Source organism: Patiria miniata, unplaced genomic scaffold (genome assembly GCF_015706575.1).
Source record: "Patiria miniata isolate m_02_andy unplaced genomic scaffold, ASM1570657v1 HiC_scaffold_21, whole genome shotgun sequence".
Classification (NCBI taxonomy): domain Eukaryota; kingdom Metazoa; phylum Echinodermata; class Asteroidea; order Valvatida; family Asterinidae; genus Patiria; species Patiria miniata.
This window is the reverse complement of record NW_024037060.1, coordinates 7,662,405-7,804,602: the sequence shown is the minus strand read 5'-3', so window position 1 is coordinate 7,804,602 and position 142,198 is coordinate 7,662,405. Positions and strand designations below refer to the sequence as shown.

Below are 142,198 nucleotides of genomic sequence, written 5' to 3'. Positions count from 1 at the left end.
CGGTGTGGTGTGAATTAATAGGACTATGAAATACTATGACTCACTGGTAGTATTGCGCATGCCTATGAGTGCATTGTGGACGTTCAACAATGATAAAACGGTTACAAAAGGCACCGGATTTCAAAGGAGTCCAAATTTCATGTGACACAGTGTTAGTGTTTAAGACCAGCCAGCCAATCTTTATCAACCGTTTTAAAACTGGCCACGTGACGGGCTCTCGACAAATATAATGGGTAATACCTAAGACTGTATTGGTCGAGAACCCGTCCTGTGGCCGGTATTAAACAGTTGATAAAGACATGGCCGGCTGCAGGGGTGGATCCAGAACACTATTTGGGGGGGGGGGGGGGCGGCAAAAAAATGTGGTCCTTTCCCCAAAAAAGTGGGTCCAGAAAATTACGGCGTGGGGTTCGGGGCCCGGATATTAGATGCTCTGTGGTGCGATCTGGGACAATTTCTGACCACTTTGACCAAGTTCTTTTGAGGAAAAGATGGTGGTGTACGCAGTCGCCTTTATTGCGACGTTACTTTGAACAAAAAATGGTGGGTTTTTTTTTTGGGGGGGGGGGGGGGTCGGGATGGGGGGGGGGTCATGGCCCCCGTTGCCACCCCCCCCCCCCCCCATCCGCCCTTGGCTAGCTGGTCTTAAAGACTTAAACACTTTTCCAGTGTCACATGAAATTTGGACTCCAATGAAATCCGGTGCCAGCACCGTTTTATTGGTTGTGCATGTATCACAATCCTCGCGTAGGCATGCGCAATACTACCAATGAGTATGTATTTCATAGTACGTGAGTTGTTTTACCAGAGCCATTGTATAGCTAGAGGGCCTGTTTTGTTGAACGAAATTGTCAGAAATTTATAATTTTGACTTTTTGTTTTACTATTGTGGACCGAAACATTTTGATTTGTTTTTGACCGAAAAGGTATTTATGAATGCGTGTTGCCCACCTTGAACAAAATAATTTGAGTCTTTCTGTTTTTTTCTTCAGTCTCTCTCCCCCCCCCCCCCCACGTTTAATAGTAGAGGTTCATTACCATTTACCAGTTTTAGCTACCTTATAATGATCTGCAGTTATACAAATGGCAACATGGGTGAAATAAATCACTCTTCTCCCACTGTATGAGACTATTCCCCTCATCCCCTAGTCTGAGTATCACCCGTTACCCACGGAGCCAAGTCTCCTGTAAAACGTCTGATAAAAAAATATGTCTAACCATACAGATTATATGCAAGCCGCGCGCCAGCCAATCGGAGTCGACTTTACTAAATTGTAACGTCACTTCTTTCCCAAAATCAGGACTAATGGTTTGATTGGTCAATTCGAATGCAGTGTTTTGTAAAACAACAATAGCCGGGCAGATATCGCGTAACGTGATACAGAGCGCATGACACAGTTTTTGTTATCCATGTCTATGACGCGCAACGGGTGAATGACCGAAGACTGGGTATAGAAAGCGCTCGCTGATTGGTCAAAATCTGGAGGCTAAGATGCGGTTGTCTGGTACAATTAATCAGCGAATCTGTTCAAATGTAACAGACATAGTACACTCACCCCCCGTCAAAATGCACCTTTGAAATTAAATTCTTAATCGGAGGGTGGACTTTGGCTACTGAATCGAGCCCGACTTGAAATTTTCATCCGATGTGAGGATAGTTAGACCATACTATAATTTGACTTTTTTTTAGTCTAAACTTTTTCTTTCTTACTTATATTAGGATATGATCACTTATCTACTTACTGAAATGAAAATGTTTAAAAAGAAAACAGAAACCTGACCACACACACTATAGCAACGGAGAGGGCAGAAATTTATGCTGTTATGTTGACATTCCTGATCCTTGGTGCTGCAGTGTTGTGAGATAAAGATCATTGCAAGCAAGCAAATTCTCCACGACTTCTGATAAGCGCCACAGCGTCTTTTGTATTCCGAAAAAACACTGTGACGTTGGTTTCTTTATGGCCATGACCCTTATTTGCAAAACACTAGAGCCGAAACTCCGTGGTCCTTTATACTTCTTTAGAGTCTATTTTATTTGCCCATCCTACCAAGTTGTGAATATAAAGGTAGTCGTACACGGAACTAAACTCCATTTTTTATTGCGCATCAAAAAGCAATACCAATTTGTAGTTTACGGGAAATTTATACACGGACATCAACGAGTTTATTTTGCGAGCGACCTGTCCCAGACATGAAGCTTGTTCTTCGTTTGACGACTTTGTCACAGGTAAGAATTTTGAGATCTTTTCGATTTGGTCATAATGGTTTCGAGTCTAGCGGACTCTGCAGTGTACAACCATAGAGCAAACAACTGGTTGGCTCTACATACGCACCTCACCAGAAGAGATTTATTATTGACTGACTTGGCCTATAGGTCTATTCGTCAATATTGATCCTTCAACTTAATCTGGAAATACAACGGTGGACAATTTTGGTCGAAGTGTTTGAGATTGCAATGATCATGGAGGAATCCATGCAATGATGGTCGAATAAGAAGGGCATGAATATAAATATATTCACCTTGCTGATTTATCACAATGGCCTTTCGCTCCCTACAGGGCCTATAGGGAACCATGCTTATGTAAGGGTATTTCCTTTTTAGAAAAGGAACAAAGTTAACAAAGGAACTGGTATTACATGAACTATCTTGGTTCCTCTGTTACCTATCTTACTTCATAGATCAGAATACAATGGAGGCTCAGTAATGACGTGTATGTTTATGACTTCGAATTTTCAGCATATTCGCAAAGTAGTAAACCACTTAGGCCTATATATGCCTGATTTAGCAGTATAAAGATCCTACATAAATGCAAGGATCAAGTACCTCGTAGCGAAATTCAACAAATTTGTCATGCGGGTGACAATAACCGCGGGGGGGGGGGGGTATAACAATGAAGGTTAACAAAGTTGACCTGGATATGGTAATTCTATTATGCTATATCTTTTAGTGAAAATCATGATTATGTATTACTTATACTCTTATGCGACGACAAAGATGAAAACAATTTCCTCCAAATTTGCGATCTAACTTTTGACATGATAAAATAATGCGAGACATTAAAATAAGGGCTCACATATGGCGACTCACGACCAATTATACGAATTCAGGGGCGTAGCATGGTCATTTTTATGGGGGGGGGGGATATTTTGAAAGGGCACTTGCACATCCGTTGGGAAATGTAGACAGGGTTCTTTCCTCCGGACATCTAGCCTCCGTAAAATACAAAAGTCGGGGCCTCGGGGGGGGGGGGGGGATAATGGTACCATCTGTCGGTGGGGGCACTGTTCAAAACCGACATTTATGCGCACAAAGGGCCAATATATGGTGCTTCTCAGGGCGATACATGTGCGAAATTCTGAAAAAGGCACCCAAAACGCCAAATGCCACAAAAAAAGGCACCACTGCTTTATTGAAAAGGGCACTTGTTAAAAAAAAGGGCACTTCGTAAAAAAGGCCACTCTTTACAAATTATTTGGGGGGGGGGGGGTAAGCCCGTTAAAAAAAAAGGGAATTTGAATGGAAAAAGGCAGTCTTTACAATATATTGGGGGGTAAATACCCCCCTTACACCTCCCCCCCCCCCCCCCACCCGCTGGCTACGCCTATGGAATTCATTGAAGCTGAATTAGTTTGCACTGAAACCTCTAGGGCCCAATTTCATAGAGCTGCTTAAGCAGAAAATTTGCTTAAGCACAAAAAAACATTGCTTAGTAAAATTAGGTTACCGGTCAAAACTCCATGTGATGTACATTGCTTGTGACTGGTATTTAGCTGTTGTTTACTTAGCATAACAATCGCATGGAGTTTTGGCCGGTAACCTGAATTGATTAAGCAAGACGTTTTCGTGCTTAAGCAAATTGTGTGCTTAAGCAGCTCTATGAAATTGGCCCCTGTATTTGTACCTTGTAATTGAACACTTCACGACAAGCATTAACGCTCATTAGGTACTTATGGGTGTTAATGCTCGACACAAATTGTTCGCAATATGCAAAGATCAGTTTCAGTGTAACTTGAGCTACTTTCGAAAACGAAATTCGTGCCACATCTTGTCTGCATAGCGCTTCTTCCGTGTTTACACTGGCCTTCAAAAGTATTTGATCTATTTTTACTGACAGCTGAATTCATTCGTTGATAAAATGAAAGAAAACAACCCAAGACAGTGGTTTTGTTTTTAAAAAGAGCGAAAATATAACTGCAGGAATGTGTCAAAAGACTTGTTTGCTAATGATGAATATGATTGGCTTTACAGATGTTATTTGCGGGGGGGGGGGAATAGATATATGGATTTTATAATTATATGAAATATAAATATTGGCAAAATAGGGAAAATGACCCAGATTATATTTGTAGGCTATTGGCCTGAACTCTTTAATCAAGTCATGTTCATTGTTTAGGTCATTATTCCTTTATGATCTTGTTTGAATTGGGCAGGTATTCCTTTTGGTATGGGCGACTGCTTCTGTCCAGTTCAAGTTTGTATCTTTCTACAATTCCGACCATAATGATTATGACGGTGGTTGTTGCGATGACTTCTTTGGTGGCTGCGATGACTTCTGTGATAACTACTTCTTTGTGTGTATCGACGGCGACGATACAGGGTACGTTAGATAGTCGGCATCATTCAAGTGTCAATATAATATATAATTGTTCTATTTCGGGTCAGTGTCCGATATACGCGATGTGCGCGCGCACGTACTACCGGGTGTCAGTTCGTGATACGTGGTTTTCACGAACTAACTCCCACTTGCGCAGACATGTCAGTTCGTGGTGTTGGTGACGATTTTCTGACTTCAAAAAATACAGCCATTTCTATGATAATTTTTTTAAAGTCTTTCATGCTGATGCGATTTTCCATATTCACAAGCAAGAGCTAGAGTGACATCATCTAGAAGCATCAGTTTTACAGCATCTTCAGTGTTTGTGTTCCAAAATATAAGTATTTGTTCGTGTGTGTTGGGGGCCGGGATCGTGGTCGATTCTCTGTTTGTTTGTTGACTTAGTACATGACGGCCCATTTAAAGAATTTATCATGGGAAATGCACCTCTGTGTCCCATTTAACCTTATTTTCAATAGTTTCATGTTTAGTTTTGGAGACAATTAAACTGTGTTCTTTGAACACTGTCAAGTCCCTGTGGCACTTCCTTCGACATGGCAGATACAAGAACAGCGAAACTTATTTTCAATATTTTGGGTGTTTTGGGGGGCATTTTCAATGGTATTTTGGTGCCTTTTGTGTTTTTATGCTCAGGCGAATTTCCATATTCATGAGCAAAACTGTAATGTCGTTCCCAAATGTTACAGCTATTTCAGCACAAAAAGTTGCTATATGCCCTGTAATTTTTTTTTTTTTTTTTGCTGTCGTACATTTACATTTCTTTGGTGATTCCTTAATTGAGTCAGTACATTGCAGTTAACCTATCGGGAAACCTTTCTCACAAATATTTTCAATGAACACATTTTGGGTTCACAGTTTGATCAGAAAGCCCTTAAAATGAACAGTGTCTTCTTGAAATGACATCACAGCAACAGCGTCCTCAGTTGTCCGGAAAACATGGAACATTTTAAATGTTTCTTTTCAATACAATTCAGCAACAAGGGAGGCGAAATAGTTTTCATACATACAGAAAGTTGAACAAAATGTGTTCTTAAGAAAAATTCATAGCATAGGCCATTTAAATTGCGCAATTTTATGTTCAATAATTTCAGTGCACATGTTGGGGTTCATAATTGTGAAGATATCGTAAGTGTAGAGTGCGTGCCTACACTGACATCACAGCGATGCCTTTTTTTGTCAGGAAACGGCACGGAGATACAAACAGGATAATTGAAACTATACTAGTGTTGCGACGCCGTACCTTGAAAATTTACCCCACTTTTAAGGAAATCAGTGACGTCTTGACTCAAGGCTAGATAGATATAAATGAACAATATAAAATATGGAAATGAATATGTAATAAGTGCAGAGTGAAGTTCACCTTCTGAGAAGTTAGTTTGAAGTGGGCTAAACTAAGTGTCGGTTTTGTTACAAACAAAAGAACAAAAGCTCGTTGTGTGTTGGCCGCCTTTCGAGGATAGTTGTGATACCTCGTAGACCTTTTTTGAATTATATATTTCTTTAGGCCTATTGGTTTCATGTTTAGTTTTAAGACCTCTTCAAATATCTAATTGTGTTTAATCATTCTCTTTGAACACTTTCAAGTCCCTTGGGTACATCCTGCGACATGGCAGCTATCACAACAGCGAAACTTCATGAGGATAACGACAACTTCAACTTCCCCTCCACCATACCCAACCTGATAGCGAACCCGTACACCATGCGTGTCGACTCCTGGTCGGTAAGCTATTCAGAGTGGCAGCATGGGACACTATATTTAGCATATTATACAGGGTGACCCAACAAAAAAAATACAACCCTAAAACATTTGACTTTAATAACAAAAAAGTGATTGGTGATTTTTTTTATGTTTTTGGTATCAGACTAAAGCTGAGAGTTGTTCTTTCAAATACTGAACAAAATCATGAAAATAGCACTTTGGATCGCTGAGAAAATGCCAATTATGTAAAAGTAGTTATTTTCATCCTGTACACAAACAATTACCACCTTAATGATTTTTCAAGGTACCTAGTGCATGTCCTAATCCTTACAATCAACAGCCCATATTATGACAAGAGTGCAAATGAATTTGATGGAAATACCTCTTAAGACCGTTGGTTTCTGTACAAATGTGACTGTAACTTCTTGGACAGCCCCTTCACCCATTTTGGAAACATCTCAGTCCTGTGGTAGGCCTGACGGACCTGACCCCTGTGAAAAATATCTGATTCGTGACTGGGCTCAATTTTATGGGTGCAGGGAGTATATGTTTTGTGTATCTGATTAAAGCTGAGAGCTTTTTCCTTCAAATACTGAGACAAAAATCATGAAAATAGCACGTTGGGTTGCTGAGAAAATGCCAATTATGTCAAAGTAGTCATTTTTCATCCCGAACACAAGCACTTCAAACAGTGAAACATTTTACTGTAACCCTATTGTGTTTTGTCATATTTATGATACTGAAAGGGTTTAAAATAGGACTAAAAAGGATGAAATACCTGATCAGGTGGAACATTAAACAATGAATCGTAATTTGCTTTTTCTTCATGAAAAGAAATGTATGGGTTTTTTTTCTCAAGCGGGCTTATATATTTTGCAAATTAAACTAATAAACAGGCCGGCTTCGGAAACGCCCATCCCGAAATCCACCCTTTACACTGCCACTACTCCCCACTGCCGCTGATCTTTGCTCAACAGTTGTGTTCATTTCTTTTTACATCAAATCCTGGTTGGAAGCGTATTGCCTACTGTCTATGATTCTGGGGCTGATGTGTTGCTGCCGGTCTGCGCACAGCTGGCAGTATAAGTCTTTATAATGAAGTGGCTTCAGCCGCTCCCATGAGTGCATGGTTTTTTTTTTCAATCCAACTTTAAGTGTTCGTATTTTCGATTGTTTGACAGGGCAGCATGGAAGTCTTCGTTCGAGTCTGGGATCTGGATACCCAGAATAATGATGACGAGATTGATCGTGATAGAAGGACCATTTACAAAGCGGCTGCACGGAGTCTATCGGGCGCGACGTGGCAGCAGTATAGCCTGGGCTCACGGACACAGTACGTCACTAGGACATGAATGTCAAAAAAGGAAAGATTTTTCTACCAACATCTTTCCGAATTGTATGTTTCAACAAATCAATACCATGCAAAAACAAAACAAACAAACAAATAAACAAAACAAAAAACAGCTCCAGGTGGCACATGAATTATCATTTCACTCACAAGACCAATATGAAATGTCAGGGAAGAATCAAAGTCAGACATTTAGTCATCAATAACTAGGCCTGCCTCTAATTGCAAAACATGTATTTCGTGGGTGTGTGCACTCTAAAACGTTTCTCCGAATGCATGGCTTGAAAAAGTCAACGTTTGACAGTTCTTTTTCGCAGGCTTAACAGACTAGTTAAGGCCAAAAAAAAAGTCTCCGGTTTCTGGTATGCGCGCGCGTCGCCGTAGCCATGCGCGTCGGCAAAATGAAAAAGTTTTTTTTTTCAATGAAAGATGATGTCTCAAAACCGCCAAACTCACTGGTTTGACTGGAATCCTGAGGCTGCACAATTTTAACGTGTTTTTAGATGGGGTTATGATCGAGAATAAGCTTTATGTGGCCTCTCTGGTCTACCATAATATTTGCACTAAGCAAAAAAAAAACAGGTAAAAAAAAAAAAAAAAAGCCGCGTCGCCGCACCACTTTTAGGGCAAGCTCCATACCAGAAACCGGAGACTTTTTTTTTGGCCTAAGGCAAGCCTTTATAGAATTTGGAGATTGTAATTTGTGTAACCAACTCTTAATGTGTCTCCTTTTCTTTCTCGTTTTACGTTTTTTTTTTTTTTTTTACTAGGATCGACTTCAGTTTTCAAGTGAGGGTGTATTGCGACAGTTATTACTATGGCTCCGACTGCAGTGTGCACTGTATTCCCAGGGATGACCAGTATGGACATTACCGATGTCACTCAAATACGGGAGCCAAAATTTGCTACAGTGGCTGGGAAGGTACATCCAGTGTTTCTATAGTCTGTTTTTTTCGCAGCTAAATGGGCGACACACAAACTTTTTTTCAAACACCAGACGAATTGCGGACCCTTCCGGCTCGCGAAACCTTTTTTTTCCAACCGACATCCCATCTTTTCTTATCTTCTGATTGGTCCATTACATGCATATCTAATGCCTTGTTCTCTACAAGACAAACCCAAGATAGGCTTAACGTCTTGTGGGAAGTGTTCCTTCCTCACTTTAGTTATTTAAAAGGTAAAAATGAGAAGAAGTGAAAAACGCTCTCTGAGATTCGAACTCGGATCACTGGTTAGAAGTCAGGACTAGTCTTCCAACCAGTCCACGAATCAGCTGCCAATCGTCGGTGATTTAAACACCATTATTCATTGTTATATAACTTCTTCTCTAAAGCCCTGGACATATCATGAATATGCATAACGCAGAGAGAGCGCCCTCTTTTGATATTATCCGATCTTGTTTGGAAAAAAAAAATCGCTTCCGGCTCAGCTTGCAAAGACGTTAAAAGGATAGCCTTTTGATAATTTATCATAACGGGAATAGGGACAACATTCAGTGATTTCGATGTTGTTTTTGTTCACAAGTATGACTATATGAATTTTGTCATACCATTACATCAATGGCTCTAAGTCTTAGGCGTTAGAGCACGGCCTTTAATTGTAAACTCTCATCAGCATTTTGTCTCCGTCTTCTTGCTTTGCAGGATCCAATTGCGAGCTTGATTACGATGAATGCCAGTCTAATCCTTGTGCTAATGGCGCATGCGTTAACGGGGTCGATCAATTCAGCTGCTCCTGCACAGATGGCTGGACTGGTAAGCGAGTACATTTTAACGATTTATTGTGTAAACAGTTGAGGGCGCTACATATCCTACCCTCTTGGCTTCGTTTTATCGTACCCCAGCCTTGCAAACAGGGTGCTGGGGGCTGATTAGCTTCACAGAATCTTGTGAAGGAAGTACAGACGGCATTCTGGGTAACTTATGATGACCTTCGCATGTACTGTATGCAGCTAGCGCGCGTCACGAATAATAAACAGCTTTAGCAAGTTTGTGTGCTGCATTCTACGTCATAGGTCACGCAAAATCTATCCAATCAGGGCTCAAAAAGATTGGCCGTTCCCAGCGTCCTGTTTGCAGGTCGGGAGTACGAGCGAACCTCCTGGCATGCGGCAAGAACTGACCCATTATTACCTCCGCGAAGGAGGTTATGTTTTCATTGGTTGGTTTGTCTGTTAACAAGGTAACTATTGTTAACAAGGTAACTCTTGTTAATATACTCAAAAAGTTATGGACGGATTTGCACGAACATTTTTGAGGGCGTGCATGGTCCTTGGTACCAGTAGAAGTCCATTAGATTTTGGAAGTGATCAGGATCTGGGTCTGGATCCAGGATTTGTTTTGATGATTCTGCACCATTTATGCGAGTATTTTTTTGGGTGTATACTGCGGACAAGCATGTCCATAGGTGGCGCCCTCCAACACTCGCTGTCATCGCGGTCGTATCCCATCCAGGTATTTCTCACGCCCCACCGAAGGGTCCCATTGGCACATGGCGGGGAATTGTTTAGCCTTGGTGGAGGTTTGCGCTCTCTGTGCGCTTTCTAGTTTTTTTTGCTGCTCTAACCATTCCATATAGATATGCCATACTGCTGCCGGGCTGCTAGCAGATTGTTTAAAATGCCACGTGTCCATTGTTAACATTACCCCTGTCTGATCGGCTTCACCAAAAGTTGCCCTCCTTACCACTTTAGAATTTTTCTAAGGAGCACTTTTTCTGCACTTTTCTACTTCTCTTAAAGTGTATGAAAGCTATTTAACACCCTTTTTGGTTAATTTTTATTCAGAAGTGCCCCTCTTTAAACATATACAAAATTGTCCATGCTTTTCCGGATAACTGAGGGCGCTGTTGCTCTGTAGTCATTTCAGGAAGAAACTGTTCAGTTATTGATGTGAATCCAAAATTCTGCTCCTTGAAACCATTTGTGAGAAAGGTTTGCTCATTGGCTTACTGCTATGTACTGACACAACTAATCGCCAAAGGAAAGGAAATTTACAACGGCAAAATATCGGAACTCTTGTATTTTTTTTGCTGAAATAGCTGTTACAAAGTGGTGTCTGCCTGAAATGACATCACACTTTTTCTCATGAATATGGAAATTGGCAAAAGCATAAAAACCAGAAAAGGCACCAAAATACCCTTGAAAATAAAGTTAAATGGGGCACGAAGGTGCAAGAACTGCATGAAAAAATACTACATAGACTGAGATTTTTTCCCCCACTTGGCACATGATTCCTTTCATCATATCCCTTGCAACTTCTCACATTCTACAAGGACTTCTTAGGTAAGCTTTACCATGTTTATATAAAACAAAAAATCGTCAATGTGTTCCACAGGAACGACATGCAACATCGATGTGGACGACTGCGCATCCACGCCGTGCAAAAATGGCGGGACTTGCCACGATCACGTGGCATTCTTCACCTGCGCATGTCCCCCTGGTTTTGTGTACGCGGATGTGTTCTGTGAGTACGACGACTGCGCTGGTCAGCCGTGTCAGAACGGAGCCACGTGTAATGATCTGATTGAACAGTTCCAGTGTGTGTGTCCTGTGGGTTATTTTGGAGATCTGTGCGAGGTAAGAACGGAATCATGTTCCTTTGTTATTGCGCATGTCGTCTTTTTTCTTCATTTACGACAGGCAAATTCACGTATTCAGAGGTTTCGGCAACACTTATATAAATGAAGCAACTGTTGCTGTTTGTTGACTTTACCAAATTCTTGTTGGTCGGCCAACAAGCAATTTGCTGTAGGCTATGTTCTTGGTGATATCAGATCAGATCAGATCAGATCAGATCAGATCAGATGTTCATACATGCACTCCATTACACAACAGTTGACTGAATGTCGCATTGTCAAAGGTTCTGTGCATAACATGACATAGGCCTACAGCTGTCAGTCGCCTATTCTTCACTATTAATAATAATGAGGTTTGCTTCTTGCTAATGAGTAATTTCTTTTGTTTACAGGTCGACATCGATTTCTGCATCAACCAAACCTGCGCCAATAACGGCACGTGCGTTGACCGAGTGGACGGGTTTCACTGTCTGTGCGAGACGGGCTACGAGGGCTTCTTGTGTGACGTGGAAACAGACGAATGTAGTTCCAATCCGTGCCTTCACAATGGGACGTGTCATGATCTCATTGGGAAATATCAGTAAGTTCGATCGAATCCCAAGCAAATTTACGCGTGAATTAGGCCTATTATATGCAGTGTAATGAATCCAGCATTATTGATTTCGTTCAATACTAGGCCTATTTGATCAATAAATAGAACAATAACATTATGGAATTTATTGTGGCCATGGTCATTGATCGATAGGGGGACACTCCCCCACTTTTTTTTTCTGTGAACATCGGACTGGCTATATTAAGTTTTAATTTTAAATAGTCGTCACATTATTGACTTGACTTGTAATTGTCCCGGTGGAAGAGCACCAGTTGCAGCCGTATAAACGAGTGTGGGATTATCACGCGGTTGGAAGTTCATTCAAAATGTAGACCTACTGGTGGAAACTGAACTTCTACATCAAAAAAGTTCCATGACCACTATACCATTGAACATTTTGAACAGCGTTTGACCTTCGATTTATCGAAGAACTGAATGGTTTCTCCCTAAAGGTGTGCATGTCAAGAAGGATATGAGGGAACACACTGCGATCTGGAGACGGACGAGTGCCTGAGCTCCCCGTGTAGAAATAACGCAACTTGTGAGGACGAGTTCGCTGGATACCACTGTCACTGTGTCGACGGGTACGATGGTGACACGTGCGAGATGGACATAGACGAATGTGCCTCGAACCCATGCTATGCCAATGAGACCTGCGTGGACGAGATCAACGGTTTCTGGTAAGTGTGGCGCCGTGTATGATTGGGCAAGCATTTGTGAACAATTTCAACCAAGTTTGTCCGTTAGAAGTTCATTAATTCTCTAGTCGTTTGGCAGCGGTGGGTCACAACCAAATTTAGGAGGGTCGCGAATTTGTGACTATCTGGTTAGCGTCGTCAGCTCACTTCTCTTGTCTATTTTCCAACTGGACAGAACGGTGGCTTTGAACTCTTAAAATTTAAGAAGTAATTATGTCTTTTCTCCTTATGTCAGGTGTCTGAGGTTGAATCTGTGTGATTACGATCCGTGTATGAACAACGCCACTTGCGTGGACGATTACCCGGGGTTCATCTGCGAATGCGCGGCAGGTTACGGCGGAAAGACGTGCGACCAAGACATCGACGAGTGCGGCAGCTCGCCGTGTCTACACCAGGGCACCTGCACCGATCACCTGGATGGGTACACCTGCCTCTGCCCGCCGGGCTACGGCGGAGAAAAGTGCCACAGTGAAACCAACGAGTGTAATAGCTCACCCTGTCTGAACGGGATTTGCTGGGATCTCATCAACGGCTACGTTTGCAACTGCACCGCGGGGTATGAAGGCGTGCTGTGTCAGAACGAAATAGATGAGTGTGCTAGCTCGCCGTGTCTACACCAGGGCACCTGCACCGATTACCTGAACGGGTACACCTGCCTCTGTCCGCCGGGATACGGCGGAGAAACGTGCCACAGTGAAACCAACGAGTGCAGCAGCTCACCCTGCCTGAACGGGACTTGCTGGGATCTCATCAACGGCTACGTTTGCAACTGCACGGCGGGGTATGAAGGCGTGCTGTGTCAGAGCGAAATAGATGAGTGTGCTAGCTCGCCTTGTGAGCATGGAACGTGTGTGGATGAGTTGAATGGCTACAGGTGAGCAGTCATGCACTCTAACAACTGTGTTTAGCAATTAAACACAATCTTAATGCACTCAAACAAAAAAAGAAAGTCCCCCTTCCAATATTGTTTTTGTCTTACTGAGCACCTCTCACTCAAATAACGACTAATTAGTACAGAAATTCCTTAGCAATCCAGCCATACTCCTTATTTGACCAAAAACAGTTAACGAATTTATGCAATTTATGACCAATGATACCGAGAACAGTTGCACTTTTGTGCAAGTTGTGGTTCACACTCACCTTGCACGTATACAAATGGGCAAATTTTTTTCGGTACCATTTGTCATAAACTGAATAATTTTGTACACATTATCACGATTTTGGGCCAAACAAAGAGTAGGGCTGGATTGCTAAGGAATTTCTGTACTGATCAGTCGTAATTTGAGCAAGACATGCCCAGTAGTTTTTGAGTTACACAAAAAAAATATAAAGGGGGGGACTTTCTTTTTTGTTGTTGAGTGTATCAGTTGTGTTCAATTCCTAAACATCAGTATTCAATTGCTTAATAAACATGTTTACAAACTACCAATACATGTAGCAGGACATAGGCCTTAACACCCTTTGCATGACATTCATCTTAGGGATGCATGAGCTTTAGTCCCACAGGCATGCACACACTTTAAAAAAGCATTAGTCAGATTTGACAAGAAAGCAAATTTGATTAGCCATTCATGGTCAGCTGGGTGCAACTGAAAATCAGTCAATCTGACTTGATTTTTCCATTGACTTTGGAAAAATAGCTGTGCAAGCAATTGAAATCTGTGTCGATTCTAACTCCTTTTTCTAGTCATAGTATGAAACTTTGCATGTTCGACTAGTCAATTTTCAATAACGAGGAAAGCCAGTCGATATTTTTTACTAAGCTCATGCACAGACCATTTTGTGCATTCAAACTTGACACTGAATTCAAAATAAGCAAAATATATTTCCAAGATGGCTACTGCATACAGTGGATCAGTCTTCACTGGCATTTACCTCAGCATTATAATTGGTTTCTACAGATGTGAATGTGATGTGTTTTACGAGGGCACTCAGTGTGACACGGTGATAGATAAGCCATGCGCCCTCAAAGACCCACCGTGTCAGAATGGTACATGTGAAAACACCAACAGCGCTAACGATTACAATTATAAATGCACCTGTGATGACGGCTTCTATGGAACAAATTGCGACATAGGTAAGAAAAGATCAAAATGGAATTAGTACTTAAATGAACAAAACATTCTCAATTCAACATTGTCTATGCAAAGCCTTTATAATTATGAAAGTAGGGCCTACATTGTACCACATTTTAATGGAGCTTGATATTTTCTATTGGGAAAAAAATCCAGAATATAAAACCAAACAGGTTTTCGAAATAAAAAGTCCCATGATGTGTTTTGTTATCTACTTTAGATACCTGACATTGTTTTTGGTGAAGTGGTGTCCCCAATCTCACAGACTCGAATCAAGTCCGATCTGACAATATTTTCTGTCGTTCATTAGTTGTGATACCAAAATGTAGTTGGTTGGATAAAACTCAGCGCAGAAGCGGAATCGAACGAACGCGAAATTCGGAATCGGGCCGAGTATAGTTGTGCTCCGAATTCGCACACGTTGAGCACATTTGAAGGCCGGCATTTTTTTCACAAGTACTTTAATTGTTGCATTTTCAAAATCAAAATCAGAGCTTCGTATAGTGCCTTAAATTTAATTTATCATCTATTTGGGGGCAATCGTTTCACGAAATTTAAAAAATAAAACATTCCCGTATTTCTTTTGTTTTTGTCACGTGTCTAAGATTCAAAACTGTACGGTGCCGTCGTCTTCGTGACAGGAAAGCTGGAAGATAAGTCTGCATTTGAGACCAAATTGGCCAATCTGCTGCAGAAACTCTACGCACCTCAATCGCGCGTGCGCAGAGACACCGGAGAAACTGTGTCAGTGAAAATAATTCTGACAGAGGACTATGTCAAATCTACCGATAGGTATGTATAATATTTCACAGTTTTCTTTCAAGTTTTACTTGACACAGAAATTGAAATGAAATTATCAGTTAATGGTGCAAACATAATTCTGCTCAATTGTTGGATACTGTAGTGAATAATCTCGTAATTAGTGTACCGAAAGATTATCAACGCATTTTCGGTGTGAGAAAAGCCCTGTTGACAATTTAGTTCAAAACAATCTTCAAGCTATCTATCTAAAAACAAAAACAAAAAATGTTTCCAAATGTTTATATGCCTTTTAATTTTATTGGCATAACATGCATTAAGGGCGGCACTCCATACAATCGCGCAAAGGCAATCCTACTACATAAAGCGATTAGGGAATCCGTCGGTTACTATTGACCATGAAGTGATCTATAAAATCCATGCATCGGGCTCTTATCTCAAAATATTAACCTTCTATTCACCCCAGCTCTCCTCTGACTAAAGTGACCTTTCTAGCTTGGACTGAGTCGGGTTACTTACAGAAGGACACCATTGAGGCTTTGATTGATGGGGCGTCAACGGATCTTCCTGCCCAGTACGGCCTCGACATCTACAAGGGATCTGCGGAGCCAAACACCGGGAACCCGTCAGAGGTAGAATAACTCCCCTTATTTGGAAAACACTTTGAATTGTGGAAATTTTTCAAGATCAATCATGGCACAATGCGAAGTCAGGAGAGTTCTACTTGGAGACCTTATAACTGGCAGCTCTTCTACAGCACATCTCCAAAAAGTGTCCGCCTTAATATTTTTGAAAGAACAACAAAACTACGAAGTAAACTTTGAAAATTGTTGATTGTGCAGATACTCCTAATCCTTGGCCTCAAACCCTAGGAGTTTTAATCAATTTCCCTCAAGCCTCACTAAACAATGGTTAATAAAAATTGATTACAACAACATTTTTGGACATGTGACCAAATTCAATCATCAGGGCTATTGAAATTTTTAGCCTGGCCATCAGTCATCTAGTCAGCAGACCTCAGTTTAATGCTCCAGGGCAAATGATGACTGATATTACACAGCTTACATAACAAAGCACTGAAATTGATTAAAAGGCAAGGAACTTAGTCAGAGTGTCCAGAAATGTTGCTGTGATCAATTGACCATTGTGCAGTGAGGCGTGAGGGAAAATTTAGGGGTTGAGGCAAAGGATTAGCCTATAGGTGTATCTGCACAAGTAGACTTTTACTTCGTGGTTTTGTTGGTATTTCAAAAGTATTTAGACGGACACTATTTTTGAGACATACTGTATATAGAACCTCTCGCTGACAGAGGCTTAGTTTCCTTTTTGCGCTACTCCTTCTGTCAGGAGGACTTTCCCTTCTCACTCCTTCCTCGCATCTTGACCTCCCTCTTCGATTTCCTGCCTCCTTTCATCCTTCTGTCATTTCTGTTCCACGAGTTGAGGTAGTTACTTAACGTCTTCCCGCTCACTGATTCCATGTGGAACTCATTGCCCACCCTCTTTCCCCTTCCAACTTTTACATCTCAATTTGAAGGAAAGTCAACTGGTAATTCATTTCATTTTGTCTTTAAATTCATTTTTTCTGTTTTCTTTTGTAGCTCCCACCTATAGTGGCCTGAGCAATCTTGTTAAATAATGACTTCGTGTTTTAAAAATGTTAAACTGATCGAGAGCTGATGGACAAATGCCAATAGAAGGAAGATGTCACTAACACTAATGGTTGAAGATGGTAGTGAAAATGGTGATACATAGCAGTGACGATGGTGATAATGTTGAATTGATAATGGTGAAAATAAGATGATGGTGGTCAGATAAGTAAATTATGGTACAATTCAACTATGGTGATGGAATATTACAGACGGTAAAGCCAGGTATATGCTGTTTCTTTACAGAACTGGATCGGTTCCAACTGGTACATCATTCTAGTCGTTGTCGTTGTTGTGGCTTTGGTTGTTGCGGTCGGGTTCATCTCCTACCAAAAAGGATAGTAAGTAATAATGCTCGAAATTAAAGTCGAATCAGGAAGTCATAGGTCCAGGGAAAAAAGGAGAAAAAATTTGTCTGCAATTGCATTTGCAAAGGATGTCGATGGGTGCTGGTAGGCCTATATCAAAGCAGTTTTCAGATATATCATCAATGTAACGATCAGTTTTATATTAATTTTTTGCAGGCCATCAAATTGTAAATCTTACGATTTCATTAACATATGCCTACTTATGAAATTATTAGGTTCAAACTCCAAAAGGAAAACAGCAATGACCAGTTTACCAATAAATTGAGAAATAGTAGGGTACTCCGTTAAAAAGCTCTTATTTTCTCAAGATATGATGTTGAACTAAAGTAATATTTTCTACTTTTTTCACTTTCACGACTTCCCAAAATGAGAACAAACCGTTACCAATTAAACTTCAAAGCAAGCATCTGCTGCGCGTAGTTTTCGCTAGAATTCTATTTAGAATTCTAAGCTTCCAAGGCATGTTCCAGTAACAGCGCTTTTATACCTCATAAAAAGTGCACCCTTAGAAATGAGATTGTACTAAAAATCAGTCTTAACTACACCCGGCTGACGATATGTTTTCTGTTGATAGTTGCACCTGTGAGGGTAGAGATGGCTATTGTGATTAAATTAGCTTCCTTGCGCCTAACAGGCATAGTTCCCAGGGAGCTGACTGGAGATGGTATTTGGAATGTTTAATTGGTCCAATGATCAGGGGTAATAATAATGTATAAAGCGCATTGATCTGGGTTAAAAGCGCTATATAAAAGCACGTTTTTGTGATTATTCACCTGGCCGCAAGTGTGACATGTTGAGTTTATCTGACCAAAAGTTATATCGGAGTATAGGTCTACCTGAGATGTATGTTTTTGCTCTTACAGCATCAATCGAGCCAAGGATGCTGCGATCAAGTACCAAGGCCGCGACCGGGGCCAATCGGCCCTGCCGCTGGATCTGGAGACACCTTACAATACCCGCATCGGGGAGGGGGACATCGCCTACAGTACCCGCATCAGGGATGACGCCCCTACTCTGCCCAAAAGACCCGCCCGTCCCAACATGGTGGAGTCCTTCAACCCCGCGTACATATCGAGCTGTGAGCAGCCTGACCTCTGTGGGTCTGCCGCCGCCTGTGCCGACGACTCAGGCTTCTTCGTTGCCTTAGATGGGGGCAAGGAGAAGGCAGACAACCACTACGCCGATATTCCCGCGCTCAAGGCCGAAGCTATTGCTCAGGAGAACCCGTACAGTGCAATAGGACATTAGTCAGTGGCGTAAATCCATTCCGGCGAGTGGGGCGGATGGGGGATGACCATACGGCCAAATCCTAAAATTGCCCGGCCGTGGGAATTCTAAACAGGGGGGGGGGGGGGGGGGGGGGGGGGGGGGGGGGGTTGACACCATGCAACACTAGGGGTGCTGTTCACGAAACAAAATTATGTATATGTAATGGAAACTTGCGTTTTATACGTCCCTTAAACCCCGGTGTAGCATGAATCTAGGTTTTATGAAATACGGACTCATTGGTGGTATTGCGCATGCTCATGCATAGATAATTAGGAGAGGGACCGGTCACGTGAAAGGGGTTAACCAATAAAAGGGAAAAAGAGTCCGATTTTCATTCAAGTCCGATTTTTATATGACACCGGTCAACCTCAATCCTCCAAAATCCCCCTGGCGGTTTTGGAAGATTGTGGAGGATTGAGGATGAATGGTGTTGAAGCACATGAGGATTGTGGAGGATTGAGGATGAATGGTGTTGAAGCACATGAGGATTGTGGAGGATTGATGAGGAATGGTGTTTGAAGAAGATGAGTATTGAGGATGAGTGCATTTTCAGAGGCAGGACTGTCTGACAATTTTGAAGGGTTGAGTCGCTGGGTATCCTTCATTTGAGCATGAGTGTAAACTTTTGGAGGATTGAGGATTGAGGATTTTTCCTAGCAAAAAGGGCCTAGGAGTTATTAACCTTCAAAACAGGGCATTGAAAGCTTGTTCTCCGTGTTTTTGTTGCAAAACTATTTTATTGATTTGGACCTTTGGGAAGATTTTTCGGTTTGTCACCTTCATAAACGGGGGGGGGGGGGGGAGGGGGGAGGGGGGGGGAGGAGGGGGAGGGGGAATGATTCAACACCCCAGCCCCGGTCATTGCAGAAAGGGGGAATGATTCAACACCCCAGCCCCGGTCATTGCAGAAAGGGGGGATGATTCAACACCCCAGCCCGGTCATTACAGAAAGTGTGGGGGATGAATCCTCCCATCCCCGGGATTTATGCAGTTTCAGTGCCAAATAAAAAAAAAATTAGTACCAACTGTGATGTTGGACATGGTGTTTTTCACATCACTGAACGCGCCGTGTGTCTCGAAGTGTTAAAAAAATCTTCGTCCATTATCACAGTAATATTTAGTGGTTTTGTTGCATTGTGCCATAAACCAAATAGGTATTAAAAGTTGTCGGTTACTTGTTATCTTTGATTACTGCACTGCACCTTTTGGACGCAAATACCGTGCCAGACGGTATTTGATTGATGTTGAATTATGCATATATTTAAATACTATGTAATGTACAAACTTGACATGTGACCTTTCTAGATTAATACAAACACAGTATCCAAGTCCTGATTTAACAAAGTAAAAGCGGACCTGGGATCAGCTATTTAAGGGGCACCTTCCAAACTATGGCGAGGTATTTGTATTTCATACCTGCTTTGTACATTGCTTTCACTATGTCCGTATTGCACAAACTTAATTGCAGCTGCTGTATAATTTTAATGTACTAGGGTGTAGGGTGAGTAAAAAAAAACGAAACCCAAATGTCGGGACTATTGTTTGAGTGAAGTTCTGCATGTAGCACAAATCTAGGATATGAAAACCCAGTTCATAAAAGCTTTCTTCTAGTACAAGAATCATTCAAACCACTCATGTACTTTTCAAGTTACGGAATTTTAAACACAACCGCCGTTTAAAGTTCTGTCCACGAATCACAAGAAGGTAAGTGTTCTTTCAGCGAAACGAAACCAAATCGCATAGAGATGTGCGTGAAATGTTTTCGTTTTGCTGAAAGAACACACACCTTTTTTGTGATCCGTGGACAGAACTTTAAAACGGTGGTTGTGTTTAACATTCCGTAACTTAAAAAGTACACGAGTGATTTGAATGATTCTTGTACTAAACAAAAGCTTATGAATTGGCCTTTTATATCCTAAACTTTGAAAGTGCTACATGCAGACCTTCACTAAAACAATATTCCCGACATTTGGGCTTCGCTTTTTTTTTTACTCACCCTGTATAGTTTAGCAATGTAAGTGATTGACACATGATCAACCGATGAACATACATACACAGAAAAACCGCTTTATAGAGCAGTGATGATATTTTAATACAGAGTAATCATTGGTTCATGCACACACAGAAATGTATGTCCCTTTAGGCGTACAAATTAAGAAGTAAACACAAAATAGATATAGTTTAGCTTGCAGAATAATTTGCATTATATATTCCAAATTGTGTAAACTTTCATTCATTATACTCGAGGCATAGACGGATTAGATCACGTGATCACGATACACACACGAGCCCCCCTTCAATGGCGAAAGCATTGTGTGAGCTATTATACAAAGCTATACCGCCCCATGACGGATTATCTGGGCAATAGCTAGCGCAATGCTGTCGCCATATTAAGGGGCCTTCGTGATATAATTGATAGCACAGATTGGCCTATAATAAGTGTGTATATATAGAGATTTATATTGTTGAATTTTATTTTGGGTTGTTTGTTTGTTTGTTATTTGTTTCCATGCGAGTTGTATCAAAACCCTTCTTCGTAAATTTCGTTGAAAATAGGATATAGTCGACCTCATTATATTTAGGTGTCTTTTTTTCACACGAAAAACTGCTTTATCTCAGCGTTGAACTGTATCCCTTTACAAGGTTTTCAATCATCCTGGGTTTTTGGTCAAAAAACGTGTATTGGTTAAATTAAGCCATTAAAGAAGTATTTCATAATTATTTGAAAAGTAACTTCGCCTTACAATTTCGCTTTTAAAAAAATCGGAATGTAGTCACACTGAACACCATACGAAACCTATCAGATACTAATCGGAAAAGGCAGGATACCTCAGTATAGAATTTCGTTTTTGTAGTTTGTACCCAAATTTAAACTTTTTTGTACTCGCAAGTTGTTTTTGATTAAGTGTTTTTGATAATGAAATAAACCAAAAAGAGATTTTACAGATATATGAAAACTACAATTAGTCAATATTATTATATGCAGTATTTATCAGCCATGCATATATGTTCAACACAACTGCTAAATTCATCTTTAATCAATACATAAATTTGTTGGAAGTGTTCGCGAATTTACAGGAGAATTTACTGCGCCTTGATGTATCACAAAACATAATACACGCGAATTCTGGTGTATTTTGACGCACAAAATTCCAGGCCCCGTGGAAGAGAATGAATGGAAGTCTTGATAAGTAAGACTGGAGACATCAGCTATTCAAACCAGATGTCTATTTTATTCCCCATTTTACCATCACTATCATTTAACTAAAATCCCATCACTCTACGGCAAGAGGCTTTGTGGCGAAAAACCAACGATTTTCAGAAAAAAATTGTTTCTCAACCCAAACATGATGTTTCGCAAAGTCAACATCCTTCGTCTCTGGAGGAACATGATTATTATCAGAGTAATTGCAGACATTTTAAGGAAAAACGTGAGACAAGCCTGATGAAGTCTTTGACAGTGTATCGCTGTGTTTAGGAATAAAACCAACATTTATGCGGAAATCAAGAATACAAAATGTTCGGGAACTGTTAAAATTCTAAAGCTTTAATATGAGCTAGAAAGCGCTACAGACAAGTTGCCTATACGTACCATAAATCTAATAGCTATTTATTAAACAGTATTTATCGTACTTCGCACTGTGTTATTCCCTTATATAAGTCATCGAAACGTCCAATATACAGGGTGAGTATTTAGAAGAAACAAAATGACAGAATTAGAAAAGAACATTTCAAAAAATATGTGGCTCGCTCCATTTCATAAAATAAACATAGGGGTACAGTACAAGACATAGTTTAGTAACTCTGAAACTTTCACGTAATTTGCATATAGTCCTACGTTATGTCTCTTTTAATCAAAATGATCACACAATCAGTTGTCCACCACTCATCATTTAGCGTCCTGCGAATTGATGAATACCATTATAAGTACAATGAAACATGGACGTTTCCCACCTTCGTGAGTGAATGAAAAGTTGCAAAGGAAACAGACAAAATTTGCCATTAATATTTCAGGGGGGAAGAGCTCACTTGTTCTTCATAATTAAAACACAAAATTTGACAGCAAAAAGAATATTTCAGTCTTGACTCAATGATTAAAATCTGAAATGTATTTGAATGCCTGTTTGAGATCTGTAATTCTTACTCAGCTCAAAACCTTCTACTGTTATATCATAGACGGCCACAAAAATATGATCTTTCAGTAAAACATGGGTAATTTCTGCTAGCATGGATCAATTTCAGTTATTTTTGGTTTTTTTTTTTAGATGAGTGGAAGAACATTCTCTTTTCAGACATTCTTCATTGGTGCATCAAATTAAATCCAAGTCACTTGCTTTTTGACTAGCCCTGTACAGGCCCGGATTAAGTGCTTCGTAGGCCCTAGGTACCAGTGTTCCGAAGAATGGAGAAGGCAGGGGGTAGGCATGGGCGTCGCCAGGATTTTTTTCCGGGGGGGGGAAGCATTTTTCCCCCAATATTCCTTAATTTTTTCATTATATTCTCAATTTTATCATTTGTATTTAGCCTGAGCAGGGGAGCATTTGTCCTACCCCCCCCATCAAATAAACAGCAATATGGCTTCGCACCTCTTTTTCCTTTCTTTTTCTTTCCCCCCTTTTTACCGCTTGGGAAGAGGGAATAAGAACAAAGTGGAGAATGTAAACAATAAACACCGCTGCTCAAAACTCCGCGAAGCTAAAATCCGGTTCTGAAACCCATGTCAAAAGATTGTACATTCTGTCATGTCGGCACAGGAAGTCGCTTCATATACGGTGGTTTACAGCTACGGCTGTGCCTATAAAAAATAAAAAAATAAGAAAAATTCCACAATAGGATTTAAAGACCCCCCCCCCTCCCCCCGCAGTCTGGGATCAGGGAACAGGCCCGAACAAGGTATGCGCAAAGGTACTGAGCATGTACATGCAGTTTTGCGACAATGAAATAAAAACATTATAGCTGGATTAAATTTTTTATTTTATTTTCGGGCAATGTTACAGTTCAAGCTCTCAATATAACAAATTAATCATTCTTGCAATTGTCCTCTAATAGAAAAGAAAGAAAATAAAACAAAAAGTTATGTGGCGATGGCCAAGTCTTCAGGAGTCGGACTTATGACCCTAACTCAATGAGCCCCTTACCGACTTCCATATAGAACTCTTCTGGGACTCGGTACCCGGCCCACCACACCTCCTTCCCTGTCCATCCATGTAACTCGAAAGTCAGACACCATAAAGGGAGGAAACGAGGTGGCACCCTAAGCCTTGCTGCCGAGTCAGCAAAAGAACCCTGTACCTATACGCAGATGCCAACCTGGACTTCGCAGACAGTCCCAACTTGTGAGTCAGCTTACCGACCGACCGAGCTAACTGCTGTTGGTAAATGACGACGGGAAATTAATACTCTTAAGTGACAGAACCGCGGGCATCGAAAACCAAAATAATGGCACCAGGCGGGTTCGAACCCCTAACCCTGGGTCCGCTGTCAGACAGCTTAAGGCGAGGCGTCATAAATAAATTAACCGTTCGCACGCGTGCGCACGCTAGGAACGGGGCCTTTTGTTACATCTACCTCCCGTTCGCACGCGTGCTCACGGCATCCCGTTCCGAACGCGTTCTTATACAACAAAAGGCCAGTCACGGTCTGTGCACACACGAAGAGCTCATCGGCACTAAAAGTATCCGACAAACTTTCTCGTCGCTACAGGCTAGCCCGTACAGTACAGGGGGGACGTATAAAAATACCGGCACCTTGAACGGGGAAAGCAGTCCTTTGCAAACTTTACTATCAGTATGTATAAACCTTGAATATTGGATTTATAATTCGCTGATCGTGTGTACAAGGCCAGTTTATAACATCAGTCAGCAAACTTCTTACAATGTTTTAAACTTGTTTTTGTGAACATTATATGCAGTACCGTACCTGCTAATTTACATTTCCGTGCTTGTACCCAAAAAAAAAAGAATACTAGCACTTCGTTTTACATAAAACATGGAGGAAGGAATAGAGTGTTAAACGTCTCAATTATTTTTTGGGTTGGATACGATCTAGTGTAGTATGTCTGGTTTTCTCAATTTTTATTTTAAAACGACTTTATCTTCTTCGTCTGTTTTCATTTCTGAACTGCAAACGCGTTTTTCAGTAGATTCCGTGTTAAAATTTAACGAATTACGCCCAGGTTTCTGGCTTTTAAATTGCCCAGGAATATCTTAAAAGGTCAGGCATGGTTGTCTCTTGTTGAAGTCTCAGTAATTCCTGCCACCAACTGATCATCGTCGTGCAAGGTGCGAGGTTCATGCGCTGCACCGTCCTCCCGCGTGCGAACGGGCCCCTGCTGTACGTCGTGTAACCCGTCTCATGCCTCTTGCATTTACATGCTATGTAGTATGCAATGCTAGCCCGGGGGCTGACTGTTTATAAAACGTGGGAATTGCGTGCTCAGGGGGAAGTCCCAAGTCGTGCAAAACGGCTGTTTCATGTATCATTTTCTTAAAATGTTTCGCTGCGTGGCCTTTGTACGTAAAAAAAAATTAAAATAATATCAAACAAAACTGAAATCTAATACTAATAAGTAACAGACCCTCACAATTATTTAACTGCACTGTGTATAGGCCTACATATACATGTACATGATTGTGTTCGCCGGCGTGCTGACAGGCCGCCATGCATATACACGGGCATGTACATTGTACTCGCAATCGCGCATGGCCATGCAGTAGTGTAGCATGGTCAGTACAAAATGGCATGGTTCCCACCGGCCGTACCGCCGTATAATGATAATGACAGAAGGTGCATTCATGGTACGTCGGAACTTCGGCAGCATCAACATGTCACCAACAGCACATATGGAAAAGTTTCATGGCTAAAGTCTCAAAAAATCAGTTGTGTGTCTATGTGACCTTCGGGACACGCCACGCGTGTACTGAATGGGTCAATGCTCAATCATGCATTATGCATAACTCCTCTGTGTAGCAAGTATGCGTGTGGCCAGTACCGAAGAGTCCATTGTGACAAATGGGTAAACCGCAACGCGTAACTCCAATAAACAACAGGTGTTTACACAGGCCTACACATTGGAAACATCATCTTTCTCTATGGCAAAATACAGGACATAGTGAAAAACACAACAATGAAAATAAAGCAACCTGAAAGAAGATCTCACATGAATTTTAGCCATACGAAAATCCCAAATAAGTTACGGACACTGCTGGGCTTGCAATCATGCACTTGAATTGACCACGCTGCGCGCGTGCCGAATGGTATTGGAATGCCGGGCGACCCCGATTTATATGTTTTTTCGTTTGGCGACTAAAACCATTTTTTCACCGGTGGACCGGATTCGGAGCGACTGCGGCTAACCCGTTTTGTGCGTAACACGAAAACACGTCCATATCGGTGTAGCAAAAGAGACTACTTTTCCATATGTGAAAACAATCAGAACTTTTTTTCCAGAAAGACATTTTCCGAAGTCGCGAATATATATTGAGAATTAAATGTTTGTGTTTGTAGCGGACCAACCTCGACAGAGCACGCAGGGGGCTTGGGTGGACCATGGGTGGACTATGAGTGGAAAGTACTGTGCATTTTACGCACGCCGACCACATTGTTATTCGAATCACGCTGGTGTTTCACTTTGCACGTGATTGTGCTGGCTTTCAAAGTTTCCAACATTTCCAGTGAGTATCATGGTATAATGCGTCTCAAATAAATGTCTGAAATGAAAGCATGTATATGTAATTCTTATAGCGGGCAATTTTGGTGGCTATGCGGCACATTTATATACACATGTATAAATGCACTTCGACCGAGGCATGACCAGCAGCATATTCAAACACAACTTTCCTACCGACCGACGCTATTTTGAAGCTGGACTCTAATTTGAAACAAACTATTTTACGGCTTCGTTGTCTTTGGGGGTACAGTACCTTCAAAAATTATACTTCATGAAAAACGCCTGGAGGGAGGGGCTTCCTAAACATGCAGTACGTCATGCATGCGGCAGGCTGCCTAAATTAATCTTTTTGGTTTATAGGTCCTCTTTAAATTACTAGGTCGGTGCATGGCATCAAGTCTGGGGTAGGAGGTTACTATTCGGTTTCAGAAAGTTTCCTACTTATCCAACAGCCTGAAACAAGGAATACAGTTCTGACATGCTTTATTTATATTTTTGTCACATACAGAACGGCTCATGTGTTACAAAACAAACTGATTTCTTTAAAAACATATAAAGTAGGGATATTCTGTAAAGATACTTCTAAAACAAGCTATACAATAACGTAAATGATTTGTAAATTTGTAAATGAACCATCCATTCATACATGTGCATGTACGTCGGAAAGAAATATTTTTATTTACAAATTGGTCGCTTAAATGTGTTTCTTTTTTGTTTATTTTCCAGGTGTATACGAAGGTGGACAAGTGGCGACAAAGATTGGTCTCAAAAATTACTCCCATTACCATTTGTATGCAATAGGCCCTATGTATATAATATATAGTTTACCAAAACGTTATTTGAATCCAAGGACAACTTGATGTATACGCACACTGACATTTTTTGCACATAAAATCACTTCCGTTATACATGTATATAATAATATAACAATTAGAGCACTTTTATAGATTTCGACGGAACAAATCTTCACTAATTTGGTGGTATCGATTAAATTAATCAATTTTGACGGAAAAAATGAAATTGGAAAAAGTGAATATTTTGCCAAATTCGTCCCTTTGTGAAAACTGTAACGATTTCATGAACAAAATACGGGTCTTAAGAACTGTGATGTCTGGGATGGTTCCTTATGCGATGATCGTCCTTGTCCTTCTTGCTCGTGAAGACGTACTTGCAAGAAGAAACTTGGCACCTTCCCAATCCCTTCTGACGAAAGAGGGGTAGGTTCTCACATGGAGGAATACTGCGGGAGTGGAGAGCTTCCGTGAACGTCATGAAATGTCCCGGGTTGTTTGTAGACGGCTTGGGTGAGGGAAAACTTCGCACGCATGCAAGCATTTCCTTGGCAACTGGGGGGTGTGACTTGCAATGTCTGCAAGTAGACTCGTTGCACTTGGTGAAAGTGCACATTCCAATGCGCCTATCTATATGTTGCATCGCAAACAAATAATCTTGATGGCTCTTCTCGTCTTCTTTAAGTCTCTTCGCTGACCCTGAAACAGCCACGTGGGTTTGCCTGTATTCTTCGTAGCTGTAGGGTTGCTCCAGCGATCCACTCGCCAGCATGACCGTTTTGATGGGTTTTCCCGCAAATGTCACTCCTGACCAGTACGTGTCCTTGATCGCGGTCATGGCATTGTTGAAGATTCGATGTTTCTTCTCCTCTGGTGTTAGGTCTTCCTGTGCCAGTGGTAGGTCTCCATCAGAATTGGCAGACAGACTGACTGATGTCAACGCTCTCGTGCAGGGAGCCCAGACTCGCTCAATGGGATTGAGCGCCGAATCCCCTGGACAGTAGGAAGTCACCACCAGAGCATCCAGGTTACTGTCTCTAAACAGGCGGGCATAATAGATCTCGTTGACGGTGTGGTTGACATTGAAATCGGCTCCACCATCAACGAGAAGTACCATCAACGACCGTCCACTCGATACGTCCTCCGCCAGTCCAAGTTCCCCAACGATGTCGTTCATGTGCGAGGCCACTGAGCATGGAGAGTTGGGACTTCTGAGGATAACTGTTGCTTGGTTCTTTTCTGGCAGCCTAAAATAATTTTGAGAAAGCAGAAAGAAATCAACATATTAAAGTAATGTAGCAGATTATTAGTACTTATTGTCTGTGCTGCAACACTGCAGTGCTAGTGCCAGTGATATGCAGCGGGAATGAATTATTGTAATGGTAACACTGGTCCCCTGCCAACCAATACCTGTAGACAACGCAGGACTTAGCCGTGACAAAGGATACACAAAACACAAACACAGGAGTAGTGAGGAAATGCACTGTTCATAAATTAATACGTGAATTTTCCCAAATTAAGATGGTATGTCATTAAATTGTATTTGGGCCCACTATCGTTTTGGCGATTTGCGAAAGAACTCATCCAATAACTGTATTAAGCTATATCATCCATTATTAATAAATATTAACTTACATGAAGTGGTCTCTGCCAAGGTCGTCTTTCGTCGTTAGGGTGGAGGGCTGCATACGCAGGTATCCGGATGGCACGATGAGGTGACCTGGTGTCGGGAAGTCGTGGTCGCTGTAATTTGGTGCATCTTGAGTGGGGAAGAATTTTGATATCTTGAGCCGACGGTCGACAGCCAGTGTCTGCTCCCCGACCTTGATTTTGTTCTTGTTGTCTGCTGAGTAGACAATAGCCTGGGAGCTGAACATGGATGCCATCTCGAGAGCGTAGCGCACCCTTGCCGAATAGAAGTGGCTGTTGTCGGAGATCTTTCGGACGGAGTTTTCCTTCGCTGGAACACGAGCATCGATCAGACCTTGGTAGTATGAGGCTGCGTTGATGCCCTTGTTGGGGGGCATCATCCAGCGGGCTATTGTCCGCAGACCTGAGAACAAGGATTTAAAGACCAATACATTTTTGATTTTTAGAAAACAAATTTAATTTGTTTTCTGCTACAAATGAGTGAACCTTGCTCTTGTAAATCCTTTATAAACAATTATAGTCCTGTTTATTTTGTAACTAGTCAGTTTTCTACTCGAACTGGAGTGAACTGTTTTTCCACGTTAAGGGGTAAATAAATAAAAACTTGGATGGACCCCTTGAATCGTTTTAAATGTGCCTCTAAAAATAATTTATGGCTTCACTCACCTAAATTTGGTCTTTCAGTTTGTAGATTTGGTACAGAGTGAAGCAGGTGCTGCTTCACCTGCTTCAATGTAGACCCGCACGTCCCTGTTTCTTCCTGCCGTCTTCTATGTGCCTTGAAACCGTTGCTCTCAATGAAGGATCGTGCTTCATCCACAATGTTGGGATAAAGTTCCTTCATTGCTGGGCGACCTCTGGGCCTTTTCACCTGCGATTTCTGCTTTGGAGCTTTGCGCTTTGGACTTTCTTTAAGCCAGCCGATGTCCACATTTGGACGGTTTGCCATAATTTCCGCACTATCAGAACACTTCGAATGAGACATTTTTGGCCTGTGCATCAGAAGTAAGGACATAGAGCCTAGTACATGTACTACACTTGCCAAAACACTGAACAATATACCCGACCACTAAAAAAAAGACATGAATTGACCTATCAACAGAGCCACGCGTTGGCAATATCTGGGAACAAAGACTGCATCTCGTCTGCTTGGTAACAGGGGGGTCAGGGCCATCAAGAAATAAACTAAGAGTGGAGTACAAAGGACAGTCTGTCGTGGGTTTCTTGCATATTGAAACATTGAATATTCGACCTTAAATTATCATATGTTACCATATACAACGCGAAGAAGTAAAGATCTGCTTCTGTTTCAGTAGTTAAGTGCTATGCCAGGCGCGGATCGAGAGGGTGAAACCCCCCCCAACTGTTCTGACCGTCACAATAATAATTTAAAAAAATAACAATTATAGCAATAGTAAAATAGACGACTTTTTGGCATATTTAATATTCATTCACAATATCTTCATATTCATACTCGAAGTAGTGAACTCATACTTAAAAAAAAGAACTCACTCGGGAACTATTATTTGCAGGCGTACATGAATGTTCACGCAACAAATGTACATGTACATACAAACATGCAAAGGTGTTAATCTTCTTTTCCCTGCCAGGGTACATGTATTCTCCAGGGTAACAAGTGATGCGTGCTAGCAATTAGCCAGATTCAAAAGAAACCCAAACCCCCCCTACTCGCGGAATCATCACACAACCTTCACAATGACATTTAGAGCTATCAATAGTGCGGTAACGCCTTGTGATTTGGTTCGTCTTGGGCTATGAATAGCGCGGTAACGCCTTGTGATTTGGTTCGTCTTGGGCTATGAATAGCGCGGTAACGCCTTGTGATTTGGTTCGCGCTTGTGCCAAAAAAAGAGGTAAACTACGAACCAATCAACATGAGCGTCGTTACCTGTGGTTTACTATGTGGCGGGATTTCAAAGTCTTCTATACAGAAGCAAAGCGTCATTTCCTTGGCGTCCTCTGAAAACCTGTCCCTGTCTTTATTTGAAAGAAAACTTTCTCGAGTCCAGACGCTTTCTACATTCCTGCAAAGATGTCGACCAACAAAATTACTATCAAGTGGGTTAATGAAAAATGGGATGGCCTTGTCGAAGATGTTGTTCGGAGCAGGGTGAAATCCCGCGATCCCCTAGAAATCGGCATGGAGGTGCAAGTGACCTACAGATCTAGCAGTCACAGGGCAGTAATTGTTGGGATCGGCGACAAAAGTAAGTCCAACATCAGTTTTATGCTTTCTATGACTTTCTAAGATTGTCTATCAGCAGCAAATTTGAAGCAACTTTTCAAAACGGAAAACTTCTTAACCATGTCTTTTTGGTGCAGAATTATATTTTTAACGCATTGAAATTAATTCAAGTCAGTCCAACATCAGTTTTATGCGTTTCATGCGTTCTATGGCTTTCTAAGATTGTCTATCAGCAGTAAATTTGAAGCAACTGTTCAAAACGGAAAACTGCTTAACCATGTGTTTTTGGTGCAGAAATATATTTTTAATGCACTGAAATTAATTTACAACTTTTGATAGATTTTTGATGTCAACTTCTTTTCCTTTTTCCAGAAAGGAAGCTTTCCGAAGATTCCGACGAGGACGATGTGCCACTTGCGGTCGTTAAAAGGCTCGCCGCTGGCCCCTCCACACTTCCCGAGGCCCAGCTCACCGGGGAACCAACCGGACCCGCCAGCGATCTCAAGGCCCAGCCCGTACCTATTGATGATCCCACCGGCCCCACCAGCGATGAGGCCCAGCCCATACCCATAGATGATCCCACCGGCCCCACCGGCGATGAGGCCCAGCCCATACCCATAGATGATCCCACCGGCGATGAGGCCCAGCCCATACCCATAGATGATCCCACCGGCCCCACCAGCGATGAGGCCCAGCCCATACCCATCGATGATCCCACCGGCGATGAGGCCCAGCCCATACCCATAGATGATCCCACCGGCCCCACCAGCGATGAGGCCCAGCCCGTCCCCATCGATGATCCCACCGACCCCACCAGCGATGAGGCCCAGCCCGTCCCCATCGATGATCCCACCAGCGATGAGGCCCAGCCCGTACCCATAGATGATCCCACCGGCGATGAGGCCCAACCCATGCCCATCGATGATCCCCCCAGCGTTCCAGAGGCCGAGTCCACCATTTCCCAGCTTCAATACGACCTGATACCCGATTTTGATCTTTCGGTGATCACCGGTGTCGTGCCAAAAACCGTCCGGTGCCAAATAGTGTCCGCTGAGCATGCGCAGTAGGCGCCAGACACTATTTGGCATGTAATACATGCCAAATAGTGTCCGGTGCCAAATAGTGTCCGGACGCCGTCGATCGAGCGAGAACAAGGGCGCACGTCCTGCCGGACGGCATATTAAGCTGGAAAAATCGGACAGTATTTTGCAGGAAAAATCGGACAGTATTTTGCAGGAAAAATCGGACAGTATTTTGCAAGGGGGAATCGGACAATATTTGGCAGGGCGGGGAATCGGACAGTATTTGTTGGCAGGAAAAATCGGACAATATTCAGTGGCGGGGGAATCAGACAATATTTGGCAGGGGGAATCGGACAGTATTTAGCAGAAACAATCGGACATTTTTTCGCAGGGAAATCGGACACTATTTGGCAGGGGGAATCGGACACTGTTTAGCAGGAAAAATCGGACAGTATTTGGCAGGAAAAATTGGACAGTATTTGGCAGGGGGGAATCGGACAATATTTGGCAGGAGGAATCGGACAGTTTGGCAGGAAAAATCGGACAGTATTAGGTGGGAGAAACCGTAAAATATAACGTTGGTTATAATGCTACACACAGCACAGTACGTACTACACACACTTCACACGGCGTTGGGCCTACGGTACGTACTGCACGCCAAACAGGTGAACTGACGCGAAAAAAACACACAAACATTTTGCACAAATATAATGTTTAAACTGTTAGGGAAACCAAGTCAAATAGTTATCACAGATAACAAGGAAAACGTTAAAACAGATTGTAAAAAGCAAATTCAGGTGAAAAGAGATCTTTTCCATACGATGTATTGACAGCTCGACAAGGCACGCAATAGGATGCACGCTAAGCGCGGACACTATTTGGCAAGCGTCCGTAAACAATGTGACGTCATAGACGCATGACCAATCAGATCGCATTATGCTAATTAGCGGACACTATTTGGCACCGGACGGTTTTTGGCACGACACCGGGGCCACCTCAGAAAGCCCCCTCATCCACCTTTTGACTTCGCAACTTGCGGTGGTCATCACAAAGCTGGATGAGCAGTCTACCCAGACAAAAGAGTTGCGGGGAGAGATGAGAGATCTTCAGGCGGAGGTGAAAGAGCTCCGGGCTGAAGTACGAGAGCTGCGGTCAGACGAAAAGAACGCCTCGACTCGGAGTACCAGCGAACGCCGTGAACCGCAATACGTCATCGACGACAAGCAACCGAACACTGTACACATTGGTACTCCAAACAATGCCACTCACATAATGGATAGGAACACATATGATAAAATATTTGATCAAGTAGACAACCCCAAAGACTTCATAGTTAAGTTAATGGCAGAAATATTCACTCCACAGGAACTGGCCAGATCGAACTATCATGGCGGGGAAATCTTTAATGGGAAGGAAAGGGTAATCAAAGAATGCATGCGTAAGAAGCCTGAATTCATGGCTGTAGTGTCCCAGGCGGCCCTTGAATTCCCAAGGGTCACATTCACAGAGAAGCTCATAAAGGGACTGAGAGATGCAGTCAATGCCAAATGCAGAAAAAAGGCGATGATGTTAAGAGCATAGACAAAATAATAAAATACTTCAGAAAGAGATAAAAGGGTGTCCTTTGCTAACAAACGAAATATCAGTCTTGGGTTCATAAAATGTGTACAAATAAAGCTTATCATTAAAACCACTTGTCATCAACAATTGATTTTATATTTTTTTTTACTTCCCCCTTACAATAATTTTTGTATGCTTATTTTGATATTTATCTTGAGAGCTGTAAACAATTAATGGAATAAAGTTCTAGAAACAGATTTCAATCGCGTCCATTAAAAAAAAAAGATATGAGGTATTTTAATTTATAAACAAAATTGGTATTTAGACTGACAGACAGTCGCATTGTGATAACCATCGAAATTCCATTTGTGCACAAAATATACAATAAGGTTGCGGAAACCCAATTGTTATTTTACCCCGCCCAACTGCATTATTATACAAATAACGAATGTTTGTGAGTGCGATGGTAAGAATAATTTCATGAGGTGACAGATTGAATGTTCTATTCCACGAGGCGAAGTCGAGTTGAATAGAACATTCAATCTGTCACCGAATGAAATTATTCTTTCCATTGCACGAACGTGAAACATTCATTATTTGTTTAAATAATGAATGAATAAATCCTCGTCATCTGATTGGTTGACTTTTAATCACAGTGCAATAGAACTTCTAATCACAGTGCAATAGAACTAGTATCATTGCACTGCGCGCCACTCGCGCGCCGTGCAATGGTACGAATAATTCATGACATGTGATCAACGATCCACCAATCAGATGACGGGGATTTATTCAGGCGTTGTATAATATTTTTTATTACGTATCCAGCTAGCTCACCTTAAATAATAACTCTTCCCAACTTAGCATTTCTTTGTTGGAACGTGGACCACATCTATAGGGTTTTTACTTTCGCCCCGCCCGACAGCGTCATTTTGTTCCCCCACTAGGCCCAAAAGCATGGAGGATATTCCAAGAATCCAGTCCACCATAAAATATTAACTCTTTCCATCTCAGCACACAGGGTTTTATTTTTTGCCCCGCCAGAAATCCGAGCTTGATCCCATTATATAAACCCGAATAAATTGTTATTGTTAAACAGGGTTGAATACAGGCCATTGTGATTCCCCAGCATCGAAAAAGCACAGCGTTGGCTGTGCACTACGCTGCTCAGCATCCGTCGACAGTAGGCACAGTAAACAGCCGTTGGCAATTCGAGAGGATCTTCTGGGCGCGGACGATAACAAGTTTGGCTCCTTGCCAAGTAAGGACAGCGTGGGAATTTGTCGATAGTATCACGCAGTGCAACAGCAGATCGTTAGCTGGGCAGATCGTTATGCTATGAAGGCGAAATTTACCACCAATAAGATAGTTCTGAGTATGTAGCTCACGAATTTTTTTTATTCACTCTTCCAATCTCCGCATTTTCTAATAGAACCTGCATGGACCATACATATTTTTTTTTCGCCCCGCCCTGCGGCCGACAACGATGTTATTGCTTTTATTCTGAGCATGTAGCCGCCCTCCAAATATTTTTTTTACCCTTCAAATCTCCGCATTTTTAATATAACCTAGACTTTACATATTTTTTCGCCCCGCCCAGCGGCAGACAACGATATTTAAGGATAAAAAGGCATAAATCTTATCAAACTCCTCATACCTGCTCGTGCTGTCTAAACTGCTGTCTAAACTCTGAAATGTTTTTTTATTTAATGCTTGCTCCGATATCGGGTTTTCAAATTCCAAATCTGATTTAAATTCCAAACAAAAACGGATTTTTTTTTTCTGTACAAGTATATACACATAGTTGTTCTTCGCATCTTTGTTGTGCTGCTCCCGTTCTCGCACGCAAGGGAACGGTTGATTAACATAACAAAACCCCCTCAGTGAAGCTTGCCCAAGCACGATCTACGGAACGCGTTCTAAAAGCCGTTCGGCACGGGAAGGAACGGGGGCCGTTCAGAACGGGAAGGAACGCGTGCGCACGCGTGCGAACGGTTAATTTATTTATGACGCCTCGCCTAACAACTAGGCTGTTTCAGTAGGTGCTTTTCTCTTTGCGTTTAAATCAAAATCATTATTTCGGCAGTGGGAGAGTTACTTTGTGTTTCATAGCTGCACGAAAGATGCATCAGCATTGTGCTATACATATGAGCGCTGTTACGTAACTCTTTTATACAATCATTCTCATGTACAGAGCAGTTGACTATTCAGATTCAGTACGAGCAATTAACCGTACCAAGCTCGTCCTTAATCTGTCTCATCAATCATTGTTTCGCGTCGCACGTCTTTCGGCCGGCACTGATGTCGCTATGATTGAGAGAAATTCTAGCAAGTTTCCCCCAACCTCATTATATTCATATCAAACTACTGACCCGTTTACAAATATTTACGCGGGAATTTTGTTTATCTGATTCTAATTCAGCTCCCTTAGCTAGCTTGGGAAACTTCATCTTTTCTTGTACTTAGGCTACTTAAGTCTAGGGAATGATGCCATTATAATACAATGTCACATTAACGTCAGCCGATGGCAGGATTAGAATCGTGACCACGCGAGTGCAATGACGTCCAGTGGCGTAAATCTGTGCTGGCGAGTTGGGGGGGGGGGGGGATGGGGGATAACCAAAATCCTAAAATTCGGGCGATTCACAATGCGAAGCGCCACCAAGAGTTTGCCACGGAGAGTCAGTGTTTCAAATTACGGTCTACAAAATAAGGCCCATTTGAATGAGTGTCATTAAACAACTTTAGCTTAAAAAGTGGTTATAAATTCGAGTATAGCGGTCTGCCGCCTTACTAAAATCACCATGTTGATACAAAGAAAAGAAAAAGGCAAATTTATAATCAAATCATATACGCTTCCGAAACTACTGACCGGAAAAAAACCTAACAATTTCAAATGTCCCGTACTGCGAATTTGTCGACCATCTCTCACAATGCACTATAGGAAAAATGAACTCTCCGTGGCAAACTCTCCGTGGCACATGAAACGCCAGAATAGCCCGGAAGGCGGGGGGGGGGGGGGGGGGGGGTTGGACACCACATTATACTGGGACGCTCTTTTATCAATTATGTATACTCGCGCTTACATTTTTAAAAGCGATGGTACTTTGTTTCTACACTTTTCAGTGCTATTGAATACATTTTAGTTGCTTGGACGTTCGGGAAATACCTCAAAATCCTCCTTTTTTTCTCATCACGAAAGAGTGGGGGATGATTCAAAGTATGGGGGGGGTATATACCCCCACCCCACCCTCGCTCCGGGAATTACGCCCCTGATGACGGCGCACGGAGCCAACTAGCCTGCCGATCGCAGGGTTCGGGTTCCCATACGCCTTGACTCAAGTCCACGGTCACGAAAAGGCCTTTGAGATGAAACAAAGTAAACCCATGAACCTTTGTGGGGGTGGTACATACATGTGTATCTTGAACAGCGAGTACGAAACCTTAACGGTGCGAGTTCGGGGCCCGCTTAAGGGCCCCTGAAAAAATGGATTCTAGGCGCCCTGTAGTGCGATTTGAGGCAATTTCTGACGACTGCCAAAGTTTTAGCACAGGATCATCAATCAAACCTTTGAGTTTGGAGTCATTAAGTTAGCTGTTCGGAGCTATATAATCAAATGTAGGCTACATATTTTTATTCAGCGACGAAAATCGTTGGGTAACGACATCAGTTCCTTCGTTCCCCACCGATCGACGCCCATGGTTGGCACCGTGCTTCAGAACGACAGACTTTACACGTATTTTTATACGTTGGGTCAATGCAAACATGCTGCACATTGTCAGCTGGTGAAATTTGAAAATTTTAAGAGATACCCTAAAACTTTTTAAAAACCTTTCTCTGCGCGTGTGGGTGTGTGTGGGTAGGCTTATGTTTTTTTTTATGGCGCACTGCGGTATTTTCGTAGGCCCTCTCCCAAGTTGTCTTCATATATCATCTCAATGAAGGTCATTTCCGATTCCAGCAGTTATACATGTTCAATTCATTTATAAAAAATGAAACAGTAAAATAAAGTGGGACATTAATAACACTAATGAATATACCTGATACCTAAACATCTAAATTTACCATTACGATGGTCGAAGCAAGGAAACAGACTCAAACCATCGAGGAATTCCAGGCTTCCCGACTCCACTCGATCGGTGCTGGATCACACATGTACATGTACGTCAAAGCCATTCACACCACACACAATATTGTGGCGAATTTTCCTGGGAATCGAATTCGAATCTGTAGCCCTGTAAATAACGACACCCGTAGGCCTACGTTTGAGGCGAACGCACCCGGATACCCATGTCCAAATTGTATCTCAGACCCTAGAAAGTACTCGAGCAATTTAAAGGCCCTAGGAAATGAGCTCGTTTTGGGGGAAATATACCGCCTACTGGTTACTGATAGTCTGTGCTCCGAATTACTCTGAAATATACTCTCAGGGACCGCAATCTTCTTTTATTTTGAAAGATTATGGCTGGTCTGTTTTTAATTTTTTTTTTTTTTTTTTTTTTTTTTTACAAATCTGACTCAACTGAAAGCTTCTTTAAAATAGAATGACAGCCTGAAGAACCTCTATAAATATATTGAATGATAACTCGGCAACTTAACACTGGACAGACCACCGATGTTTACACGCGAGGTCACTGGCCCCACGTTGCAAGACTGCTATAATCCAATGTCGTACACAACTCATTATATAAAGATTGGCGCGCGCGTCCCCAAATGCGCGATGTCGCACAGAATGCAGCTGTGCCGGTGTGGTGTGAATTAATAGGACTATGACATACTGACTCACTGGTAGTATTGCGCATGTCTACGTGTGCATTGTTAACGTTTAACCAATAAAACGGTATCTAAAAAGCACAAGGGCGGATCCAGAACATCTGGGGGATTAAAAAAATTACGGAGTAAGGTTCGGGCCCGCTTGAGGGCGCCGACATTTTTTTGGATTGTAGATGCTCTGTGGTGCGATCTGAGGCAATTTCTGACCACTTTAACCAATGTTTTTTGAAGAAAAGATGGTGATGTACTCATTGCCAGAATGGATTTGTTTGGAACCGCCCTTGAAAAGGTACCGGATTTCAAAGGAGTCAAAATTTCATGTGACACTGGACAGTTTTACCCATTCCTGTTGGTCGAGAGCCCGTCACGTGGCCAGTTTTTAAACGGTTGATAAAGACAATTATACAAATGGCAACATTGATGAAATATTTCACTCTCCTCCCACTATATGGGACGATCCCCCTCATCCCCCTGTCATGATGCACCTTTGAAATTCAATTCTTAATCAAAGGGTGGACTTTGGCTACTGAATCGAGCCCGACTTGAAATTTTCTTCTGATGTGAGGGTAGTTAAACCGTACTGTAATGGGACTTTCTTAGTCTAAACTTGTTCTTTCTTACTTATGTCACGGCTGTTTTAAAACTAAAGCGATATTTGGCCAGCCCCTGATTTTTGGTTTATCCCATGTTTACATATTCATTGCATTGATGTAGATCGCTCAACTGTATCTACTTCTTTTGTTATTTTAATTTGACAAAAAGCGCCCTCTAGATTTTCATTTTGAATTTTGCGCTTTGAGCGTCATTCAGTTGTTGGATGAAGATGACTGTATACATTTTCGACTCTTCTACAATTTAGAGGGGTGACCAATTTATTTTGTTTTCTCCTTTCAAAGTTTACTTGTATCCTTTTTGGCAATATATACTTTAAGTTTAGCTACATTTTCCTTCCAGTATTCTATATTTCTGTAGTTTGAAGTTGCACTTTCTGGACGGTGTTACGCCATGGAGCTAGCCTTTTTATAGCTCCATAGTTACGGTGATATGATTTAGAATTGAACAAAGCGTGAAAATAATAACTGGTTACCTGTTTCTTTATTTAATTGTAGTATTAATGTTTAGAATTAGTACAGTAATTAACTTAATCATTCTATTCTTGGATGAAGATGACTGTACTCACTATGTTCCACTCTTCTCCAGTTTAGCCTAAATAAGCTTAAACCTAGAAGCAGTTTCCAAGTCACAGTTTTCGTGACCTAAATTACAACACCTATATTAGGATAAGATTACTCATGAAAATGAAGCAATGAACCAAATGCTTTAACAAAAAAGACAACAGAAACCTGACTCAAAATATATACAGCAATGGGGAGGGCAGAAATATTTATAGTGTTATGTTGACATTCCTGATCCTTGGTGTTGCAGTGTTGTGAGATAAAGATTGCAAACAAACAATTTCTACGCGACTGCTGATTATCGCCACAGCGTCTTTTGTATTCCGAAAAAAAATGTGACTTTGGTTTCTTTATCATAAGTTTATGGCCATGACCCTCATTTGCAAAAACATTAGCAACGATTAGAGTCGAAACTCCGTGGTCCGTTATTCTTTAGGGTCTATTTTATTTGCTCATTCTCACCAGGTTGCGAATATAAAGGTAGTCGTACATGGAACCAAAGTCCATTTTTATTGCGCATCAAAAAGCACTATCAATTTTTAGTTTAATTTATACACGCACGGACATCAACGAGTTCACTTTACGAGCGACCTGTGTCAAACATGAAGTTTGTTCTTCTATTGACGGCTTTGTTGTCACATGTAAGAATGTTGAGATCTTTTTGTTTTGGTCATAATGGTTACAAGTGTTATTAAGATTCTAAACCAAAACGACTCGGCCTACTGTTGGCGGACTCTGGTACAATACGCACTGCACCAGAAGAGACTTATTACTGATTGACCTGGCCTATAGGCTATGCGTCAATTATTGATCCTTCAACTTAATTAATCTGGAATGTAACGGTCGAAAATTATGGTCGAAGAAATTTGAGATTGTAGTGATGGTCGAAGGGGAAGGGCAGGCAGAAATCAATAAGGCTATCGCTCCCATACAGGTCCCTATTTGGCACCATGCTTATGTAAGATATTTCCTTTCAGAAAAGTTTGCAATACCCCCCTATAGTTGTTTCGTAGGCTAACTTTCTATGATTCAGTTTTGACTTTTTAGTGAACACTGTGAATATTGCGAAGACCATGCATATCACCTATATCACCAAGTTCAAATGCAAAAACTACGGTACCATTGTTTTGTTTTATATACATTTGTAATTGACTCCGCTCCAATTAGCCTTGTGCTAATGTATACAGGCAAGGCCCACTGACTGTTCACTTGTTTTGCACTACGTTGAACTTAAACGGTTATCAGTAGTCTGAGAAAGATAACTATAAACAAAGGAACTGGCATTACATGAACTATCTTGGTTCCTCTGTTTCCTTACTTCGGAAATCAGAATACAATGGAGGCTCAATAATGACATGTATATTTAGGACCAGCATATTTACAAAGCAGTAAACCACTGAGGCCTATGACTGATTTAGCAGTAGATTCTATATAAATGCAAGGATCAAGTACCTTGTAGCGAAATAAGTTCAGCAAATTTGTCATGTGGGTGACAATAACCGGGGGGGGGGGGGGTATAACAATGAAGGTTATACAAAGTTGACCTGGATCATTCTATTATCCTATAGTTTTTAGTTAAAAGTTATATATCATTATGTATAGATCAGTAATACTCTTGTTTCGACGACAAAGATGAAAACAATTGCTGCCACAAATCATGTTCTTGTAGTCTGGTTCCCTGACCCTGACGGAGAAATGTAAAGACTTTAGGGAATTGTTAGGTCAAATAATCAGTCTAGCAGGCTTGTGCCCCTTCGCAAGTGTGAAATCAATTGCAAAGAAAATGCGGAACAACTAAATATGAAAAGCAGTTAAAAAAAAAAAAAGAGTTTTCTCCTGGCCGACCAGCATTTGAAAAATACAGTTTTGCTTGAAAATGTCAGCACACCAGGAGCCACCATTTTACAGGATGCTTTAGACTGTCAATCCCTAGCAATTCAGTCAGGTATTTCGTGATCATCTCGTTTTTTGATGTTTGCAAATGTTGCATCTTCCCTTTAATGCAGGATAACCCTCCTCCCATGCAGTTAATCCCCGCCTCTCCCCTTGACCCAAACCTGGATTGCAGTTATTAAAGCATGGCTACTTTTAGCTGCTATCACAATTCGATGTGGTTAACTTGGTTAATTTTTATGGATTTCGGATCACCGTAATCGGTGGCTCATTAGGAAACTTTACAATAACACCACACCTTTTTAGATATATTTATGTTTGATTGCAAAGATATTAAATATCGTTTTTTTTTGTCTTGCACCGACGGATTTTATGAACGATGTATGCTCAGTGTTGCCCCCGAGTGATTGTGAGAAAAAAATCGTTAGAAGAATCACTCAGGTGGGACTCGAACCCACGACTGCCTGCTTACTAGCGTACACGTCTTACCGCTCGACCAACGAGCTTGCCTATGGGATATTGCCAAAATAGGGGAAAATGACCAGCACCATAATTATTTGTAGGCTGTTGGTCTGAACTCTTTAATCAAGTCATGTTCATTGTTTAGGTCATTATTCCCTTTTGATCTTGTTTGGGCAGGTTTTCCTTTTAGTATGGGCGAATGCTACAGTCCAGTTCAAGTTTGTATCTTTCTACAATTCCGACCATAATGATTATGACCGTGGTTGTTGCGATGACTTCTTCGGTGGCTGCGATGATTTCTGTGATAACTACTTCTTTGTATGTATCGACGGCGACGATACAGGGTACGTAAGATAGTCGGTATCATTCAAGTATTAATATAATTATATGTGATAGAATTTTTATTTAATCTAAAAAAATCCATAATGTCCGGACAGTTTGGGGGTATACCGTTCGCATGTTACGTCAGCTTCTAACATTTGCTACTGCTATTAGACTTTTTTCAATGCCCATCGCCATTTTGAAAACGATGCCTACACTCCATTGCAAAATAGAGCGCTTTTAGGGTCCAAATTACATCCAATTTACACAGAACTGCAAGCTCCCAGTCCTGTGCACGGCTTCCACCCATATTTTTTACAAACCCTCAAGTTCCCACAGCATGCTCAAATACCGAAGATTTTGAGGGCATGCAAATCGCGATTTGGCCGGCGCAGGCAATTTCGGACCGATTTACTGGTCTGCACCCTATAAAGAAGCGAGGTTTTGAAAAAATTACCCAAACCACTTCTACGGCACGAGGAAGGATGGATGACTCATATTTCATCAAAAAATTGCGAGAAAAAATCTCTGACTGCGATTTCTGGCCTGAAAACAAGCCCTCTGTTTGCGGCTACCTTACTGTAGGGCGCCCCCAACGGGAGTTAATTGAGTTTTTGCTCCTTCCGACCCCAAATTACCCCCCCCCCCCTGTTCGCTCGAAATTGTTGTGATCGGACGACGGTCCATCGGCCCCATTCAGATTTTGGGCGCATTTGTTGCGGAACCGCCATTGCTGACCCCTTTTGAAACACAGCCCCCCCCCCCCATGTTCCGCCCCCTTAAAAAAAACACTGTCGTGGAATGTAAAGCGTCTGCGCAAACATTTTGACAACAAACGATGGAAGGCGCCATTTTGAAACTATAGGTAGCAGACCAGTAAATAAACTTCCATAGACCCCAATGGTAAATGCTCCCACTTCAAAAATTCGGGAAAAATACTCACAACTCTCCAAGGTGTTCGAGACACACATCAAATTAAAGCTTATTTCATCATCTTTCATTTTCTGTTCAATTTAGGGGGGGGGGGTCAACTGATGACTTTTACTAGGAGAAATTTCAATCTGAAGACGATCACCCCTGAAAATAGTCCTGAAGCCCATCGCCAGTTTGAAAAACGATGCCTACACTCCATTGCAAAATAGAGCGCTTTTAGAGTCCTGTGCACGGCTTCCACCCATATTTTTTACAAACCCTCAAGTTCATGGCCCACAACATGTTTAAATACCAAAGATTTTGAGGGCATGCAAATTGCGATTTGGCCGGCGCAGGCAATTTCGGACCGATTTACTGGTCTGCACCCCGAAGCGCTATCCAGTCAGTATAAAAGAGATCAGTGGTTCGTGTGTGTGTTGGGGGCCGGGATCGCAGTCGATTCTCTGTTTGTTTTTTGACTTAGTACATGACTTAGTTTGTTGACTTAGTAAATGCAACTTTGTGTCCCATTCAATAGTTCATGTTCAGCTTTGGAAACAATCAAACTGTGTTCTTCGAACACTTTCAAGTCCCTGGTCCTGCCTGCGAAATGGCAGATATCAGAATCGCGAAACTTATTTTCAATATTTTGGTTTTTGGCATTTTAAAGGGTATTTTGGTGCCTTTCGTTTTTTTATGCTAATGCGAGTTTTCATTTTCATGAGCAAAACTGTGATGTCCTTGCGGCTGAAACCCCAATGTTACAGCTATTTTAGCACCAAAAAGTTGCTAGAATTTTGGATATTTTCTATCGTCAATTTACATTTCTTTGGTGATTTCCTTAGTTGTGTCAGTACATCGCAGTTAACCTATGAGCAAACCTTTCTCACAAAATGTTTTCAATGAACAAATTTTGAGTTCACAATTTGAACAGAAAACCCTTAAACTGAACAGTGTGTTCTTGAAATGACATCACAGCAACAGCGTCTTCAGTTGTGGACAATTTTAAATGTTTAATAAAGTGCATTTTTCCAATAGAATTAAGCAAACAGGGAGGTGAAATAGTTTTCCTACATTTAAAAGGAGTAGAAAGTTTACAAAATGTGTTTTTAAGAAAAATCAATCGCATGAGCCCTTTAAAGTGAGCAAATTTTATGTTCAAAAGTTTTAGTGACAGACACATGTTGGTTGACACATGTTGGTGAAAATATCTTAAGTGTATGCACAGTGTGTGCCCATAGTGACACCACAGCGATGCCTTCATTTGTCAGGAAATGGCTTGGAGATAGGGGCCTACAGACAAAATAATTAAAACTAGTGTTTCGAGTGCGACGCCGTACCTTGAAAATTGACCCCATCTTTAAGAAAAACAGTGACGTCTTGAATCAAGGCTATTATATATAATCATATGCTATTAACTACAATGTTAAGGCAAAAGTAAGGATATATGGAAATGAATATGTAATTAGTGCAAAGTGAAATTTGCTTTCTGAGAAGGTTTGAAGAGGGCCAAACTAAGTGTCGGTTTTGTTACAAACAAATAAACGATAGCTCGTTAGGTGTTGACCGCCTCGAGGACAGTTGTGATGCTTCTTATTAGGCCTTTTCCGAATTGTTTCTTTCTTTAGACCTATTGATTTCATGTTCAGTTTTGGAGACCTTTTCAAATATCTAATTGTGTTTAATCATTCTCTTTGAACACTTTCAAGTCCCTTGGGTACATCCTGCGACATGGCAGCTATCACAACAGCGAAACTTCATGAGGATAACGACAACTTCAACTTCCCCTCCACCATACCCAACCTGATAGCGAACCCGTACACCATGCGTGTCACCTCCTGGTCGGTAAGCTGTTCAACAGTGGCACTATAGGACACTATATCTAGCGTTTATAGATGGCGAAACTGGGCCCAGATCAATGTACACCTTTACGAGGCCCCCTTCATTGGAGGAACCACTGTGCACGCTATTGTACAAAGCAACAGCTTTCGCTGTTTTTAGATGTATATATTTGGCGAGTCTTTTTTTTTGGATGTATATGTTTAGCAAGTCTTATTTTTTTGGGATGTATATGTTTGGTGTATATTGTTTTTTGGATGTATATGTTTAGCAAGTCTTATTTTGTGTGTATATATTTGGCGAGTCTTGTTTTTTTATGTATATGTTAAGTCTTGTTTTTTGGATGTATATGTTTGGCGAATCTTGTTTTTTTGCAAGTATAAATTTGGCAAGTCTTGTTTTTTTTGCAAGACTTAGTTATATGTTTGGCGAATACTGTTTGACATTGTTATCCTCTCTAGAGTGAAAGAGTAAAGCATCAAAGCTACAAAGAAATATAAATATCCAAAAAATAAGACTTGCTAAACATAATACATAAAAATAAACTCGCCAAATATATGCATCCAAAAAACAAGACTTGCTAAACATATACATCTACAAAACTAGATTCATCAAACATATACATCGAAAAAACCCAAGATTCACCAAACATATACTTGCAAAAGAGCAATTTATACATTCGATGGCACAAACGGCCTTTCGTAAAACTGCACAAAAAACTGCATCGGGTGCATGGGTGATCCGCAACTGTCTCACGCGGAATAACAATCTTTCGGCGAATACAGCAATTCAGTTAATTCAAATACCAACATTATTATTACCCAGTGGTACTTGAGATTATGTCCTTATAAGAAAACCGATAATGTAGAAAAGAAAACGATAATGTACACTACCTTCCCATACACCGGAAACCAGATTTTTGCCTTTACGCGCTTCCTTTAACGGGTCTGTTACCAAACACGCCGATATTTCACCGAACTGGATCGTGGGGAATTTTTAAGCGATTTCCAATTTTTTTTTCTCCCGACAATTTCAAAATAATAGACCTTCAAATTGGTAAAAAGAAAGTCTCGAAATACTTGAATTGATTTCTATTTAATCAAGTGATCTGGAACTGTCGATGCCGGAACTGTTGCACTCACTGTATTACATGACCGATATCTTACCAGAATGGGTGGGGGGTGTCCAAGTAGTTACAGTCACACTTGTACAGAAACCGAAGGGCCTTAAACAATTAGTCGTAATTTGCCTTATTCTTTATGAAAAAAAATATATGCATTTTTGTTCTCGAGCGGGCCTATTTTGCCTATTAGTCTAATAAAGAGGCTGGTTCGGAAGCGCCGAACTCCCTTTACACTCTCATTAGCTGCCGCTGGCCTTAGTTCACTTCTTTTACATCGAAATCAAATCATGGTTATAAGCGTGATTGCTTGTTGTGTGTGATCGAAAATGCGGCTGGCATGCAGTAACATACATCAGTCTATATGAAGTGGCTTTAGCCGCTGCCATGAGTGAGTGCATGTATATTTGCAATCCGACTTTAAGTGTTCGTATTTTCGATTGTTTGACAGGATAGCATGCAAGTCTTCGTTCGAGTCTGGGATCTGGATACCCAGAATAATGATGACGAGATTGATCGTGCTAGAAGGACCATTTATAAAGAGGCTGCACGGAGTCTATCAACCGCGACGTGGCAGCAGTATAGGCTGGGCTCACGGTCACAGTACGTCACTAGGACATGAATGACATAAAAAGGAAAGATTTATCTACCAATAAAAAAAATATTCGCTTTTTAATGGTACACTGAAAAAATTACTATCCACGTTTATGTATAGTTTAGAATAACAAATGCGAGTGCACAATGGCCGCCTTGCATGAAAGTCTTGCACGAAATCCATCAAACGATCCTTGCCAGAGCTTTAAAATGCGGCGTCCAGAAATATGACGCCGATGGCACATATGGAACACCATACTTTAGATATATACTTAAATTTGTAGCGATTTGTGATAAATACCACGTGACTATCACATTACTGCACATGTTTTGCCTCCATTTACAAACTTTTTAAGAACATCTTTCCGAATTTTTACAAAAAAAAGCTGTTAAGTATTTACTTTTTGTTGTTTGCCTTTTTTTCAAAATTAAAATTTGGTGTTTATTTTCATGGGAAACTATAAGAGGCTTATTTTGGTCAATTTGCCGGGGACCGATCGATTGACCGACCGATTGACCGACCGACCGACCACCAAGTGACATGTGACATAATTCTCACTTTGTAAATATTTGCGGATCAACAATAATTCAGACGTAAAAATAGAGGTAAAATGAAGAGCACGGACAATGAAATCTTTAACAGTTTTTGAAACGCTTGGTTGCATATTATGCAGCAACCAACTGGTCCTAGTTTTTTAAATTACTATTTACGTTATTTTAAACAATTAACATGCACACATTAGCACCATAAGCCAGTTGCGAGTTAAATTTGTATCTGAAACGCTGACTTAATCCAATGCTTTGCACGTTTTAACTTCGCATTCTCCCAGCCAAAGAGACTGTTACTATATCACATGATTCGGGGCAAGCTTTGTGCTGGCAACCCCCAGCTCCGGCATGGTCTGGTGTCTTTGTGCCATTCTCGCCTATTGTGAACAATGTGTTCGTGCTGAGCGTCCCTTACGTAACTAATCATGTGATTAGCAACAGTGCGTTTGGTCTGGAGAATTCAAAGTTAAAATGTGCCAAGCATTCCGAGTAAGTCAGTGTGACCAGAAAGGGTATAGGCCACTCGCAATGGTTTATTGAAAAGGGACCGGCGTGTTTGCTGCCACCAAGTGTCTCCAAAATCTCTAACTTCAGAAAATACTGCATGAATCACATGGCATTTTGCATTTTAACCGGGTCGCTAAGCCAAAAAATCAAAACATGCAAAAAACAGCTCCAGGTGGCACGTGAATTATCATATCACTCACAAGACCAATTTGAAATGTCAAAGAAGAATCAAGGTCCGACATTTGGTCTTCAACAACTATACCTGCCTCCAAAATAATTGCAAAATATGTATTTCGTGGGTGTGTGCACCCTAAAACTTTCTCCGAATGCATGGATTGAAAAAGTAAAAGTTTGACAGTTCTTTTCTCGCAGACATAACTACTTAATGCAAGCCTTTGTAGAATTTGGAGATTGTAAATTGTGTTGCCCACTCTTCATCTGTTTGCTTTACTCTCTCTCTCTCTCTTTACCTTCAAAAATTACTAGGATCGACTTCATTTTTGAAGTGAGGGTGTATTGCGACAGTTATTACCATGGCTCCGACTGCAGTGTGCACTGTATTCCCAGGGATGACCAGTATGGACATTACCGATGCGACGCCCTTACGGGAGACAAAATTTGCTACAGTGGCTGGAAAGGTACATCCAGTGTTTTTGTTGTCTTTTTGTTTCGCAGCTTAATGTTTGGTGAAATACACACAATTTGTTTTTAAACCTTCAGACTAATTACAGACCCTTTTGGCTCGGTTTAGGAAAACGTTGAAAGGATAGCATGTTGATAATTTATCAAAACGGGAATAGGGACAACGTTCATTGATTTTGATGCTATTTTTTGTTCTTTAAGATGACTATGTAAGTTGTCATACCATATGTGCTCCAATGACTCTAAGTCGTAGGTGTTAGAACACGGCCTTTAATTGTAAACTCCCATCAACATTTTGTCTCGGTCCTCTTGCTTTGCAGGATCCAATTGCGAGCTTGATTACGATGAATGCCAGTCTAATCCTTGTGCTAATGGCGCATGCGTTAACGGGGTCGATCGATTCAGCTGCTCCTGCACAATTGGCTGGACTGGTAAGTGAAAACAGTTTAACGATTTCTTGTGTAAATGAACAGTTGAGCGTGCTACCATGGGCGTAGCGAGGAGGGGGCAAGGGGGGGGGGGGCAAAAAAAAAGAAGAAGAAGAAGAAGAAGAAAGAAGAGAAAAAACGAAAAGAAAAAGAGGCGCGAAGACAAAGTGGTGTAAATTTAATGAGTTGGGGGGGGGGGCAAAATGTCCCTGCCCCCCTCTAAAACTGATAAATCGAGAATATGTTGAGAAATGCAAGCATTTTTGGCAATTTTTTTTTTTTGCCCCCCTCTAGAAAAAAATCCTGGCGACGCCCATGCGTGCTACAAACACGCAGAGCTGATATAGAGAGAGTTGCGACAACATCAGACTGTTGAACCATGGGCCTTATTCACGAGTTGACCATTTTTGTCGAGATCCCTGACTGTATTTCATTAATTGTTAACTGTTGAATGGGATGGCGCCAGACTGTTTATCCAGGCATAATGCAGCCTTATTTTACAGTCATTTTTTTTATCTGGCTTTAAACATTTAGTGAACGTTTAATTACAAATTTGAAATTATGAAATTATTCATTGAAGCAGACTGGAATTAATTAGTGATTAACTTGCTGTTATTTCTCTACACAAGTTCAAAAAATCAAGATTTTACCTCACTTTCAATCCAATATGGCCGACTCGTGAATAAGGCCCCACAATGGCCTTTCATTATGTGCACAGTGCAGCGTGCGACCACATGTATTGCGTATGACTTACTAGCTAGATGGGTGGAGTTGACTGTTTTTTTTTACCGTTTATACGGTGAAATCTTGATAAGTCAAACTCTGATAACTCGAAACAACTATTAAGTCAAAAAAGAAAAACTGTTTTGTATCGTTTGTACAGTAAAAGATTTGCTATATATACCGCTGCCACTAGGAGAATGTTAAAAATGCCACGTGTCCATTGTCACCATATCCCTGTCTGATCGGTTTTACCAAAAGTTGCCCTTCTTACCATTTTTTTGTGCAACTTTCTGCTCCTCTTAAATGTATGAAAACTATTAACACCCCTTGATGGTCAATGTTATTCGGAAGTGCACAAACATTTACAATTGTCTATGCTTTTCCGGACAACTGAGACCGCTGTTGATGGAAAGTTTCAGGAAGAAACTGTTCAGTTCAGGGGTTTCTGTTCAAAATTAATTCCAACAATAATTATGCTCAATGAAAACATTTCTGAGAAAAGTGTTCACTGGTGTACTGATATGTACTGACACAACAACGAAACACAAAAGAAAAGGAAATTAACAACGGTAAAATATCCAAAACTCTGGTAACTTTATTTGTGCTGAAATAACTGTAACGCTGTCTGCCTGAAATGACATCACACTCTTGGTCATCAATATGTAAATTTACATTTGCATAAAAACCCAAACGAAACAAATTAAAAATACCCTTGAAAACTCTCAAAACGAAAATTCAATATAAGGTTAAATGGGACACAAATGTGTACTCGCAGTGACTGCATGAAAATAATTACATTGCACGGAGCCCTTTAAAGATGTTTTTCCACTTGGAATACCATATGATCAGGCCTTTTCATCGTGTCCCTTGTAACTACTCAAAAACTACAAGGACTTTTTGAGTTATATAGCTTTACCATATTTGTATAAACCACATCGTTAATGTGTTTCACAGGACCGACATGCGACATCAACGTGGACGACTGCGCGTCCATGCCTTGCAAAAACGGCGGGACTTGCCACGATCACGTGGCAAATTTCACCTGCGCATGTCCCCTTGGTGAAGTGTACGCGGACGAGTTCTGCGAGTACGACGACTGCGCAGGTCAACCATGTCAGAACGGAGCCACGTGTAATGATCTGATTGGTCAATTCAAGTGTGTGTGTCCACTGGGTTATTTTGGAGATCTTTGCGAGGTAACGGATTCATGTTCCTTTGTTGGTGCCAAGTCGGTATATAATTGTTTAATGTACGGTTACTGGCTCCACCCACGCAAAATATTGCTGCAGTGCACATAATCTAGTTCTCAAAACAAATGATGCTAACTATTGATGATCAATTACCGACTTGGCGAAAACGTTTTTAATTGTATACACAACATATGGGAGCATTTTGAATCGCTAGCGAATTCTATGCGAGAACTCTGATTGGTTCAGATTCCAGAGTGTATTCTAGGCCACCACGGAAGATCATTCTCTTTACTTCGAGGGTTTGTACTTTGTGCTGTGCAACATTACAAAATTCGTTATAGGGCATACACGACTCAAATAAATGAAGTACATCACAATGATACATTTTATTTCTATGCACAATTGACCTAGCTGAGTGTATTAGTCGTTTAAACGTCGCAAGATCTGCAGACATGCCCACAACGTATTGAGAAGAACTCCCCACGCAACAGAACGAATGAGTCCTCATTTGCATAGAGGTGCGCGATTGGATCTCACTGCAAAATGCACTGCATAAAATTATGTAATACGCTGCTTACATGAATGAATAACGGTGCGAGAACGTAATCGTCAAGTCGTTAGATTTGTCGCAACCCGGCCGATTACGTTCTAGTCTTATACCAGCCGCGCCGATGGAGGTCGACTGAAGTTTACGGACAAAATACGACTATCACGTATATCTATAACGATTTGTCATCAAATCCACTGTTATTGCGGAAGTCGTCTTTTTTGTTCATTTACGCCAGGCACATTTACTTCAAATTAGCTTTTGCCCGCACCGACGTATAAACACTGTATACTCAGTGTGTTACCTCCCGACTGAAAGTTGGAAAAAAATAGTGCGCGATTGGATCTCACCGCAAAAATGCACTGCATAAATTATGTAATACGCTGCTTACATAAATGCACTACATAAATGGAGGTCGACTGAAGTTCACGGATATTCACGGACACTGAGTATACAGTCTTTATGCGTCGGTGAAGGGAAAAACCTAATTTGATTTACATCACCCCGACGCAAATTCCATCTTATGAACACATTTACTTCAACCAGTTACCGTGTGCATTTCCCACATATAGGGTGCGGATTTCTCGCCCATAAATTGCCAGCCTTGATAATAAATATATTAGAAACGCCATTAGAAAGTATATTTTAATTGAAAGTGGGATTTCTGTTTGTTATACACACGTATTTTGTATGCCTATTCAGAAAATCTTATGTTGGTGCTTATTGTTGAATGGTAGGCCAACAACAAATTTGCTGTTCTTGGTGATATCGGATCAGATCAGATGTTCGAGCATAATTACACAAAATCAGTTGGGTGAATGTCGTATTATCAAAGGTTCTGTGCATAACATGACATAAGCCTACAGCTGTCAGTCCCCGGATTTCTACATTTACATCTACACTATTATTGATAATGATGTCTATTTCTTGCTAATGAACAGTTTCTTTTGTTAACAGGTCGATATCGATTACTGCATCAACCAAACCTGCGCCAATAACGGCACGTGCGTTGACCGAGTGGGCGGATTTCACTGTCTGTGCGAGACGGGCTACGAGGGCCTCTTGTGTGATGTGGAAACAGACGAATGTAGTTCCAATCCGTGCCTTCACAATGGGACGTGTCATGATCTCATTGGGAAATATCAGTAAGTTCGATCGAATCCCAAGCAAATTCACGCGTAAATTAGGCCTATTACATGTAGTGTAATGAATCCATTATTGACTTTGTCCAATAATTCAATCAATAAAAAGAACAATAACATTATGGAATGACTGTGGCCATGGGCATCAATCAATATCGGGGGACATTTCCCCCCACTTTTTTTCTGTGACTTTGTACACACCTGTGTACTTATTAACCCAAGTTCCTTCACTGACTATCCCTATTGCCGAGTATGATATATGTCTATATCTTTTATAAATAGTCGTCATGCTCATCAAAGGCATATTCTTTGAGAGGTCGAAACCTCCTTGCTACCACGGTGTCAGATTTAACGTTTGGTATACCGTGAGGTATATCTAGGTTGTGTAAACTTTAGGTTTACTCCGATCTTAACGATAACCAAGTTAACGATCATTAAATAACAATATTAACTTTTACTTTTAAATAGTCGTCACTTCTACATCAAACAGTTCCATGCACGCTTAAGTCACCATACAATTTTGAACATTTTGAACAGTGCACGGCCTCCGATTAATCCATGTACTGAATTGTTTTTCCCTAAAGGTGTGCATGTCTAGAAGAATATGAAGGAACACACTGTGATTTGGAGACGGACGAGTGCCTGAGCTCCCCGTGTAGAAACAACGCAACTTGTGAGGACGAGTTCGCTGGATACCACTGTCACTGTGTCGACGGGTACGAGGGTGACACGTGCGAGATGGACATAGACGAATGTGCCTCGTTCCCATGCTATATCAATGAGACCTGCGTGGATGAGATCAACGGTTTCTGGTAAGTGTGGCGCCGTGTATGATTGGGCAAGCATTACTTTTGTGAACAATTTCACCAGTTTGTCCATTGGAAGTTGATCAACTGAGTTCTCCAGTAAGAAGAACATCAATGACAGCGGTGGATTAAAACCAAAATTTATGAGGGTCACGAATCTGATTAGTGCTCTACGCTTGGTCTGTTATCCGACTGGCTAGCAGTGGATTTTACTCATAATTTAACAGGTAACTATTTTCCCCTTAATATCAGGTGTCAAAGGTTGAATCTGTGTGATAATGATCCGTGTTTGAACAACGCCACTTGCGTGGACGTTTACCCGGGGTTCATCTGCGAATGCGTGGCAGGCTACGGCGGAAAAACGTGCGACCAAGACATCGACGAGTGTGCCAGCTCGCCGTGTCTACGGGGCACATGCACCGATCACCTGGATGGGTACACCTGCCTCTGCCCGCCGGGCTACGGCGGAGAAAAGTGCCACAGTGAAACCAACGAGTGCAACAGCTCACCCTGTCTGAACGGGACTTGCTGGGATCTCATCAACGGCTACGTTTGCAACTGCACGGCGGGGTATGAAGGCGTGCTGTGTCAGAACGAAATAGATGAGTGTGCTAGCTCGCCGTGTCTACACCAGGGCACCTGCACCGATTACCTGAACGGGTACACCTGCCTCTGTCCGCCGGGATACGGCGGAGAAACGTGCGACCAAGAAGACATCGACGAGTGCGCCAGCTTGCCGTGTCTACACCAGGGCACCTGCACCGATCACCTGGACGGGTACACCTGCCTCTGTCCGCCGGGATACGGCGGAGAAACGTGCGACCAAGACATCGACGAGTGCGCCAGCTTGCCGTGTCTACACCAGGGCACCTGCACCGATGACCTGAACGGGTACACCTGCCTCTGTGTGCCGGGATACGACGGAGAAACGTGCGACAAAGACATCGACGAGTGCGCCAGCTTGCCGTGTCTACACCAGGGCACCTGCACCGATCACCTGGATGGGTACACCTGCCTCTGTCCGCCGGGATACGACGGAGAAACGTGCGACAAAGACATCGACGAGTGCGCCAGCTCGCCGTGTCTACACCAGGGCACCTGCACCGATCACCTGGACGGGTACACCTGCCTCTGTCCGCCGGGCTACGGCGGAGAAACGTGCCACAGTGAAACCAACGAGTGCAACAGCTCACCCTGCCTGAACGGGACTTGCTGGGATCTCATCAACGGCTACGTTTGCAACTGCACGGCGGGGTATGAAGGCGTGCTGTGTCAGAGCGAAATAGATGAGTGTGCTAGCTCGCCGTGTGAGCACGGAACGTGTGTGGATGAGTTGAATGGCTACAGGTGAGCAGCCTTAGTTTTTTGGTAGGACTTTGGTATAATCCGCAAGCTCATGAAAATCGTATGAAAATTAAAGAAGCGAGAATGGTATAGGCCATACGACCCTTTGCCTGACAGCCATTATATGGGTGTATGAGCTTTTGTCACACAGGCATACGCATGCACAGACCATGTGGCGTATTCAAACTTGACGCTGAATTCAAATAAACAAAATATATTTCCAATATGGCTGCTGCATACGATGGACCTGTCGTGACTCACATTTACCTGAGCATTATTTGGTTTATACAGATGTGAATGTGATGTGTTTTACGAGGGCACTCAGTGTGACACGGTGATAGATGAGCCATGCGCCCTCCCAGACCCACCGTGTCAGAACGGTATATGTGAAAACACCAACAGCGCTAACGATTACAATTATAAATGCACCTGTGATGACGGCTTCTATGGAACCAATTGCGACATAGGTAAGACAAGACCAAAATGGAATTTGCACTTTAATGGGAAAAAAAACATACTCAGTCTTTATACGATAGGACCACATCTTAATTGGAGCTTGATATTTCATAATGGAAAAAATCCAGAAAAAATTCCGAACAGGTTTTCGAAATAAAAAGTCCCCTGATGTCTTTTGTTGTCTACTTTTACACCTGACATATTGCTTTTTGGTGAAGTAGTGTCCCCAATGTCACTTACACGAATCAAGCCCTACCCGATAATATTTTCTGCCATTTATTATTTGTGATAATATTGTTGCGGTCGTTGGCTGGATAAAACTCGGCGCAGAAGCGGAATCGAACGAACGCAAAATTAGGAATCGGGCCTAGTAGTTGTGCTCCAAATTCGCACATAATTAAGCACATTTTGAATGCCGGCAAATTTTTCACAAGTACTTTAATTGTTGCATTTTCAAAATCAAAATCAAAGCTTATAGTATAGTACCTTAAATTGTATTCATCATCTATTTTGGGGCAATCGTTTCACGACATTGAAATAAACAAATTCCTGTATTTCTTTTGTCACGTGTCTAAGAGTCAAAACTGTACAGTGCCGTCGTCATGGTGATTGGAAAGTTGGGAGATCAGTCTGCTTTTGAAACCAAATTGGCCAATCTGCTGCAGAAACTCTACGCACTTCAATCGCGCGTGCGCAGAGACACCGGAGAAACTGTGACCGTGGAAATAATTCTGACAGAGGACTATGTCAAATCTACCGATAGGTATATATATTACTCCACAGTTGTCTTGCAAGGTTTAATTGACACAGACAATTGAAATGAAATTATCAGTTGATGACGCCAAATTGTTGCTATAATGTCAAGTTAATCGTCTCGTAATTAGTTTACCGAAAGAATAATAATTCATTTTTGGTTTGAGAAAAGCACTGTTAACAATCTAGTTAAAAAAAATCTCCAAGCTATCTATCAAAAACATTTGCTTCCAAATGTTTATATGACTTTCAATTTTATTGGCATGATAACACACATTAAGGCACTCCATACAATCGCGCAAAGGCAATCCTACTCCATAAAGCGATCAGCAAATCCGTCGTTACTATTTGACAGTGAGATGATCAATGAATTCCATGCATCGGGCTCTAATCACAGAACATCAACTGTTTATCCCCACCAGCTCACCACTGACCAGAGTCACCTTTCTAGCTTGGACTGAGTCGGGTTACTTACAGAAGGACACCATGGAGGCTTGGATTGATGGGGCGCCGACGGATCTTCCTGCCCAGTTCGGCTTCGACATCTACAAGGGATCGGCGAAGCCATACACCGAGGTATAGGATTTCTCCCCTTAACTGGAAGAAACTTTGAGTCAGTTACAATTTTAAAGATCTGTCGTGGCACGATGTGAAGTCATGCGAGTTCTACTCGGAGACCTTATAACATGTGGCTCTTCTATAGAACTTCTCTCACTGATAGACACTTAGGTTCCTCCTTAACCCCCTCCTTCTGTCAGGAGGGCTTTCCTTTCTCATTGCTCCATTGCACATCTTCACCACTCTCCTCGGTTTTCCTGCCTCCTTTCGTTCTTACGTCATTTTTGTTCCGCGAGTTGAGGTAGTTACTTGACTTCCTTCCCTCTCACTGATTCGTTGCGGAACTCCTTACCCAAATTCCTTTTTCCTCTTCGAATGTTTATCTCAGTTTGACGGGATGATCAACTAATAATTAATTTTTGTCTTTAAATCCATGGATTATTTTTTTGTGGCTGCCAAGTCGAGTGGCCTGTAGCATTCTTGTTATAAAATAGTAAATTCGCGTTTTCAAAATATAAAACTGATCACGAGATGATGAACAAACTGCCAATAGAAGGATGATGTAAATGACAGTAATGGTTGAAGATGATAGTGAAAATGGCGGTGATGGCAGTGAGGATGGTAATAACGTTGACTTGATAACGGTGAAAATAATTATGATGATGGTGATAACATAACATAAGTAAATAATGGGGATATTTCAACTATGCATAATATAGCTATGGTGATCGGATATGACAGACGATAAGCCATATATTTGTGATTTCGTTTTACAGAGCTGGATCAGTTCCAACTGGTACATCATTCTACTCGTTGTCGTTACTGTAGCTTTGATTGTTGCGGTCGGGTTTCTCTTCTACCATAAAGGAGAGTAAGTAATAATGCTTGAGTTCAAGTCAAGTCGAATCAGGACGTCATGTAGTTCCGAATCAGGACGTCATATAGTTCTAGGACAGAAGGAGAAAAGATGTCTGACAATGCATTTCCAAAAGGTGTCGAAGGGTGCTGGTATATCAGAGCAGTTTCCAGATATATCATCAATGTAACGATCAATTTTAGCCATCAAAATTGTTGCTCTAACAATTTCTTTAACAATATAAATTATGTCTACTTATGAAATTATTAAGTTCAAATTTCAAAAGGAAAATAGCAATGACCAGTATACTTATAAATAGAGAAAAAAGTAGGGTATTCCGATGAAGAAAGTCTTATTTCCTCAAGATAATACGATGTTGAACTTAAGTCACATTTTCTATGTTTTTTTTTCTTCAATTTCACGACCTGCCAACCATATTTATACATCAGTGAAACGCTCAAAATGTTTATACATCGGTGAAACGCTAAAAATGAGAACAAACCGTTAATAATTCAAGTTCAAAGAAAGCATCTGCTGCGTGTAGTTTTCGTTAGAAAACGCGTTATCTTAGCTTCCAATGTATGTTCCAGTATAACAGCTCTTTATGCCTCTTATAAAAATTGCACCCTGAAGAAATGAGATTTAACTAGCAATCAGTCTTAATTACACCCGGCTGACGATATCTATATTTTCCGTTGATAGTTGTAGTCAGCTGACCGCAAGTGTGACATTTTTCAGTTACTCTGACTTAAGGTTATATCGGAGTAGTACTACCTAAGACGTATGTTTTTGCTCTTACAGCCTCGGTCGAGCCAAGGATGCTGCGATCAAGTACCGAGGTCGCGACCGGGCCCAATCGGCCCTCGAGACGACCTTCAGTACCCATAAAGGGGAGGTGGACATCGCCTACAGTGCCCGCATCAAGGATGACGCCCCTACTCTACCCAAAAGACCCGACCGTCCCAACATGGTGGAGTCCGTCAACCCCGCGTACACATCGAGCTGTGACCAGTCTGACTACTGTGGGTCTGCCACTGCCGGTGCCGAGAAGGCTTTCTTCGTTGCCTTGGATGGGGGCGGGGAGAAAGCAAGCAACTACTACGCCGATATTCCCGCGCTCAAGGCCAAAGCTGTGGCCAAGGAGAACTCGTACTATGAAGTAGGACATATCAGTGGCGTAAATCCATGCCGGAGAGTGTGGCAGATGGGGGATGACCATGCGGCAAAATCCTAAAATTGTCCGGTCGTGTGAATTCAAAATGGGATTTTTTTTGTAGTGTTAATTTAACACCATTCGGTATCTATATAGGACATCACCAGTAAAATCTAACACCAGATGGTCCTATATAGATACCAATGGTGTAAATTTAACACTCCGGTTTTTGCAGTGATAGGGGTGCTGTTCACGATACAAAATACATGTAATTGAAACATACGTTTACACGTCCCTTAAAACCGTAACCAGCCTTAATCCTCAAAAATCCCCCGGTTTGGGAGGATTTTGGAGGGTTGAGGATGAATGATGCTTGAGAAAAATTAGGATTTTGGAGAATTGAGGATGAATGGTGCTGAAGCAAATGAGGATTTTTGAGAATTGAGAATGCAGAGAGAGGCAGGACTTGTCTGACGATTTGGAACGATAGAGGCGCTGGGTATCCTTCATTTAAACACAAGTGCAACATTTTGAAGTCTTTTGGAAGAATAAGGATGGGTCCCAGCAAAAAGGGCCCAAGGGGGTTGTTAACCTTCAAAGCTGGGCATTGAAAGCTTATTCTCCGTGGTTTCTTTTCAAAACTGTTTTATTAATTTGGACAGTTGGGAAGATTTTTGGGTTTCTCACCTTCAAAACGGAAGGAGGCGGAACCAATTCCCCACCCCCGGTCAGAAAGTGTTGGGGATGTATCCGCCCATCCCCGCGGGATTTACGCCCATGAGGATTTTACGTTTCAGTGTCAAATTAAATAAAACATTAGTAACAAACGTGATGTTGAACAAGGCGTTTTTCACACTGAACGTGCCGGTGTCTGGAGGTGTAAAAACAAATCAACGTCTCACATCACATTGTTATATTGTGCCATAAGCCAAATAGCTAATAAAAGGTGTTAGTTACTGTATACGAAATTAATCGTCGTTATTTTAACTGTTTTGATTTCTGCACTACACCTTATTGACGCAAATATTGTGCCAGACGGTATTTGAGTGGTGTTGAATTATGTGTATTTAAATACAATGTATTGTAGAAACTTGACACGTGACCGTTCTAGATTAATAAAATTGCAGTGTCCAAGTCACGATTTAACAAAGCAAAAGCGGACTTGGGGATCAGCTATTAAAGGGACACATTCCAATCTACGGCGAGGTATTTGTGTTTAATACCCCCTTTCTGCATTGGCCTCGCACGTCCGTATTGCACAAACTTAATTGCAGCTGCTGTAAATAGTAATGCACTAATACAGTTTATCCTTTAAAATTTAGCAATGTAAATTATCAATATACACACACCAACACCAAAACAGTCATGAGCAACAGAGAAAACAGCTTTATTAGAGCAGTGATGATATCCTAATCGCAGATTACAATGTATATATAATCATGGTTTTATGCACACAAACAATACCACTAGGCTACAAATAGGTGAACATAGAACAGATAAACTAATAGTGGTTTTCCCGGCTATTTTAAAAGATTTATCATTCATATTCACCGTTTTTAATATTCCAGTTCGTCATTCAACATCGATTTAGTAAATACTTCCGATGTTTAATTTCGTCTTTTGTCATACCATTTCCATTGTTGTTCAATCGAATTCAATCCGCGAACGCCCATTTTCGGCGAGGAGTATTCGATTTCGTCTCGTCTACACCGAACAGTTTTATTCAGAAATCAAATTCGTCTTTTGCCACACAATTGAAAGTTTGTCCAATTTCGCAACATTTTTTTCTTTTACTTTCCCTGTTACTCATAAATGTTGCTTGTTTTTTAATCGATTTTCCTTGGAAAAGAAATCTTATTGACTCTCTGTAACAAAGTAAAATAAGGGTCATCGACTTAATTCGTATCCTGTCCTTGTTAGAAACTTTGTTGTATGGACCTCGGGAACAAGGAACATGGTAAATAACCCACGCCAGACTAATTTACTTAGCAATTTTAAATTGGTTGGCATAAGACGAATTTAATCTCTGAATACTGCCATTCGGAAACAGCTTTAGACGAATTTGATCTGTAATGACGAATGGTCTTGACAGTGTGTTTAAATGTGGTGACCGGACTTTGGAATTGAATGGTAAACGACTAAATCGCTTTGGTAAAAGCGTGTGAATTTTGTTCTCAGACAAAATTGAATGATACAGTTTTAATGAAAAATGTTTCAAAATAGCCGGGAAAATGTATAGTATGGCCTGCCCAATAATTCGCATTACATTCCTAATTGTGTAAACTTTCATTCATTATCTGCCAAGGCATAGACGAATCAGGGCACGTGATCACTGTACACGAGGCCCCCTTCAATGTCCAAAGCACTGTGCAAGCTATTGCGCAATGCTACTTCCCCATTACGGATTATCTGAACAATAGCTAGCACAATGCTGTTGCCATTGATGGGGGCCTTCGTGATAGAATTGACAGCATGCCCGGATTGGTCTATAGCATGCGTATATAGAGTTTTATATTGTTTTCATTTATTTTATGTTGGGGTGTTTGTTTGTTTGTTTGTTGGGCTGTGGGGGTGTTTTTCACAAGAAAAAATGCTTTAACTTAGCGTATAGAACTGTATGACAATACAAGGTTTTCAACCATCCTGGGTTTTGATCCAAGAACTTGTTTCAATTAAATTAAGCCATTAAAAAAGTTATTCATAATTATTTGAAAAGTGACTTCGGCCTTATAATTTCGCTTTAAAAAAAGTCGACATCAAGTCACACTAAACACCATATGAAACCAGATACGAATCAGATACATCAGATAAGGCAGTGGACCTATTTTGAATTTTGTTTTTTTGTCGTTTGTACCCAATTTGAACGTTTTTGTACTCACAAGTTGTTTCGAATAAATGTTTCTGATTATGAAATAAACCCAAAAGAGACTTTACAGATAAATAAAAACTACCATTTGTCAATGCAGTGTTTATTATCCATGTCTTTATGTTTAACACAACTTGTAATTTTGCCTTTAATTAATACGTAAATTTGTTGAAAGTGTTCGCGAATTGAGAGGAGAATTTACTGCGCCTTGATAGTTGCAGACCAGTAAATCAGTCCGAAATTGTCCACGCCGTCCAAATCACGATTTGCATGCCCTCAAAATCTTCAGTATTTGAGCATGCTGTGGGCCATGAACTTGAGGGTTTGTAAAAAAATATGGGTGGAAGCCGTGCACAGGTCTACAGGACTGTGAACTTGTAGTTCCGTTCAATTTGGATGAAATTGGGGGCCCTTAAAGCGCTATTTTGCAATGGAGTGTAGGCATCGTTTTTCAAAATGGCGATGGGCTTCAGGACTATTTTCAGGGGTGATCATCTTCGGATGGAAATTCTACCTAAAAGTCATCAGTTGACCCCAAAAATTGAAATGAAAATGAAAGATGATTAAATAAGCTTTAATTTGATGTGTGTCTCGAGCACCTTGGAGAGTTGTGAGTATTTTTCCTGAATTGCTGAAGGGGGAGCATTTACCATTGGGGTCTGTGGAAGTTTATTTACTGGTCTGTAACCTGATGTGCAACTGCAAGATGTTCCTGCTCGGCCAAAAACCTAGTTTGCACTGAACTGTGTAGATATGAGGCTGAAGAGATGTGTGCAAATACAGCCAGCCACCCTGATGCTGACATAATGGCTCCAATTTAGATCGTTCAGTCGCCAAAGGTTCATGGGTTTGCTTTGTTTCATCTCAAAGGCTTTTTCATGACCGTAGACTTGAGTAAAGGGGTATGGAAACCCGGACACGTAAAAAGACCATGCGAGTGGCAGGCTCATTGGCTCCGTGCGCCGTCATCAGGGGCGTAATTCCCTGGGCGAGGGTGGGGTGGGGGTATACACCCCCCATACTTTTTGACCGGGGACTGGGCTGTTGAATCATCCCCCACTTTTTTGGGATGAGAAAAAAAATAGGATTTTGACGTATTTTCCGAACGTCCCAGCACTGGAAAGTGGAGAAACAACGTAAAAAAGCTTTTAAAAACCATAATCCACGGAGAGTTCATCTGTCCCAGCGCAATATGGGAGATGGTCGACAAATTCGCAGCGCGGGACATTTGAAATTGTTATTTTTTCCGGTCAGTAGTTTCGTAAGCGTATGATTCGAGAATAAATCTGCTTTTTCTTTTCTTTGTAGCAATTTGTTTTAAGTAATGCGGCAGAACGCTCTGCCCAAACAGGGGCGGATCCAGGAATTTTCGCAGGGGGGGGGGGGTTCATCAGCAAAAAATCTGAAAATGTACACAGGTTTTTTCTCCAGACACTCGGCATCCGTAAAATCAAAAACTGGGGGAGGGGGGGGGGGGGGGCTGGTACCATATGTCAATAGGGGGCGCTGTTCAAATTCGACGATTATTAACACTAGATTACAGAATGGTGTACCGTATTTTGAACAGGCGGACATTATACCAGTATAATTTTTTGGGGGGTGTCACGGGGGGGGGGGGTTCGACTTTTTTTTTGAAATTTGTATGATAATTTTTTTTCGGACAGAGCTGGGGGGATTTGACCCCCCCCCCCCCCCCCCCCCCCTCTGGATCCGCGCCTGCCAAATTTAAAGCCAATTGGCTAAGGTTGTTTAATGCCACTCATTCAAATGGGCCTTGTTTTGTCGACCGCAATTTGAAAAACTGACTCTCCATGGCAAAATCTTGGTGGCGCACTGCATTGTGAATTGCCCGAATTTTATGATTTTGGTCATCCCCCATTCCCCCCCCCCCCCCACTTGCCGGCACAGATTTACGCCACTGGACGTCATTGCACTCGCGTGGTCACGATTCTAATCATGCCACCAGCTGACGTTAATGTGACATTGTAATAATGGCATCATTCCCCAGACTTATCGTAAGTACATGAAAATATTAATTTTCCCAAGGATGACTTTTAGCTAAGGGATCTGAATTAGAATCGTACAAATAAAATTCCCTAGTAAATATTTGAAAACGGGTAGGTAGTTTGATATAAATATAATAAGGTAGGGGAAACTTGCTAGAATTTCTCTCAATCAGCGCGACATGTCAGTGCCGGCCGAAAGACGCGCGATGCGAAACAATTGATGAGACAGAATAAGGACGAGTTTGGTAAGGTTAATTGCTCATAGTGACCCTGAATAGTCATCTGCTCCGTAGGCCTACATAAGAATGATTGTAGAAAAAAGTTACGTAACAGCATTCATGTGTATAGCGCGATGCATCTTTCGTGCAGCTATGAAACAGAAATAAAGATTTTGTTTTAAACGCAAAGAGAAAAGCACTTATCGAAACAGCATAGTTGTTAAGCTGTCCGACAGCGGATCCAGGGTAAGGGTTCGAACCCGCTTGGTGTCATTTTTTGGTTTTCAATGCCCGCGGTTCTGTCATTTAAGAGTATTAATTTCCCGTCGTCATTTACCAACAGCAGTTAGCTCGGTCGGTCGGTCGGTCGGTCGGTAAGCTGACTCACAAGTTGGGACTGTCTGCGAAGTCAAGGTTGGCATCTGCGTATAGGTACGGGGTTCTTTTGCTGACTCGGCAGCAAGGCTTAGGGTGCCACCTCGTTTCCTCCCTTTATGGTGCCTGACTTTCGAGTTACATGGATGGACAGGGAAGGAGGTGTGGTGGGCCGGGTACCGAGTCCCGGAAGAGTTCTATATGGAAGTCGGTAAGGGGCTCATTGAGTTAGGGTCATAAGTCCGACTCCTGAAGACTTGGCCATCGCCACATAACTTTTTGTTTTATTTTCTCTTTCTTTTCTATTGGAGGACAATTGCAGGAATGATTGATTTGTTATATTGAGAGCTTGTACTGTAATCGTTCGAAATTAATTTTTAAAATTGCTCGAAAATACAAAATTCAATCCAGCTATAATGTTTTATATCATTGTCGCAAAACTGCATGTTCATGCTCATTACCTTTGCGCATGCCTTGTTCAGGCCTGTTCCCTGATCCCAGACTGCAGGGCGGGGGGGGGGGGGTCTCTAAATCCTATAGTGGATTTTGTTTATATTTTTATATTTTTTATATGCACAGCTGTAGCTGTCAACGCCTGTATATGAAGTGACTTCGTGCGGCAGCTTGTGCCGACATGACAGAATGCACAATCATTTGCCATGGGTTGCAGAACCTGATTTTAGCTTCGCGGAGTTTTGAGCAGCGGTGTTTATTATTAAAATTCTCCACTTTGTTCTTATTCCCTCTTCCTTTCCCCTTCCTTCTCCATTCTTCGGAACACTGGTGCCTAGGGCCTACGAAACACTTAATCCGGGCCTGATTGTTAAGCAGCTTCGTGTCGAGTTGTACATGCAATGAACGAGTTGGCAAACGGTTGAGTTGACAAACCGTCGAGTTGACTCGAAAGTGAAGTCGAGTTGGTCAACGGACGAGTTGGTTCAACGGTCGAGTTGGTACGACGGTCGAGTTGGTACGACGTTCGAGTTGGTACTTGTTCGAGTCGAGTTGGCAAAACGGTCGGGTTGACTGTAATTCGCGCAGCAGAATTCATGTTCACTATAAACCATTGCTATGACGTCGAACCGTACGCAGGGGCGTTCTTAACAGGTGGAGGGGGGGGGTCGATAGTTTGCGATCGACAGTATAGCATTGGTTCACAGAAACCACTCGGTCGGGTATATTTTAAGTCATTTTATACTAGCTTGTGTTTTGGAAATATAATGATTTAAATGGTAAAAAGTGAAACATTCAGTCATTTTTATTGTCAAATTATGTTCTTTTTTTATTCTAAGTTTTCGAAACCGAATCAAATGTTTTGATAATATCATTTGAATCCTAACAAAACAAACAACAAGTTGTATTTGTATTTGTATCTCTCATTAAAAAAGAAGAAGTAATGTTCACCGCACGAGGTCACAGCCGTGTCCTGGCCCACATTATGATCGCGACCAGACAATGCCTGGCGGCTCGCACGCAAACGGGCAAAATACAGTTCCAATCCCGCTTCGCACAACATGGCAACCCGGAACGTGCATATACGAGTACTCGCTGTTTCCGCATGCAAGAAATAATTATTTACCCATTTTTTTGGTTAGAGAAAAGGACTATTTATTGACAAGTACATCTTTTATTAATAGATGCAAAATGATTTTACTTTTACATTTGAATGATTGCATCTGTTCGTAGCACGGAGTTTGCTGTGCTGAAAGCTGGGACGAACTCGTGCTAGATATGAAAGAAAAGTACACTTGTAAAAAAAACGGTCGAGTTGGTTCGAGCCGAGATGGCAAACGGTCGAGTTGACTGTAATCCGACAAACCACACACAAAGAACTGTTGGCGTGTGTGTTAAGGGCGCCCGCTTTGGTTAATTGCTGCACATGCAGTATACCGGTCAATATAAAACTGCTGTATGCTTTGACCGAATCATTGAGACGGTTTGGATATAACTTGCAGTCACTAAGATAAAAGGATGTCAGATACTGCTACATACAGACAAGGGCGGATCGGGGGGGGGGGCAAAGGGACTGTTGTCACATGGAGAAGACCACATCGTTGCAGTAACTGAATGTGGAAACATCGTTATTGCTGTTCTCCTGTTCAGCCCCAAGTTTAAACTTCGAATTTCATCCGAGGTTATCTTCATAATTCTAAAAGTAGTTTCGTTGTCTGGTTTAAGTTTGATCTCATCGAGTAACTGTCCAAGAATGCCTAAGTCCACCCGGTCATCAGCCCCAGCTTTTGCGTAGTGCGAGCAGGATGGATGCCGGCATTGCCAGGAGGCCGCGTGGGAGATCGAGACCCCGTACACGGGCCACGCAGTGGGGTGAGGGCACGTCGTGTTCGGATTGACGATGTGCCGAAGCCGGTGGTCAGAAGTGCAGCCGGCGTCGGAACAACCGGAGCTGAGCATCGAACCTGCACCAGGACCGAACCTGCCCCCATCGAACCTGCCTTCCCCCCCCCCCGGAAATTTTTTATAAATTAGTGACTTCGCAACCATGGGCGTCGCCAGGATTTTTTCCAGGGGGGAGGGGGGCAAAGCAAAATTTTCCCCAAATTCCTTAAGTTTTTCAATATATTTTCAATTTATAATTTTTCCAAGCGTGAGCAGGGGAGCATTTGCCCTACCCCCCCCCCCCATCAAATAAACAGCAATATGGCTTCACACCACTTTTTCATTGTTTTTTGGTTTTCGCAAAGATGTGCTAAAGCCGTTGACGCAAATTACGAGCAAGTTCGGGCAAGGGCACTTATTCGACAAACGATTGATTTGTAACGCAACTTACGCCTGCGCACTGATTGCAACGTGCGAACGTCTCTAGTCAAACGCTGATCAAAATGTCATCGCAGAACTTCTGGGTCCTGGCTCCCTGCTGTACGTTACGAATGTGCGCGGCTATTGGTTACCAGCGATGCATCCAGGCCAAGTAGGCTGGTTCCAAAATAGTCGACTAGCGTAGTCAACCATCGTCGACTAGACAGAGTTCGGGCTAACTTAGTCAAACTATGGTTAACAATAGTTCTTGCGCGAACTTTCCCGATGATAGCATTCATATAAACTTGACACGTGACCACTCAGGACCAATAACATTACAGTATCCAAAACTGATTGATGAATGACTCTAATTTGACTGAAATTGGAATAATTTGTGAATGTGAACTCGTACCAGCACTCTTTAGCCTAAATCAACTGTCTGGTTTTTTTAATCAAATGACAACCATTAAAGACATTTGAGACAGGTGAACTTCAAAGCCGAAATACAAATTGTTGCATTCATATTTTTTTAAAAGAAGCATGTATTACAGTCCATAACAAAATGTTGCAGTCATGGGTCATACGATTTATAATTTTGCCGAATTTTCATAGACGTGAAAGAATGAACGAAAACCATGATATGCCATGAGCGCATTTGATTTATAGCATTCTGAACTCTTCATAATATTGAAACCCACGTGGATGATAACATTATTCCAGCTGTTAAAATAGCAACATCAGTCTTATATTAGTGCTGAGTGATTATATTCTACTTGCTACCTCCCCCCCCCCCCAGGTTATTGCCATTTTGCAGGCAGGTCAAACCTGCCAACAAATAATTAAAAATTAATTTCAACATTTGCTTTGTGATATTTTTGTCGTTTCCAAATCATTTGATATAGACAAGTGTAACTCTAAACTCCAATTGTTGCAGAGACTTACGCATCGTTATTCTTACAACGTTTAAAAAATATGCAATGCATTACATAATTTTTTAACGAAACATTTCAACTAAACCACAGCACACCAGCAAAAGTCTATGCAAGCATACCTTTTAGATAAAAAAAGAGAAAATAGCACAATATGCAATAAGTAAAACATATAAACGATTGAAATTGCAAGAACTAAAGTACAGCCATTTTCACTTCATCCTCATGCTAGAATATATATGAAGTTTATAATGTGATTTGTTGTCAGTATTAAACACTGCTTTATAAAATTATTCAATTAGGAACATGTACAAATTATTTATCCTTAAATGACTTGTGAGGTTTAGAATAGGGGGAAAAGGAATATAAACACATGTTTTCTGAGCAGTGGTGTATAATATGGGGTTAAAATTCTGAGGGGGCACCTGGGTTACGCCATGTTCCTGAGGTGAGTCAAATTCAATTAGAAATTAAGATCAGAAATTAAGATTTATCCTTGTGTGTGAACTGTGAAGACACTTCAAGTCTTCCCAACTGCAAAAAAATAGCATTGCTAAACTACATCTTTGAGCGTTAAACAAAAATAAAATTCATGAAATCTTGCAAAGCTCCAGTAAGAACATGTGCGCTCAGGATACATAAGCGCACATAACCCATACACAAGAATTGCAATGCTCAATGCAAACGAAGAGTTATATATTTTCTTTCGGCATTTTAAACACCTTCTCAAGGGAATACATGGTATATAAATCATGGGAATTAGGCCTATATATGTTTTGTGACCCTGAACACACATGTTCACAAGTTCTTAATGTTTCAATGGATAAACTAGGGTCAGTCATATATTTTCCTGAGACAGTTAGTTTTACCAGCTACCTGCACAGATAGGGAGGGAACGGGTTTCCGGGTGCAACCTTCGGGGAACGGAAATATCTTTTTCTAATAAAAAAGGATATTTAAGTTTTTACTTTGAGGCAACAACTGGGAAAAAAGTGAGGCACCTTTCAACTTTTAATAGTTACCGGTACTTGAATTTGTTTGGGAAGGCAGAGTGCACTAAAAAAAATGTGTTTAGCAATAAAACAGAATTGTGCTATCACGTTGTAAACATATGTTTGAAAGCTAAACATAACGTGTCCAATTACTAAACATCAATGTTCCATTGCTAAAGTAAACACAATCCGTCGTAGCAACTTAACTTTCCTCGAATATACATGTGTATTCCACAAGCTAAATACATGCATCTTTTCAACACCTTATTCTGTCATGAAGTATTCGAGGTTCGGTTTATACATGCACTACCTCTAAGAATATATGCTACTGCAGATTATGATATAGCGTCAAACTAAACCATCATAACTGCAACTTTCTTGAGTACCTTTCACGGCTTATTCATCCCGACGACAGATGGCGCCAGCATCTTGGGCGTGGCTACATGCCGGTTTCTCCCAGCAATGAGACGGGCAGTCAGCCAGTTGACTCTCAGACCCATCACAGGCCACACCCTCCATGTGGATTGGCCCCTCCCCCTGGCCGAAATGAGCCCCAGACTTGGCTTCCACAGCCCCGGAGAATCCCAGCTGACGACAGACGACCTGGACGTCATCCGTGTCCCAATCATTGTCGCAGACTGTCCCCCAGGTCGCATCACGGTAGATCTCTACGCGTCCGCTGGCGGGATTCGAACCAACGCCAACCAACCGAACTGTATCTGGTAAACAAAATAATGATTTATTAAAAACTTTAAACCTTAAAAAGTGTAAACGACTACAGTATTTAGCACAGCAGCAGTACAGTTTATTCGAATGACGTTAAACGTAAGGGTTGAGTCAGAAAGCATTTTTATGATGGCAAGTCATGTCAAAAATTATGTTCAAACTGAGAAATTGAGGAATATTAGTGATGAGTTTAGATTTGGGAAGAGAATTATGCAAAACCGTTGAATATTCTGCGATACTTAATTTAAAGACGGTTTTATATCTGTGTTAATATAAAGAGTATAGGTCTATATTATAGCTCGTCAACATGACGAACTACTGCCGAAAATAGTTATTGTAATGGCAAGTGCAATTCTGGTGTTATAATTAAGACAACTTGTTCCCTGGACAAGCTTTATTGTGTTTGAAAAGCAAGCAAGTTGTAAGGAGTGGTGAGACTCTTTCTTACTGTGTTTTGGTCGGCAAACCACCCCGGCCACTTGTGTGGTATTTCAGGGACGAGAGCTGGTACAGACAAACGGGCAGTCAGCCAACCGACTCTCCGTCCCTCGACACGCCACACGGTTCATCACGATCGGTCGCTCGCTCTCTCCGTAGAACGATCCCGTCTTGATCTCCACTGCTTCTAAGAAGTTGCCGAGCTGACGACAGACGACCCTGACATCCTGGATGTCCCAGTTGACGTCACAGACTGTTCCCCAGGTCCCGTCGTGAATGATTTCCACCTGACCGCTAAGTTCGTCATCGCCATTCGCCAACCGAATAGATCCATCCAGAGACGCAGCGTCAACAAGCTTCAGGTCGTACTTGCCGCCTGCTCCCATTCGATAACTGTTTCTGTTCCCCGTGTCCCATCTTACATAAAACCAGCCAGAAACAGTATCGTGTGGGCCATCGATACTACCCTCACCAGGTGGGTTACCATCCTATATCACAAAGAGAGTTGTGATTTGAGAAGGTATGGTGCCCCTTTAATAGCATAAAATTGTACACGTATATAGTTCTACCAAACCAGCAAGTCAAACATTCAACCCCCTCCCCAAACAAATTAATTAAAGGCATTGTAAAACTCCAATCAACTGAGCGACTAACCGTCAAACACCACTTTAAAGGTAATAGGATCATTTGCCTTTTGTGCATTTTCTTATAGTTTGAAGAAACAAAACTGTTCAAAATCTGAAGTAGGGTGCATAACAACTAACCTGTTGAACTTTCAGCCACGGCAGATGATGTTGAATTAGTCAGGTGGCTTAGATTTAATTTTCGTCAAGATCGTGACCGACTGGTCCAAAGCACCAAACTTGGCAGATAGATTCTTATAGACCTAGAGAAGATATTTAGAAGGGGTGACACCTGAAATTCTTTTTGGAAGGGTGCCTAATTTGCATAATTTGTTAATACCTGTGTGTAATATATTTATTCCCATATCATGGGGGTATATTTAAAAAAAAAAAAATCGAAAAGTGTATTTTGGGGATTCTACTTACCTATCTTTGCTTAAATAACATTTTCCAAAGTATACAAGTGACTGAATAATTATGAGGACATAGTAACGATCCAAAATGGCTACTATTATGCCCTAAAGTTGCGCGCATTTACCTTGTCTCCAGATATCATCAATTAGTCTTGCAAAATATCAGCATTGATGAACTTCAAATTCACCAAGAAGCTTACTGGTCCAGTTACCCTATTAAAACCTTATGCAAAATCATGTGAACAATGATAACATTGTGATATTTAGCCAAGAAAATAAAAATTGGGAAAAAACGAGGTGTCCATAAATTGGGCTAACAAGTAGGTGAAGGGTTGCCTAACATGGAAGACTGGAACAAGTTCAAGGAAATTCCCAAAATTATTGTTGAGAAAACGTTTTGGCGTAGAAAAAATTATTGTAAACAACAATAATCTCATATTTGGTGGGATTTCGTTGAACTTGTTCAAGTCCCCACGTTACCCTTTCTGTAGTAGCCCAATTTACGGACACCACAATTTCTCCCCTTTTTTGGTCTTTTGGGCTAAACATCAAGATGTTATCAATTTTCACATGATTTCCCACTTATTTTGTTAGGGTAACTGTGCCAGTTTGAATTTGAAGCTCATCAATATCCACGTTTGGCAAGACTAATTGATGATATCTGAGGAAAAGTTAAATGCGCGCAACTTTAGGGTAAAATAGTAGCAATTTTGGTTCTTTACTATGTCCTCCTAATTATTCAGTCACTTATATGCTTTACAAAATGTTATTGAAGTAAGAATATGCATGTAGAATCACCAAAATACACTTTTCAAAAAAATAAAAAAAATAAAATATACCCAAATATGGGAATAAATATATCACACGGCAGGGATTACCGATTTATGCAAATTAGGCACCCTTCCAAAAAGAATTTCAGGTGTCACCCCTTCTAAATATCTTCTCTAGGGCTATAAGAATCTATCTGCCAAGTTTGGTGCTTTGGACCAGTCGGTCACGATTCCGACCATATGCCACCTGACTAAATGGGGAGGGCCTCGTAAAATGGTTTCAACGGAGGCGCTGTTCAAATCCGACGATTACTATTTTACAGAATAGTGTACAAATACCCCCGTAACCCAGTGCACAGGCGTATCTATTTTTACTAGTATGTTTGTGGATATCAGAGTAGGAGGGGGTGCATTACTTTGAATGAATTTCCATGATTTTTTTTAATAGAGCTGGGTTTTTTTTATCCCCAAAACCCACCCCTCTGGATCCGCTCGTGGTTAAGCGGCCTTCACTCGGCGGAAAAAGGATAATGACTGGACATAATCCAGATTTTGGAAGACAGCCTGAAACCCGTGAAAATACTCCATGGTCATAGCTTTCCCTAATGTTTGTTTATTTCACGTGACAAGTTCGTTGGCTGCATAACGGGGAAAAAACACATTTGACTTTAACAAACTTGAAAAAGAAACTTTTACAGCGTTTAGGGAAAAACGATGAACCTTTTGGATTTGTACCTGATCTGCATAGGCCCAATCTGGTCCACGTACCACCCGTGTACCAATTTTCAAAATACTGGCTATCTCGGATGCGCTCATTGGTTGACCTTCTTCGCTGATGGGATGGGCGGAACCACATTCTGAAATAAACCAAGGGTGGAAAAAATAGAGTTTAACCCTAAATGGCCGGGGTGGATTCCACCCCAGCACCTTTTCAGCAATATTTTCGCCAACGCGCACTTCTCTCCCTTGGCTTTCATGACTTTCTAGCTTCAAGTCTGGTGCACGTTTTGATGCCAAATTACTATATGAAAATTGACCCTAGGGTCACCGCACGGCGCGACATTATTTTGAGGCTGCGCACCAGGGCACTACGGAAATCTCATTTCCCCATATACAATACATGGATACAACTTGTTGTAATAACAGTGTGCTAGCTTGCAAATTTAATAAGGTAAAAACACTTTGTCTTATGAACATCAAATTTGGTAAATATGTTGATATTAGATTGATCTACATGGGTGCCAAATTTCATTGCATTTTCTTGCTTCAAGCCCGAGTTCTGAGGAATCCGCCCCAGGCTGTGAGATTGTCCCCAAAAACGCCGATCATTTTGGTGTTCAAAAGGGTTTTTCACAGTACATCCCCCCCCCCCCCAAATAATCTCGTTCAATTCAAAACCCGGCTCATCCAATACTTTTTTAAACGAATGTTCCTTCACATCAACATTCGATAGCAGAGGACGTTAGAGCAAGAATTCAATTTAATGATTTACATTTGTTTAACGTTTGTATCAATTTCATTTCTGTGGTCATGTGCTTTTGATTCGTTCTTGCCTATAAAAGGTTCAACCAAAAATTCAAAATCGTTCGGAAAGAAATACAGAGGAAGAAGAAAGATAACCTTTTTTGTTTCTGAAAGAAAAATCATCAGGAAAACCTGACATAATATTCATTTAAATGTGCCACCGCTGTTCACTGTCGCATCGTTTGGTCTTCACAAGAACGTAACTATGAATACTTACGGTACAGAACCGAAAATAACAAAACAAACACCACCACAGAGTTTTTATTCAGTGCCATCTCTTCCCTCGGCACAGTAAGTCCTCGTTGTCCTATGAAGTGCTTGTGAAGAAATGAAGAATGTTTCCGCAAAGTTTCTGATAGACAGCAAAGACCAAATGGAAATTTCTTGCCGTCCCATGTGACCTATAGGGCATGGAGGATTGGCGACCCCGTACTTACGAGGATGGAAAAAACGCATGTTGTTTACCAAGTCGTTTGGAGTGATGAAACGTACGAGACACACGACATTTGCTAGTATATCAAGAGTGTTGGTGTATTTAGTGAATATCCCCAGGTGAACGAAATCATTTATCGCAAGTATTATAACAGTAGGAGAAGATGCAATCAGGCAAGGACCAACGGAGCGTCGGAACGAAGTGTAATTTAAAACAACACGTGATGTTTCGCCCGTTTAACATCTCCACATTTGTCGACGGACAAACAGGTTGCAAGCCAAGCCGCTGTAGGCCTACGCATTAACCCAACCCCTGCACCAGTTCGGATATACTGCATTCACTGAGCTAACCAGATGCTTAGCAGATTTTCTACACTGTTACATATAGCATAATGCTGCAGTCAAGACTGTTCGAGAGAATAATCAGGGAACTTGCCCACAAATTTCAAAACCTTCAACTGACAAAGTCATAGCACACTCGGACTGCTGTGATATGGGACATGGTGTTTGTACACACAACAATCAAGGAGACAGTTCCCATTATCCCAACAGTCAATAACTTGTTACACCCTATATCATGCCAAAATAAATGGGAAACATGAAATGTGCAAATTACACTGCAAGTACAAGTGCAAGGAATGAATTACAATTGTCGCAATGCAACCTTTGTCATGAAATACTCCTATGCAACCTCGCGGGGCGTGACCACTCCCTTCACTGTGCGACATGTGCCGCTGTGGCGCTTATGGCGCAAAGATGTGCTAAAGCGATATTTTGGTGCCGCAAATGTAGTTTTTATAAACTTGACGCGTGACCGCTCAAGGCCAATGAACTTACAGTACACAGAATCAAAGACAACAAAATATAACAATTTAAGATTGACTCTAATTTATTGATTCTTGGCCATACTAGTTTGTGGATGTGAACTCGTACCATCACTCTTTACCCTAAATCAGCTCTCTTCTCATCAAATGACAATCATTAAAGGTAAAGACATCGAAAACAGGTGTATTTCAAATATTAAGTAAAATTTGTTGCATTTGTATTAAAAAAGACGCATGAATTAACAGTCCATAAGGAATGTGACAATATTGTGGGTTCACTTGTTCAATGACAGAAAAACGCGCGGCCACCGCGTATTTAATTGATTGCATCAAGAATTCTTCACATAGTATTAAACTCCACATGGATATAAAGATTAATTCAGCTATAAAAAGTAGCATCTTTATTGTTATGGTCCAAAGAATTTAATCTAGCATGTAAAAAATGCCGTAAAATTATTTTCTACAGAACTTTTCCACATTTAGTTTTGCTCGCCTACTATGTATAAACAATGTATAAATATTCAAGGTGGCACTATGACCTATTTCGTTTGAAATCAATTCTTGATTACACAAAGAAAATTGCCTCAACCAGGATCTGAACCCACAATCTCCAGAATACTGTACCTGTGCTGTACCAACTTAGAACATGCACTTTGCAACTTGCAGAGAAACCCCGCAATTATCATTCATTCTTTGTTGCCTCAATGTCACCCGTGGAAAGAGATAAAATAATAATAATCACCAATATTACAGTCTACCCCTTCAGAGGTTTCCAAAAATGTGTCGGGAAAAAATAAATATGCCTTTTTTCTTTTTTCTCTCATGACTCAAACATGGAAAAACTAGGGCCTACCCCCCCCCAAAAAAAAATTCAGACCTCAAAATTTAACCAAAATATGTTTTGGCCTAGGCGTACTTTGAAGCTGAACAATTTCTGTCCAGGACAAGGTAATATAGGTCCAGGAGAGCATTACTGGGTGTCGAAAACCCCATCACATAACGGCTGTGTTATTTACACACCATGCCAGCTATACCTTCCCACAAGCATCAGCTAAACCTGATCACACCCCAAGGAAAAAAATCCAAGCCAAAATGACCTTCCGAGTTTTTGTTTTCTTTTACCATGGAGCTATTAGCTCATGCTTTAATTGACCAAGGACCATGACCAGTGCACACTACTTGAAATCAGAACGCTAAGGTCAAACATAAATGAGTCAAAAATCAAATAATTACTAGGCACCATGAAAGACGACAAAGTAGTAAAAAAAAGAAACACACTCAATTTTGGTATATTTATTGACTGCCTGTGATAATTTGACACTTCGATGTGGAGCAGGGGCAAAAAATCATTATAAATCATTCACCTACTCAATTCAAGTGCAACCCAGGTTGTCGACTCGGTGGACAAACAGGCGTGCAGGTGTGGGTCAAAAAGAATACATGTATAGGCACTAAGGGAACATGATAGGGGAAAAGGTACTCTTTAATCACACGAACATAGACAAACTCTGGGGAGATGATGCATGCAACATTTTATGGGCTTCCAAATGTGTAATGAAAGTGACTTTTGAACTTCTACTAGCAACTCACATGATGACAACCATATGTGACTGTCATTCAAGTCAGTTTTTTTTTTACAGCGGCAACATTTGACTACAGAAACAGGCAGCGGTATCGTAAAGACAAGTCTTATTGACCCAAAACAAATGGACTGTGCGGTCACTAACACATATTTGCATGGGCGTCGCCAGGATTTTTTTCTAGAGGGGGGCAAAACATATTTTTCCAAAAAAAATGTGTATTTCTCGACACATTCTCCAAATATCAGTTTTCGGGGGGGGGGGGGCAGGGACATTCCCAGTGTTGTAGTACTCGTATTCGAGTACTACTCGAGTACTTTTTTGGAGTACTCGTTCTCGTACTCGAATGTTGAAGTATTCGTACTCGAAATGACGGTACTCGTATTCGGGCAGCAAAGTACTCGTACTCGACATGTCGAAATTGTACTCGATCATTAAAGTACTCGTACTCGAAAAGCAGTACTCGGGGGGGGGGATGTTATAGCTTCACTTACTATGGCCTTATTTTATCGATACTTTTAGTTTGAAATGGTTGATTGGCTTGTTGAAAAGTCGAGATTTCCTGATTTTCTTTTGTGCAAGTCTAGACAAACACATTTAACAGCTAGTCGTGAGTGGTCTGTTTATCGGTCTGACTGGGCCTGGGCCAATTAAGCACAATGAACCATTTGCGGTATGGCCGTATTCGGAAATAGAAGTACTCGTACTCGTACTCGTACTCGTACTCGGAAGTAAAAGTACTCGTACTCGGAGACCTGTTCTTGTACTCGGATGTACAAGTACTCGTACTCGGCAACCTAAGTACTCGGCAGTACTCGGTACTCGGAAAAAAAGTACTCGACTACAACACTGGACATTCCCATTAAATTTACACTACTTTGACTTTTTTGTTGTTGCTTTTCCGGGGGGGGGGGAGGGCCCCCCTCCCGACGCCCATGCACATTTGGGAAATCTTTTCCTATATCTGGTAGATGAAGGTTATGTTCTCTAGCATGCTGGGAAAGAGATTTAAAGGTAGAGTCAACTATTTGCAGCTATCCAAAAAGTGACAGACCAAATTACTGTTAAAAAGCTTCTTGGTTTAAAGGTAGTAATTGAACTAAACCCCAGTAAAATTATTCCTTCTGGCATGCTTTCATTTTAAGAACACAATTAAACAAGGTAAATCTTAAAGATGTGTCAATTGACACATTTTTGGAAATTTCCGTTAGTAGTTGGTTTAGTGATTGGGGGAATCCGTGAATGGATGCGCGCAAGTGATGACTCGACGCACAGGCGCGCGTAGTTGCTATTATTCATTGGTTCAGTGCGTGACATCGTGTCGCTGCAAACGGCTGAATGAGAACGTGTCCCCGACTCTGATTTCGAGCGCAATTCAAAATATGACTTGTCAATTTTTGAATTGAAATCGAGTTCCTAGAATATTTTTTTCTCGGAATATACAGTATTCACTGAGCTATAAACTTTATCAGATTAGTTAAAGGGAATATACAACATTTGCAAACATCGAAAAATAAAACTACCAAGTTTTTTCCGAAATACCTTACTAGGATGTTGGTAAATGACAGTCAAAAGCATCCTGTAAAGTTATGGCACCTGGTGTGAAGTCATATTTTTGTATACGTTTCCAGCGGTGACCGGCCGACCAACTATTTTGCAACTACTGCTCCAAATTTACCATTTTTTATTCAGTTCAAAATTTGTTTGCTATTGGTTACATATTCATGAACGGGTGCATGCCAGCTAGACTTGTTCCCTTACCTTACAATTTTCCGGCATCTGGAATTTGATCCATTTCAGTGGAGTCAGGGAACCAGCCTACTTAAACATTTTTGTTTTTCTTGGTTTTTCCAGCATTTTCGAACAAAAACCTTCAAACATATCAGTGTAACAATATTTGATCCATTATACTCCTCCTTCAAATAGTTCATTTCTGAAAATTACAGCAAAAAACAATGATGTACATTCTCTTTAAGCACCCTTGTAAAGATTTAAGTACTTTTGTTGCTTCAAACGAAAAAAAATGCACCAATTACAAAGTCACTCTGCCTTTAAAATTACAGAAAAGGGTATTGGTTTGAGGATGTCATTCTTTATCTTTTCTAAGGCTGTCATCTGTATGTAGGTCATACTTCAGCTCTGCAGCGCAGTTTGGTAATAAAGTTATACACAGTTCAATTCCTCGTCTGCAAGAATCAAAATTACATGACAGCATTTGCTGCATGTGGAGTAACCGTAGGACATTTTTGTACATTGATTGAGAAGTTGCAAGTGTTGCAGATTCTATCCGGGAAATGGTTCTACTTTCACTGATTGATAGTTCAAAGTTTCTTGTTTATCTGACGTCTCTTGGGTTAACTTAAAGGGAATATACATCATTTGCTTTCGCTGTAATTTTCAGAAAGGGATGGAATTGGGGGGTTGGAAATATATAGCAAATATAGTTACACTGACTTTTTTGAGTTTTTGGGTTCAAAAATGCTATAAAAACCAAGAAAAACAATCATTTTCCTGTAGTCTGGTTCCCTGACTCCATTGAAGAAGAAACAGAGCAGTTTACATACATTTGGGAATTGTACGGTCAGGGAACCAGTCTAGCTGGCTTGTACCCGTTCATAGTGTGTGTAATCGATTGCAAACAAGTGCGATGGTCAATTGGGGCCAGTATTTGAAAAAAAGCCAGTTGTTTCCAACTTGGAAATTGGTACAAAAATAACACTTTTCTTGAAAATGACAGCATACCAGGTGCCATGATTTAACAGGATGCTTTACACTGTCATTCACTAACAGTCCAGCAAGGTATTTCAAAATGATTTGGTAGTTTTATTTTTTGATGTTTGCAAATGTTGTATTTTCCCTTAAGGTCGATCAGTTGCAACTTTAGATGATACATCCAACAGACAAGTGCAGGGGAAGTAGATGTGCCATTTTAAACGATAAATTTGTGCAGGCGGGAAAAACTTGAGAGGCACGTACATGAAAATGAGAATTCGAGGGGGAAAATAGACTAATAGGGTCAGCCAAAATTTGTCACGCCATGAAAACCAGCAGAGGGAGGGAAATTGGCAGTCTAAAATTACAGTCCCAAAACAGGCAAATCAGATTTACATACGCAGTCTGTACCTGTTCAGGCTATTCAAAAAGCAGACGTCAAAATAATGTACATAGGCATAACACAAGGATCAGGCGTATAAAATACTTTATTATTCATCTGCATTGTGGAAAGAAAAATGAGGTGTGTGTAAAGGATTTCACCTTTGTGATCAAAAATCTAACTTTGAAAAACATGTTTGAAAAAAGTGCTTAAAAAGTCATTTGGCATGATTTTAAAATGCAGTTTAATTCTTCCTTAGATTCTCTTGAACCCTAGCAGAAGACCATATCCGTCAAAATCCATCGCTCACTCTGCTTCACAAAATGGTGCTGGTGGATATTGATGGACTTGGTACACCGTGGCTTTTTCTGCGAAAAAAAAATGGGGGATGGATTTTGATGGAGTTGGTAAGGTTAAGTTCTTACATTTTGGTTTTGTTTGCATCTGAGTTGCTACCTCTCTCCGTAGAACAATCCCGTCTTGATCTCCACTGCTTCTAAGAAGTTGCCGAGCTGACGACAGACGACCCTGGCATCCTGGATGTCCCAGTTGACGTCACAGACTGTCCCCCAGGTCCCGTCGTGGTTGATTTCCACCTGACCGCTGAGTTCGTCATCCCCGTCCACCAAACGAACACGCGCATCCTCAACAAGTTTCAGGCCGTACTGCCCGTCTGCTCCCATTTTGTAATGGTTTATGTGCCTGGTGTCCCATTGTACATAAGTCCAGCCGCCACTGAGTTCACTGTCCATGCTACCTTCACCAGGCGGATTACCGTCCTTTCACAAAGAGAGTTGTGATTTGAGTTAATAAGCCCAAAGTCGTTGCAGCGTAAATTGGGTATTCTGAGAGTGGCAACTTCAACGTGGCCAGTTTGTTTTGTATTTAATCTGTCACGGTGGTATTGCCCTAAGTTATAGCAATAGCATATATTTATTCGAATAATAATGCAACTGAAGTAGCTAGGTCATGTACAAATGCCCTAAAATGAAATGCACCTTTTCCATAGACCCAGTGATACGTAATAGTTTTTGCCAACCGATGGCTGGCATGGCAAATGATGGGTCTAGGCAGATGTCAAAAAAAAATGTAAACAGAATAAATAAAACAAAACAAAACAAAACAAAAAAGTTTAAAGAAGAAACAAAGAATATAATTGTTTTTATAATGCAGGCAACTATTTCAAACACTGAATAATCATTACAAGCTACCTAAAATAGAACAACCTCTGAGATAAATATAAATGTTTGTCAGGAAAAGTTTCCAACCAAGGTTTAAATTAATGTTTTGATGGCAATAAAATGCATGAGTGCCGGATAAAAGTGAACATACCTGATCTTCCCATCGCCAGTCTGGTCCGCGTATCACCCGCGTTCCCATCTTCAGCACTTCGGATAAATCATCCGGTTCACCACTGATTGGATGACCAACGCACAGTTCTGCAAATAAAAAAATGGACTGTGATCAGTGCATTAGGCTTTTCACCAGCCGTTTTAGCATATGCCGGTGTCACATGAAATTCGGAATCCTATGAAATCCGGTCCCTTTTAGCCTTATACGACATCTTTGCTGCACATACATTGGTGAGTTCTCCGTGTTCTGTTCGCTGAGCAATGCACGATGCAGTCAACACGTCCGTAATTCATAGGAGTCAAAATTTCACACCACCACGGATTAGAAATAATAATGGGCTTAGCTGTTGTGGGTACTTTTGATTCTGAGAGATTTTGCGTGTTTTTGCCCATGTAAAACCAGCCAATTTTTGATTTTCCTAATTAGGACCTACTAAATAATGGTAAATCTTGCACTTTCTGCCTCAGTGCACGTATTCGGCTTGTATTTTAACGGTTAAAACAATGCATTCTCTGCATAGAGTTGTAAAGTGATATCAGTATAAAAAAAGAAGAAACGATTCATATGGGTGTATGTTATTAACAAGTCAGGCTGTAATTGTTACTGAAAAACCGTCAGAAATTAGAAACAGATACATGAAGTAGCCTGCAGCTTCTTATGTTTTTTCGGAGTGTTTCATTTTGGTAATGATAAAAAAAATACTCTTCTGGGTCTACTAAAATATTCATTCTTTCTTTCTTTATTAAATTTACATTCGAATGTAAAGCTCTATTTAATTAAATAGTACAATTTGCAAAATACACCTATACATTCTGGTATTTTTTGGTAATGATAAAAACTCTTCTGTCTACTAAGATATTAAAATACTCTTTACAACATGGCTAGGCCTATATACTTCGGCTTTGATCTTAACTTTTGAGAGACAATCTAAGATAGTCCAACAATTCTTCTGATATTACCAGATTCTGTAAAATAAATGTATTCGCAGTTAATGGACTTAAATCGTTTCGAAAAGGTTTGTCCTACTTACGGTACAGCCCTGCAGACAATATCCACACGGCAATGTTGCGACTGATAAAACCCATTTTGTAGCTGGGTTCTCCCTCTCACTGTTCGTCCGTCGGATGATAGTCTTGAAAGTGAGCCGTTTGGAAAGATTCTGGCAGACCAAGAGACCGATCGAAGGATCTAAGCATTCCATGACAACAATTTTAATAGTGCAATCGTAAGCAGCGCTGTCAGGACTCGTACCTTGTTATAATAAACAATAATGCCAATTTAGAGATTCCAAGCAATCTTTGAATGTTGCAAAAATAGCATTCATGAAATATAGCCAAGTTCAAGGGTACATGAACGCACATAACTCATATACAAGAATTGGAATGCTCAGCGTATGTACTAGAAAATTTATTTTCGACACGCAAATTGACAATGTTTATTCTACATGTATGCTTTTTAAATACCTGCACAAGGGAACTTGCATAGCAATCACGGGAAAGATATATGTTCTGTTTCACCCTAAACACACATGTTCTCAAGTTCCTAATGCGGTCAGTCATTTATTTTCTTAAGACAGCCAATTGTATCAGCTACCGGCACCCGAATAGGGAGGGGACAGGTTTCCGGGTACAACATTTGGGGAACGAATTTTTTTCTAACAAAAAAGGGAGAATGTAAGACATCTTTTAACTTTTAATAACTACTTAGTGGAGTACGCTCTAAACATTGTGTTTATAGCAATAAAACAGAATATTGCTGTGACTTTGTAAACAAATGTTTAGCAGCTAAACAGTACATGTCCAATTCCTAAACATCGATGTTCAATTGCTAAACACTATTCATTAATACTCTAAACATGTTTAGTATTGCAATATGTTTAATATTTTTAAATACTAAACTTAGTTAAAACTATGTTAAAAATAGTTAAAACTATGTTTTCTAGCTGATAGCAAGAACGCGTTTAAAGAAAGAATGTATATAGCGCAACTTGGCATAACAAAGGGAAAGAGTATAATTTCCGCAACGTTGAGTCTAAACCGGTTCTTCTCAGAACCAACACAAACTTAACTTGCCATAACTGTCCTCGAATATATTCAACAAGCTAAATGCATGTATCTTTTCAACACCTTGTTCTGTCATGGAGTGTTTGTAGTTCGGTTTATACATGCACTACCTCTAAGAATACATACTGCTACAAGCTATGATATAGCGTCAAACTAAAAACAAAACCATAATAACCGCAACTTTCTTGAGTAAACTTTCACGGCTTATTCATCCTGACGACAGATGGCGCCAGCATCTTGGGCGTGGCTACATGCCGATTTCTGCCAGCAATGAGACGGGCAGTCAGCCAGTTGACTCTCAGACCCATCACAGGCCACTCCCTCCATGTGGATTGGCCCCTCCCCCTGGCCGAAATGGGCCCCAGACTTGGCTTCCACAGCCCCGGAGAATCCCAGCTGACGACAGACAACCTGGACGTCATCCATGTCCCAATCAATGTCGCAAATTGTCCCCCAGGTTGCATTACGGTAGATCTCTACGCGTCCGCTGGCGGGATCCGAACCGTCTCCAACCAACCGAACCGTATCTGGTAAACAAATTAAGATTTTCTTTAAAAGTGTAAACGACTACATTATTTAGCAAAAAAGCAGTACAGATTAATCGAATGAATTTTAAATTTACGCGTTGAGTCAGAAAGCATCATTATTATGGCAACTCATGTTAAAGAAATTATGTTCAAATTGAGAAACTGAGGAATATTAGTAATGAATGTACATTTGGGAGATGATTAATACAAAACTCTTGATATTCAGTTGACGGTTTGATATCTGTGTTGATATAAAAAGTAGGTCTATATTATATTTCGTAAACATGACGAACTACTGCCGAAAATAATTATTGTAATGACAAGTGAAATTATTCAGGTGTTATATTAAGACAACTTGTTACCTGGATAAGCTTTATTGTGCAATACTATTAAATTAAAAGTAACGAGAGATGACAGTCTTTCTTACTGAGTTTTGGTAGTCGGCAAACCACCCCGGCCACTTGTGAGGTATTACAGGGACGAGAGCTGGTACAGACAAACGGGCAGTCAGCCAACCGACTCTCCGTCCCTCGACACGCCACACGGTTCATCACGATCGGTCGCTCGCTCTCTCCGTAGAACGATCCCGTCTTGATCTCCACTGCTTCTAAGAAGTTGCCGAGCTGACGACAGACGACCATGGCATCCTGGATGTCCCAGTTGACGTCACAGACTGTTCCCCAGGTCCCGTCGTGATTGATTTCCACCTGACCGCTGAGTTCGTCATCGCCATTTGCCAACCGAACTGATCCGTCTAGAGACGCAGCGTCAACAAGCTTCAGGTCGTACTTTCCCTCTGCTCCTATTCGGTAAGTGTGTCTTTTCCCCGCGTCCCATTGTACCCAGTACCAACCGGGAGTACTGTATGGGCCGTCGACACTACCCTCCCCAGGCGGATTACCGTCCTAACACAAAGAGATTTGTGATTTGAGTCAGCAGGATACCTTCATACGCACAACATAATGCATGCGTAGTTCCAAAAAAACACGAAGTTAACCGACCATTAATACACGAGTACTATTTAAAATGTTCAAAGCAGTTTCTAACCATTCATTCTACCATTAGAGTAATCCGTTGCAACGTACAACGGAGCCCGGTTGTGCTGTTGGCAACGGGCGCAGATTTCCTCATATACACACAGGTTCCGAGAAGGCAACGTATTTTTTTATTCCTTTCCCCATTCGGCAACTGTTCGTGTTGCCTGTTTAACCCGCTTCACCTCGACACAGCCATTGTTTTCAACATTGGTCCGGCGTTCACTCTGTGGAGTACCGTCCCAGCGAAAAAAAACCTAATATTCGAAATTTACATACATACGCGTAGCTTTTCAAACTTTATTTCAATTTGTGGGACTCTCTTTACCACTATAGACTGGATAACGAAGATAGCTTTACAACTGGAAAATGATGAACCTTTGGATTTGTACCTGATCTCCCCATTTCCAATCTGGTCCACGTACCACCCTGGCACCAATCGTAAGCAGTTTGGCTGTCTCGCTGATTGGAGGATCTTCTTCGCTGATGGGATGGGCGAAGCACAGCTCTAAAGAAAGAAGGAATGTAACTTTATCCACCAAAAAAATAATACCTTTTTAATAAAGAACGAATGCCTGCCACATCAGCATTCAATCGTTATAAAGAGTCCTTCCATTTTGATACCTGAGCATTCGCGTGATGAATAAGTTCCATGGCCTTTCAAATCCATCATTTTCGTCGAAACTGAATGAAGATCAAGCCAATGTCGTCATATCAAGAGTAATGCAGAGCAAGAGTTCATTTAATGGCTTATAGTTTGTTAGCGTTTTTATTCAATTTCGTTTCAGTGGCAAGTGCTTTTTGATTCGAGGAAGGAGAAAAAAAGGTGTTTTTTCTTTCCGAAAAAAAAACCCCAAATCATCAGGAATAAAATATACACGTTCATTTTAACGATGTCTCACCGCAGTCACATAATCAATGACTTCCTAAAATATTCACAAGAAGATAACGAACAATACTTACGGTACAACACCGAAAACACCAACACCACCACAAAGTTGCTATTCAGTGCCATAATTATTTACCCCTCGTTACAGTAAGCCTGCGTTGTTCGATGAAGTTCTTGTGAAGAAATGAAGAATGATTCCGCAAAGTTTCTGATAGACTGCAAAGACCAAATGGAAGTTTCTTGGCATTCCAAAATGATTCCATGTGACTAATAGGGCATGGAGGATTGGCGACCTCGTACTTACGAGGAAGGAAAACACGCATAGGTTGATTACCAAGTCGTTTGGAGTGATGAAACATACGAGTCACACGACATTTGCTAGTATATCAAGAGTGTTGATGTATTTAATGAATATCCCCAGGTGAACAAAATCATTTATCACAGGTATTATAACTGTCGGAGAAGATATAATCTGGCAAGGACCAACAGAGCGTCGGAAAAAAGTCTAATTTTAAAACAACACGTGATGTTTCACCCCTTCAACATCTCCCCATCTCGAGGGACAAACAGGTTGCAAGCCAAGCCGCTGTAGGCCTACGCATTGACCGAACCCGTGCACCACTTGGATATACTGCATTCACTCTAAGCAAACAAGATACATGGCAGATTTTCTACACTGCAACATTGCACAATGCTGAAGTCAAAACCGCTTGAGAGAATAATCAGAGAACTTGCCCACAACTTTCAAAAGCTTCAATTAACTGACAAAGTCATAGCACACTCGGACTGCTGTGATATGGGACATGGTGTTTGTACACACAACAATCAAGGAGACAGTTCCCACCGTCCCAACAGCCAATAACTTGTTACACCCTATGTCATGCCAAAATAAATGGGAAACATGAAATGTGCAAATTACACTGCAGGTACAAGTGCAAGGAATGAATTAAAATCGTCGCAATGCAACCTTTGTCATGAAATACTCCTATGCAACCTCAAGGGGCGTGACCACTCCCTTCACTGTGCGACATGTGCCGCTGTGGCGCTTATGGCGCAAAGATGTGCTAAAGCGATATTTTGGTGCCGCAAATGTAGTTTTTATAAACTTGACACGTGATCGCTCAAGGCCAATGAACTTACAGACAAAATATAACAATTTAAGATTGACTCTAATTTATTGATTCTTGTCCATACAAGTTTGTGAATGTGAACTTGTTCCCATCACTCTTTACCCTAAATCAACTCTCTTCTCATCAAATGACAATCATTAAATGTAAAGACATCGAAAACAGGTGTACTTCAAATATTAAGTAAAATTTGTTGCATTTGTATTTAAAAAAAGACGCATGAGTTTACAGTCCATAATGAATGTGACAATATTGTGGGTTCACATGTTCAATGACGGAAAAACGCCACCGCGTATTTAAATGATTGCATCAAGAATTCTTCACATAGTATTGAACTCCACATGGATAAAAAGATTAATTTAGCTATAAAAAGTAACATCTTTAGCATAATAGTGATACTAAGTGATTCTTACTGACTACCTCTTTTGTGACATGTTGTGGGTTATTTTTGGTTTCGTTGTTGTTTTTTTTGGTCGGGTTAGAAAAACTAACCATTTTGCAGGCACGTTACTTCTGCAAGCAAACGAGTCAACATTAATTTAAACTTCTGATTTTTTGTGTGAATTGTGCTCGTTTTCAAATCATTTGCAATAGACTTATGCATTGTTATTTCAAAAAGTCATCAATCAAAAAAGTTCTTATGCTCCACAGAATTAAAAAAACAACAACATATAATTCAATATTTTTTTAAGTTTGCGGGTAACACCATGTGGTAAGATATCTCTTCTTGGAAGATGTGCGGTTCTCAAAAGAACCGGTTGGATGAGTGTAGAACTCGACGTGGTTTTTAGAACCACACTTCTTCCAAGAAGAGGTATCTTTCCACATGGTGTTACCCGCAAACTTTGTAATTTATATCATCCGCCATGAAAAGCTTCAAGTCATTTATAACATATAAATCACTGAATCATTTATAAATAAACATTTATACTAAGCCACAGCACACAAGCAATACTCTACATAACCTCTCAGATAAAAAAACACTTAAGTAAAACTATAAAGATGATACAAATTGCAAGAAATAAAAACGCTTTCTTTTTGCACTTCATGCTTTTCTAGAATCTAGTTATTGTGAATTGTCAGCCTCAAAGACTGCTTTACATTAGTATTCAGCTATGGATGTTCACAAATTATTTTTAAAAAAACACAGACTTGTGTGATCCAGGGAAGACAAAAAATAAAATATAACGACACGGTTCTGACAATATTGCAATTCAATTAAAGACTTGAAAGATGATCAGAAAACATGAAATTTAAAGTCCTACCTAACTCTGCAATATTAGCATATTTTCACTACAGTGGTTTCGTAACAGCGCAAATTAATATTGTCTTACTAAGCAAAACACGAAGTTTTCTGAAGATAGAAAAACATAATTATGAATAGCAGTTTTCTTTGAGATCAGGGCCCAATTTCATGGCTCTGCTAACCACAGAATTCCGAGCTTATGCGATCAGCATTCTGCGCTAACAGCGCAAGCAGAAAAATTCTGTGCTAACCCTGTAAGCACAGAATGCTACGGGATGTACGCAACGCATGTGCAGAAGCTAAAAGTCCTCGCTAACCCGTGAAATACGCTTGCCGTAATCACGGAATTTTCTGCTATAGTAAACAGGGATTTTTCACTAACGGTAAGCATAGCCAAGAAATTGGGCCGAGATGTATGCCCTAAATAAGGACTTACAGTTACACTCCTCTCCCCAAACAACAAAAAAACCTTTTACTCAACATTATTTTTGTCTGATGTTTGTCTGCAAATTTCACTCATCTCCCCTCTAACAAAAGATAAATCATGACCACTGTTGATAATTTCTAATTACTGTAACATGGTAAGTCACATTCCCAGTGCTCAGTAATCCATTGCATTAGTCACTAGACTGAATGAAACTGTCAACGTTTCTGAACTCAAATAAGAACTATTGACGGAAATAAAATTGGGTTTGGGACAATTTCACCAAAAACCATTCAAATGTCACTTTTATTCTCGGCCTCCATGTTGGAGAAGTAAGTTGCGTTTTCGAAGCCAGTCGTGGACGTGATCATACGGTCCTCCATCAGGTTGCCTTTGCCCCGCCGATGGGCCAAGACAAAGTACACAGCGACAAGGACGATGGCAATAGCAATAAGGATGCCAAACACGATACCAACGACAGCACCAGTCGACAAACCTGTCACAAAATTGTACAAATTGCAAAAAAAAAGTTAATTAAAATCACAACCAACTATACTCTTATACATGGTAACTGATTTTTTTTCTAGTTCTTGAACGAAAGAAAATACGGAAATGTAGCCCCTACAAAAACAAACGCGATCGGAATTATCTCGGAAGCTGCCGGCCGACGTTTTCGTGTTCATGCATGAGTCACGTGATTGTGCCTTGTAATTTCTGGAAGTGTTTTGAGTTTTAAAAAGTCAGGTTGATGATCCGAATGACCTCATGATGACCTGTTACCCCAGTTTTGTCGCGTGACATGATGGGGCTGGGCTACTGATACTTTTGCCAAAGTTTGGTTGAAAACGGTCCAAGTATATGAGCAATAGGCAGTGTGAACGATTGTTACTAACCAACGGACTAACGACGAGACATGATGATTTTGTTGAGCTGCTATCCCGCAGTTGAATGGCAATCGTTTTCGCTATTTTAAAGATTTTCATTCACTGTAAAATGATCCGGTTATAATTTTCACCGATTTTCAGTTGCGCTTGGCTAAGGTTTGAGTTATTTTCATAGTCTAATATGACTTCGCTTTTTTTTTTTTTGGGGGGGGGGTTTAGATGAAATTGAATCACACAATTTCAGAAGACTTATCCTCCCACCTCTTAACAAATCTCTGCTGTAAAAACTGAAAAGACCTCATTTTATCCCTAACTTTATATAACACAAAAAAGCTCAATACAATCGTTAAAATATTTCTTCTACCGAATATTTGTGTTGATATTGTTTTGAAATCTCACCTCCGGTTCTCGGCTCTGGGGTGCCTGGCTCTCCTGGAAATGAAGAAAAATTATCAAAGCATTTGTTGAGTGCCATTTCCTTCCTTTTTGTTGTTGTTTGCGAAAGGATTTGCTACATTGCTTTACAGAGATGACATTCTCACTGCAGCAAAGTGCGGTTGGTTAAAGTGGATCTGGGCCTAAATTGAAGTTGCAAGGAAGTTGCCGTTGAAGCTTGTTTCATCCAGGTTCCCCTCCCCCTCCTCCTGTCCCCTCCCCCCTCCCCACCCCATGTGCTCAACAGCAGGGATTCAGTGATCTGCTCCTAACTTGAGCGGAGTGGGGAATTTGGAACACAACGTGAATTGGAACATGAAATGATACTCTTAAGTCATCCAAAAAATATATATTGATGTTCCTATTTTTCAATGAAAACAACCTACCAATGTCTGTAGTGTAAGGTTTTCCTGTGTGAGGTTTTCCTGTGTGAGGCTTCCCTGTGTGAGGTTTCCCTGTGTGAGGTTTCCCTGTGTGAGGTTTCCCTGTGTGAGGTTTCCCTGTGTGAGGTTTTCCTGTATGAGGGTAACCTGTGAATCAAACAAGGTATACATCCGAAAAGTCTTCAGAACTTCGTGATTTTACGGATTTATAGACATAGCCCTACTTGACAGTAGCCCCTGAGACATAATGGTGTCACGCTCAGTGTGACGTCATTGCATGACGGGACTATCATCTTACTAGTTCGTAAAACAAATTAAAAACAAATACTCAAGGTAAAGTCAAAGGTATCCAACTACTATCTGTCACAGATAACGTGTGTGACGGATAATATTTGGCAGGCTTGTATTGGTTGCATTTTGTCAAGAACGTCTAAAAAAAATAACGTACCATTTTTTTTAACAATTGAACCATGAATACAACATCACAAACAATACTTAAGATTTCAGTTTCATTTTCTCAAAAAAAGTACCTATTATCAAAAGAATTACTCACTTTTCATAACAGATTGCAGCGCCCACCCTATTTTGTAAGCTGCAGAGTGAACTATAGTTAATAACAACTAGTGGTTCATACAATCCCGACGCCAACTTCAACTCTTCACAGCAATTAAAATGGCTCACGTACCTTGAGGAAGCAGTTGGCAGACGCAATCGGCCTTCAAGACTTGGCAGAACTCATCAGACCACTTGCCATCGGTCAAGTCCATGGCCACACAGTCAGCTCCGGACGACTGACCATCAGGCTGCCCGACGGCCCAATTCACGTAGTCCACTTGGCTCCCGTCTGTGTCATTGTACACGAAGACGCCTGCGTAGTGCCAAAAATGCAAAGCCCAAGAAAACAAACATGTGGGCATGTTATAACGGATAAATAAAATTAGGATTTAAGCATGTGTAAGCCTTCATGTACTGTGGAAAGAACATAATTCCCTTTAAACAAGTAAGAGTGCACAATAAGCTCTGGCGAAAAAATGCTACCCCGATGGCACACATGGAACACCATGTGCTTTTGGTCAATTTTCATGTCCTCCTTACCTTCCAACCACTTCAGAATATACCACGTGACTATAACAACCTTGCACATTATCTTGCCTCCTTCTACACAATTTTCATAAACAACTTTACGGATTGATACAACATTTTTTAGAGTGCATTTACTGACGACGGCATTGCATTTGCTAAATTTTGGTAAACTGTTTTGGTAAATTTTCGGGGACCGACCGACCGACCGACACCCAAGTGACATGTAGAAGCTCAGAGCTAAAAACTAATTACAAACAAGGTTGCAAATTATTGTCTGCAACAAACATACGGTAGTTCTCAACAAAAATGGTTCTCGCACTTTAGTTGTCTTTAGAGAAACATACTCCGGAGCCATGAGTTAGAAATAAAATTGGAAAAACGTATTGAAAAGTAAGACTTTTTGAAACGAAATAGAGAAGATTCACTTGTGAGGTACTATGCAAAACATTCTCTAACATTTCAGAGATTGAACTTGTAGCATTCCCGCATTGAGAACATTCGCACTTGTTAAAGAAACCTACCGCTACAAGGAAAGGACATTGTGATATAAGCTTATCGACGCTCGTACCGTTTGAATTCCTGTACATTTGAAGCCACACTCGGCCAGAACTCTGCGCTTCGTCTTTCGTGGCGTTCCTCCTAATAAACTCGTTCTGCTCGTCGCTGTGCACCGCGGGCAACGTAGCCCGGTAGTCCTGCCAGCATTTCCTCTGAGCTTCATCGCGAGACGTCCGCATCAAGCCAGTGTTGAAGAGAAGACAGCTGCCGCCGTCTTGTTCCCAGCCTTCCATATTACAGTCTGGTGGTGTAACACTGGTCGGGATGGGAGACACTGTCGAGTGAACAGTTCAAAAGCTATGGATCAGCATGGTGCCTGACACAGTCATGAGATCTAAACATGGATTATTGACCTCTGATAGTATTTACCCCGTTTATAGTCGCTGTTGTGCCACAAACCGTCCTGCCCATTACTCCCTGTATTGCCCCGAACCCACCTGCCTCCTTGTACCGCCCCAAACCAGCGCACCCTGCCTGTTACTCCCTGTACCGCCCCAAACCATCCTGGGTGTTACTCCCTGTACTGCCCTAAACCACCCTGCTTGTTACTCCCTGTATTGCCCCGGACCAACCTGCTTCCTTGTACCGCCCCAAACCAGCGCACCCTGCCTCTTACTGTACCGCCCCAAACCATCCTGGGTGTTACTCCCTGTACCGCTCCAAACCATCCTGCCAGCTCCCTGCACCGCCTCAAACCATCCTGCCTGTTACTTCCTGTACCGCCCAAACCGCCCAATCTGTTTCCCTCTACCTCCCAAAACCACCATGCCTCGTACTCCCTGTACCACCCTAAACTACCCTAAAGATTCATCAAGGAATAAATGTAATAAAATATAATGAAGAACAAGCGCTAATTGGTTAACCATATCCCCTTTGTTAAAAAAATAGTAACATGCTTTTGTCCGTTTTTTGAAGAAAAATAACCTGATTTGAAAGCTACTCACACACACTGATCGTTTACTAGATCCCATTCACAAGTAATTTTTACTGGAAATATGGCTATTGTGACTGCTTTCCTTTCCAGTAGGTTGATTATAAGTCCTTTCATAGAGCAGTTTCTTACCTCCACCGATCTGACAGATAGATGCTCGCGTGGAGGAGCAGTCCGTGTTGTCCCATGTCTTCTCAGCCAGCATTCTGACGCATCCCTCACCCTCCAATGAACTGGGCTCGTTCTCATCCCAATTCACGTACGACAGTTGGTTTTTATTCAGCCAAGTGAAGGTACCTTTACTCTGTCAAAGAATAAATAACAAACTTTAGTCACTGCATGCTGCACGGAATAAAATCGAGATATAATTTTAACAATAACATTAAAATCTCACTGGTCGTGCGTTTTTCAACAAGTAAAAGTGAAAGGGTTACGTCATAAATACTGGATTTCAACTTGTTTCTTCCAAAGTGTCCCGTCGATCAAGCTAAAACTTGAACAGGTTAAAGCGTTAAACGTCCTGCTTGGTATTTTCACACTAAATAAGCAAGGGTCTAGTACTCACATCTCGTCTGAGTCCGATCCAGGCATCACCAACGTCGTAGTATGTCAGCATGCTTCGGATTAACGCCTCTTGCAGACCGTCGCCGATAGAGGCCAGAGTTCCTTGGTCTTTCTCGCAGTTGGCTTCCGCTTCAGCATAGCTGCTTGGTGTCGCTTCAACCCTGTAGCAGGCTTGACCAAACTTGTAGTAGCCTGTAGCGTCACACTGTATACCAGTCCATGTATCTGGGAGGCTTTTATCTGAGCAGAACAGAAATGTTAACAGAAAGAAAAGACCTTGATCTCTCTGGAAGTCATTCGGCTAGGGGCTTCGAAATACTCAGATGCACACCCAGCAGACATGTATTTGATTCACCGAACATCGAGTCCGAGTCCGATTAACCTCTCCCGAGTGCAGAGTCATGCAGGTTGAGGTCGAGTCCGAATTCGCCTAATGGTCGAAGTCCGAGTAACGAGTCACTAAAGGTCGAGTCCGAGTCCGAGTCACAAGTCACTTTTAGGCACTGCTAAAACCTAAAATTGATGTCCCAAATTTGTAATATATTAGAAACAAGCCATCCGCATGCACGCACTGTGTATGTAAAGTTCTTACAGATGCGTTTCTTCTGCACCGAACTGACTGTATGGCTTGAAAAGGAAAGAGTCGTCTTCAAAATGTGATTGTATTTTTTTAAGTACTTTGTGCTAATTCTGATCGAGTCCCAAGTCTCGCAGGTCGAGTCCCGAGTCCAAGTCATTTGTCATCGTGACCCCTGTCCGAGTCCGGACAGGGACTCGTGTCAGACTCGAGTCCGAGTCCGAGTCACGAGTCATACAAGTCTGATACCAACGACCTATAAACATTATGAATTCCCACAGCATTAGTTTAGCCTAAGGGTGCAGGAAACATAAGTATGCTTATTTACTCCGTGGGATGCATAAAACCCCACAGAACCTGCATAAAATGTCCGTTGTCTGGGGGTTTTTAATAAATGAACTCCTAGAGTGACTCACTAAGTGGTTGCTGACAGAAGTAGCTCTCACTGTCAGATCCCTCCACGTTGGCCCACTTCCCAGATGCGGTGTTGTCATTAAGCATATGGACACAGCCACCTGTACCCTGTTTGCAAAAAAAATTAAAAAAAATAAAAATTTCACATAATCACAAACTCCATTCTGAGTCTCAAAAAAGTTTGCAAATATAGAGAAAACATGTGATAAAAAAGGGAATATGTTTTTATCGAACAACAACCCGTTGATAAAAGAATTTCAGATGGCACGCAAACAAGAGCAGTACTCAATTCACAAGTCTACCCAATTAGCAGTAAAAAGGGTATCGGGAACGACAGAGGACAACGTTTGTCAAAGTTCACTTGTGACAATCTGAAACTGAATAGCTTATGATGAGCTTACACAAACAAATATTGCAGAGGTGCTTTTTAAGGAAGGTTCTGCATCAGATTATTCAGAGTTGAAGAGTAATATCTCATCAGGCTCAAAGTCACGAGCACGCGGTCTCAGGAATACACATTCTTCCGTATAGGTAAATTGGATTTTACTTACGGCTGGATAGCCTGGGGCCCAGTAGGTGTAGTTCAACCGTGATCCGTCCGTCCAGTGAAAGTCACCGACTAATCGATTGAGACCGATCCAAGAATGGGAACTGGTCTGCTGGCCCATGAGAGCATTCAGGAAAACTGCGAGTCAGAGCCAAAAAAGGGTTACTAAAATTCAATTGAGAATACTCCTCAACGCCCCTGAAAGGAGCAAAACGAGTATAGGAGGTGCAGTTTCTTGGTTGCTGTTTTTTTATTGGTTACTTGTAGTAGTGCTTGTTGACGGCTGCTTTGAACTTTTGTGGCAGAGCATTTCAATCCATGACTGTTCTTGGCATGAAAGAATACTTCGGGCACTTTTTGTTGGTTGCAAGATGTGCCGTGTCTTGATGGTCGTTAGAACAGGCGTAGGACGTTTTGCGTTCTTAAAAACTCGACAGATATGCCCACAACATTTAGCACACTGCTGACAACTGCCATTGTCATCTGCATTACAGTTTAACTGTTAAAACTGACTAGAGTTTTTTTCTCTGAGTGTATTTTCTCAGAGTGTATTTATCAGAAAAAGGTGAGCCAAACTTACTCTGAACCTCAGGACTAGACACGGTGACAAGGACAGCCCCTCGACTGATGCAATCAGCTTTGGCCTGTCGATACGGCAGCCCGGACGATGAAACTGAGCCCGCTCCGAGGAGCCGATAACACTGATACCCTACACGGGACCAGCCGTCCTCACAGCCGCCTGTGAATGGGTACGGGGTCGGGACGGGGATAGGGTTGGTGCTGGTGTTGAGCTTCTTACAGACGAACGGCTGAGGAGTGCCGCAGGCCATGTCGTTCCACGTACCGACTGGTGAGAAAATGAACATGAAACTACACTCAACCAAAAAGAAAGTCCCCCCTTAATACTTTTTTGTCTAACTCAAAAACTACTAGGCTCATTTTGCTCAAATTACGACTGATCAGAACAGAAATTCCTTAGCAATCCAGCCATACTCTATGTTTGGCCAAAAACAGTGATAATGTGTACAAAATTATGCAATTTATGAGAAATGGTACCGAAAAAAGTTTCAATTTTGTATACGTGCAAGGTGAGTGTGAACAACAACTGTGCTTGCACGTATGCAAAAGTGCAACTGTTTTTGGTATCAAAAGTCATAAATTGCATAAATTTGTACACATTATCACTGTTTTGGGCCAAATAAAAGTATGGCTGGATTGCCAAGGAATTTCTGTGTAGTCGTTAGTTGCGAGAGAGGTGCTCAGTAGTTTTTGTGTTAGAAAAAAATTATTGGAAGGGGGGGAACTTTCTTTATTGGTTGAGCGTATGTGCTCTTCAATTAATTTGGTATAGAGGTACCCTAGACTTGAACCATTCAGCCGACAAGACCCTGAAAGCTTGGCGGTCGATTGGTAAGACTTCTGCTCAAGTAAGTAGCATCTCTTAGGTTAGACTCCCACCGAGTAAACTTTTTCTCGCAAGCCCGCGGACAACACTTAAGTATACAGTGTTTATAAATATGAGACAAAGGACAAAATTAACCCAATATGAAAATTTACATATTGTTGAGGCAAATTCTATCCGAAAGTATATATGTTACATGGAAATAGGGGATCAAAGTGACAAACACCAAAGTTCTCTATGGTAAGAAAAAACTTATACCAATCAACATTTTCCCTAAAAAAAAAAACACCCACAAGTTCCAGTAGCTTATTATGTAGCCATACTCTTATCAACAGTGTTTACGTCAACTATTTACAGATTTTGGGGTGAAAGAAATGTAATGATTTTGACAAATCCCATAAAGCTCCTTTCATATGTCATTTTTCAAACATTTTCCCATTTTTTTGGGGGGGGGGGTATTTGTAAACTCAAAGAATGCAATTCACTTTTCATCGCGTTAATGCATGTCAAAGCATGATTAATTTCCCAATGGACAAATTTCCGGGCAATAACTAAACATCAGCAGATTAACAAATGTTTTCGTGCGTGAAACGCAGAAATTTCTTCCATAAAATAGTCGTTAAACAATTGCCTGCAGTGACAATTTTGGTTTAGTCAGCTAAATCTGGAAACGAGTAAATTATTTTTGATTTCAAAACATGTTTTTTTCCCTTTTGTTTTTGGCAAACCTACGTAGCTGTAATGTGACCATGCATATTCATATAACCTATGACCTAGATTTCTCATGGTTACACTCAGTTGTACTTGTACATGGAAGTTAAACATGACATCACCGGTGGCCAATTTCCTGGAGCTGCTTAAAAAAATTGCTTAGCACAAAATGTCTTGCTTATAAAAAGCAGGTTACCAGCCAAAACTCCATGTGATTTCCATGCTAAGCAAACAACAGCTGCATACCAATCACAAGCAATATAAACATCACATGGACATTTGGTTGGTAATCCTGTTTTTGCTGAGCAAATTTCTGTGCTTAGCAGTTCCATGATCGCCTATAGTCTTGTCACTATTCTGTCTGTATTATCATGTCACAGCAGCTTGCATACTTACGGGACGAGTGCATCTCAGCACATTCCTCCTCCCCTCCATAATCATTGGGCTCGTCAGGGTTCCAATTGGTATAGGAAGAATCGGTCTTGTCTGACCAACTGCCCAAAAAATTGATAAAACAACAGCAATGACATCACAACCTGGAAATTGAGCACGACTCAAACGCAATGTCTAAAAACTTGAGTGCTGTAGCCTCGTGGTTAAGGCATTGAGTTTGTGGCAGGTTGTGGGTTCGAGTCCAGCATGGGGTCATGGTGCGAGTGCCCTTTGGCAAGACACTTTGTCACTCATTGCTTCTCTCAACCCAGGAGTAAATGGGTACTTGTGAGGGCAGAGATGGTTAAGTAGTGTGATTGATTTAGCTGCAGAGGCAGGGGTGATGTACATGTATAGTGACAGGTGTATGGAAGCCCCCTAACTTCCTAAGTTCGAATAGCGCACACAAACAATTTTTGTTAAGTATTCAATGTACTTTGTTTTGGACAGTTACAATTTGGTACTTACAGTTTTTAAGGTAGGATTAGGGGGTTCGTTTTTGGTCTTTTTTTTGGGGGGGGGGGGCCAACCGACCGACAGAAACCAAAGTGACTTGTAGAAGCTCCGTTGCCAGAGCTTAAAAACGTGACACACAGACATCAGACAGAGAGCGAAGGATCTTTTAATATGAAACTAACACAAAATTTGCCTGTCTGAGACAAACATTTAATTCTTGGGTCAACCTGCAAGTTGCTCCAAATTTTACTGGATTCGAAGCGACTCTTGAAATCATGGGTGTTCGGGACTTACTTGTAAGAACCTCCGGCAGCTGTTTCTCTCAGGCCAATCCAGTAACGCCACGCTGATTGCTGTATGGGAGGGCAAAAACCCACAGTTTCATTAGAATCTTTTGAAAAGGCCTACTGTGCAGGGCGAGTCTAAAATGTCGGGACCACTGTTTTAGTGAAGTTCTGCATGTAGCACTTTCAAAATCTAGGATATGAAAGCCCAATTCATAAACCTGCTTTTAGTACAAGAATCATTTAATTCACTCATGTACTTTTCAATTTACGGAATCTTAAACACAAACACCGTTTTAAACTTCTTGAGATTGGGAACAGCTAAAAAGGGAAAAAAAATTTAACGAAAACAAAAGCTGTTCCCAATTGAAAATGCATTTTAAGGATTATATACATATCGGTAACATACCCCTGGTTCAAGACGGGATCGGATGAAGTTGTTCTCCTCGATGGAGTGGATTGAGGCTAAGTAGCCGCCAAGATTGTTGCAGTACGCATCAGCCTCAGTCCAAGTCAACATATCTGTAGACGGGTTCTGTGTGTAGTAGCAATAGTCACCGCGTGCAAGCCAACCGGTCGGGCAGTGGCCTCCTCCTGAGGGTAACAGAAATGCAACCCTTTCTTTTCTTAATTCTTTAATGAAACTTAATTTAAGTTATACAGTGTACAAAGCTGTACATGAAACTGTAGCTGAGAAACCTAGACAAACCCTTAAGGAAAACATGCAATATCATATCTCTGTGTTGCCTGGGTCTGGACTAAAGCTGTGTCTGAATTATGTGGCTACAGCCATGTCTGCGGAAATTGGCTTCAGCTACTTAACAATTGTCCTTGCGCAGAGTGACCTGCTGCCCTTTGGGCCCCAGGTAACCGCATCTTTTGAAGAAAAAAAAATTGAGGGCCAATGACGGTCACCTTCCATCTAATCCTCATTCGACCCTTGCCAAATAAGCTGGTTCAATGAACTTTGCAGCCAGGGCTACACCCAGGCCGTGTCAACAAACTTTCGACCAGACCTCCTGCCAAGTCTCATTGAAACATCAACAAAGACCTGTAACTTGACACAGTCATCTCCCTTCATAACTGCATACCGCAGCCGCCAGTCAATTATCTTTCCAGCGCACTGTCTGGACACTGTCTGGCACGTGGCTTTTTGTTATATTGCTATGAATAGGGTCTTGCGTTGTGCGGGAAAGTACCTGCTGCCCAAAGGGCAGCAGTTGACGAGTTGTAAAGTTTTTTGTAAACGCTGCGCAGGGTAATTACAGAGGGGCACATAATTATAACAGTAAGCCGTAGCCAAGTATTCTTCCTTGGCCTTTGACTAACCCTCAACTGTCGTGGCAACTCTGGTCGTTGGAACAACGGGAGCTAAAAAACAAGAGGGGAAAAAAGGAAAAGTCAGTACAGTCTATCATTTATTATTACATATATTTATTAGATAATTTCTCAGTCAAAATACAAGACAATTAATATATATGACAGTTTTAAAATTTATATCATAAAAGTTACAAGTCACAAGAAAGGAAAAGACCCAAAGGACAAATTACAAAAGACTAAGATACAAGAAACTAAAATACAAAAGAAAAACATTAAAAAACATTAAACACTACTTTGTGCCATAGGCAGGCCTGAAGGATTGCCTAAACAGCTATAAAACCAAGCTTATCGAGAGGCTCTCCAACTACAACAGTACCATGTTTACACACAGAGAAACAAACAAAATCAAACAAACAAACAAAAGAAACAAACAAAATTACGACAATCAGTGTTCATTTGTGTTTGTAACAAATAAAGATAAAGCAATGTTTGTTTCAATTAGTTCATTTCATATGTTGATGATGTACTCACGAAGTGTGCCATGCCCAGTCACACTGATCGGCACATGCGTAGAGGAATAAGGTACTGAAAAAGAAAAAGTGTAAACAAACTTTCAAGGAGGTAATTTGCATTTCAAATAGCAGTTTATCTCACTGAACAGTAATCTATATTATAAAAGAAAGACAAATACTGAAATGTAAGCTTTCATACCTCATTAACCTCATTCAGCAATTTTAAGAAATTGTCAATACCAAGTGATCAATCAATTTTCGGAAGTATTACTGTTTGATACGTTCCTACACTTCAGAATTTTCTTCTAATTTATCTATAATTTTTTTTCACAGAATGTTCTAATCGTTTCTGTGCCAGGAATCCAAGATTCATTTTCAAAAAAACTTCAAAAGACACCTGATAAAATCTGCACTTCATTAGACAATTTACTTTTACTTAGTACCATATTCTTTTGAATGAATGTGTCTTTTGAATAATTTATTTATTTAATATAATCGATTTTTTTAAAATGATTATCGCATTTGAGCATACTTCAATGAAATGTGCACTTTAGTATTTCCATTATTAATTATACATTATCTATTATTAATTTGATTCAGGGTAGATTAGACTGATACTGAAAGAAAAGTTACACCTGATCGACAAAATAATTCTTACTTTTCGGCTTCTCGCACATGTAGTGGTTCCTCGTAGAGCAGTAGGTGCCAAACCACTTGCCCTGAGAATCCAGATGCATCACGACGCAGTTCTGAAACATGTTCACCGGTGTCTCACTTCCCCAGTTGACATACGAAGCAGGAGTGTCATCTATCCATTCCCAGCCACCTGTTATTATCCAATCACGAGATGAAGAAAATATCTATCAAATCTTGCAGAGCACGATGAAAACCAAACCCACTAAAATCAACTCGGGTCTCCACACCTACGATAGAGCACAGGTCATCATACGCAACAAACATATTTTACACAGTAGCAATCTCAGACTTGTTTGCAGTTTGTAAGAAGTTTGCATTCAGGGAAAACAATCAAAGCAAAATGCTGTCAACATTACGTTCTCTGTCATTTCTTTAACAGAGTGAGGTGTAATACTCAAAATTAAAATCGCGAGTTCAAAAGCACAATTGCTGCCACAGAAATACACACCAAAATAAGTCCTATCGAGGAGTCAGTTGTAACCGCGTGCCTAAAGAGGGTCCAAAGCCGTACGGACCTACGTTTTACTTATGCCATGGTCTACTATGCATATAAACTGCCTCTAATTTTGAAAGATCTTCATGAACATTGTTATCCACAGCTACGACTATCCAGTGTAGTGTGCAAAAAGCAAAAGCCGAAGCCTTAGCCATAAAACGCCTGATTCAAGCAAAGCCTTTATTTTGTTTGTTTACCAACCATTTGTATTGCGATGCAAGCCAAGTATAAATTCCGAGACACCATTCTTCTCCGCGGCCAGCTGACGTACAAACTGGTTCTCCGCCTGACTGCCGATCGTCACCAGGTCCCCGCCGCGGTTGAACTCGCAGTCGTAGCGCGCTTCGGCAAAGGATTTCTTGGTCAGCCAATTCGAAGGAACCAAGTAGCAACTGGAGCCGAAGTCCGTCCAACCAGAGGGGCAGTAGCCCGCGGCTGATGTTGGGTGGGGAGTCGGGGGTGTAGCTGGAGTTTAGGAGAAAAGAGGAACATTAGCTCAACACCAAATGAGACTGGTTTTATCATCTTATTGTATTCTGATCATCTGTCATTAATGTCGTAACTGAAGTTGTAACTTTCTGTAGACGGTTCAATGGATATCACCTTTTGTTTTACTTTTTTATATCATTGATATTGTCGCCATTTCTGTCCAATTCTGATATTGTTTTTGTGGTGCTGATTCGGTTTTGATTTAGGCCTATGCTGTTGTTTTGATGATATTTTAAATTATAAGCATCTTGTTTTTAGTTACGGCTCATGGTTATACAGAAATGATGCTTTGCTGTTTGTCAGGCCAATTTGTTTGTGTGTTTGTAGGGTTGCTCGTTCTGGTTTTTTTGGTGGGTCGGTAGTGTTGGACTGACCTGTATTATACTTGCAGACAGTGTATCGTGGGACGAGACAGCTGACTGTAGCCCACTCCCCGTCTTCATACAGGATTAGGTTCTCAGCCATGACGGTACAATCACCCAGATTAGTCGGGGAGTTGAACCCCCAGTTGGTGTAGTGGAGTGGCCATCCATCCTCCCAAGTTAGTGCGTCTGTAGTCTGCAGCGTGAAAACACAAGTCATTCGTAATAATGTGTAACTCAATAAAGCTACAACAAATAATATCCTACCAACCGCTCCACCCAAATGTGGCCTGTCCAGGTTATAGACCAATCCAAGTTGCCTACTTTTTCTGTTTATTTGGGTCGCTTTCAAGGGTGGCATTGGTGGCCAGTGCGTAAAGCGCTCGCCTCTCACCACTGTGGCCCTGGTTCGTCCCCGGCTAGGACCATGTGAGTAGAGTTGTGCGTTGGTTCTCTCCTGCGCCACAAGGGTTTTTTTTTCCAGGCCCTCCGGTTTTCCTCCCTTCTCAAAAATCAAACACTTTCGATCTCTGGCTGTGCTCCGTGAACATGGGTCGTATGGTTGGCTGCCTAAGGCGCTTTTACATGCCTGCTGCTCGACCACGTTGTAGCCACGTCCTCCGTAATTCAGCATCTCAGTTGCGAGTAAGGTGATTATCCTCCCAAGTTAGGGGATGCTCCAAAGTTCGCTCTGGTATTTCGCACAATACACTTGTCTCTAACTGTATTATTCAGAGCTTCATAAAATGCACATGATATGATGGAAGTTAAGGCATGAAAACGTCCAAGTAATGGCTACCAGAACCGCTACATAAATTTAAAAATCGAATTTTATACAGTCCACGTAAAAGAGTGGTTTATCTAAATTGTACTTTAGCTAGGCCTATTCCATTTAATTTCAAATCTCTGAATTTGAATTCTCTTCTAAAAAATTTTTTTTCAGGTCTCTTTAATTATTTTTGTTTGATGCTGATGCGAATTTCCGGAATCATCTTACCGAGTCTCTGTGCAGCCCTAGCCACGCACTCTTATCTGCATATTCATTGAGCAGCGTTTGTATCAGTGCCTGCTCGTAGCCACTCAACACGGAGGCTACTGTAGCCCCATCAGCAGCACAATAAACCTGAGCGTCAGAGAAAGAGCGCTTGGTAGAAGTATCCAGCTTGAAACAGGACTGGCCGTACTGAATGTAGCCGGGCTTGCTGGGACAGGGTGGGGGTGTGAAGGGGGACTCTGGAATCGTTGGATCTGGAAACAAACATAATACGGTTTGGTATTTTCTATAGCAACGTTTCAATTTCTTTAATAAAACTCCTAACCATACCAAACCTTAATCCAACCCAACTCAACCCAATACCAAATCAAACATGACACAACAAAACCAAGCAAATAAAACACAACCGAAACAATCTCGGCTATATCAAATTCCTTTAAAGTTATCAATGCAAATCAAACAATGAAAATAAAACCACACGAACCTCAAGCCCATCCAATCCCTCCATACTTTCAAACATATATAATCAAATAAAACAAATGAATGAATGTCTATACACACCCGGTTTCATGAGGCAAACGTAGCTGTTCCGTGTTGTGCATTCGCCATCGTTCCATTTGCCTGTTTCTTCCGCTTCGTTCATCAGCCGGACACAGTCTGTGTCATTCCCCGTCTGATTGACCACAGAAAAAAATGAAAACCATTTAAAAGAGTATACGGCGGCAGTCAATCACTAACTGATCTACAACTCTTTAGTATGCAAGAAGCTTGTTTAATAGCCAGCTGAAAAAAACATTTTTCCATCTCAGCAATCTGGAATATTGTCCAAAGTTAATACACATTGTATTTCACACTATTCAGGTGTCGGCCGTCTCTAATTGTAAGCAAGGCAAGTCCTGTAATTATTTATCATGACTTAAGAAGAGTAGAAATAACGTCTTTAGGCAAACTATAGGTTAAACTAATTTTGACAAGCCTTGTCATCTTATTGACCCGAAATATTTATGAATGCCAACAGTTTCCGAAAGCGAAGCAAGCTCCGCGTGAATCATGACAAAACATAGGCACCTGGACATCTTCCCTTTCAAGAGTGAACAATAGATCAAACTGATTCAAGGAATATCATCTAATAAGCCCATCTTCCAATAAAATACCAAACACAGTCATGAGTATATCATACGGCTTTTTGTGAGTCCTCACATTGAAAAAATCCGGCTGGTTATATCCCCAGTTCTCGTAGTCGAATGAGGTTCCATCAGTCCAAAGGAATCTCCCACTGATTAGAGACGACAGACCGATCCACACGTCGTATTCGGTGGATATCAAAAATGCTGCCAGTAGCGCTGTTAAAGAATAAGATTACGAAATTGGGAGACACAATGATCAACACAATAAATCCACCACTTTTTAAATCAGGGGCTTTTCAGAAAGTTTGATATTTTGAAAGATTTAAAGTCAAAGAGAGTGCCCAACAAAATCATATGATAGGCACGAAATCCTCAATTCGCGTTGTAGATGACAACGAATAAAAATTAAAACCTTTGTTATACCTCTGTCTTGACCACTATATTTTAATTGGCCTAGAACAATCACGTGTTAAGTTTATAAAAAGTCATGGCACACTCCCTGTGGGATATCACGTACGTGATATCCCACATGGAGTGTGCAATGACTTTGTACGTATGGTACGTACGGTGTGAAAAGCTTGTATCGTTGGTACCCACGCTAGTTTCACCATAATTTCACACATGAATGGGAGCAGCGGACTAGCAGACGATCAGCTGTTTCGAGCACGCGCCATGCATGTGAGTTGCCGTTCAATTAACATGAATGTTGTGTTTACTGCTGTTTGTTTTCGTGATTTTTACATCAAAATCCAAAGAATCAAAGACAGAGGTATAACAAAACAATTGTTGACTTGTGTCAACAATTGTTAAATATTACATCAGTGCAGTATACCTGTAAGACAAGTGAACTATTGTAAGAAATTGAAACTGCCTATAATTTAAAAGTACCTGAAGCTGATTATAATATCCTTATGAACTCACTTTGGACGTTATCGTCGTGAATGGAAGCCAGGTTGGCTCCCGGTGTCTTCTGGCATTCCGTCCTGGCATCGAGCCATGTCTTCCGCGTATCTAACGTCGTACCGCCAATCATGTAACACCGATGGTTGTACTCCCACCAGCCCGTTGGGCAGCCACCGGTGGGTACCTCCGTGGGCGTGTGAGTGGCGACCGGCGGGTCGTCCACGTTGCGCTTGCAGATGAACTGGCGCTCAACGCCACAATTGGAGTCGCTCCAACGGCCTGGAAATACTTATCGTGGCAGGAAAACAAATTTTCTCATATTTGTTTCTGTTGTTGATTTCAACTTTTTTCTAAGTCAACATTGAACAGATTACTAAACAACGGTTTTCCAAACATTAATCTAAACTTCGGATGGCACTGGTTTTATATGATTGTCCATTAATTAAAGCTCATCATCTGAAAACAAAAATGGAGCTTCCCTAATCAGAAAATGCACTAAAACAATTGAACAAAACATTACTGTGATGGGCTCTGCAAACTGTGTTGGAAAGATTTCACTTGCCTGGGTGGAATCTGGTTTTTTTAGAATTATCTGACTTTTCAGGGTGAGTAACAAAAAATAGGAAAAATTTGGGGGCCTACGAAAAATTTTAGTGCCATAAAACATATAGGCCTACCCATCCACACACACAAGCGCAGAGAAAAGTTTTTACAAAATTTTTAGGGTCTCCCTCAGAATTTTCGAGTTCACCATCTGACGCTGTACGGCATGTATGCATAGGCCCTACGTATAAAATGTACGTCTAAAGTTGTGAAGCACGGTGCCAACCATGGGCGTCGATCGGTGGGGAACGGGGGGACGATTTTCGTCCCTGAATAAAGTGTAGCCTACATTTGATTCAGTTGATTTAATGACTTTTTATTCGAAAAAGACGTTTTAAATTATGGTCCTGTGCTAAAACTTTGGCTTTTGAAATTGCTTCAGATCGCACCACAGGGCGCCTAGAATCCAATTTTTCAGGGGCCCTTAAGCGGGCCCCGAACCCCACGCCGTTTAGGCTTCGCACTCGCATAATTAGTACTGATCAAGATACACATGTATGTACCACCCCCACTTTTGAGAAGCGTTTCGAATGTCCACGGCTGGGTTTTGGTCATCCCCCCCCCCCCAAACTCGCCGGCACAGCTTTACGCCACTAGCCGTCATTGCACTCGCGAGTTCACGATTCTAATCATGCCACCGGCTGACGTTAATGTGACATTGTATTATAACGGCTTCATTCCCTAGACTTAGCGTAAGTACAAGAAAAGATGAATTTTCCCAAGCTAGCTAAGGGAGCTGAATTAGAATCAGACAAACAAAATTCCCTCCAAAATATTTGTAAACGGGTCAGTAGTTTGATATAAATATAATGAGGTAAGGGAAACTTGCTAGAATTTCACTCAATCAGCGCGATATGTCATTGCCGGCCGAAAGTAGCGCGATGCGAAACAATTGATGAGACAGAATAAGGACGAGCTCGGTATTAGGTTAATTGCTCGTAGTGACTCTGAATAGTCAACTGCTCGGTACATAAGAATGATAAGAAAAGAGTTACGTAACATCATTCATGTGTATATATCGCGATGCTGATGCATCTTTCGTGCAGCTATGAAACACAAAGTAGCTGTCCCACTGCGGAAATAAGGATTATGTTTTAAACGCAAAGAAAAGCACCTACTGAAACAGCCTAGTTGTTACGCTGTCTGACAGTGGACCCAGGGTTAGGAGTTCGAATCCGCTTTGCGTCATTTTTTGGTTTTCGATGCCCGCGCTTCTGTCATTTAACATTATTAATTTCCCGTCGTCATATACCAACAGCAGTAAGCTCGGTCGGTCGGTATGCTGACTCACAAGTTGGGACTGTCTGCGAAGTCCAGGTTGGTATCTGCGTATAGGTACGGGGTTCTTTTGCTGACTCGGCAGCAAGGCTTAGGGTGCCACCTCGTTTCCTCCCTTTATGGTGCCTGACTTTCGAGTTACACGGATGGACAGGGAAGGAGGTGTGGTGGGCCGGGTACCGAGTCCCAGAAGAGTTCTATATTGGAAGTCGGTAAGGGGCTCATTGAGTTAGGGTCATAAGTCCGACTCCTGAAGACTTGGCCATCGCCACATAACTTTTTGTTTAATTTTCTTTCTTTTCTATCGGAAGACAATAATTGCAAGAATGATTAATTTGTTATATTGTACTGTAGGCCCTAATCGTTCGAAATTAATTTTTAAAATTGCTCGAAAATACAAAATTCAATCCAGCTATAATATTTTTATTTCATTGTCGCAAAACTGCATGTACATGCTCAGTACCCTTGCGCATACCTTGTTCAGGCCTGTTCCCTAATCCCAGACTGCAGGGGGGGGGGTCTTTAAATCCTATATCCTGGAATTTTTTATATGCGAGCGCGAAGCCCTGAAGGTGTGGGGTCTGGGGACGCGTAAGAGCCCCGGGAAATGTTTGGATTGCAGATGCTCTGTGGCGCAAATATCAAAGTTGTAGCTTGACTCTCTATCGAAATATGCCCTCGTCATTTTGAGTCGTCACTAATAAGAATCAGCTCAATTCGTAACTGCCTGCGAGCGACGGAGCACGTGCTTGTGTTTTGCACAGCTGTAGCTGTCAACGCCGGTATATGAAGCGACTTCGCGCGGCAGCTTGTGCCGACATAACATAATGTACGGTAATCATATGCCACGGGTTGCAGAACCTGATTTTAGCTATGCGGAGTTTTGAGCAGCGGTGTTTAGGCCTATTATTTACATTCTCCACTTTGTTCTTATTCCCTCTTCCTTTCCCCTTCCTCCTCCATTGTTCGGAACACTGGTGTCTAGGGCCTAGAAACACTTAATCCGGGCCTGGATACGATATGGCTTCATTTTGCTAAATATCACGTACAATGTGATGCCGTTGACAAACTTCAAAACTGTGTTTGTGTTCAAAATTCAACAACTGGGAAAGTACATAAGTGATTTGAATGATTTTTTTACTAAAAGCTTATTAATTGAGCGTTTACATACTAAATCTGAAAAGTGCCACATGCATTACTCCTTTAAATACAAAAAATAGGGGCGCCATTTGGGTTTCCTTTTTTTTGACTCGCCCAATATATTCATTCACAAAGCAGAATGTGTGATACAAAATGTTTCTCTTACAAGTTATTCACGTGAACCACATTCAAATGAACTTACATGCAAGAAACTTGTTCATTTCTACGCATTGCTCTTCACCGTTCCTGTCATCCGGTTGGCCAGTGCGCCAATTTTCATAATCCAAAAATGTGCCATCAGACCACCTTGAATGGTTCAATAGAGAGAAAACCAAATTGGCAACAGGTATTTTCTGGAACCATTCATAAACTGTTCTTTACACCTGGGAGTATTGCAACGAGAAAGGGTTTTTCCAAATTCCTACATAACACAACTTTCAACTGGACCAATTTTACCGTGCCTTGAATCAGATGTAAAGAAATGTGTACCTACAATCCTGGCCAAATGTCGCTGGGCCTCCAACCCCCCGGCCCCCGTTCAATGTTGTATCTCATTGCGCTGTGTGTGCTCCATCAGCTGGAGAGAACAACATTGACCGGGGAAGCGGGGAGTGGGTGACCGTGGCAGGCTCAGGAAGTGTCCCAACCATTTTGGCCGGGATTGTAGGTCTATACATCCAATTGTCCCTCTTTTGTTTGTACTTAAGCTTTTTAAGAAGACCTCCCATATGTTTTGTACACGAATCCAAATTGGGGACCTCTCGTGAATTGGGGACCCTATTGTCCTCTAATGTTCAACGTCCCCTACTGAATGCAGAAACAAAGTCACTCGTGCATGTACAGCTATATATCTGCTGTGTTTATTCCAAAGTGAAACTTGTTACATGCCAACATGCCAAGTTCAAAAATTGGGACTGGCTTGTTGTGATATTGTGATAAAACAAGCTCGAAATGACCTCGGAAGCTGTGGGCCAACAAATTTGTGTTCATGCATGCGTGACGTGATTGTGCCATGTAATTTCTGGAAGACGTTTCGTTTTCAGTACAAACATCAGGTTTTTCCCGTTTTTGACCTTAGCGACCCAATTTTCCAGGCATGAATGCATAAATTGGGAACGGGCAGTGGAGACCTATTAAAGTGAACCACAGAGGGTCCGGGCCGAGGGAACAGTAGATTTATACCCGGGCATGAGGGAAAAGGTGATTTATAGCCATGCAAGGCTGTTGCTGACGTTTGTTACCAAATAACTAACTAACCAACCAACTAACTGACGGAGAGACATGAGTACTTGTTGAGTTGCTGTCTGCAGCTAAAATTACAGTGGGTGAGGTGGGGTGGGTGGGTGGGTGTGGGGTGGGGTGGGGTGGTTGGTGTTGGGGAGGGGGGGGAGTGGGGGGTGCAGTCCAATCGCCATACTCACTCATAGTGCCCTACGTGGGATCCATTCTCTCTCAGCCCGATCCAGTAATATGAAGCAAACGTGTCACTCTGTGAAAACAATGAAGTTACTAATGAAATCAAATTAACCAGTAGAATTTGAATTAATTCAAAATTGACAGAGTACAAACTTCTGAGCATCTAAAGTCTAAAGTAAACTATATAGCACTTGCACTACATTGTATTACATTGTGTTTATTCACTGAAGAGTCAATCAAACCATAGAGTGCTCGGCCAGGCGGTTTCGAGCACTACAGTGGGTAATAGGCAGGGCGGTTTCGTGTGCTAAAGTGACTTTAAGACCAACTTTAAACATGGGGTTTGCCTCAATCATGACTTTGTTCACTAAACTGATATTTTCATTCAAAGTGCATGCTTCAAAGAAATACAAAAACAATGTGTAAGTCTCCATTGCAAAATGTGGAAAGAGAAGAAAGTTATGCTGCTTTTTCATAATTATGAGCATATTCGGCACATTTTCTGTCCATTGTGTAGTTTGATCTATAGTTAACAAGTGGGCCAAGAAAAAAAAATATGGACTTAAAATGTCATCGGGCCAATATTGAGTCATTCTGTACTTTGTTTGGACTTGATTTCTCTGGTTTTGGGGGTTTTACTACTTGATGCACTCACATATCTGACGAGAAATCTGCGTTCATCGTTGTCATGGATGGACACAAGATGGCTGTTCTTGGACTTGCACCAAGCCTCGGCATAATGCCAGTCCAAGACGCCATCTTCCTCGGACGATGAACTGAAGTAGTAGCAGTAGGGGTATCGGTGAATCCATGTAGGGTCATCAGCACACGGTTCACCTGCCATTTAAAAACACAATTCGGTTTAAACAAGTCAGCATCCCTAACTGTGTATCTGTTGTAAATGTACCCCCCAAAAAAAAAAAAAAAAAAATTCCACCAAAATACCAAAAAAATATATATTCGATATGAACCTTCTTCAGTTTTAAAACTCTGAGCCTCTTGTTTATGCTGAATATGTCTTTGTTCCTCGTCGTTATTTGTAACATAGATTTCAGTTTTGACATACCTGGAGATAATGAGGGATCAACAGTTGTTCTTAATTCGACACCTACGGAGAAAATAATATAGTCATAAGAAGGATATCAATTTAATAATGAAGAGCCATTATTATCAATCACCCACAAATTATATCAAAATATAAATGAAAATAAGCCACACACAAAAAAAGTTTTAAATGAGGCATGCATACGGAACTATATACAACAAAGATGTAGTTAGGTCAATCACAAATCTAACATCGAATCAAACGTCGAAACACGTAGTCTTTGAGACTACAGATGCGCAAGGCTTATCTTTCAGAAGCCCAAATACACCCAAAAGCTCTCCTCTGCTCAAACAATTACATTGGCTCCCAGTCGCCCAAAGCATTCAGTTCCGCACATTGGTTCACACTCACTGAAACACTCTGCACCAGATAATCTCTCCTCTCTGCTCACAATCCAGAACAGTTCTTACTCCCTTCGCTGGAGAGTCTCTAGTCATCCACAAGTCACGTTAATGGGCCGGTGACGTGACAGGGCCTTTTCCATTGCCGCCCCCGGTTATGGACTAGCATACCCATCCCCATCATAATTTTGGCAGTACTTTGTCCTTCAAAGAGGCTCTCAAAACCCACATTTTCCTCAAATCGTAGCTGGCTGTCCTTTTTTCTTGTTTTCTTTCCCTGTTTTGATTATTTGTAAAAGCGCTCTATAAATCCAGTTAGTTTTATTATTATTAAGTGATAGGGAGTGAAGAATGACAAAGGAATGTCATTGTCAACGTCCACTTGTAGAGTCTGCCACTTGACTTCAGACTGGACAACTTGCCATTGGCTTGTGGTTAAGGATTGACTACAACGCTCATCATAAAATGCCAAGTTATACTCCATAGGAATTTTCATATTGAAGTACGTCCCCCTTAATTTGGAAACCAGTCTTACACATTATGTGCAAATGTAAAATTGTGGATAAGGATTCTCATTTGAAAAGGCGAGTAAGGAGACCAGTGTTGAGAGTGGAAATACCAGTGTTCATGTATGACGTTATGACAGAGGACAGACACATTCAAGGGAGAACAAAAAATATCCTTTCAGTCCTCGAGCGTTGGGTCTTTTGTTGAGAACGGTCTTTAATCATACGGTTATGTGCTTAGTCTATGGAAGAGTGTTATATTGCAGGGACAAACTTTGGAAACGCAAAGCATTGTCCTCGGGCGTATAGAAACTCACGACTGTGTGCGTACCTTTGGGTATTTTACAGATGTAATTCAGCGGTTGTTCACAGCGTGCATCAAACCATCCTGTAGTATTTGAGAGGTAAGTCTGCACGCATTCCTCCCGTCTGCCATTATCGTCCGGTTGTCCGGTATGCCAGTTGGTGTATTGTACTACCGAGCCATCGCTCCATTCATAACCTGGGAAACACGGAAAGAATGACGTAAAAATACGGACAAAAAAATCGTAAAAAGTTTGAAGTAGATAATTTAAACAGACAGTCTATCGTTTAAAGAAGCTTTGTTTTGACACAGACAACCATTCACAGAATGGTATATCGGTTTCCCTGACTATTTTTAAAAAAAATTCAATCAGATTCACCAACTCTATTAAACATTCAATTTCGTTTGTGAAAAATATCACATGCTTTTAACAGAACCAATTTAGTCATTTACTGTACAGTTCAAAGTTTGGTCACCCTTTGTAGTCACCGGGTCGAGAATATTCGTCATTACAGATCAAATCCGCCTGAGCTGTTGCCGATGGGCAGCATTCAGAGATCAAATTCGTCTTTTATGAATCAGACGAATTTGATTTCTGAATAACACGATTCGGCGTGGACGAGACGAAATCGAATACACCAGGTCGAAAACGTACGTGCTCATTGTTTGAATTTGTTTGGACTAAATTTGAAATTGTCTGACCAAAGACGAAAATTGAATGTTAGAATCGATGAATTCGAACGAAAAATGTTTTAAAATAGCCGGGAAAACCTACATTACCAATCAGGCCTAACTCCGTTCCTCTGGTTTTATCCAATTTAAGGACTCACAAAAACTAAAACAATACCGTATACAGCTGAAATTTTGCTGATTTAAAGTTTAAATGCAAACACGGCCGTCTCTTTATTTAATTTTTTTCAGTGGAAGTCTTTTTTTCTAATTTATTTGTTTTTAAATCCATACCGCCTTCATTTCGCCGGTCGTTCAGTGCAATCCAAAAACCTTGAGCTGAAGTTGGTGCACTAAAAAATCAAGGTAAGAAAACAACAACATACAAATTGAAAATATTCACTCATGACTCATTCAGTTGGAAGTGTTACATTGGACTCGTTGAACAAGCACCCCCTCCCTTTTGTTTTGTTCGCCAGCTCCCATAAGGCCAAAAAAAAAAGTCTCCGGTTTCTGGTATGGAACTTGTCCAAAAAGTGGTGCGGCGACGCGGCTTTTTTTTTTTTTTTTTTACCCGACTTTTTTGCTTCAAATGTCGGCTGATGACTGCAAATGGTGCCCGACTAAACTTAGTGCAAATATATGGGAGTCCAGAGAGGCTAAATAAGCTTATTCTCGATCATAACCCCATCTAAAAACACGTTGAAATTGCGCAGCAGCAGGATTCCAGTCAAACCAGTGAGTGTGGCGGTTTTGAGACATCATCTTTCATTGATAAAAAAAACTTTTTTCATTTTGCCGACGCGCATGGCTACGGCGACGCGCGCGCATACCAGAAACCGGAGACCTTTTTTTTGGGGGGGGGCCTAAGGTTTGCACCAACAACAAAAACATTCTCCCTAGGATTAGTGCCCAGGTCCTCGGCCCATTGCAATCACTCATCACATTGTCCAAAGCCCTTTTGAATAACCAACCAACACAAGTGTATAAACACCTATCTTTTTAAGAAAACCTCCTATATGTTGTGCATAAGATTGTCAATCGTGGACCTTTGGGAATTGTGGACCCTATTGTTCTCTATTGTTCAACGTCCCCTATTGAATGCAAACACAAACCCAATGTATTTCCCCCTAACCCACCTGCCATGAGTGGTCACGAATGTAATTTACTGTTCATTCATGGAGTCCATAGAAGGAGTAATTTTTTAAATAATATTCTAAACACTGACAAGATTTTATGAATTGGAATCTCATGGTATTGGACTCACAATGAATTCACGATGTGTTGTTCCTCGTTCGGGTGATGGAAGCTGGCTAGACTGGCTCCTATGTTCTCGCACTCTGAGTGAGCCATCAACCAGGTGGCGCCCTCTTGGGGTGAGCTGAATTCAAAGGGCTTGACAACGAAGATGGTACAAATTATTATTCTCCTGTTTGTTATACATTTTTTAGTCAATCAGCGACTGAGTCTGAAGAATTAAAGGTATATTTGCTCTTCGCGTATTTTGTGTATTTCCATTTATACCATGCACCACTCAATTTGCAAACAAAAATAATTTTCAATTTTAACTTGTTGATTCGACAAGATTAAAAAAAGACAACTGGACTTAAACAAAGGCTGGATCCAGAACACAATTATTCGAGGGATTTTTTCCCCTGGAAAATTGGTCAACAATTGTCCGCCCAAACTTACTTTGAAAAGTAAGGGGGCAGATGTGTTAGCAGTAGCAAATGTTATATGGTGACGTCACAAGCGAGCTGTCCCCCCTAAAAAGTACTCGTAAGAAGGGGAATTTGTACCCTATTAGGTAATATAGTGTGCATGATTTTATCAGGATGTAGGTTTTTATCAGCGCTCCCCATTGAAAATATGGTACGAGCCCCCCCCCCCCCCCCCCCCCCCCCCCCAACTATTGATTTTCGGAGGCCTAAGTGTCCGGAGGGAAAAAAGGGGTTTACATTTCAGTCCACGCCTCACTGCGAACATTTCTAGATCCACCCCTGCAAGCCCCCCGCCCCCCCCCCAATTTTGTTTTTTTTATATATATATATAGGCTCTAGAACCACGTCTTCATTGACCCACCTTGAAGCAGTTTGCCCCGTACCCAATCCAGCCCGCGCTGCAGTCAGTGTCGGTGGGCTGGGTCGGAGGGTTTGCGGTTGGCGGCGTACTTGTTGGCCAGCCTGCCCGGGCTTTCTCACAGATGTAACGGTAGGAATTACTGCACAATCGGTCGGTCCAGTAGCCGGCATTGGGACCCGAGTTGATTGTCACACAATGCCCACTTCTATCATCTGTTAAAAAAACGGGAAAACATTCAGAGAAATGATAAATATAGAGATAACAGTTTGGTCGTTTTACAGTGAGATTCCAGGGAGTTTGAAGTTTGATTTGAGAAATTGGTAAGGATGACAAAATAGATCTTAAAAGAACTAATAAGGAAAGATAATAATCCACACAAACAAACAGACCTTTTGGGGTGAATACCTGTCACTGAAAGTTAGCATCACTATGGCTTTGGTCTGGAACGCCGCTATAACGAACATCTTGGGATCCACAAAATTGTTCGTAATAGCGATCGTTCGCTATAGCGATGTTAAAATATTGAATATAGTAATTACACAGTTTTTGAGCTTACTGCCTACAGCATTGGGTGGCTTTCCTCGTTTATTCCTTGGGGAAATAATAGCCATTTGTCGCTCTTCTGTTGACACTTTTGAACAACAATGTTCGGTACATTTTGTACACAAAAATCGGGAGCCAAAGACGATGTTCGGTGTAGCCGACTGTTCGTTATAGCGGTATTCACAATAGCGACGTTACACAAGTCAATGAAAAAAAATTATCAAAAGCACAATTCACAATGAAAAATTCTAAGGCCTTGTTAAAGTTCTCTTGTAAAGTGCAAAAACCAATGTGTTAAATTTACACCATTGGTATCTAAATAGGACCATCTGGTGTTAAATTTTACTGATGTTGTCCTATATAGATACCGAATGGAGTTAAATTAACACTGCAGTTCTTGCCGTGTAGTAAAGTCCCTTTTCCCGTTTTGGTATTATAATGGATAGTGGACTTGAAGTTGAATTCTGACTTTGATTTGTGATAAACGTGACACAAGTTTCTCTGATGTTACTGTCGTGTCCGAATTATTTTTGCTTGGACCAGCAACACACGTCTTGGAAAAGAGGCTTCATCAAATTCCACATGACGAATGTGTTATTGCACACATTCCGATTACATGCCTTTTAATAGGAATGCACTGTTACCTGGCTGTCCATTGGCCCAATTGGTGTATGTGACCCAACTGCCGTCAATCCACTCATAGTATCCTGGGGTGGCACGATCACTCAGACCGATAAAGAAATCATCTCGATTCTGAAGACCAAGGGCACTGCTTATGAAGGCTAACTCATATCTACAGAGAAGAGAGAAAACAAGGAACGGATATAGGTATTACATCAAATAACTTGAGATAGGGGTGGGGAAGGGGGTAGCCATGTGATGCCATAGTTAAAGGGCCCATGTACTGTATTTTGTAATCATCCTGTAAATACACCTTTGTGTCCCAATTAACAGTAATTTCAATTTGCCGTTTTAAGGGCAATTTTGGTACCTTTTTGGTTTCATGCTTATACACATTTGCATATTCATAAGTAAAAATGTGATTTAATTTTAGGCAGAAACCCCAATGTTACAGCTATTTCAGCACCAAAAGTTGCCCGACTTTCGGATATTCTGCCGTCTTTTCTTTTCTTTAATGATTTGTTGTTGCTTCAGTACATAAAGTAGGCCAATTAGCAAAGTTTTCTCACAAAAGGTTGTTCCCCAGTAAAATTCATGTTATGGGCCCTATTATTTAGAGGGATGTAGAGCATAATATGTTTAGCAAAATGGCTTAGGAAATAAAAAGTAAAGTATTATCTGCAAAAACAATGGCTAAGTCATTGGCGGATCCGGGAATTTTCTGGGGGGGGGGGGGGGGGAGTCTTATCAGCAACAATTCTGAAATGTGGACAGTTTTTTTTCTCCGGACACTTGGCCTCCGAAAATCAATACGTGGGAGGGGGGCTCGTACCATATTTTCAATGGGGGCGCTGTTCAAATCAGACGATTTTTTTTTACAGTACAATACAGAATAGTGTACAAATACCCACTAACCATGGTGGCTCTGTCCGTATTTTGTGCACAGGAATACATTATTTCCAGTATATTTGGGGGGGGGACGGGGGAGGGGGTGTTAGTATTACTTTTTAGGAATTCCTATCACATTTGGGGTCTTTTTGACATAGCTGGGGGAGGGTTGACCACCAACCCCAACCGCCCTCTCCCCGGATCCGCGCCTGTAAGTCAACAGTTATATTTGAACACAATCAATAACTGTCCAGGCAAATCGTTGTGGATTTGAAGCATTGTGAATGGTTTGGCCGAAAAGAAAATGACAATTTAATTTTGATTAAACTGATTAAACTTGCTCCTTTTTCACCAAAAAAAGAGATTTTTTTTTATTACGTGGTATGAACGCTGCCACAAACAGACTGTAACAAAAACAACATTGAAAATTTATGTATCCTACCCATCTTCTATGACGACAAGTTGAGCGCCTCTGGAAGCACACCGGTTCCCAGCATCCACCCAATCAGTTTTGGTCTGATAGGCAGTGTAACAGCTACCCATCCATGCTACCCAATTCTGCAGGATACCAGTTTATTCAAAGTGTAACTGAATTGATGATAAATAAATGTACTGCATGCAATGTTGCGTATACAGGGTGAGTAAAAAAAGGAAACCCAAATGTCAATCCCAATTGTTTTTAAAGAAGTTTCACATAGTACTCTGTGATAGTTGGATCTGGGAAAAAATATATATATACTGGGTGAGTAAAAAAAAACGAAACCCAAATGTCAGGACCATTGTTTTAATAAAGTTCTGCATGTAGCACTTTCAAAATCTAGGATATGAAAGCCCAAATTAATAAGCTTTCTTTAAGTTAAAAAAATCATTTAAATCACTCATGTACTTTTGCAGAAATGGAATTTTAGACACAAACACATTTTTTTTAACTTTGTTCACGGATCACATTAGGGGTAATGGATATTTCAGCAAAATATAAAACTATTCACATATCCAAAAAAAATCTGAACACTATCATAACCATGATAAATGGAACTTATCATATCATTTACTTAAAAATCGCTGCTTCCAGCGTTATAATAACATGCTTAATAATGTTAAGAACTTGTAGTTACGCTCTGCCTTCTACCTGGCTACCCTTTTTGGAATTATTCTGATATCATTTTCAGAATACTACATGGTTTCCTTTTATATTGAAATATCATGTGATCCGTGAACAAGGTCAAAAACGGTAGTTGTGTTTAAAATTCCTTAACTGGAAAAGTACATTAGCATTTAGAATTATTTTGTGCACTAAAAGATGGCTTATTAATTGAACTTTCGTACCCTAAAGGTGGAAAGCGTTACATGCAGAAACGATTCTTTTAAACAAATAGTAGACACTATTTTGGGTTTCCATCACCAATTGGCTTAAAACAGATCAACAAGTTCAAAAATGAAACCTGCAGGTATTTTTCTGCTCTTATTTTTTTTTTGAGACTGAAATGAACATGATAGTAGACATATTACAACCAGACAGCATTACATAACCGATGAGGCCAAGGTACTTACACTTGGGCATGACGTATTAACCGGAGGGGGCGGAGCCACGTCCATCGGCTTCCTGCACAGGGAACTCAAATAGTTCTCCCAACAGACATAATCATTCCAGTATCCCTGCAATGAGAAGATACAACGAATCATTTCATCTTGTGTCGTACCTTCTAGAGACATCGCCATCAATTCACACGTTAAAATGGTGATGACACTATAAGTTAAGAAAGTCTCAGAGAAATTTTTACCAAAAACACCAAAACATGAAGTAAATGAAACTGTCGATCAATTATCATTTTTGTTGTGGTATTGTAATTTTAGCATTTGAAATATCTCCAGCTAAACAGCCTAAATGCTGCAGGTAAATAAAGAAAAATGTTGTTTGCAGTATATACCAGTGCAATGTAAAGGAAATTACCATCCAAGGGTGGATCCGGAACACAATTTGAGGGGGGGGGGGACACAATTTTGGGCCTCCCAAAAAGTGGGTCAAAACATTATTGTAGTAAAAAGTTTCGGAGCCCGCTTGAGGACCCCGAAACAAAATGTTGATTCTAGATGCTCTGTGATGCGATCTGAGACAATTTCTGACCACTTAGTAAATTTGTTTTTGAGGAAAAGATGGTGGTGTTCGCAGTGGCTCTCTTTATTGCAACGTCACTTAAAAGAACATTTGGGTTCGTTTTTTCGGGGTTTTTTTTTGGGGGGGGGGGGTTACGGCTCCCCGTCCCCCCCCCCCCTGGATCCGCCCACCTTAAAAACCAATTGGAAGACACACCGCATGCATGTAATAAATCGTTCACGTGTGGGTGTTTTTTCTTGGGGGGGGGGGTTACGGCCCCCGTCCCCCCCCTCCCGATCCGCCTTTTTTACCACCTTAGAAAACCACTTGGAAGCTTCAGACACACCGCATGCATGTTATAAATCGTTCACGTGTGTGGGTTTTTTTTTTGGGGGGGGGGGTTACGGCCCCCGTCCCCTCCCCCTGGATCCGTTCACATGTGGCGCGAAGTAAGCAATTAATTCTGTTCTCAATCCAAACCCGTTACATCTTCGCATCAGGCGCTTCTAGACCAATGCTTTCAAATATCCCTCTCGGTGGTCTCCCGAAACTCTCCCCTTATAACCGTTGAGGGAGTGCTTGTGCAAGGAGTCTATACTCACAGAGTCAATGTTCATGGCAGTGCAGCCTTCGTCGTCTACATTATCCGGCTGGCCTGAGCTCCAGTGAGTGAAGGTAACTGGCTCGCCGTCAGACCACGCGAACAGTCCCTCCCTAGCCTGGTCCGTCAGGCCGATCCACAAACGATTTTCCGAAGGTGCTTCTGTTTGAAAACAGAACAAAAAGATTCAGGCAAAAATGTCCGTTATCTATATTTTTGGCATGTCAGTTACATCACTTGGTGCTCAGTCATCTGTGACGGTAAAATGGAGTTCCTGGTGTCAAGAAAAAGAAGACATGGTTGTGTAAAAGAGGGTGGTTACCATTTTCCAAAATAATTAGCAGGGGCGGATCCAGGAATGTTCGCAGGACGGGGGGGGGGGGGGGGGGGGGGGGGGTGGGTTCTCATCAGCCAAAAAATCTGAAAATGTACACACCTTTTTTTTCTCCGGAAACTTGGCCTCCGTAAAATCAAAAACTTGGGGGGGGGGGGGCTGGTACCATATTTCAATAGGGGGCACTTTCAAATTCGACGATTATTAACACTACATTACAGAATGGTGTACTGTATTTTGAACAGGCGGACATTATACCAGTATAAAATATTGTTTGGGGTGTCACAGCAGGGGGGTTCGACTTTTTTTTTTGTAATTTTTTTTATTTATTTAATTTTTTTTTTATTTTTAAATTTTGTATTATTTTTTTTTAACCCCCCCCCCCTCTGGATCCGCGCCTGATTAGTCATACCCGAGAAATCAAAAAAAGAAGCTCGGTTTTCTTTTTTTTAAACCCTGTACAATACATTTCGTATTTATAAAAGCAAATAATGTTTCTAATCTCTCAACCCAACACGTTTTACAATTCAAGTTTTTTCACTTCTTTCAAACATGGAGAATTTAGATCAGGTTTTTGGGAGGGAAAACATTAAGGGTACTTGATTATGTTCTTGATTATATTAAAAAAATAAGAATAGGTTTTCCGGCCATTTAAAACATTTTCCATTCAAGTTCACCAACTTGACATTCAATTTTGTCCGAGAAAAATTACACACGCTTTTAACAAAACCCAGTTATTTACCATTCGATTACAAAGTTTGGTCATCCTCTTTTGTCATGGGGTCGGAAATATTAAAGAAACATTATTTGAAAGATGGAATATTACGATTTACATCTTTATTTTTTCCCGGTATAATATTGCGTTTCTTACGTCAGTTGGAAATTGCCCCATTAATAACGGTATAGTCAAAGTGATCGAACGAAACTTCGTTTTGATTATAGTCAATTATTAAATATTAACTGATTTATGACATAGACCTTGATTTAGTTTTTAATACAACCGTAGACCTGCCGAGCAGATGAAAATATTAAACTAAACCACTGAAAGTTGAAAAAACAGAGGATACAAAAAAAATCAAAAAGTTATGTGCTAGCCAAGCATTCAGGGGTCGGTCTGAGCCATAACAATGCCCCAGCCCGCCCCTTAGTTCTCTTCTGGGCTCTCGGGTGTCCCGGCCAATACACACTTCCTTCCCTGTCCATCCATATAACCCCGGAGGGCCAGTCACCATGTAAAAGCAAAGAGCTAAGGGAGGAACAGGGCGGCACCCTAAGCCCTGATCCTCCGAGTGGACCACATGCCCTGAACCTGTACGAAGGCGCCAACCTGGAACTCACGGACAGTACCAGCCGCAGTGCTTACCGATTAAGTAAGGTACAGTTGGTGATTCACGACGGTAAATAAAACATCTTATAATGAATGAATAGAATACGTGCGTTGAAAAGCAAAACGACACTGACGAGATTCGATCCCGGGCTCCGCGATTCGTGGACGACGGATCTAACCACTCGGCCATCAGGCTTCCGTGGAAATCACCTCAAAACAATTTGTCTTATAAAGGCTGAGAAACGTGGAACATTGCTGTGTACATCTGTTTTGGCTCCACATGGACGAACGGAAGTCGATATGTCTTTGTCAGGCAATTATGCGCCAATTGTTTTCATTTGTTTGAAAATTGTATAGGCCTACGGCACCCTCGTATAGTCGTAGGTCAGTACGTGCGGTAAACATGCTTATGGTTACGAAACACTGATTGCTATTATTACGTAGGCTTTATTGAAACAGGCATCAGGTGCGTTCTTAAAAAAAGGAAACGATAATTTGTTTTACGGTTTGTTTGTTAACGCTGAAAATTCCACCTCTATTCCGTTCGCTGTTCCCAACAGTCCTGCATCAGCCTGTAAACAGACATTATTTTCCTGAAAAAAATTTGAACAGTACGTTCTCATCCTTAATTCTTAAGTACAAAAAAACCTAAAATGTACACGAGGCGCTGTTCATGACGTGATCTTCATTTTTTTTTTTATGTATGATAGCGCTTCACTCGTAACCCCCGCCCTGCAAACAGGGCCTAGGGCGATGGGCCGGGAAGGGCATGTGAGCTTCACAAGAATCTTGTGAAGGAGGGGAATGGCATTCTGGGTAACTTTCATGACCTATATATAAAGATGTATAGCTGCAGCTGTTTAAAGGGCGCACTCCAGTAAATCGGTCCGAGATTGCCTATGCCGGCCAAATCAGGATTTGCATGCCCTCAAATTCTTCATTATTTGAGCGTATTGTGGGCCACGAACTTGAGGGTTCCTATAAACTATGAGTGGAAGCCGTGCACTGGAATTTGAGCTTGTATTTTTTTGGATGAAATTGGGACCCTAAAAGCGCCCGTTTTCAAAATGGTGATGGGCTTCAGGACTATTAAAGGTGATTATATTCCGATTTCTCCCAAAAGTCATCAGATTACCCTCACTCAACAATTGAAAAGACACTGAGAAAGATGATAAAATAAACTTCAATTTTGATATGTGTCTCGAACACCTTGGAGAGTAAATTTTGAGTATATATTTCTCCTGACTTTCTGAAGTGGAGGGCATTGATCACGGGGATCTATGGCAGTTTTTGCACCCATAGAGACACGCTTTTTCCCACAGGCCGATTTCGCCGGCTCCAATTTGCTTCGCGGAACCAGGAGGTGGAACCCCCCCCCCCCAGCTCAGTCAATATATTTTTTGTCATAAAAATTACTTGAAATGAATGCAAACCCCTCCCGCCCCCCGTCCGACACCCCAAAACAATCTATACTGGTAATTACATGTACGTCCGCCTGTGCACAAAATACGGACAGAGACGGCTTGGTCAGGGAAAGATTTGTACACTAGTGTTAATAATCGTCGAATTTGAACAGCGCCCCTTTGAAAGTATGGTGCGAGGCCCCCCCCCCCCCCCCCCTTTGGTTGGAGGCCAAAAAATACCTGTGTACATTTCAGATTTTTTTTTGCTGAACCCCCCCCCCCCCCCCCCCGCGAAAATTCATCGATATGCCCCTGTCGCCTGTTGTGTTCCACGCTTTTGGAGGGTCGTCTGTATTCATCATCGAAATTTGTTTACAAGATTTTGTTTTCAAATTTTGTATTTCCAGTTTTCAGGGTGAGGGGCTTTGTTTTCCTTTCGTTTTTCCTATTTTGCGAATTACTATATATTGAAGAATGTTCACAAAAAATCAAATTCGTCTCAGCTGTTGCCGAATGGCGGCATTCAGAGATCAAATTCGTCTCTTAAAATAAATCAATTAGATTTCTGAATAACAAGGTTCGGTGTAGACGAGACAAAACCGAATACTCAGGGACGATAACGTGTGCTTGTTGTTTGAATTAGCTTAAACTGAATTTGAAATTGTCTGACAACAGACGAAATTTAAACATTCAAGGGCACCAATTCGATGCTGATGGGCGAATGTGAATATTAGAAACAGATCATTCTAATGATAAACATTTTAAAATAATCTCTAAATTCCAAAAAGTGAAATTAGGGACTAGACGTTTTAGAGTGAAAATCACTCTCATGATTGATTGAAATAGTCTGAAAAAAGAACCACCTCAGACGAAACTCGAGTGAAAACTCGATCTTTACGATTGAAGAAATTTCACTCTAAAACGTCTAGTCCCTAGTTTCCGACTGCGGGAGTGAATCTTCACTCGAATTGAGTGAATTTTCACTCTTTGGAATTTAGAGAGAGGCCGGAAAAACCTTTAACCTATATATCCCGTGTCAAAACAGATGGACGGGGGAATAATGAATTATTACCCTCGTGCAGGTATGCTCGTATAAAGTTGTTGGTGTTCCTGTCCCTGATGCTGACTAACTCTGCTCCCATGTCTCGACAGGCGGACTGAGCCTCCTGGAAGTTCTTCTGGGTGGTGTTGAAAGTATAGCAGTAACCATCGTAGCCGCGCCAGTTGGTTGGACAGTTGTAGCTGCTCGGTAATGGAGGAGGTGCGGTTGGGACTAAGACCGTCCAATCTGGAGGAGAAAAGTAATCACGTTTGAAAAGCAAGGAATATGGACTTTATTTACATCTTGCTTCTCATTGGTTGTTTTCATTTGCTGTCAAACTTGACTGAGTGACTGGATTTAACGGGTGGAACGGGTAATGAATCAAAACCTTTGTTTTTAGTCAGGATCATTATTAACTAAACAAATGAAACTAGTTCTCGGACATTTTGAAACCTTGATCTTAACAAAACATTTCTTTCTTTCATTTGATCTGAACTCACCTCTCTCGTAGTAGTCATAGTGATTCCCTTCGTACGTGGTGACAAGCCCCCCTGCCGAGGCGGCATCGTCGGAGCTCAGGTAGCAGGCTCGATCTTCACGCCGGTAGTCGAAGGATCGACACGTGAATGAGTTCGCATTCATGCACAGATTCGCACAGTCTACGGGCCAGACGTTGTAGCGGAATCGGGTCACGTCGCTGTGGTCGGGGAGCTTGCGTTGGGTTGATGTGACAAAGTACTTGAAGATGTATGCTGTGAATAGCAAAAATAAGTACATGCACCCAATAAGTATGGTGTGTTTAACATTACAATGTGCCATCTGTAAGAAAAACATAATCCTTGAAGGATCTTGGCAGCCATTACGACCCTTTGCAGCATGCTTTGCTAGAATTGTGACGTTAGGATAGAATGATAAGTACATGCACCCAATAAGTATGGTGTGTTTAACATTACAATGTGCCATCTGTAAGAAAAACATAATCCTTGAAGGATCTTGGCAGCCATTACGACCCTTTGCAGCATGCTTTGCTAGAATTGTGACGTTAGGATAGAATGAAACACAGGTTGAATGCTTTTACATGCAGATACAGGTAAGATATATAATTTATTGCCTCTGATTAGTGACTTTTGCACTGGTAAAAATACAGTATTAAAGTTATTAAAATCTGTCCCAAGCACAAATAGCCCACCAAGACGGCATTATTTTATCTCCGGTTTCGGTGGCACGAAACTACTGAGCATGTTTGTTTTCCCTATTTCCCTGGATGGGATGCCAGTGCATCGCAGGCTACACCCAATAGCCATTCATATCCCTTGGCGGAAAGAGTCAAATGTGGGTGAAGTGGCTTGCCCAAGGACACAACATAAGACCAGCAGCTGGATTCGAACCCCTGATCTTTTGATCATGAGTCATTATAAACCGGATAGCCACAAGGCCACACTCCCCTATAAAAGTTGGAGGATAAGGCTGGATAGCTGAGGTTCTGAGATGGTGTTCGGATGGTCGTATGTTCAAACATGCACTCCACTGGATTATTTCGATTATAAGCCTGAGGTGAAGGCATATACTTCTTGTAAAAAAAAGGAAATCTCAATTTCCCTGAGACGTGGTGACATAATGCTTTTACATGCTTTTATATGTGTGGTCTCTTATGGGGCGGAGTGAGGGGCGACCAGTGGCGTAAATCTGTACCAGCGAGTGGGGGGGGGGACCAAAATACAAAAACTGCTCAGCCGTGGAAATTCGAAAAGGGGGGGGGGGTGGGGGCGGACACCACATTACACTAGGGGGCGCTCTTCAGGATATAGATGCATATCAATATGTATACTCCCGCTTACATCAAAACGGCGCATTTTACAAGCTGTTGTACTTTGTTTCTTCACTTTTCAGTGCTATTGAATACATTTTTTGTTATTAGGATGTTCGAAAAGTACCTCGAAATCAGCATTTTTTCTTCTCATCACGAAAAAGTGTAGTGGAGATGATTCAATAGCCCATCCCCCCGGTCAAAAAGTGGGGGGGGGATATACACCCATCCCCCCCCCCCTCCTGGATTCAAGCCCTTGGAGGCATAGTCCCCTCGTCCCAATGTCAGAACAGAGGGGTGTTCTTCTTACCGTTTCTTTTACAGCTGTAGCCCAATGCCCGCTCGCATTCACGGTCTGCCCAGGTACCGTACAGACTGATGAAGGTACAGCAATGCTGGCCAAGGGGCGAGTTCCACATCCCGTTACTCGGCTCACCTGGAACAGGAAAACAGATGGTATACAGAGTCCTACAAACCCACAGTTTCAAACACCTCGTGAAAACAGAAGATTGTCCCTGATATTTCCTGAGAAATTTCCGTGAGATATATTTTCACTCTAAAGAGGTTGCTGGGAAGTCAAGAGGTGGTGTAGCACAGCAACTAAGACATTAAAACACTAATAATACTGAAAGTGCATACAATGCACTAAAATCAAACTCCATAGCCAGTCAGTCAACGGAGACAAATTGGACACAGGGCACCAGATGTACAAATGCCATATACTGGCTGGAAACCCAACCAAAGACATTACTTTGTAATGAGTACCGTGGTTATTAGAAAATTGCACTTTGCAATATACAACTGCACCTGCTTACTATTAAACATGCAGTACTGGGATAAAAACAATTAATCAAAACTCAAATAAGTTCTCAGCGTGAATGTTACTATACACAACTCATAAATTTGTGACTGCGCCAAGTATTTACCACAAATTATGTGTCAAAAGTCAAGTTCCATTATATTCATAATAAGGGAGTAAACGTGTGCTTGACCGGTTTTAAACACTATGTTTAAGACCGGTTGGAGTCTGGATGCTTATATTACCCTAGCCGATGTTGCTCATAACGCAGTTGTGCCGTGTAGTGTGAATTTAGGACTACGAAATACTGATTCACTGGTAGTATTGCACATGCCTAGTTGTGAGGATTGTGAACGTTCAATCAATAAAACGGGTAAAAGGCACCGGATTTCATAGGGGTCCAAGTTTCATGTGACGCTGCAAAAGTGCCAGCCGGTCTTTATCATCCGTTTAAAACCGGTCACGCGACTGGCTCTCGACCAATAGCAATGGGTAAACTGTCTTAGGTATGATTTATGAATCACCGATAATGGATAAACCGTGAAGCATCTGTACCTGAATCCCAATTGACGAACGCAAATGGTGATGTATCACTCCACTCCCATCCGCCTTCCCTCCCTAGGTCATTACAACCCATCCAGGTATATAAAGCTCCTGAAAACTGAAGACGACCTGAAAGAGAAAAGCTCCAAAATAAGGAAGGAATATTGGACTGCAAGCGAATACCGATGGCTGAAATCCAGAGTTGAAATATGATGTAATAACATATGAAATTGTCAAAAAAGGTTGTGTCCGGAAATTTGGCACAAAAATTGGCTCAGTGTCTCGGAAAAATCCAAGTTAACATTTTATGAATGTCTTTAAAGTTGATAAATTCTGATTAATCATTATTAGGCTCAGTCTAATACATTCCCAAGCAGAAGTTTTTCAGAAAATTTTGTTTTTTAATTTTTGGCTCATTTTCAAAGGGTTCACCGTGCACTTCGAAATGAAATCGGATAAGCACGCCAAAATAAACGTCTCTGCTAACTTTGATAAACTCCCGATTTATGAACGGGTATGTTTATAGCTCGATGGAATATCATTTAGTGTGAAATTTTAGGTAAAACGTTTGCTCTAGCAAGGCGCTGGAGCCGAAAACTTAAAGTGCGCCACGTTAATAGGGCCTGCACCACGTCAGGGTACATCAACAATACTATAGTGACTTGTGGCCAGACTTGTGATCGGTCTAGATTACAACACTGCCCTCACTGTTTATAAACTGCTGGTCCTCCAGTCCCGTGATGCTGATAAGATCCCCGCCCTCCACACGGCACTGATAGAGGGCGTCCTGCCAGTTTTCGGAGCTGTCTGGCCTGAAGGTATAGCATGTTTCAGAGGCGACGTCATACTCCCAACCCCAGCCGCAACGCGACTCAAAGCCAGCTGCATCCAAGAAAATCAAATTTTGGTTCGTAATTATGATCAGTATGCTGTAAATGAATTACCCATTAAAAGTGGCCGTCATGAAAACATGAGTATGAAGTCGGCCTTTTTTTTAAGAATTCAGATATTTAAATGTATGGATTCTGCTGTGCAAGAGGTTTCTAACGGCTTGTAACAACGGGGTTCTGAGTTCAGTGACGGAAATACAGGGTGAGTCAGAACTTTTAAACGTTGATTAAGTTTAAAATTCCGGAACTTGAAAAGTACATGAGTGATTTGAATGGTTTTTGTACTAAAAGAAAGCTTATGAATTGGGCTTTCATATCCTAGATTTTAAAAGTGCTACATGCAGAACTTCACTAAAACAATAGAACCGACATTATGGTTTATTTTTATAGACCACCTGCAAAATCGAAGTGGTAAAATTAACTTTTGAGAAAATTTCATTTAACAATTCCGCTGTTGTCTTCCAGTGAATGAAGAGTGAACTACTGAAGTGGATTCAAGTAGACTTCAAAATAATTGACTTTCATCTTCTAATTCCTCGGACTGCATTTAAGAGATCTTAGTGTTTTACTCCTACTTACGAGTTGGTGGAGGAGCAGGTGTGTGGACAGTTCCATCATCAACTGTATGATGAAAACAAAAGATCAAGTTAAGTACTCATTTAGTCATTGAGTTGTCGTAGTACAAAAACTGCATGTGTGAGCTAAAGAAACGGAATGTTGGTATGTCCATGATATAAGGAGTGTAATTTCATGCTGTATCCAAAACTGTCTAAAGCATGTTCAATTTGAATCTTGAATTTTGTTTCAGCCGACATTTTCTTACTCTTCGGCTTCTTGCAGACATATCTGTGATTCTGTCCACAGACTACAGGCGTCCACATTCCAAGATCTTGCTCTGCCAACACCATCACGCAATCCCTTAACCAACCGCCGGTCCCTGACCTCCAGTTCTGGTAATCAAACTGTCATGAAAGAGAAATGCAAAATGTTGGAAGTTTTGCGATATTTCCCCATGCACGCTGAGGGTAATACTCACGTAACGATTACTCAATACTTGAAAACAAAAGACACACACACACACACAAAAAGAGGTGCATTTTTGAAGTGTCAATTTTGATGAGTTATATATGCACACCACCCCAGAGTGTTATGGCCTATATGGAATTGAGTTTTAAAGATTGACGGTATAAAGAGTTTGGGTTAGATCTTGGGTTCTATAACGGTTCCTTACTTCTAAATGTTTTAAAAGGGGTGGGGGACACACAGGGGGCATTGGCAAGCCCACAACCTTACATCTTGCCAAAGTGTAAGGAAAAAAAACCTCTATACATGTAGTCATCTTGGCACAAAATAGACTAAAACAAATAGGAGTGCAAGGACTTACAGGCGTTCCATCTGTCCAGGTGAAGTTTCCTTCCACCACTCTGTCATTAAGTCCAATCCAAACAGAGCTTTGAATGACGTCAATTCGAGCTGAAATAAAATCAGACTTGTACGTGAATCCCACTGATGTTTCTGTGCCATTAGTATTATCAGTAACTTATGCTTAGTACAAAAATTAGCTCCGCGATATTTTTTGCTTGGTAGTTCATGAAACTGGGCCCTAGTCAGCGAGACCATGTCTAATTTACTTTTCTTCTTCCCTCTTCCTTTCCCCTTCCTTTGACAAAACTGACTAATAGGGAGTGCCCCCATTAGTCAGTTTGTCGGCAAAATCATGGTGCTGTCGGTTAAAAAAAACAAATGGAGAATAAAGGGGAAAGGAAGAGGGAAAAAGAACAAATGGAGAATGCCAATAATGAAACACCGCTGCTCAAAACCTCACTAAGCTAAATCCAGTTCTGAAACCCATGGCAAAAGATTGCATATTATGTCATGTCGGCACGAGGTGCCGCGCGAAGTCGCTTCACATGCGGCGGTTGACAGCTAAGCCTATAGCTGTGCAAAACACAAACACGTGATCGCTTGCAGACATGCAGTTACGAATTGAGCAGATTCTTAGTGACGACTCAAAATCATGGATCAAGCTAAAGAATCTCGAAGAGAGTCAAGCTACAGTTTTGATGTGATCTTTGCGCGTTATAAATCAACTTTGATGACCTATCCCCATCTCGCTAAATACGAGCACATTTCATTCAAAAAGTCAGGGGAAAGTGGCCAGGAAATGCCTCAGATTGCATCACGGAGCATCTAGAATTCAAAAACCGTAGCCGAGCATTTTGGATGTGGCCTATAATACCCAGAGCAACATAAACCAAAGTTTATCAGCGGTTTTCAAAATGATACTTTGATTATTATTACATTCTTACTTGAAAAGAATGACTGTTCCCTGTCACTGTGTATACTGGCCAGCTGGCTTGCATTGTTGAGACAGGCAATGTTCGCATCATCCCAAGTCTTAGCTTCAGAGCTGAACTCGTAACAGAAGTTACCATGGAGTGCCCAACCAGGCTCACATTTGCCCGTTTCTGAACAAAATAAACGAACAATTATGTCTAGGCAGATCTGCGAAATCTTTATAATTGTGAATAAAGTACACTGAGTACGTGAGCTGTTGGTTGTAGTGAGTTGTTGATTTTTTTTAAGCTGCAACTCGTAATGGTAAAAAAAGAGGAACAGTTTGAAATGTGTTTTTTTTTTTTATAACTCACCCATTTCTGGCGGCACAGGTTTTACAGAAACTCCTGTAACAGAAAAAGAGTTCTCAGAGTTATACAAAAATACTAGGAACGTGTCAAATGTTCACTTTGGCTAAAAAGAAAAAAAGTATCAAACCTGATTTTAGAACAAAAACAGCATAGAGAGGTTGGACCTTCTTGAGGCAAATGGAATATGACTGTTACCTGCGTGTATCTCACAGATGTAAGCCCCAAGCTCAAAACAGTCACCAGCCAGCCACTGTGCAGCCAAATTTCCTGGAAAAAATTTGATACCAAGATACATATAAAGACTAGAGGTTGTAGGAACATCCACACGGTGTTGGGCCATGGATTACCGCAAACTTTGCCACACACATCAAGTGATAATGCGTTTTCGACGTTTTTTAAACTGCCGCTAGAGGGCGCTCTAACATTTGATTACGTCACCTGTAATATGTTTGTACAGTACTGCATAGGCAGACACTCACATCGTTGAAAGCAAGTTCGCATCTTCTGCCAATTTCAAATAATAAGGCACTTCCGGTTTCGACCGGAAGGAAGGGTCACGTGATTTTGCACTTAATACCAAAAATAAAGACCCTGCAATATTGTATCGATTGCCACAAAAAACAAAATCAAATCTGTAGCGGTTGATTTTACATGATTTTCAAAGATTAAATCTAGAAATCTTTGATTGCTTGTAATACGATACTTGATGACGTCATTATGACGTCATTACCAGAAACCTCCAGAGATATATTTACTGTGCTGTATACAGCCAAATCTTGATTATATCTATCACGGTATATTTTCTAGCAATTTTTAAAGATTTAAAGGTCTTTTTATTGTAACTTCCGGTCTGATGACGTAATCATTTTTTTTTCGTGTTGTCTGCATTATGGTCATCATGTACATTAATTCTGAAACGATTACCGCAAACTTCGCCACAGACATCAAGTGAAAATGCGTTTTTGACGTTTTAACCTGCCGCTAGAGGGCGCTCCAACCATTTTATGGCGTCACCCATTACTTTTTTTGAAAGGTCAATCCAGGCAGACACTTAAATCGTTAAAAGCAAGTTCATATCTTTTTCCACTTTTAAATTATTAGGTTTCGACCGGAAGGAAGGGTCACGTGATTTTACGCGCACAACATAAAATGAAGATCATGTATAACCATGTCGATTCCCGCAAATTTCAGGTTCCGGTCTCTCACGGTTGATTTTATATGGAATTTCAAAGATTAAATTTATTAAACTTTCGAGTGACGTCACGTGACCCATGATGGCGTCATGATGACGTAATTGCAAAAAATACCATCTGCGGTGGATTGGGCATTCATGTATTGACAAATGAAGTTCATATATGTTTCCATTTCTCCAAACAGTTCTGGAAAAGGATTTCCTGAGAATATGCTGAGAAGAATAAAAACAGTAAAGTCTTACAAAACCAATAGGTATTGGGCTCAAGGCGCAACACCTAATAAACAAGTTTTTACTAAAGACATATAATCAGATCATTTGCAATTCATGCTTGCACTTTGTTTGTTTCCGAAAATACCACAACCCCAAACCCAAAGAAGACTGTTACCTGTTTGAATTCCAGCTCCGTGGATATTACACTTTTTCGAGAAAACAGTGAAAAACTTTTGCAAAACCGGCAACATTAAATCACGAAACGCGTTTATGTCAATAGACTCTTTATTTCCAATGATCAGTCAATTGACTGATCGTTGGAAATCACCTACATTTCTTGATTTCTTCTAAATGACAGCAAGCCAGACGGAATAATTTCAAAGGTTTTTTCTGAGAACAAGTGCCATCTTTAATCCAGGTAAGCTTTTTGACAGCAGTTCTGGTTGCTCACTATCGGTCCATGGTTGTTGCACTGTTTTCTGAAAAATCCATTGAGTAAATGAAGAAAGTTCAAATGCTATTTCAAGAATCATTTCAGTTTCTCATCGGTTCCTGAAATAGTCTTTGTGAGAAGTGATGTGATGTACAAACCTGTATAGATATATCCACAGTCGGTATGGTTTGTGTTGACTGGTTGTGAGGGAGCCCAGTTTTGGTAGGTTGTGGGTCCGTCATTGACCCATTCAAATGCCCCGTCTGTTTCTTGATCTGTTTATTAAAGAAATAAACAGGCGAGGGCGTTAAACGTGGATATGGGACGTTCACTGAAAGACATTCTGAGCACAAACTTTGACCAAAACCTTGATTTTCCTTTAACAAATGCAAAATTACATTGCTTGAAATTTAAAACAGATATGCACGTAATGTGTCACTTTTATTGTACTTTCTTAGTATACATTCAAAACGATTGCAGTGTATCCAAAACAGGATTACATTTACTAATTTTTCAGTTCCTGTTTGATGGTTCTGACTCTAAATATTAAATGCAAATAAAGAAACATCCATTCAACTATAAAGACTGACCTGAAATGCCGATGAAGAGCGTTGAGATGCCCGAGTCGATCAGATCTGGGAGGAAGCTTTGAATGAGGTCTGTTTCAAAGGATCTTAACGACAAAAACAAACAACATAAATATTAAAATTGAAATAATTGAAGTATATCAGAATTTTTGCATCAGATGTAAATTAAAAATATTTGGACAGAAATTGCTGACTGCTTTACTTATAAATAAATGCATGGGATGAAACAAGAAAATAAATGCATGATTAATTAATTATAATGAGACAGCGAGACAAAGACATTTGAGGCAAAGTAAGATGTACCGTCATTCGACAGCTAATTGGAATTAAGGATGTGCACATTAAGATCAACTAGTCAAATTGGAGATGGACTGGCAATTGGCTCGAAGAAACGACAACATATGGACACAAACATTAACAGAATGGCAACCAAGGACAGGAAAAAGAAGAGGCGGCAGGCAAAAAAGATGGAGAGGTGACCTAACAGCTTTCAGCTAACAGACAGGTCAACTTAGAATAATCATGAGGAGGGCTACATCCGACATTGGATGGGCATATCCTAGGCAAGGCAAAGCAATGGGGGGGGGGGGGCTACCAGCTTCGGCGCCTCTAAGCTCCTGCCTCTGCTTGTCTTGCCCTTGATGCTGCCGTCAAGTTGAACCTTAGGCATTAACCTCCCACTTGGACGAGTGTCGGTCTCTTCCTCTTGACCGGGAAGGTTGGAGGTCACCACGACCAGTTGACAGTCAAGTACAGCAGTAGTCGTAGTACTACTACTACTACTACCGGCTTGGAAAATTTGAAAAACTGCGAGGTTGTGGCTTTGATTTCTCATAATTCTTAAAGAGAGAAAGCAAGCACTTACTCCTGAATTGTCACCAGATATCCATCCTGGGCCTCGCAGTAATGCTTGGCGTCCGTCCAGGTCTTGCGTACGTTAGAGTTGACTTGGTAACAGTGACTATTCACAGCATGCCACCCCGGTGCACAGGTACCTGTAGAAAACAATGTTCGCAACACAGGGGCGGATCAAAGTGGATGGTTGTGCGAGGAGGAGGGTGGGGGGGGGGGGGCTAGCCACCTGCGTACGTTAGAGTTGACTTGGTAACAGTGACCATTCACAGCATGCCACCCCGGTGCACAGTTACCTGTAGAAAACAATGTTCGCAACACAGGGGCGGATCAAAGGGGATGGTTGTGCGAGGAGGGGGGGGGGGGCTAGCCAGCTCCTACACCAACCAACACAGACTGACCAATGTTAATTACAGGGTGAGTAAAAAAAAAAAAGCGAAACCCAAACATCAAAACACAAAATTATTTCATATTTAAAATAAATAAGTAACACCAAAAATAATAATGACTAAAAAGTCACTTTCATATGCTACTTTTAGATGAAAATATTACTGTAATTGTTCAATCCGTTCAAAGAATATCACCATTTAAACGCAATTATCCTAAAACCTGTCTCGCGCAAAAAGTGGTTATTATTGTGTGTTTTGACTGTTTGGAACAGCAAAGACAATGACAAACAATACTTGTTTCAACAACTGTCACCAATATAGTAGGCCTAAACAATATCTGTATTAACAATCCTGGTTAGGCAAACAATATAATTTATATAATATACTTTTTTTTAAAGACGGGCCTTCAAAAGGACTTTGTTGAATATTTTTAACGTTTAAACTGAGATTTTTTTTATCGCTGGTGATGTTTGAAGACAATTGTGACAACGATTTTTAAAATCGCATTTTTGAACGAGACAGGTTTTAGGGTCATTGTATAAATAGTGAATTTTTTTTAACGGATCCACCAATTTCAGTCCTTTTTTCGTGTAAAAGTAGCTTATGAAATTGACTTTTCACTTATTATTATTGTTGGTGCTACATATTCTTTTAAATATAATTTTGGGGGTTTGGGTTCCGCTTTCTTAACTCACCCTGTATTTACATATAGTCTATGAAATAGACCACGGCGAATAACAGCAATATAAAGGTATAAGAATTGTCATCAATCGACCAACTGTGCTGCAATTGTGGCTCATTATGAACATTTTAATGATTTATTTTCACACTTTTATCATCAATACGAAACAGGAAGACTCCAGCAGAATAGGCAGACAATCAAACATAATACAAACACGCTACCAACCTTCAGATACTGCACATAATGGATACTTCCAGTCCCATCGACATCTCTGGATGCGCCATAGGCCGTCGCCCATAACTGATCCACAATCGCCACCAGAATTGAAGTAGCTGAAATGAGAATTGGTAAAAATCAATTGGCATCAATGAATTCAACAAAATCTTAGGTTGCACCCTTAAGTGACTCGCTGTAAAAAGGGCCAACATTAAGCCCGAAAGTGGGTCAGAGTTTCAAAAGGAACTGCCCTTTGCTCCATGCAAGGAGCAAACGGCATCTGTCCGTTTGTTATTCTTACGCGTTGTTCGGTTCATTGTCATCCCAGTTGGTGTAGCTTGAAGTGTAGGTAGACCCATCAGACCACGTGTAGTTCCCGACAGTGCGATTCTAAGGATGGATTCAGAAAAAAAAGAGATAAACGGTGCTCTCTTTAATTTGTTTACAATCATCAAAGGCAGGAAAAAAGCGAATGTAGCCTGTGTATGTTGTTCCGACGTATGGAGACTGCAGACCATACCTAAACATCAGTTTCATCTCACACTTTAGGATCAAGTTTATTGACTTTAAGTTATTTCATGCTAATGAAAACATCTAATAATTTACTAATCCATAGTGAAAGCCTTGAATCTTTGCATTTGTTTGGAGATGAAGCATTTACAAAATAAGAGTCCGGCAGTCACAGTCGAAGCCGTGGCCAGAGACAGAGCATGTAGCCAGAATGTGAGGTCACATTTTGAGAAATTGCTCATTATGACCAAACTGTGCAAAACAATGTGAGCCTTTTAATTTGCTTTCTACATACAGACATTCATAATACACGTGTAACGTCAGTTTATCCTCTTGCATCTCTACTGGTTGCTATAAAGGCACGTATACTGCACACTTATTACTCCACGCAAAGTTAGTAACCTACCACATCAGTGAGCCCGATCCATACGTCTGTAGCATGCGTAGCCTGAATGTTGGTGATAAATGCCACATCATCCTGGCTAGTGGCTGAGGCCAGGTGACCTCCTGGATATGAAGCACATAGACTTTCTGCATCCTGCCAATTTCTCCGATATCTCAACCTCTTGTAGCATTTGTTGTTGTGGCTTCGCCAGCCGTTGCCGACATCACACTTTGGTAAAACACCTGGCATATAGAGGCAAACATGAAACTCCATCTTCGTCCTGAAGTGCTCACTATAGGTTAAGGCAAAAGTTGTGTCACAGTTGTCCAAAAATATCCCACCCTTTCTCCCCAAAAAGTTGTTGCTGTTGGACTGCTGCCGTAACTTTATACATCGGTTATCCCTACATGGTACTTTACAGTGATTGTGGCAATTAACACAACTTCCTTTTTTCTTTTTCTTTTATTAAACAGCAGAAAGCACTAGCTCGATTTTTGATTGCGTCAACGAAAGACACATAGACCTACTCTTGACTTATTGGAGTAGGAAGAGACACATGAGATTCTGATCACTCCCGTTTAGAACTACCTGGATAACAGCCAGACAGAAAGATGTTTACTGGTGAACGGATATACTCCAGTTGATCTGGGACCTACATACTAAATAGTAATCTCATGAAACAGTCTGACGCATAACAACACCACGAATGACTTACCGATTTCACGTTGACATATGTAGGAATTTCTAGACCCGCATCCGTAATCGTACCAAAGACTAGATCCGGAATTAAGAGCTACGCAATCTACAACCCAGATAGACGGAGGGGCTGGCCGACCTGGAGCCCAGTTCCTGCAGAATGTCAATGTATAAAAGCCATTATTACATTGTTGTTCATATACACTGCAAAAACTGTAGTGTTAATTTAACACCATTCGGTATCTATATAGGACAACACCAGTAAAATTTAACACCAGATGGTCCTATATAGATACCAACAGTGTAAATTTAACACTGCAGTTTTTGCAGTGTTTGAGTCAGGAGTGTACTGGGAAGGGCAGAGAATGCCATGTGGATGGGTGGGGATTGCTGGAAGGGAGGTGGTATTTCGTGACCAGAATGTCCCTAATAAAACCTTCGTAGCCAGGTCTGGGGTTATCTTACTATTTCCAGAAGTATCTGAAAGTTTCCCCAAGCTTCCTTCAAGAAAAAACAACAAATACAAGAACATGTCAAATATCAAATTATAATCTCCAATGATAGCATACAATTTTGAATTGATCAATAAATAGTTGACAGTCACCTGTTGATGGGAAGAGTAACATGATGGTAAAATAGTAAAACGTCTTAACATAGTTATTATCATTTAAAAAAAGAACATGAACACTCTTCATTCCATTGCCAGCAATTGGGAATTTTTGAACCACCCCCCCCCCAACCCACAGAAAATGTACCAGTCAAATTTTGTATCTATTGATATTCTATCATACTTACGAGAACTGAGAGATATTTACTGACTCATCTACCCATACAAAGCCAGGAGTATCACTACGGGAGTGCAAGCCAATCCAATGCCGGGCAGCAACTCCAACCATCGTCTCATTTAGGAAGTCCTGTCAAGGTTCGAAAAATTCATTTTGTAAATCGTTCAAAAGAATGTATAACTTTACCTCCCTCCCCCCCCCCCATTTATTTTAGAATTTAAAGTGCCCCCACTATTTGTAGCTGAACCAAACTTTTTTCACAGAAGGAAAAACAAATTCAAATTCCATAGATTTACATCATTTAAAAAAACATATAAAACATATCAAATAATAAAAACATCAACAATTATAATATAATACTAATTTACTCTCCTTTGGTTCAAAACATTGTTTTAACCATGAATATGCACAAATACTTTGTTTTTTGGCGGTGTTTTTTTTTGGGGGGGGGGGGCACTTCAACTTGTGTGTGAATTAACGAGAATCTTACGGCTGTTTCTTGATCGGGTATGACGACCAAATCTCCTCCTTTGCTGTGACAATCCAGACGTGCATTTGACCACGAAGCAGACCCAGAAACAATCTGGTAACAAAGACCGCCATATTGTATCCAGCCGACTCCACAGCTATCGCCATCACTGGCAGAAACTACTCGAGATATGAAAGAAAAATGTACAGTATTTTCAGAGTCGTAAGTTAGAATAAAACTACATTACGAATCCTGGGACTTCAATAAACAGAAGCCATATATCTGTACAATTTATTTATTTGAAAATTGAAGATACAGACGTGTGGATCGACTGTGTGAAAGATCTGAGCAGCTAAAATAGGGCGTGGCAGGCACCCTCCCTGGCGATAGGGTTGGGGTTTGGTGAGTGTGCATGTCAGCACTGATGGATGACGGGTGGGGTGGGGAGTACCCCCAACCAATATGAATGCAAATATCTCTGTTTTAATTTTGATGTAATTTAAATTTAATGCAGAAATCAGAGAACTTTGGGCAATAACTTGAAGTGGAAAACACGATGGGAAATTTCCGATTATATTTGGAAATATTGGTTTAATTCAAGACAATGTTGAGAATGTAGTTCAACTCGTTTGCACCCAGAATTACATTTGTGGTATACTAGACTAGTTGAGTTAGATTTGCAAGTGGGGTGGGGTCAATATGTCACTATATCATTTCCCGTCTTTTCTAATTTCTTTTCAGTGTTTGTGAAAGACTGTAAAGGGTGTTAAGATACTCAAAATCCGACCGTTTTCTTAAATCAACCTTTATTAAAATTACCCTTAAAGTTCAAACGTAGAGGTGTTATATTAACAGTTACGGTAAGCATGCATTCCGCATCACATCGTATCTATGTTACTCGGTTTTTTTAAATCTCATATCATGAAAAAAGAAATATAAGTACGTTACTCATAAACATGTGCAGCTAATAATGTTGTTATGTATTTAAATCTAGCTCGAAGATATGTCACTGACGTCATGTATCATTAGCAAAGAGTAATCAATGATATTTTTTGGGGGGTCAATAATTTGCTGAACGAGAAAAGTAACCTTTGATTCTCCAGTGCAGAATCTAACTTATTTCATTACAGCCTCAGCCACTAGTGCGCTAACCAACGACCGTTTTCGAGGTCACCTACACGCCCAGTATGATAATACGACGAATTGCAACTTTAAGTTCTGGGCAAAGTTGAGTTTTATGTCAACACAAGTCGGGTAAAAAGTCAACTTCAGTACTAAAGGGAACCTGGCATTGTCACTATCACAGCACACAATACGTCGGATATATTTGTCATTCTTGCCGTGCCAGGTACGGATAATACAAGCTTATCTACGAACTAACCTTTTGCTAATAGATTTCATAATATTTGGTCAAAACTGGCAAATAAAAAGTCGTGCATGAAAGATCCTCATCCCTGAAAACTTGACCAGAAAAACATCAAAGCAAATGCAACAATAGAGCAGCTACAAAAACACGAGTAGAGGACAGTAATAATTTTCAAAGCCAACGATCACACAAATTAAGGGCATTATCACCCTGCTACTATATGGAGCATTATTCATAAATCTGTGCATGATTCATGACGATTGACAATTATCTTGATTGCAGTTTAAGTATTTTGAGAAATCCCCCATGAAGTATGAGTTGTATGTGGAAAAGGACGACCATAGTTCCTTTTATACAACGCCTGAATAAATCCCTTTCATCTGATTGGTATCTCGTTGATCACATGTCGTTGAATTATTCGTCCCAACCCACGGCCAAGCCACACCCCCAATATAGAAGTTCTATTTCACTGTAAATTGCACGGTCACGCGATTGGTGGCTCTGACCAATCAGATGACGAGGATTTATTCAGGCGTTGTATAAAACAAATAACGAATGTTTCACATTCGTGCAATCTCCACATAACATTCATTATTTGTATACTGTAGCCACACGTAGAGTAATACACCTTTTTGTCTTATACTTTCGAACTTGGGTCTTATACCCTCTTATATCTTGGGTTTAAATAAACATTATCCTCCGGTTTTTTTTTCGAATCGTGAGTGATGGAGTTTCAAAGAGAAGATAGCTCAGGAAGGCAGTGTGGAACGCTAAAGCCTCTATAGATGGATTGCGTTCGGCAGTTATCTTGGAGGTTTGCCTTGTTATATTAAGTCATAAACAATGAATGCACGAGACGTCTACCCATCCATATATCTTGAAGACAAGCACACACCCACACACGTTTGTTTATGGTGTAAATCGAGGATTTTCTCTAGTTCCTCTTTCCCTTTCCTTAGTTTGTACTCTTATTTTTTCGCAACAGCTCTCATTGGTTTTGTACACGTTTTCTAATCGAGGTCGTCCTCGAATTGGTTCCTGTCCTCGATTCATCGATAATGTGGCACGTGTGTGTCCTCGATTTACACCATAAACAAACGCAAGATGACTACAGTGCCATTATAGAGTAGCCTATCACCATAAGAGTATAGATTGTTGGGCCAATTACATGTATCTATATTAGGGTGAAAGGTTAGTCTATATGCCTCCCTCCAGATCTTCTTCCACATTTACAAGTCCTCGAGAACAGTGGTGACGTTTAGTTTATCCCTCCGTACTAAGACTACTTTAATTTGCCACCACTTCAATCCGCTGGACGTCAGACAGATACGAACCTTTACCTTTACACCCTCTCCAACTGACCCAAGCAGATCCCGTAGCTTTTCAGGCCTTTCCCCCACACGCCCAGACACCTTATCAACCCTCACCGCACTCTGATGACCCTTGGTTATTTCATCTTATAATCATGGCCTATTGACATTTGGCTTGACTGAAAAGACTGAATTTAATACTCGTTTGTTACTGCTGAGTTCAGGGTTTTGTTTGTGTCAATAAGGCCAAAAAAAAGGTCAGTCTCTGGTCAGCGCGCGTCGATTTTAATCATCCGCGTCAATCTTTCTTTTTTTCTCCAAAATGTTCCGCGGTAGCTCCAACAGCGCTCTTTATTGCTGCACCTTCTCATTTTTTTTTTACCAAAGAGCACCAAGGAATGGGAAATTGCACCAAGGCAAATGATCGAGAGCACCAAGGCAAATTATGGCGGATACTAATGTACATGAGGACACCAAAAAAGCAAAATAGTACCGCACCTTGTCTGTACAATCCAAGCTTGAGGGAAAAAAAAGAAAGGAAAAAAAGCCGGATCGCCGCATCAAATCCGGAACTTTGGTCTGACCAGAGACCGAATACTTTTTTTTTTTGGCCTAATGCACATTTTCTGCATGTAATAGCTTTGTATGCATGCTCCAATTCTTCTCAGAATGCCTCATCGACCTATATTTTAACATATTCACCGCCCAGCAACTTTTACCAACCACTTTTCACCAGACATTCTGAATCTGTGATGAAAAGAACTGGATGACCCTGGCGTAATATTTAGGCCAACCACCGATTGGTCAACGGTAACTACTTTTGAACCAAATGAAAGAACTCGAATTGTAGAACTTGATGTACGTGGTATTATCACGAACGTATACGTATTACGGAATACCAATTCTTTATGTCCCCATGTCACACCCACATCTTGGTCTTCCTAGAAATCCAAACCTCGAAGAAAAAATAACATAACCTTAAACCATGTGGTGATTTTACTTCGGCGACGTAAGCTGTTTTACGCTTGCGTGTTATGATCAATACCCAAACAGGATTCATATTGAATAATCATGCCTTATTTACATTTGACTGAAAAGACTGAATTTAATACTCGTTTCCTACTGCTGAGTTCAAAGTTTTTTTCGTGTCATTAATGACATTGCCTGCGTCATATGTTCTGAAGGATGCCAGGATATATATATGTTTCTCTACCGTAATGCAGGATGCGATACCAGGGTTATAACCCCCCCCCCCCCAAAAAAAAACGTAAAGTAAAACCCTCAATGAAAGAAAATGGTAAAAAAAAACTGATAATGGGAAACAGATCTCCCATCCCAGTAATATACTTGAACTATAGTTCAGCATAACAGGTCGGGTTGTATGGCTACCAGACATGTTTTTATAGCTTGGTTTATCCACTGCGGACCCCACTGCTATGATTGTAGAATGAGGTTAACTTAATGAAGTGACGATTTGAATCTAGTGTACAAACATACAACTGAACTTGAGCTGGACTTTCTTCATCGTTACCTCTTCACATCTTCGGGCTGTTGAGAGGAATCTCTGGTTTTGTAACCAAAGCAGTCACAATGCCCGATCTGAAAAGCTCTAAGTTGCAGTACGATTCCCAAGGTGGTTGAGTACATTGTCTCCGAATCTCATTCAAATAAACTCGCAGCATGTTGCAGTGAAAGACTCCCAAGACACCCTACGCATTATGGGCCTGATGTTGCCAAATGGTTTGGCAACGAAAAATCGCATGTAGAATACCGTCGCGATATTCTGAACATCACACAGTTTGTCAATCCAACTTACCTGCTACCAAGAATGAACAAAAAAGCAAGACAGACCGGCAGGTGCCCTTGCTTCTAGAAGCACACCCCTTCATCATGAGCGGCATGGCTTTCTGTTTTGCCCCTGCCCCATGCTCAGTGTACAGGCAAATGCATACCGCAGGATTAATAAATCTTTGAACCCATATGTTAAAATTTAATATGCAACAAAAAGACGATGAATGAACCACTTTTAAGTAACATAGACACGAGTGATAAGAGTATTTGAGTTGCGCTAAAGTCTTTATTCCAACACAAAAGACAGGAAGAAGACAAATTGACGGGGATCAATGGAGGGGACACGATTGTTCAGAGGACCGTCACATGGACGTGACTCGGTTTACAGTTGACTCTTTTGAATGCAGTTCACGACCCTTGTATTATTGGTGAGGGACCTATATTTGTCTTCTGCATCTCTAGAACAAGATTAACTTGTGGGGTGAATAATTGTAAGGGAAACAAAGACACAGCATGTAAGGCCGTCGTATACCTTTGCTCCAATTTTTTCTCAGAATGCGTCATCAACCTATATTTTTACATATTCACCGCCCAGCAACTTTACTCTGCCACTTGTCACCAGATATTCTAAATCTGTGATGAAAAGGATTGGATGACCCTGGAGTATTATCTAGGCCAACCATTGATTAGTTCTTTAACTCTCGAACCAAATGAAAGTAATGTATGTTCTTCAGCCTCGAGTTATAGAATTTGATGTACGTGATATGATCACGAGCGTATACCTGTTACGAAAAAAATGCTTTATGTCCCCATGTCACCTCTAGGTCTCCGTAGAAAGTCAAACTTCGAAGACAAAATGAACTACCTAAAACCAGGTGGTATTTTTTAATTGTATATGGTGGTATTAGTGACGTGATGTTCTGTATTTGCGCATGCGTGTTATGGTCAATACCCAAACAAGATGCAGAAAAAATTGCCGACCGAAATGCTTTTCACTAAAATTACTTGCAATCTGGACCTGTTTCATGATTGCGTTGAACAAGGGCGTCGCGGGGGGGGGGGGGGGCTAAGGGAAAGGGGGATGCTCCCCCCCCCCCACCCCACCCCGCTGGAAAAGACAGGGGGAAGAACACACGAAAAAAGGAGGGGAAAAAAAGAAAGGAAAAAGAGGTGTGAAGTAATATATATTTGCTATTAATTTAATTTAATACACATTTAACAAACTGGGCGTCTGCAGGGGTGTCAATGGAGGTAGG

General features: G+C 41.1%; 6 protein-coding genes and 1 pseudogene across 6 annotated transcripts; 2 read left to right on the top strand and 5 right to left on the bottom strand.

Annotated features, from left to right (window-relative positions):
• Window positions 1–1,900: 1,900 nt before the first annotated feature.
• On the top strand, window positions 1,901–18,698 carry LOC119729792 (protein jagged-1-like). The gene is made up of 16 exons (XM_038202534.1): window positions 1,901–2,230; window positions 4,435–4,601; window positions 6,204–6,339; window positions 7,500–7,651; window positions 8,437–8,588; window positions 9,310–9,420; window positions 11,002–11,243; window positions 11,635–11,822; window positions 12,287–12,514; window positions 12,768–13,096; window positions 13,322–13,406; window positions 14,434–14,609; window positions 15,213–15,399; window positions 15,833–15,998; window positions 17,262–17,356; window positions 18,247–18,698. Exons 1-16 carry the CDS (start codon window positions 2,195–2,197, stop codon window positions 18,629–18,631), a joined length of 2,835 nt encoding a protein of 944 aa, XP_038058462.1. The 5' UTR covers window positions 1,901–2,194; the 3' UTR covers window positions 18,632–18,698.
• Window positions 18,699–27,416: 8,718 nt separating this feature from the next.
• On the bottom strand, window positions 27,417–29,258 carry LOC119729873. Its single transcript, XM_038202663.1, has 2 exons — window positions 28,748–29,258; window positions 27,417–28,359 (listed from the first exon to the last, which is right to left on the bottom strand). Exons 1-2 carry the CDS (start codon window positions 29,140–29,142, stop codon window positions 27,417–27,419), a joined length of 1,338 nt encoding a protein of 445 aa, XP_038058591.1. The 5' UTR covers window positions 29,143–29,258.
• Window positions 29,259–30,108: 850 nt separating this feature from the next.
• Window positions 30,109–59,490, top strand: LOC119729872 (protein jagged-1b-like). Its single transcript, XM_038202662.1, has 18 exons — window positions 30,109–30,990; window positions 31,341–31,996; window positions 33,044–33,236; window positions 34,647–34,819; window positions 42,029–42,195; window positions 44,794–44,929; window positions 46,495–46,646; window positions 48,180–48,331; window positions 48,656–48,766; window positions 50,441–50,682; window positions 52,181–52,368; window positions 52,950–53,177; window positions 53,424–54,518; window positions 54,807–54,982; window positions 55,548–55,734; window positions 56,147–56,300; window positions 57,059–57,153; window positions 57,940–59,490. The coding sequence occupies exons 1-18, from the start codon at window positions 30,816–30,818 to the stop codon at window positions 58,370–58,372; spliced, it is 4,713 nt and encodes a 1,570-aa protein (XP_038058590.1). The 5' UTR covers window positions 30,109–30,815; the 3' UTR covers window positions 58,373–59,490.
• Window positions 59,491–68,830: 9,340 nt separating this feature from the next.
• Window positions 68,831–81,296, bottom strand: LOC119729871 (annotated as a pseudogene).
• Window positions 81,297–81,588: 292 nt separating this feature from the next.
• Window positions 81,589–84,934, bottom strand: LOC119729534 (scavenger receptor cysteine-rich type 1 protein M130-like). Its single transcript, XM_038202136.1, has 4 exons — window positions 84,799–84,934; window positions 84,228–84,343; window positions 83,229–83,706; window positions 81,589–82,801 (listed from the first exon to the last, which is right to left on the bottom strand). Exons 1-4 carry the CDS (start codon window positions 84,848–84,850, stop codon window positions 82,479–82,481), a joined length of 969 nt encoding a protein of 322 aa, XP_038058064.1. The 5' UTR covers window positions 84,851–84,934; the 3' UTR covers window positions 81,589–82,478.
• A 2,783-nt stretch (window positions 84,935–87,717) lies between these two features.
• LOC119729509 (macrophage mannose receptor 1-like) lies at window positions 87,718–127,299 on the bottom strand. Its single transcript, XM_038202099.1, has 40 exons — window positions 127,242–127,299; window positions 126,998–127,039; window positions 126,237–126,410; window positions 125,541–125,657; window positions 124,497–124,622; window positions 122,880–123,131; window positions 122,410–122,625; window positions 118,275–118,435; window positions 117,129–117,233; window positions 116,020–116,135; window positions 114,713–114,861; window positions 113,526–113,737; window positions 112,711–112,838; window positions 111,738–111,796; window positions 110,802–110,972; window positions 109,585–109,626; window positions 109,174–109,355; window positions 108,524–108,591; window positions 107,305–107,408; window positions 104,100–104,369; window positions 103,252–103,394; window positions 102,613–102,724; window positions 102,055–102,305; window positions 101,070–101,253; window positions 100,408–100,671; window positions 99,650–99,840; window positions 99,034–99,112; window positions 98,512–98,553; window positions 97,588–97,773; window positions 97,193–97,244; window positions 96,407–96,504; window positions 94,478–94,744; window positions 93,902–94,035; window positions 93,353–93,458; window positions 92,361–92,599; window positions 91,928–92,099; window positions 90,875–91,138; window positions 89,909–90,091; window positions 89,280–89,370; window positions 87,718–88,019 (listed from the first exon to the last, which is right to left on the bottom strand). The coding sequence occupies exons 1-40, from the start codon at window positions 127,297–127,299 to the stop codon at window positions 87,815–87,817; spliced, it is 6,015 nt and encodes a 2,004-aa protein (XP_038058027.1). The 3' UTR covers window positions 87,718–87,814.
• Window positions 127,300–128,133: 834 nt separating this feature from the next.
• On the bottom strand, window positions 128,134–136,642 carry LOC119729870 (macrophage mannose receptor 1-like). The gene is made up of 12 exons (XM_038202661.1): window positions 136,497–136,642; window positions 135,241–135,374; window positions 134,547–134,767; window positions 133,932–134,020; window positions 133,640–133,746; window positions 132,357–132,486; window positions 131,495–131,577; window positions 131,063–131,179; window positions 129,262–129,333; window positions 129,070–129,102; window positions 128,728–128,886; window positions 128,134–128,141 (listed from the first exon to the last, which is right to left on the bottom strand). Exons 1-12 carry the CDS (start codon window positions 136,640–136,642, stop codon window positions 128,134–128,136), a joined length of 1,299 nt encoding a protein of 432 aa, XP_038058589.1.
• Between the last annotated feature and the right edge of the window lie 5,556 nt (window positions 136,643–142,198).

Bases quoted from the DNA above. Each gene is read 5' to 3' on its own strand.
- LOC119729534 (XM_038202136.1), bottom strand. From the start codon at position 84,850: ATGGCACTGAATAGCAACTTTGTGGTGGTGTTGGTGTTTTCGGTGTTG. The intron at 83,707-84,227 runs GTACAAATCCAA...TCTTTGTGTTAG, and splicing joins ATTGGAAATGGGGAGATCAG to GACGGTAATCCGCCTGGGGA. The intron at 82,802-83,228 runs GTAAGAAAGACT...TTTGTTTACCAG, and splicing joins TTGCCGACTACCAAAACTCA to ATACGGTTCGGTTGGTTGGA.
- LOC119729509 (XM_038202099.1), bottom strand. From the start codon at position 127,299: ATGTGGACGCCTGTAGTCTGTGGACAGAATCACAGATATGTCTGCAAG. The intron at 127,040-127,241 runs GTAAGAAAATGT...TTCATCATACAG, and splicing joins TGTCTGCAAGAAGCCGAAGA to TTGATGATGGAACTGTCCAC. The intron at 89,371-89,908 runs GTACGTGAGCCA...TTTGATTCACAG, and splicing joins CTGCCAACTGCTTCCTCAAG to GTTACCCTCATACAGGAAAA.
- LOC119729872 (XM_038202662.1), top strand. From the start codon at position 30,816: ATGTCGACCAACAAAATTACTATCAAGTGGGTTAATGAAAAATGGGAT. The intron at 31,997-33,043 runs GTCCGGTGCCAA...GTCATCACAAAG, and splicing joins CCGGTGTCGTGCCAAAAACC to CTGGATGAGCAGTCTACCCA. The intron at 52,369-52,949 runs GTAAGTTCGATC...TTTTCCCTAAAG, and splicing joins GATCTCATTGGGAAATATCA to GTGTGCATGTCTAGAAGAAT.
- LOC119729792 (XM_038202534.1), top strand. From the start codon at position 2,195: ATGAAGCTTGTTCTTCGTTTGACGACTTTGTCACAG. The intron at 11,244-11,634 runs GTAAGAACGGAA...TTTTGTTTACAG, and splicing joins ATTTTGGAGATCTGTGCGAG to GTCGACATCGATTTCTGCAT. The intron at 15,999-17,261 runs GTAGAATAACTC...GTTTCTTTACAG, and splicing joins ACACCGGGAACCCGTCAGAG to AACTGGATCGGTTCCAACTG.
- LOC119729870 (XM_038202661.1), bottom strand. From the start codon at position 136,642: ATGGCGATAGCTGTGGAGTCGGCTGGATACAATATGGCGGTCTTTGTT. The intron at 134,021-134,546 runs GTAGGTTACTAA...ATCCATCCTTAG, and splicing joins GGATCGGGCTCACTGATGTG to AATCGCACTGTCGGGAACTA. The intron at 131,180-131,494 runs GTCAGTCTTTAT...TTTAATAAACAG, and splicing joins GCTCTTCATCGGCATTTCAG to ATCAAGAAACAGACGGGGCA.
- LOC119729873 (XM_038202663.1), bottom strand. From the start codon at position 29,142: ATGATGCCCCCCAACAAGGGCATCAACGCAGCCTCATACTACCAAGGT. The intron at 28,360-28,747 runs GTAAGTTAATAT...AAATTATTTTAG, and splicing joins CTTGGCAGAGACCACTTCAT to GCTGCCAGAAAAGAACCAAG.